This window comes from Uloborus diversus, chromosome 3 (assembly GCF_026930045.1).
Source record: "Uloborus diversus isolate 005 chromosome 3, Udiv.v.3.1, whole genome shotgun sequence".
In the NCBI taxonomy this organism is placed as follows: Eukaryota; Metazoa; Arthropoda; class Arachnida; order Araneae; family Uloboridae; genus Uloborus; species Uloborus diversus.
In genome coordinates this window covers 63,677,441-63,781,836 of record NC_072733.1, presented here as the reverse complement: position 1 = coordinate 63,781,836, position 104,396 = coordinate 63,677,441, and the positions used below count along the sequence as shown (strand labels likewise).

At 34.2% G+C, this 104,396-nt stretch overlaps 1 protein-coding gene across 2 annotated transcripts; it reads right to left on the bottom strand.

The window, feature by feature from the left end:
- Positions 1–11,395: 11,395 nt before the first annotated feature.
- On the bottom strand, positions 11,396–75,941 carry LOC129218555 (E3 ubiquitin-protein ligase MARCHF7-like). 2 transcript variants are annotated; one of them, XM_054852858.1, is made up of 4 exons: positions 75,855–75,941; positions 33,798–35,000; positions 26,654–26,743; positions 11,396–13,787 (listed from the first exon to the last, which is right to left on the bottom strand). In XM_054852858.1, exons 2-4 carry the CDS (start codon positions 34,914–34,916, stop codon positions 13,440–13,442), a joined length of 1,557 nt encoding a protein of 518 aa, XP_054708833.1. In that variant the 5' UTR covers positions 34,917–35,000; positions 75,855–75,941; the 3' UTR covers positions 11,396–13,439. The 2 variants fall into 2 exon arrangements, with proteins under 2 accessions (XP_054708833.1, XP_054708834.1); XM_054852859.1 differs by having other exon boundaries at positions 75,478–75,885.
- Between the last annotated feature and the right edge of the window lie 28,455 nt (positions 75,942–104,396).

Below are 104,396 nucleotides of genomic sequence, written 5' to 3'. Positions count from 1 at the left end.
AATTTTGATGGCACAACTTGCGCCATATTCCCCCCCCCCCCTGTTAGACCCCTAATAAAGGAACAGTAAGACACAGTTTGAATGTATGGTATGATTATCGAAGAACTATATTTTTTGGTGTAATGAAGTAAAAACAAATAACTTCTTTAATCTAGCATTTCTATGGTAATGGTAAGTCCGTCAGTTTGGGGGGGATTCGAAATCATGACCTGCAGAGATAAGGCAGAAAAGTATCGAAAAGAAGTTTGCTAATTTCGCAGGGATTTTATTAACATCACTCTAGGATTTGTAAAAACACTGTATGCTTTTAGTGAGGTACATGCTGGTCAAATGATAACGACACTGCAGAAGACTTTTTCTAGAATTAACATTGAAGAAATTTAACAAGATTGCTGATGACTCTCCTCTAAGAGGACATTTGTTTCTCTTTTGCAACTGGAATTTTGGGACATTAAAATGAATGTTAAACAGATATGACATGACAGATTATTACCATGTGAAATCCACTTTCTTATAAGAGAAATTATGAAAGTACACCAAAATTCACTGTCAAATCTGCTGAAAACAATGAAATCGGTAACTGCTAAAACAGGTGCCTTTCATTTTTAAAGAGGACTTATCTCCCTAATTGAGATTTTGGAAAAATATTCTACTGGATGACAAATGTTTTCAATTCTCAACATTCATGATGTTTAAATTTTCAATAGAACACCAAAGGAACAATTTCAGACTAGCTATTTTATTAACGGTTTTCAAAAGCACACTGTAAAGTAACGCTTGTTGGCTGAACTACCTTTGCCAATATTGAGTACTAAAGAAAATTTTTCATAATGTAGGAAGAAATAAGATATCAAGATGATTATTCAATGCAATTTTGAACATAGTCATATTAACATGCACATCGAACTTGGTACACAAAACTAGACAAGAGAAGGATAGAAGAAAATTTCTATGGACGATGTATTCGATGAATATGAATAGTTTTATGTACATGTGAAACTTTAGCTTTTTTCTCAGTTTGTTAATTTATTTATTATAAATATTTATTTTTTATTTTTTTTACAACAAACTTTATTAAGTTACAAAAATAAGATGAGAGAAAGGGAAAAATACAACATGTATTTTCTTAAGATAATGAATTTATGCATACAGACATCCCTAATTATTTTTGTCACTTTGTTATACTATTTTTTAATATCATACATCAGTTTGAAACTAATCTGTTTCACTTGATTTATATTTTCATCACTCTTAACTAGCCTTTCAGGGTATTAGTTGCAGAAAGAGCATAAGTCCAAAATTAAAAATAAATTGAAATTAATTTCAGTGACTAAATGAAACTTAGTTTTTGATGAAGTAATGATCTTACTTGTGGCTAGATTAGTCACAAAAATTCTTGTAGAATTTAGTGCTTTTATGGATGAAATAAACAATTTTATTGAATCCTGAAGTTTCATTCGATGGACTTATGCTCTTTTTGAAGGTAATCGATTCAAATATGTTTTCACGAGTAAAAAACAGTGATATAATACATACCAACACCTGCTCAAACAAAGAAAAGTTTCTACCAGAGAATCATAAGTCTCATTGAGCAGTTTCAACTTTTAAATAATGCAGGTTTCCAAAGATTTCTTTGATTCAAATCAAGTCTATCATTTTTAAAGGGTAATTTGCATTGCTTAGTTGAGCCTTAAAATGACTTTTTATTAAAAAAATTAACTTTATAATTACTATTATTTTTCTATTTTTGGCAACAATTAAAATGCGGATTTCAAGTATTGTTTAGTTTTCTTGTTTATAATTTATTATTTTCTTTAGTATGAGATAAAACTTTCACTTCTATCGGGGGTCTTTGTACAGGCCCAACGAGAAGCCATGTCAGCCTAGTCGGAAACTAGGGGCCTAGGCCTTCGAGAGGGTTGGGCGGCGACACTGTCACAAAAAAAAAAAAAAAAAAAGAAAGAAAGAAAAGAAGGAAAGAAAAAAAAAAGGAAGGAGAAAAAAAGAAGGGAGGGGGAACTCTGAACAAGAGAAAATGTAAAGATTGAGTAAAATTTATTCTTTTGGTATTTACTGTTGTGGCACTTAAAATAGAGTTTATTGTTTTCTAGTAAGCAGGTTTGATTTTTTCTTTCCCACCCCTTTTTTTGCTTTTATTCCCCCTTTTTCTTTTCCCCATAACTTTTTTCCCTTTTTTTTTTTGGGGGGGGGGGCGGAAGGGCCTAGCCTTGGCTTTCTGCGGCCCTGTCATTGTAACACAATTTTTCTTTATTTTGAATGTCGTTTATGGAACTATTTTCCAAAAACAAAATTTTGGCAGTAGAACAGACAATAAAATATGACATTGTTTTTGAACAACAAACTTCTTGTTACAGTATACAATACATATAAAATTGAGATACTTCAGGAAAAAAGAAGTGAAATTCTTTTCTCTTATTATTCTAGTCATTGCTAGCCCAAATGAGTTTAAAACAATTATTTGTACCAGAAAAAATAAATTCATTTTAAACAAAGGGCTCACAGTTTATAAAAAAAATATTGAAGACATTTATTTCTATGACTTAATGATTGCTGGCTGCAGGGGCTCAGGGGGAAGCACTTCCTCCCAAGCACATCACAAAATTTATTAATCTGACGTTAATGTTCATGAGTGCCAGTAGGGCGTTCAAAGCAAAGGAAAGGCATATTCAATAGTAATTAAGAATGTTGCAGAGTTATGATACAAACTGACATAGTTCGTTGAAGTCTGCACAGGATGTTCATAACAGGTTAAATCTTAACCCTTCCCACCAAACTGAAAAGGGGGTAAAGAATCTTTGCTTTCATAGGTGAACAGTGAAATGTCAAAATAAAAAGGTTGAAAAGGGTTGGGGAGCTGACAAGTTCAAGTAAGAAATTCCTGGACATGTTGGATACTGCTTCTTCTAGTGGCTGATTAAACAGAAAAAGAGATAAGAAAGCTGAACACTTTTACCTGGTGTATCTCAGTGACTAATTTAGGTGCATTGGTAGCAGGTGTGGGTGACCTTTCATGAGTTTTTCCCTATGCCAACACCCCCAAAGCAGAATACTACTAAATTTGCGACGTACGTCGCAGAACAGAAGCCTGAGCTGCAGAACAATTCTGTTCAAATGTGAGAGGAAAACTCAGACAAATTTTCTGCAGAAATTCTACTGATTTCAGTGAAATTTCTGCAGATTTTCTGCAAATATCTTCCAACACAACATAAAATTCTGCAGAGCTCTTAAAATTAGAAGAAAATCAAAAATTCTCGAAAATACGATAATTCGGCGGAGAGCTCGCGAAAAGTGTTGAATTCAAAAAGTCATCTGCTGGAACTTTAGATTTACTTTGAACTCAAAGAAATCTGCAGAATTTCTGCAAAGTTCTATCTTGAGTTGGACGATATTTGTGGAAAATCGGCAGTTTCTGGAGATTTTCGGCAGAAATTTCACGTTCTAAATCTGAAATGATTCTGATTTTTCTAGCCTTTTTGTGTTTCTCCTTCTCCTTATTTTTCCCAATCGACCTTCATCCATTGCAATTTCCTCCATAAGCGTATGTTTTGGATACATGTCAACATTGAAACACGTCCATCGCCGAAAATTGCGTGTCTTATTTGAGATTTCAATCCTTTTGCATTCTGAAAATATTTGAATTGTTTAGAAAGTTTTGAAGCGTTTTATTATTTGCTACCTTAACTCGACTCATTTTATTTATTATTTTTGTAATTTACTTATTTATTAACATTATTTTAATTTCTCCTTCATGCCATGTAAAATTAACCAAAAAGAAACGTGATTTGACGCCTAGGTTCGGATTTTTATAAAATTTTGTATCTTTGCTCTTTCTATGCATTTAAAAAATAATATAAAATATTTTTGTAGACTCAATTGGTTTAGGTTCCACATAAATGTACACCACTACAGTAAAGTTTTAAAAACTGAAAAAAAAAAAAAAAAAAAAACCCTTCTGTATGAAACGATTTTGATTTAGGGCTCCCGATTTGTGGAAAAAGTCACCTTGGTTGCTTGTGTATACAATGCTTGAAGTACTTGCAGAACAATTTTGGTTAAATGATTTTACGTTGCAGAACATCGTCAAGTATTCTGCTTTAGGGGCCAACACATAGAATTCACTCTCCTAAATCCTGTTTGACATGATCTTTCAAGCTTGCAGTTTAAACAGTAATATGATTGTACCAAGCGTGCAGTTTACATTGAAAATCGTCGTCTGATGGCACTTTAAGGAGGGAAATTGATTGAAAATTGTCAGCTGATTCCACTTTAAGGAGGGAAATTGAATTGCATTCCTATACAGAACTTTTTTTTTTCAGTCTTTCTTGGCAAACTAAGAGGATGGTGGTTTGTCGGGGGTGGTATAACAAGTTTTGATTGTATATTCTCAATAAACTATTGTCTAAAACGTGTTTGTTTCAATTTATATTATTACAATGGCACTTCCTACAAAGGCGAATTTCATTTATCTCATACACAGGCAGTTTTGGAGCTATGTATGGGTGCTTTAGTTCTAGAGGAATTAGGTTCTAGAAGTATAAATGCAAGGACTTGGAATAGGGTGGAATTAGTTCTAGAAGAACGAGTAAAATGCAAAAATTTAGAGCACCCATAATTTTGAAGGGGATGGTATGAAATGTCAAAATAATAATAATAATAATAAAAAAATATATTTGTAAATGATATTTTTAATGAAGTTTACTTGATGCAAATTCACGTTTTACAGGAGGATCTATATGGGATCACAATATTTGTAGGCTTAATGTTGGGTTTTTTAATTTAAAAAGTTTGAATGAAAAAAAAAAAAAAATATCAAGACATGAAAATTGCGCCAATATCTTTCAAACATAAAAGCAATTTGATTCAAATACAGGGCGGCCACTCTCCAGACAAATTCCCTGAGATTTCCAGAGTAAAATTTTAGAAATTCCAGACATCACGAAAGGTATTTTTGATTTTGAAACAAATCAAAACAAATATACAGTAAAACCTCGTTAAGTCGTCACTCAAGGGACCAACAAATTATTCATAAATAGCAGTAGAATTCTGTGAGAAAAACAATAGCTTATGTAATCAATTTCTATAAATTAGTGCAAATATTAAAAAGGGGGAAAAATACTAATGATAGTTACTTTGTTTTTATTTTCTCTTACTTATACATTACTAAATAACAACTTATTTTAATGTAGTTATGGTACATTAATACAATCTTTCAATGTTGACTCATGAAGTTGTTGCTTACGGAAAAAAATGATCTCTTTTAACATACACCAAGCTTTAAATTCTGTGTTTGTAGTTCCTTGAACGGATGTTAAATGGACTAACTTTCTCCAGGTATTAGATTTTGTATGTTTTGCTGAAAGGAGTTTGATTCATACTCTTGGCAGTCAGCAGAGTCACAGCAAGAAGTATGCTTTGAATGACCAGAACCGAGGATCGAGATTTCAAGGAAAAATGACTATCAAACAGCCTTTTAACTAAGTCCGACACTATTTTCTAAGACCCGATAAGGAAAGGAATTCTAGAAAACAATTTTTGAGTGACTCGTTAACCGGGTAAAATTAAATTTGGTGACCAGTAAAAGAGGATCATTTTACATTACTGTGAATGAGACCTTTTCGGGACCAAAGAAAAATGACCACTTAAACGGAGTGACCACTTAACCGGTCGACTACTTATTGAGGTTTCACTGTATTATATAACGCATCTGTATGTATACGTATACAACTATGTGTAACACCCCTACAAGCATTTTTCACGCTTTGTATTCAAAACAAAAATTGCTTACAAATGTATCTTTCCCTGTATACTATTGAGGAAAAATTTAAAATATCATGAAAGATGTCATTTAGAATTCGTTCTTCAGATTTATTTAAGTAGCATTACAGCCATTTTGCCAAATTAATATATTTCCTCACATTCTATTTTACTTGATTCATGAAGTCATAATTGCTAACCTCAAGATTTGAACCCATCATATTATTTATAAGTGTTGATTTTCCAGAATGAGTAATATGGGGCATATTCATTAAAAAGAAATGGTGATTAGACCTTGGCCCCATGGGACTGTTGTGCCACCAGGTTTTTTATTTTGGGCATTCAAGACTGACCGTAATGCTGATAGTGGGAAATGCTGAACTTGCTAATGTTTCACATAACTAACCGTTCAGGAATTTGAGCTTGTTGGAAAAATAATGACCGCAAAGGGGCACAAAATATTAAAAAGCAAAATTCTATTGATAAAAACTTAAGAGTAAAACTTGCAAACAAAAGTCATGACAGAAATTCTTTAGAAAAATGAAATATACAATAAGATAGGAGGAAATGTGCATTTTCTATCTTTAATGTTCATTACATTTCCCTTTCGTTTTTTAGCATTTATTTTCAAGAAAAATGCAACAAAACATTTAAGATTTATTTATTTATATTTTTTTTTGTATGGTGTGGACTTCCACAAATAGCTATTTTTTTCTCTGAAAGTAAAGGGATAAAACTTTTAAGGAAGTAAAACAATATTAGTGTATAAAACAAACTTTTCCAGTGCAGGGCAATTCCAGGAAAAGTGGTCCTGACACACCAAAATTTTTTTTCACATGATATACAAACATTTTTTGACAAAAAAAAAGTCTACACTTGTCAATTCCTGCATCAATTTTGAGTTTGAAATATTTTTATATCAGATTTTGGCCTTATTTGATAACATGTATAGACGAAGTAAAAAAAAAAATAATAAAGCTCTTACATTTATTTCATTAACAATGTATTTTTTTCTGGGAAAATTGATCAAATATCATGAACACAGATGCTTTATTATAATTATGTCATTTTTTTAAATAAAGACTTTTGATATGTTTTTAACCCCTCAAAATATGCAGGTCCCTTTTTATTGGTCACACACGCAAAGCAAAAAGAACAAAAGTTTTCTTCCAAGGTCAAATTGGGGAACTAGAAGAAAAATATCTCATTTCATAAACCTGTAACTTGACTTTTATCTTCAAACATTTGGCAGAAAATTTTTAACAAGGCTTTTTGAAAGATGCCACACACGTTACGCTCCTGAATTGTTTTCATTATAAAACCATTTTTACATACTTTTTTTATGGAAAAAAGTACTTTATATAATTCAACCAAAAATATTGTGTGCTGGCACTGAAACCAAGACTCAATGAGTGTTAAAAAATGAATAATAATATAAATAAATAATTGTTTATTTCATACCCAAAGAGCAACTTAAACTAAGTATTCGCAATCAGCATACTTTAAGATCAAAAGAACAATGTTCTACTTACCTAAAATTGCATTAATATTTTTTGATAATTTCTGGTTTTTGTGAAGAGAAGTGAATAAATCCTACAGATGATTTAAAACATTCCAAATAGTTTTAAACCCCATAAATATTAGAAGTTCGTGATTGTTTATAAACTTGTTATTTGTATACAAATAAAAATTTCATCTTCATTCTTTATTTTGTATATCCTTTCAGTTTAAGTATTTACTGGCTGCGTTCCCAGGCGTTGCACAGTCCACTTCAAAAATAGAAGTTGTGTCAAGTGATGCATTTTCAACAATCAGGCTCAAATAAAAGAAAAAAATAGTGTAAAACTTCCTGTCCATGTGTAGAAAAGAGCAATTTTATGCCTCAAAATTTTAATTCAGATGTCTTAGGCTTTTGTTTGTAATTCAAAAAATGTTATCATTGTTAATAATAGGCCTAACTATCCTGCTTCTTGGATTTTTTCAAAAAACCTTAACAGGATCCACCCCCATGGGGGAGGGTGAAAATACCCCCTATGTGAGTTCCTGAGCACCAAAGAACCTCTGTGCGCAATGTGGCAAAGATCCGACATAAATTATGGATTTTTATTGGGAAATCTTTAACTGCTGCACGGGGTCAAACACATAATGCTAATAAAATATTTTTTATTGCTATTGTACGAGCTTTAGAAAAAAAATATTTATGGAATACTTACTTGGTATACTTAGACACATGCACCAAAAATACTGTTCATTTACCTTTTAAAACTTCGCAGGAAATAACAAAACAATATGAGGTACAGCTTATTTTCAGATTTTCTGAGTCACAGACGTAACACTGCGTTAAAATTTTATGGAAATGTTTAGAATCATCTTATGAAAACAAAAATGATACCTGAACACTCTTACATCTGTTCTGCTTCTCAAATAGAAATCATTAAGACATATTTTTAAAACATCATATTAGTTTTAATTATTTTTTGCAAAGAAAGGGTGTCAAAAAGTCACACACATAACGTGGAATGGCCCTGCAGCTCTCAAAAAGCCAATTAGTGGAAAATCACATGAGCAGGTTTGTGGTAAAATCCGATACATTGCCTGTCGTAATTTCAAGAGTCATTCACTAATTTCCCCGTTTTCCAATGGCATTTTGAAATTCTCTGTTTTCTAGTTTTCCAGAGTGAGTAGCCACCTTGAAATAGGACTTTTTCCTCCAAAGTTATGAGGCATATATGAAGGGGTAACTTTACCTTAAAATTTTCCATGTATTTGAAAAAAATTTGAAGCAAATATTAAATTATATTAAATGTTCTTTCATGCTTTGAAAAATAGTTTATACAAAAGTTATCTAAAAATATTCTTGCTTTTCTCTTTTTAACTACTCCCGTAAAACCACCACTGATCCTACTCAGGCTTATATAATCATATAGTAAGTATATCAGAAGGTAACAATGAAACCTACATCTTTGCTTGATTCTTCAATCAGAAAACACATGTAAAAGTAGAAGGGTATTTAATTACCATAAGACGGAGTAACTTTGGGACTTGGTGGCCCATTTTGGGACAGTGGGGAATTTTTAGTTTATGGGGTTCACTGTTCGACACACTGCTTGGGTTCAGTTTGCAATCACTTCTGTTGATTGACTGAGTAGACTTGTATTGTGCAGCTACCTGATGGCAGTTGTCAGAACCCTAGTTCACTGTACTTGTTGTGACAGCAGTTATTCTCACCATTTGTTTTACAAAATTTCTTCTGTTGGTGAAACTTTTGCTTGTGCCTCACGAACTGTGCACACCAAATTACATTCAGGTCTGTATACATTGATAAACACCACCTCAAGTGATTAATGTAGAATTAACCTTGTTATTATAAGTTTTATAGCACTTGCATTGTAAATTTTCATCTTTTCACAGGGTAACTTTGGGACTGAGAAATTTTCAATATTTTTCTTTTTTATTATTAGTTGATAACATGTAAGTTTAAAAACATCTTCATAATTTTTCGAAGTAGATAAGTTAGGAAACAGCATTGACATTTTTCTATGAAATGTAAATAAAAAACTCATTCAATTTAAATTGATTTTTTTTCGTTGTTGATCATTAATTTGTGCACTTACTTAAATATCTTTTCTATAAAAAATTAAAAAATGTCAACTAATAATAAGATGAATTTTTTATATTTTTTATTGGAAAAAGTTAACGTGTTGAGAAACTCACACGTAACCCTGCTCTCTACAAAGTTAAGTTGTGTAGTGTGCTTTAAATACAGGATATATAAGAAAAAACTTTATTATGTAAAGATTATTATTATTTATTGCTTTTAAGTTTCATAAAGACTAATATAATGAACAAAAAATATTTTAAACTTTTTTTAAATAAAAATAAAATATTTTGTGTCTTTTTAGTTCCTGTAACTGTTCTATAGCACTAAACTGTCGACTGACTATTTTGTAACAGAAAAAAAGGCAATAATAAAAAATAATAATAATAATAAAACTTTTTAAAAAAAAAGCAATTTACAAAAAATTTATAAATTGATTACAGAAAAATAATAGTGTTTAGAACTAACTTTAAAAAATAAATGATTTTTTTGTCAATAAAAAAAATCAAACATTGCCCTAAATTTACCTTGATGTCCGTACATGGGTTTGTAATAGTTAAGTCGAGCTTTTTGGTTAGTTTGAAACGTGTTTTCACGTGAAGTAGACTTATGAAATTATTTCCAATAGCTGCTACAACAAAGAAATAATCACCACAGAAACACAAAACGGCTCAGCATTGATTAAAAAAAAAAAATCGACAAAGAGGCAGGATTGGTACTGGCATTATTTGCTAATTTTTCAAGATATTTTCTTTTATGTTATCGCAGTAAAACATACGTGGATCACATATGCCCCCTCTTTTCCCCCGCTGTAAATTTTAAAATAAATTTTAACTAGCTTCTAGAGCGCTAAATTCACATTCTTCTTCCAGAAATCTTTTTCCTTATTTGAACTAAAATTTCTGAAATTCATAAAGTTCAGAATGCAAAAATCTGGCGCCGAAATGGCCGGCGCCGAATCGGCCAGCGCCGAAACAGTCGCGCCGAATCGTAACAAACTGTTCAATCATGTTTCCTACCTTTTTAATGGGTATAAAGCACCCACCAATCAATGGGGTAAGATTAGGACATACTAAATTTTTTTTACGAAGTACCATAGCAACTAGAGCTATTCTTTTGCCATATCTTGTAAGAGAATACTCAACTGACATATTAATGATTTTTTAAGCTTTTTTACTTTGTAAATAAAGATAGGAACAGAGAAAAACCTTGAAAAGTGTTCCAAAGTTACCTTGTTTTACGGTATACAAAACTTTTAAATTCATAAAAGATTTATCATGTTTTCTGTTTTAAATATATCAGAAACATCCTCTGATAAACAATCTTATTTTTTCTTTGACACAACATAAAAATCAGCTTTTTTTCCTGCTTGAAGAATTAACCATTTTGATTAATGAATATTTAAGGAATTTTCTCGGTGCACTTCATCAATTTATTGAGTTATAATCACTTTTGAAATTGCTTTTTGTAACTAAAGAGTTACTCTGCTGACTTACTGCTGAACAGGTTCTACTTTTCATGGGTGACCCATCATCAGTTGGCACCACATATTAAATCCTATTGGCATCTTGTTTATCAGGTATAGGTGGAACTTAGGATTCAGAAGACATTTCAATTATATGAAGAACTTGTATGATCCAATGCACATAATTATTAAACAATATATTGATTTTTGAATTTTTTTTAGTCCTTAGTAAATTTGATTGTCAACAGTATCCTTGTATATGATGCAAAAAGTTTTTTTTTCCTCTTTATGATTCTTTCATGATGGAATTTTTACAGTATTATGCATTCTTACAGATGGTTTCAGGTATTAAATATAATTTCCACCGACTATATCAGATTAGTGGAAACCTTAATTGAAATCTGAAATATTGCTACACATGCTTGTTGAAACAAAGGTTATTATGAACTTAAAAAAAAAAAAAAAAAAAAAAAAAAAACACACACACACACATAAGGAAGGTTATGCATACAACACAAGGCACATTTGGTTTAAACTTATTTAATATAGGCTTTCAGTTTGCTTATGATGATTTGAATGGAAAAAAATAAATGGATGAATGAAAAAAAAAAAAAAAAAAATCTTACAACAGAGATGTCTTAAACTTACTCAATAACTACACATTAATCAGTATATCACTATGTATATATTATATTCTTTAATACTTTGATTATTTCTACAGTTGAGAGTAAAAATCTATAAAAGCTAAAATGCAATATACAAAGTGTATTATTAATCCTTCAGGTTTTAGTTTCATACATTTCAGTGCATTCATATATAAAAGATCAATAATCTGAATTAACAATTTAAACTTTGATATAAGAGGTTTTAATGGAAGTAAAGAATAAAATATAGATTTGAAAGAAACATATTTGATAATTAATTAAAATATCTCAGGCTAATACTTTTTTGTTGCAATTTAAGAAAATTTTCTGAATTATATTGTTATTGAAAATAAAAGGTATTAAACGTAACATAAAAGCAAAATTCATGCATGAATATGGAAAGTTGATTAGGAAAAAAAAAAGCTAACTTTTTTTTTTTTTTTTTTTTTTTTTTTGGGCCATTAGTTCACAATATGTGTATATGTAATAAAATTATTCTTTTCTTTCCTTTCATTTTCGTAGAATCTTGAAAGAAAATCTAATCACATTATTGCCTTTCATGTCTACCAATATACATTTTAAGAAAAACTTGGCAACATGATGAAAACATGCAATGCATATATAAATGTATCATGTATATAAAATTGGTGACAATAGTTTTAAATATTTGATGAATATTTTAGGTCTACAAAGTAACAACAATAAGGAATGAAAAAATGACATGCTAATAAATTTTTTTGCACATTGTGCAAAATTACAAGTATAAGGAAATTTTTTTAATGAACTAAAAAATTCATACAAATACAATATAACTTTGATTTAACGATACCAGATTTAAAAATTTTCAATTTAATGACACATTTTACTGCATTGAATGCCTATGCTCTAAGATTAAACAACATTATTGATTTACAAACAACTTTTTTTAGTCCCTAGACAAACATTAATTGGGATTAAACTGTATCCAATTTAATTGATCAACAAATATTTAGTAATGAGTCTGCTAAAGATTTTTACTAGAATATGAACAAAAGAGAACGGAAGTACAAACATTTGGCATATCTGTATGGCCACAGGTTTTTAATATTTATGTTCTGCATGAAAGCAAAATGGATATGCACACTAATTTCAGAGACATATACAAAATTTATAAATTAAGGTAGCAATGAAAAAAACCAAATATTTTTATAAATCTCATACAATTTTATTAACTATCAATGAATTTGAAAATGTTTTTCAAACGCACATTTAAGATTTTTTTTTTTTTTAACACTCAAAATTTGAGAATATTGAAGTTAATATTTTACATATTCAAAATTTAATGCTACAACTTTTTATTTAACAATATTGTACACTAAGTTTTCTGAATAAAAGGCATTGCATTAAAAATGTAACTAAAAACTATCATTAAAACTTTATTTGAAATATCTAAAGATGGCTGCATTGAAAAGGGTAATTTTCCCAAACATTTATATACAGAACAATTTTTAAAACCAACTTGGAGATATGAGCTACAATTTTTTTGTTATTTATTTTTGCATAATTTTTAGGTTAAATTTATCTGAATAGAATAATGAAGAAGATAAAAGTGTACAATTCAAAGCTATTGAAAATTAGTTTTGTATCATGCTAATAGCTTACTTATTAAAAAAGGAAGTAAAAAATGTTAGAAAACATATGTACAAATGTATAAAAATCTGGTATTCTGCTTAGAATTACATTTTAAAAAGAGAGAAAAAGAATTCATCTTTAGATGACATGGGTATTTTTAAACCCACATTACAAATTGCAATATAAAAAGCTAAATGCTCAATTCCTAAAAACTTTTATTACAGTGATAAAGTAAATCCTTTGTACATTGCAGTTTAAAAAATAAGCTGTACTTTTATTTAACAACAGTTCAAGAAATGGCAAAAAGGCTTTCCTATAGCAGTATTACATTTTTCAGCAAATGGTTTCATACATCTATTGCAGCATTTTCTTTTTTCTTATCATATTCATCAATGTACCATTGTTGATTCAGATATATAAATTTGAGCATGAGCTTATAGATTGTATTTCTAGCTTTAATTTCTACATACATAGCTAAGAAAAACGCTAGAAAAAATAATGCACCACAGATAAGAGTAATAATTTCAGATTGAGTCAATTCTAAATGCGTAATTTCTGCTTTAGTTCCTCTGTGTTGTTTAAAGCACATCACTGTGACGACTGCACATCCAATCATGATTAAAACGGATATAAGAAAAACAGTATGCAATATTTTATCTTGCCAAGAGCAATGAGGAAACTGCCACTGCCCAACCTGTAAGCAACCAAAAAAAAAAAAAAAAAAAAGACATCAAACACATTTTTAAATGCTCATAAAATGATCACAGATGTGTTTCAGAATGACATTTTGTACATTAACATATAGATGAAATCTTAGTGCAAAAGGAGCTCATAACTTTATTAGGACTTGACCGATGCATCAGCGCTGATGGTTCAAAATTTTAGCCAACAGCATTGGCGGGCGATGCTAACTTGGAGAAAAACTCGGCCCATCGGCCTTGCAAAACATCTAAATGCTGATTTTTTCGAAAAACAAAGGGAAAAATCTAGCTTTTATTTATCTATTTTTTTACGACATAATTAAAAGTAAGTGCAGCATAGGGCCTCAAATAGGGCAGGAACAAGGCTAACACCAGTTGAGGCCTAAAAAAGAAGAATAGTTTTTTCACTGAAATCCTTATTTATACTTTTATAGCTCTTCCCCTTAAAAAATGGTTGCATGCTGCAATTTAACTTTCACGGTAGCTTTTTAAAATTTTTTTAGGAATGAAAAACTACATTTCCTTAAATATTATGTTCAACTCTCCCCACACTATATATTAGAATGAACTAATCAAGAAAATCATTTCACCACAGCTGTTAAGGTGAGCGACTAAGAAAGAAATTTAGTTCAATGAATTTTAATATTATTGAATGCTGAAAAAATGTTCAAAAATTTACATAAATGCTTTTATTCTTTCAAGCCAATTATATCTTTCAAATAACTCCAATTTTCCAAAAAATTATCGACTAATAATGATGTTGAACAATATGTATCATACTCAGTAGGAATATTCACGTTCAGTTTACTGCTAAAAAAGCTCTGCACTTGACGCAACCGCTGTTGCGTTATAGTGTGTATATGGAACTGGTTTTAGTGCTGTAATGAATATCAGTTATAGACATATTAATAACTGAAAGTTTTCTTTAATACTTAGATATATTACTACTACTAGTATTTAATATCCAGTTTGTCTTTAAAACACAATTGCAAACTATCTTTGAAAGTGTTAAGGGAAGGGATAGGAGTTAGGCACGCTTCTGTGGTGATTTTCTAATAATAAAATTCCAAAGACAGGTGGGGGGTAAGGGACTCTTCGACAGAAATAAAAAAAACAAAAAAAAAAACTGAGGCCATGCAAAGAAGTTTAAGAAAACCTTCAGTGCTGTTGGGAGCGGGAAAGGTTCAGGAGTTCCCTCCTCTGAAATAAAAGCCTTTAAAATACGATTATAGGCCCCCCAGCTTTGATAGCTAAAGCAGATGGGGTGGGATTCAGGTAATCGTATGAAGCAATTTTCGGAAATTGAAGTTCTAAAACGCAGTTTTAGAGAATGTTTGAGGATATTAGTACTGTTCGCCCCCCACAGGAACTTTTCCAAATAAAAGTTTTAAAAATGCGATAGTAAACTGTTTTGGCAACATTAAAGAAAGAGATTGAGTTCAATAACCCTCCCCCCCGTAGCAATATTTCAAAATGGAATACTCAAATGGAGTATATAAAGATGTGTGTGTGGTGGGGGCTCTAGGTTAGTATTGTTTTTAAAACAACTCTTAAAATAATTAATAATATATTTGATATAGAATTGTGTCAATCTTTAAAAAGGTGCATCGGCCATCAGCAATTTGAAACGAAAAACAATCGGCCGTTGGCCAAAAGTTGCCATCAGTCGAGCCTTATACTTTATACAGATGTGATGTTATGCGCAAGAAGCTCAGTGGCTAAGTGTGGGGGTTCTCAAACTGGGTGCCATAGGAGGAGGTGAGGGATGTAAATAAGTGTTCATGCTATCAATATATCTTACATGGGTTTGCCAAATAAGGTTATACAGACGAATAAGGCCATCGCCTCATTTTTTGATGCAGCATTGTAAAAAATCTCTAGATCGTGAATTCATCGTTATCAAAAAGTCTAACTGATGATAAAGCATTATCATTAATAACCAGGCAAGAAAATAGTGATGTAAAAACTACTTGATCTTATTTTGCTTTAAGTTTTGCTTTTACATGGTTCACTGTAGGTTACTTGTATAAAAAAAGTTCTTTATTGTTCTTGTAGCCTAATTTATGTAGTTTAGGAATTCACAAAGATAAATGTCGCTGTGTGAAGTCATTTTTTCCTGCGATTTGATAACCTAGAAAAGTAGATTGTCGGCCGTTAAGGTGGTGCTTAGCTTTCTTAGCACTCCAGTGTCCTTATAATATGACACCAGAGTATCGGCTGGAGGATATGATCATGTGCATATACAGTAAAACCTGTAAAGTTGAACACCCTTGTAAGTTGACTGCTTTTTTCAGGCACGGAATTAGCCCTTATCATATAAATAAACCTCTGTAAGTTGACCACCTGTTTAAGTTGACAACTAAAGTACTGCACCGCAGGTGGTTAACTTATACAGGTTTCATTGTAACACCTAATGCACATATATGCACAAATTGTTCGCAATAAAAAAAAAGCAGAAAATAAAGAATTATCAGTTGCCCTGAATATGATGAACGATCTTTTTCCTTTCCATGGAAGTAAACATGGAATATTGGGGAATATTTTTGAGATTATCAAATGTGGTTGATGATATTTTGAGACTCTTTCAATTCCTTTTAGTTTGATAGTACTTTTTGTTGTTTTTATCTTCAATTCTGAGTGAAGCAATCACTCAGAGTTTTATTAGGGCCCATGCTCCTAATAAGGCCAAATCGCTTTTCTTAGCTAAAACTGCTGAAAAACATAATTGTAACTTAAATTTTCACTCAGTTTTATTTTTTTTCTTAGTTTTTATGAATCATCTGATGAATACACAAAAGCTGGAGCAATTCAATTATAAAGGAGCGATATATTTGGTTTTGATCCTTAGGTTAGCCTTATTTGGCACATTTAGGCACTTATCTCAAAAATTAAAGAGAGATAGGGTGCTGTGAGCAAATTCTGATTCTTCAAAGGGTGCCACAAGTCGGAAAAGTTTGAGCAACCCCTGGCTTAGTGGCAGCTCTTTGCGTTTCCATTTCATTCTTTCAGTGGATTGATAAAATGAATACCAAGTGTGCTTGGGAACTAGGGTTCAGTGTTAGGCTTATCGTCTAGTTTGCACCCCAGAGTCCTCGGTCACGAAAACTGAAATGGGCACAGTAGGCCTTGGCCCCCATTGGCTGTTGTGCCACCAAGTTCAGTTAAGACGTTATTTACAGGTAGCATTCTCTTAAGAACAGCCTTACCTCTAAGGCAGGGCGCACACCTAGAGGATATTTGTCTGAAACATGCCTGCGACGTTTGTCTTACCTGCTTCACGTCGGCGACAAAACAGTTTTCAGCGCACATTTGACAGACAACCAGCGGGGAACACGGTATCGAGCGCGCATGCGCAGTGCTACATTTGATAGACATCGGTAAACGATATTTATCCGCGTTCTCATTCCTAATGTAATGTAATATAAAATTTACTTTATTCAAATTAGATTAACTTCTCAACTCTTTCGGCACGTGTAAAGTTTCAGTTTTAGGTTGGCATCCTTTGATGCCCAATCATATGCAAATGAGGCAAGTATAAATAGTGAACGATTCCAATCGTTCTCTCTCTCTCTTTTTTTGTGTTCGTCAGCCTCTTGTGAGTTAGGTCCGATAGGTGTTGGGGAGTTGCGAACTCCACCTCCTCTTATGGCCAGGGTTTATTCTTATGAATTTATTTTTGTTAGTTTATTTATTTTAATTACTATGGACCAATAAATTTTCGGTAAGATTTTAACAAGTTTCCAATGTTCATTTCTTCACATTAACATTTGATTCTGCACCTTCCACTGTGTGGTATTATCTCTGCTTGTATAAGCATGTAACATTGTTGACTGACTTACGAAATTTAGCCCTTCGGCTGTTCGTTTAAACATCGTAAGTTATCATAAGGGTTATGGGCCCAGCCCTACCCAATTGTATCATAATAATTACGTGTTCAGTATCATGAGTAATATAAATGTATTAAGATGTTTTCGAATTGTCAGCAGAGTAGAGTATTAGACTTCGTGTTTTTGTGATGAAATGGAATGTTGTAACTGACTTGTCTTTTTGCTGAATCGGTAGATGACAAGTGTTTGGAAATCTTTTCAATTTGTTTTCCCCGCATCGGCGTTGAATGAAAACTGTGAAAATAGAAGCTTTTCTTTTACTTTTTGGAAATTTGTATCGAATCTTTAAGCCATGTGTAGTGTAAACTTTTCTCAGACGTTTCGTTTGCATTTTATGGGGGGATATAGTTGGTTTGGTGTTAGGCAGAATAGTGGCTGCTAAATTCAGCGGAAGACATGGACTTGTTCCAGGGGGGAAGCTGTAACAGTTGCACTATTTAGGTTTTTTTTTCGGGGATATTTTGAGATTTTGTTGGTTGTTTTTTTTTGAAATTAGGTTTTTTTTATTTTTGGCGTTTTTCGTGTTCTTATCAATCATGGCATCCCAGAGTGTTCCTATCGAAAAATTAAGGTCTGACAACTATGTGAGTTGGTTATCGGATATCAAATTTGTCCTAATGGAACGAGGTCTGTGGAAGATTGTAAATGGCATTGAAAAAGAACCTTTTTCTAATGATGAAAAAAAGGCTACTGAGCAAGAGATTCGTAATTTTCAAAATCGACAAGATGTGGCCCTATCAATAATTTATTTAAATTTGGAGAAAAATTTCAAAAAGATAATCGAAAATCAGGTCAACGCGGCTGATGCCTGGAAGGCTTTGAAAGATCACTTCTTTCCTGACAATCGTTGTCAGCATATGACATTGTTTTCAGAGTTATCCCAATGTCGTATAAAAGAGGAAGAGTCGATAAATCTTTTCGCTGCCCGTACTCGGCAAATTTTCGAAAGAATTAAGGCTATAGACGCGAATTACTCTGAAAATTATTTGATTTTTCAAATTTTGCGCCATTTGCCCTGAGAATTTGACAATATTTGTCAAGTTATTCTTAGAACTACTGCACAGGAATTCACATTTAATAAAGTAGTCAGCGAACTTATTGCCGAGGAATCGCGAATTCGACTAAAAGATGAGGATGATAAAATTATCGGCAGGGCTAACTTTGTAAAGAAACCGGGTAATTTTGACAAGAAAGGAGTAAAAGGGAAACTAATTTGTTTTAACTGTAATAAACCCGGTCATAAAAGGAATGTGTGTCAAAATAAGAGGGTTGACAAGGACCTCGAACAACGAAACAGAAAGTCAAGATTACCAATCTGGAATAAGAGGAAGGCGAACAAGAAAACTGCAAGGTGCAGTTCCCCATCAGTGGAAAAGGAAGCATGTAAGTACCAGAACTTTTTCATTTCCGAAGTACATCTAAATGAAGTATCAGAAGACCCTGATGAATTTATTTTCGACACTGGTTCCACCCATCATTTCGTCAACATTCGTAGTGCGTTTGAGGACTTTAAACCATTGCAAAACAAAGAAATGGCTGTAGCCGTTAGAAATGAAACTTTCCCCATTTTGGGGATGGGAACTGTGAAATTAAAGTTTGATGATACTATCATTGTTTTAAAAGATGTAATGTACTCTCCTAATCTACATCAAAATTTGTTATCGGGTACTAAATTCGACAAGGGGGGTGCTAAGTTTGAAGTAGGAAACGGCTCCGTGGCGATATCTGGTCGAAATGGATTTATATTTAGAGCAATTTTAAGAAATGGCATTTATTTTGTAAAACCTCAAATTTTGTATAATAAATCGTATTAAGAAAGTATAAAACCAAATAAAAGTAATGATCATTTCGAAAATGAGAAAATTGAATGCTCTAATGTAGAAAAATTAGAATTGTGGCATAGAAGGCTGGCACATATTAACACCGACAGTATCAGAAAGAGCGGTGAATTTGAGTGTGTCCATGGCCTGCCTAAATTCAAAAATGTAAAAATAGATTGTGAAAATTGTAAAATTGGTAAATTTAAACGTGTTTCCTTTAAACCAATAGGTAAAATACGGTCCAAGTGTCCCCTTGAATTACTTCATGCTGATGTGTGGGGTCCATGTAATATTAAGGGAAATAAGGGGGAACGTTTTTATTTATCAATTATTGATGATTTTTCACGTAAATCTGCTTTGTATCCAATTAGTGAAAAGAGCAAAGTACCAGAAATTTTCATAAGGCACATAAAGCGTGCTGAAAGATTTTTAAATCTTAAAGTAAAAGCTGTTAGAACTGACAACGGGGGAGAATTCGTAAATAAAGTTTTTGACAATTATTGTTTGGATAACGGTATAAAACATGAGTTAACCAATATTTTCAGTCCAGAGATGAACGGTTTGGCCGAAGTGTACAATCGCTCAGCCGCTAATGCTGCAACAGTATTATTGGAAGAAAGCGGGCTAAGTAAAAGATTTTGGCCGGATGCTATGCTTTATTTCAATTATACTTGGAATAGGATTTGTCACTCAGGACAAACTAAAACACCTTTTGAGTTATATGGTGGACGTAAGCCAAGTGCTAGGCACGTCAAACCTTTCGGTGTTTTGTGTTATCTTGGAACACCCCGTCAGCAAAGACATAAACTTGATGTTAAAGCCAAAAAAGGTATATTTTTGGGCTATGCATTTAACACTAAGGGTTTTCGTATCTGGATTCCCGAAAGCAGAAAAATTTTTGAAAGTATAAATGTAAATTTTAATGAAAATGTTTATTACAAAGAAGCTTTTAAAAATATATCAGAGAGTGACTCTAGTGGAGCTGTGCTGGGTCCCTGTATCAAATGGTCAAATATTCAATCAGATTCTGAAAATTCAGAAAATGAATCGAATTCCGAATCGGATAACGGAAGTGAAAGCCCGAGTACGCCGTCTAAATTCTTATCTTCTGATGAGAGTGAAAGCGAGACGAGCGGGGATGAATCAGATTCGAATTCTGACTTGAGTGAAAATGGGGAAAACCCACCATGCGCACAGCTGCGTGAAACAGAATGGGTGAGGAAAGCAATCCCAAGGTCAAATAAATCTCGTACTGATATTTATTTTTATGAGAAACATTCTTCTAAACGATTACGTTCTTTAAATGATGTTGAAAAATATTGTTCTAAAAATGCTATTTTGTTTAAGCCACATTTATTTGATTTTAATGGTAAAAATTTATATCAAGGTGAAATTTCTGATCAAACTGTTCATTTAAATATATGTAACTTATGACTAGATGATGAAATTGTAATTCCTAAGAATTACAAACAGGTTCTTAAATCTAAGCAAAAGGACCAGTGGTTAGATTCAATGAGGGATGAATTAGAGGTTATGCATTCTAGAAAAGTGTGGGATTTAACACCTTTGCCTGCAAATGAAAAACCAATCGGATCAAGATGGGTTTTCAATGTTAAAAGAGATGAATCAGGAAAAATTGTTAGGTATCGTGGGAGACTTGTTGCTCAGGGATATGCACAATCCCCTGAATCGTACGATCAGACTTTTAGTCCGACGATTCATTTTTCATTGGTTCGATTTTTCTTTTCCTTGAAAATATCAGAAGGTTGGTTCGATTTGCAGTGCGATGTAAAAAATGCTTATTTATATGCACCTCTAAAAGAATGCATCTTTATGAGACAACCACCGGGTTTTGTAATAGAAGGGAAAGAAAATCTAGTTTGTAAGCTTAATAAAGCAATTTACGGTTTGCACCAGAGTGGCCGTATGTGGTTTTTTGAGATAAACATTTTATTGAAAATTGGTTTTCAGAAATTTGAAGAATGTAATTGTGTTTATATTTATAATTCATGTGTCATTTTATTGTTATATGTTGACGATATTGTTTTGCTCGCACGGAAAGAAAAGAATTTAAATCATGTTTTAAATTTACTTAGGAAAAATTTTGACTTAAAAGTTCTCGGAAAAACGAAAAAACTGTTAGGTGTTGAATTTGAAAGAACTGAAAATGGTTTGAATTTGTTTCAAACGAAATATATCATTGAAGTTTTTGAAAAGTTCAAACATTTTAATTTTCCGGTTTCATCATTGCCGATTTGTAAAGGTACTGTTTTTTCGAAATCGAATTATCCTAATACAGAAAATGAAAAATTTGAAATGTCAAAGATTCCTTATCGTAATTTGTTGGGTTGTCTTTCTTTCATTGCGAGCAGAACGAGACCGGACATTTGTTATGCGGTCAATATCTTCAGTCAATTTCAAAGCAATCCTGGTGTCATTCATTGGAACGGTCTTTTAAAACTTCTGGGTTATGTTTTTCAAACAAAAGATTTAAAACTTAAATTAAATTGTAATAGAACCCAATTAATAGCTTTTTCTGACGCCGATTATGCAGCTAATCGAGATGATTGAACTTCACTCGGGGGGCAGTTAATTTTGTTGGATAATGCGCCGATTGAATGGCGAACCTTCAAGGAATGTTGTATTAGCCTTTCCACTATGGAAAGTGAGTTTGTGGCCCTTTGTGAAGTGTCTAAAGAGCTTATGTGGTTTGACCGTGTATTAAACGAATGTTTACGCTGGGGAATTGTTAGAAAAAGTAAAATTAAATCTGTAATGTACGTTGATAATCAATCAGCCATTGACTTTGTTAAATCTCCGATTGAAAATCACCGTACAAAACATATTGATGTAAAATTATTTTTTGTTCGTGATTTGATTCAATGGGACATTTTTACCGTAAAACATGTAGGTAGTAAATCCAATAGGGCCGATATTTTTACGAAGCCGCAGACCCGTTTTGAACTGAATCGTTTTTGTGAACAAATATTTTGTCAATTTTTAATGGTATTAAATTGTTTAGTATAATAAATATAATGGGATATTAAAGTATAAATATTTTTGTAACAACTGAAATTCTTTTTCAAATTTCTCATTGGTTTAATCTTTGAGATGGAGGAATTTGATTCAATGATAAGAGTTTATCTTTAGAAACTAAGCGTTTTAAACAATTTTGTCATTGTGAAAAAAAAAAAAATTTTTTTTTCAAATCATTGTGCCCATCTTTTTCAAAGATACTGTTTCGAGTATTTTTGTCAATTACAGTTTGACAAGATAGTTTGCAGTGGAAATGTTAATCTTGGACTTACTACGAGTTCCTTGGACTGTGGATCATCTATAGGCAAGAAGGACTTTTTTGAGAAAGGACTTCAATCAAATAAGCGGTGATGCATTGAGCTGCATCTGCTGATGGATGATGTATTATGATGGATATATATCCATATTTGTTTATTGTTGAATTGTTAAATTTTTGTAAAAGATTAAGCCTGGCCCTTTGTGGATTTTTTTTGGGTTATTTTTGAATCTATTAAAATTGTATAAAAATTTAAAGTTTAATAACATTACTGAATGAGAAGGGGGGATATGATAGACATCAGTAAACGATATTTATCCGCGTTCTCATTCCTAATGTAATGTAATATAAAATGTACTTTATTCAAATTAGATTAACTTCTCAACTCTTTCGGCACGTGTAAAGTTTCAGTTTTAGGTTGGCATCCTTTGATGCCCAATCATATGCAAATGAGGCAAGTATAAATAGTGAACGATTCCAATCGTTCTCTCTCTCTCTTTTTTTGTGTTCGTCAGCCTCTTGTGAGTTAGGTCCGATAGGTGTTGGGGAGTTGCGAACTCCACCTCCTCTTATGGCCAGGGTTTATTCTTATGAATTTATTTTTGTTAGTTTATTTATTTTAGTTACTATGGACCAATAAATTTTTGGTAAGATTTTAACAAGTTTCCAATGTTCATTTCTTCACATTAACATTTGATTCTGCACCTTCCACTGTGTGGTATTATCTCTGCTGGTATAAGCATGTAACATTGTTGACTGACTTACGAAATTTAGCCCTTCGGCTGTTCGTTTAAACATTGTAAGTTATCAACATTAACCCGATGTCAACAAACATGGCGACGTTTCGCGGGTTGAGATAACGATTCATCTGATGATTAAGCTTTGTTTTTATTGTTACTTGCAGCCGAAGAAGAAATTAATATAAATTTCAGACTGAGTTTTTGTTTATTGATGTTTTCATTTTAAGTTTTTTAGTGTTAAGTACCTAAATTAAACTTAATCAAAACCGCTTGTAATATCCTATGAATTTTCAAGAACTAATCAATTGTGTGTGGAATGTGGGTCAAAGTGAAATAGTTGAGAAAACTTTCAAGATGAACAAATTGGAAATTTGTCCTGAAAATGGCGATACATAAAGAACGAACAATAAATTTTACAATAAAACTTGCACGGAAACATATTTTTTTATTATTTTTGGCAGTAAATTTGTACCTCCAAAAAAAAAAGGTGGAAAATGTAATTTTTTTTCTGATGGACAAAGCGAAAAATTTAATATTTTTCTCAGGAAACGTTTTTTTTTATTTGATTATTAAAGATATCTTTTATTAAACAAATATGGACATAAAAGAATGCATCAATAAATGAAAAGAAAATGAAACAGATGAATAAATAAATGAGTGAATAAAATAGTGAATGAATGAATAAATAAGGGAATTATTAAATAAAGGAATGTAAATGAAATAATAAATACGCAAGTCGCATGCACTTGACCAACTGTACGACGTATTTAAAGTACAAATTAACTTAATATTAAACAAATAAATTCGGCACCGAATATTAAATATTTGAAATGTATTTGATAACAAGAACTTTATCATTTGATAATAATAATAAAAATGTTTGACTTACAAACAGTATACATTACAACAATACATTACAATTTGGGTATCAAATTTCGAAAATTGCTTTTACTTTAATGAATTTTCAACACTATCAAGCAACTCATTAAAAGATATGGAGGTGCTAAAACGTTTAATGTTAAAAACATTTAGGACAGTGTTTTTAAGTGACATTAACATTTAATAGTTATCCATGTAAAACCATATCAGTTATCTATTTAAAAAATATTATTATTCAATAATACAAGGATTTTAGTGGAAAAAAATTACACAACACTTCTATCATATCATCACAATTTTTTTTTCTAAAAAATTGAACTCGGTGCATTCTCATTTAGCACGTTTTGACCAATTTCTTCCAGCGCCTCAGACTTTTTTCAACAACTGAACTAAGTTTCAACTTTGAATGTTCATAGTTTAGTAGTTAAATTGAATACCTCTTAAAATAATTCATTTCATTACAGAAATCATTGAACTTACTCATTTTTAAGTGAACTACAACGTGCAAAATGGTTCCAAAAGGCGTCAAATGCATACATTTCTGTATAAATTTTACATTATCACATACCTCATGTAAAGCTTAGAATAAATATATCATAAATCCAAAAGTAATGCAAAAACATTAACAATATTATCATAGTTCTTAGTTTTTGAAATGTAATTTTCCAGTAGAATTAGCTTTCTTCCGACATTATTCCACGCTATCTCCATTTATATTTTGTTCGAACAATCCAACGATAGGTAATCAAATAATTTTTCTTTTTGTTTTCAACATTTTTGATAAAAGAGATACTAAATTAAGTGCTTTCTAGCAACACAACACTCATCTTGCTGTTTTGTCGTTTACAACGCGGAAGCGACCCCCCAGAAACAAATATCCCTCCTGCTACACTTCGAGGGAAGAGGGTAAGACGGAGACAAATGTCGTACCACCGCCCTGTCGCTTAGGTGTGCGCGCTCACTGCAGAATGAACTGGTTTTTCGGACCGATTGTCTGAAACCTGTCTGCGAGATGTTCGTGTCTGTTAGATGTGCGCCGCGCCTAAGGGAGAGACTTACAAGGTAGTTACACATTAAGAGTTTTTAAAATCCACGACTTCTCGACATTCTCTATTACTTCCCCTACTTGTAACTCTCCAGAACTTCCAGGATGCAATGCTTTCAGAAAAAACATTTTTCTCAAGAAATGTCAAAATTAGTGAAACTAAAATTACAACCAACTTTGCGATGATTCATAAACTTTCAATTACAGCAAAATTTAACAAGGGGAGCTGTTATTTAAAAAAGTTAATGCAGCATGATTTGATTTTTATATTCTATTGTCATCCTAAACATCTTTAACTAACTGTTTAGAATTTTATTTTCAAAACTCTTCATAAATATAAGATAAACACTGGTAAAAAATTACTGATAATTTTTACAAGTGGTATTACAGTGCAGCGGAAAAGTTTAAGCACAATGCAAATTTTCAAAAACTATTCAAAGGAATGCTTTGAAATTTCCACTGTAGGTGGCTAGTATGATCCTAAATATGTGTCTAAAATTTTGAAAAATATAACCGTAACAAATATCAGAAAGTAAAAATGATTTTTTGACTGTCACAAAAGTTTATGCAAATTAGATTTTATTAGGGATGCACCGGATATATGTAGAAAACCGGATCTTTTGCATAACATAAAAAAAAGTAAATTTTGTAACTTTTACGGCTGCATAATTTGATAATCATGTATATTCTAGAATTTAAAATCCATGACTAATTGTTTATTTTCAAGATTTTTGAGCATTTTTGGCAGAAAATTTTAGTTTCCCACCATTAATTTCAACCATAGTTAAAATCCATGACTTTCCTGCCCTAAAATAATGGCGTTAGCAAAATTATGGCATTTTTATTTATAAATGAGATCCTATTAAAAAGAGGGGATACAAGGAATTTTTCTTAAAAACTTGGATTTACTTGGGAGAAATTTGGATTTTCGAAACAAGGGTAAAATATATCACAGGGACAAGTGTGGAAAAATCTGAACTGGCTGATCTGAATCAAGGTACATTCAAGATCAAGATTATTATATAGTCACCTCAGAGCAACAGTAAGATATCTAATTCCAGGAATAACATTGAAGAAGTCCAGGAATAACAGTAAGATATCCTACTGTTGCTTTGAGGTGATGATATTAAAGATTAGAATCACTGCATATGATAGTAAAATGTTGAAAGAGAACAAATACGGAAAAGTTTGCTCACCTTAAATTTCTTGTGCCAATGAAACTGATATTTACAAAGTTCACAAGTAGGAGGCTTTCGAGATCTCTTGTTACATATTTCAAGCCATTTCTACAATAAATAAGTAAATTACATAAATACATATTTTGAAAATTTATCACAATTAATATTTTACGATAAATATTTTTAAATCCGTAACAACTAAAATATTTTGCACTAAAATTGCAGCAACAGAAACTGACATATTAACTCTGTTTCCTAAGCGACTTGAACTTGACCAGAAAATTTGAATTTTTTAAACATTAAGCTTTGGTTTCAAATATAAGTTTCTTTTCAACCCAAAGAGCCCCCTTCAACTTAATAACAGTCAATTTGCTTTAAAAGTTTCAGTAAGCAGTGAATAGTCAATTACACAATACTATTGAGATACAAAGAGTGACACTGATAACCATTGGAAGCACTGTGGCTTAGTTTGAAGTCACCTTTTTAAAATTAATTATTTCCGTCAACTGACACAGTCGTTTCCACAATTAGTTGAAAAAAAAAAAGAAAAAATTGGTGGCCTTAACTGAAGCCGCAGTGCCTCAGAAGGAAAATCTATGCTTTCAACAAAAAATACACAGCATAGTAAACTCCCGATTATCCGCAGAATTGGGTTGCACAAGAGCCGCCCGCAGATAGTAAAAATTGTGGTTAAACTGCAAAAAGACTAAAATGAGGGACAAATAAAGGTAAAAATTGTCCTTCCTCTTGGCTGTATTGATGCATAATACTTTCTACAAGCAATGAAAATATATACAGTAGACTGAAAATGATTCGTACAGAACTTAACATCAATATAGAACAAGTGTATTGTGAGGCTCTGAGAAGTTGAGCTCCCACTCTGACAATGTTTACCTCTGTTTCGGAAAATAGGAAAGGGTAATTGGCGCTAAATTGAGCTGAGAAACTTTCTTAGCAGTTCTTCAAAAAATATTCCAACTAAAATCCGAGCCAATAACACGTCTAATTTTCACTTAACTCCCCTAAAACAGGTAAACATTGTCAAAGTACACTAGGCTCTACTAACCAGAGCTGCACTATATGTACGATGAAGAAATCACAATAAATAAACAAATAAAACAAAAACAACTGAGCTTAAACTTGCAATTTTACCAAAAAAAAAAAATAGTTATTGATATTTGTTTTTGTTGCAAAAATACATGTTCCTGATTGTTAGTTGACTAGCGGATAATCGGGAGATTACTGTAGCTTGAAAAATTTCTTGGAGTTTTAAGAAGCAGTGAAATATTTAAAAAACCATTCACCAATTCCTCGGCACTTTCAACTGAAGTTTTTGGATACATATTATCAGGTGCCAGCGCATTAGTTGCTTGAATTTTTTCAAATTAAATAAAACCTCCTCCCTGGAAAATACAAACTCCTGAAGCTATATTATAACTTGCATCTTGCTAGTGTCAACTGTTGCCGATAGTTAGCATTAAAAGAAGTGGAATAAAAAATTAGAACATTTGCAATATCCCTAACGTTTTAAATTAAATATCCATGCTCATGACTTTTAAACTTCCTCAGAATTGGAGAAAGTAAAAAACCTCTTAGGATTCCTGTCAATGCTATGCGCTAGCTATGCTTCAGTTCACTTTTCTGAATCCCTACCAAATACTTAGAATTATTCCTTGTCTGACAATAATGGAGCACATCTGCATACTGACCAGTGTCCATAATTCAATGAAAAGTGTTTCTTATAATTTCGAGCTTCTTTCATCTCCCTGAAGAATCAAAGCAATCGTGTACAAGGGTTGACCTTTTAATATAACAGTATTGTGTATAACTTGATCTCATCCATGCAGAAGTCATAGAATACCTGTGGCAGCATCAGTTCTGGTGATAGTTTGAATGTAGCGGTCTACTGCTACCAGAATCTCAAAGAATTCTGAAGCGAGTGCCAGGAGGTGGTTTCATCATCTCAGGAATTAAGTCGAAGTACTTATGTTTAGGGAATAAGGCGAATGGTCCCTTCGTGACCAAAATCAGCGATCTTGTCAAAGCACTTCTCGCTACACTTTGGTGGCGGATAGATGTTTTTATTTTGGAGGGGGCCCAAAATATAACCAAGATTAGCTAACTTTTTTTGACGTGGGGCAAGGACTTGATACTGTTACCCAGTGGCGCAACCAAAAAGTAGTTTTAGGGTGGCACTCTGAAAAAAATATCACTTCTGATGGGGGGAGGAGGGCAAGGGTTCTCCTCCCAGAAATTTTTTGAAATTTTAGTCCTGAGAATGCAGTTTTCAAGTCCCCAAGTATTTATAACTGCAAGTGGATGAATTATTTCAACAACTTCAGTTATGTTGTAGAATACTTAATCATCTCTCGCATAAGCCATTTAAAAAAAATTCTTACCTTTCTTTAGCAGAAACCTCTATTGTAACCCAAAACTTGCGTAATTTCTACAGCATACAAACCCTTTTGATACTTCACCACTCCCCAATTTTTTCAGCAACATTTAGTTTTCAAGTCAATATTTTTATTAACTGGTGCGACAGAAATGAAAAAAAAAAATTTTAAATCATTAATTTGTTATTTTTTCTAAAGCTTCGCTTGTTACTTTGCATAAATTGGATTTCACATTTTTAAATGATGTGCAAAATTCTTGAAAACATTTGGCACAAATAAAAAAAAAACGAGCTGATGTGTGCCTCACATGACTTCCATTTACTCCATTTTAATGTCATTTTCCCATTATTGGCAATTTTAATGTGATTCAATAGTTTAATCTCTAAATATTAAAAACGATGGCCAAATTAAAACCAGATAAAAAAAATCGCCAAATTTTCCGCCAAGTCGGCGACAAAACTTGGCGACCAAAAGACTGGCGATATATCGCCAAGTGTCCGCCAAATTGTAACACCACTTAAGTTTGCATTGATATTAACAATGATTTCCCCCCAAAAAGGTGCAAAAGACCCCCTTAGGAACATCCGAAAGCAACCAAAAGGGGAGGTGCACAACTAGACCCCACTACGAGTCTATGTACCAAATTTCAACTTTCTAGGACATACCATTTTTGAGTTATGCGAGATACATACGCACATACGCACATACACACATACATACAGACGTCACGAGAAAAGTCGTTGTAATTACCTCGGTGATGGTCAAAATGGATATTTCGCGTGTCTATACATTCTTAGGCACTTTTCCTCATGTGGTCGAATCGAAAAAAAAACTCAACATTCATTTGGGGGTGAGCAAAATGGAAATTAAGGGCGATTTTTGAGTGAAAATTTTTTCGCGAATACAATACTTCCTTTTTTGTAAAAGGAAGTAAAAAACAGCATGTTTTTATTAAAATTCTGCATATTTTTTTTCCCATAGTTTAAATTCATATTTCTCAACAGATGAGATATGTTTCCTTACTTTGCAATCTTAATTTCCCCAACCTACAACTTGTTTTGTCATTGCTATATGATTAGAGCAAAAATATTAATTCATGTAGCAAGTTACAAGAGGTTGACTTGGGATGTCCCGCACATGACGCATGCAAGTAAATTAATTAAAAAAATGTATTTAATAAAAATATAACTGTCTCAGGAGTATCTTTGTATCAAATGTAAGGATTTAAAACTGTGATTACTTTTGTGCAATTAAAATATTGAGATTTATACCAAAATGTTGGCGAAAGTATTGTAAGTCATAATTCCCCTCGTAATTGTTACTGTCTTTCACTTTGGTTTCCGCTATCAATATTCTAAATCATTTTAAGACCAAACTCGAAATTTTTTTATGTTAACAGAATTGTTATCTAAAAAAAGCACATTTATTGTTAAAAAAGAATTGATATTTAAATCAAGTATTTTGTGAGCCCTTTGTTTTTTTCCCCCGAGTAAATATTTTGGGTCAATAAAATTAAATTTTTTTAAAAAAGGTTCACCCAATATTATGTTACTGAGAAACACCAAAATTGAAGAATGTCAACTCTCACTGGTGATTCTTCAGAATACAAACTAATAAAAACCCACAAATTTGTTCGTATTAGCGGTTATTCGTAACAATCATGAACGAGAGATACTGTGAAAAAACGAAGGAATGCTTACTTATATTTAAAATGTATTACTACTAATATGCACGTTGTAATCTATTAGTACATTCAAAAAAAAAAAAAAACTTATTTCTTATAAATGAATGTTTTTGGAAAATATTGAAAAAGGAAGGTGATAATTGACAATCGTAGAGTAGACTATGTAATCCACAATCGAAGACAAACTGTTTTATCTCCGAGAAAATTGAAATGTCCACATGTAAACAAATGTATGCTTTATTTTCTGTGCAAACATTTAATATTTTCTTCTCCATATACATTGGAACTTCTACTACCTAACAAAATTATAAATAATTTAAAAAAAAAAGAAAATTACGGTACTCAATCGCATATATTTTAAGTAAAGAGGTCAGAAATTTTTGTTCATCTTAGCCCATACTTTCAATTCAGTGTAAGTATTATACGTGAAATTTTTAATGATAGCAAACCAAACTTAACGAACAAAATGTTTGTTTTAGCAGTGATTTCGTATTAAACGTGATAGTATTAAGAGAATTCTACTGTACTTGATTTTCTACCAATGTCTTCGGTCAATATATAATTAAAATAAAATATTAATAAAGTAGGTATTGTGTAGCTTAAAATATCTGCAAACAATCAAAATAATTGAAATATTTTCAAGATGCAAAAGGATTGAAATCTGCTGCAATTTTCAGCAAAGCATGTGCTTCGTTGAACATGCAATGAGGAAAGCTTCCAAAACATTAATTTTTAGTGTTCACTCTAGAAAAAAAAAAGGGCAGGGTGCTGGCCTTTGAAAGGGGCAACTTTTTTAAAAAGGGCACTATTTCAACGCGGTGTCCCCCCCACCCAAGACCAATGATGCACCACTCTAAAAGTACTGAGTGCCCCCCCTACAAAAAAAAAAAAAAAGAGAAATAACACTTAAAACACCTTGCAAAAATTCAAACAGTCTAGTCTGCACCATGACCCCCCCCCCCCCTTGATTGCCGTCACCACTTACTTTATTATTAAATATGATTTCATCCAGAAAACGCATTTGTCTTCAAAATAGGGTTAGCTCCCCCCCCCCCCCACACACAAATGCCAACTAAGCTAAGCATATTTTCCACACTCCATAGGAACATTTAGCTAATGCTGAAACTTGGCTTTGGGTGTTTTTCAACACTTTTCAGGCCATAATTTTAACTACCTATAAGAGTAAAAAAAAATTCTAGGCATTTCAAAAGCCTTTGAATTTCAATTTAAGAAAAACAGTATTTAATTACTGATCTCCCCTTCCTAACAAAGAAACTGCCTAGTAATGTGCATTGTGCCATTAAGTATTTTAGTAGACATCAAAATTTTGATGAGTGTAAATTCTCTCCATTTTTAAATACATTACACTTCAAATAGAATAATTAACTTAAAATACTGTGTGCCAGTGCTTCAAAAATGCAGTGATAGCAAGTTGCAAAACTAAAAAGACTTTATTTTAGCTTTATTTCCTAGTCTTGGAGTTCAAATTCATAACACAAATGTGTTGGCAGATGTATGTGCTCCTAAATTCAATGCATAAGCAGCTTGGGCCAAGCTAAGATTTTTTATCTCAGACAATTTTTGTGAAAATTTAATATTTCAGCATTTTAATTGTGTGATTTTTTTAAAAATCAATTGTATAATATTTATAAAAGAAAAAGAAACAGTGCAAGATTATTTTTGTTAGAAAAAAGTACAAGTATGTCAAAAGTATGCTTTTTATTATGTCAATAAGTGTTTTAAATAATCTGTTATATGAATCACACACACATACAAAGATAATAAAAATACTTAGCAAAAAGGAAAGAATTGAATGAACTTTCAAACGGCTTTTTAGGGGGGCTGGGGGTTAAAAATCCAAGATATTTAAAAAATACCCTTGCATTTTAGCCCAGTAAGCTTTGTACTATGTTCTTCTTAGGAAACAATCAGAAAGTTAACTTTCCAGAAACAGATGTGAAAAGATTGCTACAGAATCACTAGCAATGCGCTAAAATTAGCTAAGCCTAATTTCCACGTGCAGACGAAGAACGGACACAAAGGGCTGAAATGTTAGGAAAATGTCCTATTCCCTCTCTCATTGTTGATTCTCAGAAGATCAAGGATGGGGAGGAATGAAACAAAGCTCTCTCCCTTCCCAGAAGACCCTACTCCTTCCCACAACCTTTCAAAAAACCACCCTTAGTAGAAGGGAAGAACATGCCTTTGTTTCCTATTGATAAGCCTGTTTGAATTCTGATAATCTCATCCCTTCTTTGCCTAGGTGTTTGCTTCCCCTTTTGTTTATGGGGCCGTTTTCAGGGTGAAATTCTGGGAACAAGGATAAGACATGGGCGTTTTTACAAATGATCGCTGGACAAATAAAACTGCCCCTATATCACGGCAGGTCGAAACGATGGTTGAGGCATCTTTTTAAAAACACAAGGTGCAATTTCTTATTTTTGGGAAGGGCGGTGCGCATTTCGCGATCTAAAAGAAGGGCAGGGCGCATTCTGCTGATATGGAAAAGGGCAGGGCGCTGCGCCCTTCAAAAACGGCCTAGCGGGAACACTATTAATTTTTACTAAATGAGTTTTAAATTGAAAAAATTTTATTCCCTGACATTGGTGGACTAGAAAAGGGTGCCATCTATTGAGAAGAAAGTGAAATTTTTTGATGCTTGACTGAAAAAAACCCCAAAAACAGGAGAAAACAGTAAAAAAAGAGAAATCAGGAGATAAAAGCAAAAAACAGGAGTCTCCCATTAAAAACAGTAGAGTTGGCAAGTATGCCCCAGAGTTTCCAGGTTAATGTCAATATTGCTAAAGTTATTCATCACTATGTTCTTATTTCAGAACAATGTCAGTGTTTCAATTATATGAGTTACTATAATGCTTGCACATAAATTTTTTAGCGAAATTTAAGTGCAGTCTAAACTCTAATATGGCATATTTGATGAAATCCCCCCCCACTGAATTGGGGGGGAAGACATATATGCAGGTGTAGCTTAAGTCCCAGAAAATATGATAAAGTTTTATAAACAAAAATTTACATATTTTACAATATTTTGTAAAAAGAACATAAATTTATTTATAACGAGCCTTACCATTAAACATCCACAGTGAATGTAGCGGAGAGTCCCAGTACAACGACATGGAGAAATTAATGGATCATCTGGTTTAGCTGCAGTGTGACATATTTTACACGTCGGTAAACTATTATCACCAAAGCTGCTAGCAATACTAAGCTGAGCCGCTGAAGCAGAGCCAGATATATCAGCTCCACTAAATGTATGACGAGCACTGGGAATAAACCAAGCATCATCTAAACCAAAATGAGCATTATTTTCTACAGAACCATTGTCACAAGGTTCTCCAGATTCACTTAGTGATTCAATATCAAAAACTTTAAAATTAACATTAGGATTTAAATTATAATTTTTGAGAGGCAAATTCTCATCAGATGTTCCACTATAAATATTTCTGTCTTCATTACATTCCTTGAAAGTTCCAGATGCACATGGCTCATTGTCTAAAGAATTAAGCACATCTTGTTGCATTTGCAAAGAATAACTACTTTTATTAGAAGGTAAAGGCATATCATTTGCAACTGAATGTGATATAGTTACATCTTGCTCAGAATCTTGCCTAGGGGAGATGTTTATTGTATCACAATTATTATGATCATCAATTGGATGAGGTAACAGCACTTGAGGTTTAAATAATGTTCGTTGCCAAGATTTGAGCAAACTATCTGTATGCCTGTCATCATGCATTTCTTTTTCAACTCCATTCTTGCTTAAAAAATATTCTGAAATTGATCTTTTCGACAAGAAGTTTTTGCCTTTTGATGCACTTCCATCATTTTCTGGAGGTTTCTGACAAATTTTTATACTCAAAAGTTTCTGGCCTTCTGGGGATGTATAATCAGAAGCAATGAATGAATATTTACATGCTTTGGACATATACAAAGATTTTTTATCATTTACAACCAAAGATTTCTCGACCAAATGTTGAGATTCTAGAGATGTATTGGCACAGTTTAAAGATGCTGCAGCAGCTTCATTATACGGCTTAGCTGCCTTCAAATTTGTGGCAGCAGAATCACAAGACAAGTGATCAGATGCACAATTTAATGACTGAACTAGAGCCATATTCTTTATAGCATTGTCAGTCAATCGATTTTGACTGGAAGGAATGCAGTTGAATTCATATAAAGCACACATAGTTGTAAAAATTGATTCACCTTAACTGTTGCATATTGCAATGTAAATTAACTTCAAAGTACCAAACTATAACTGCAGAACATCCTGTAAGCAAAAGAAAATGGGAAAATTATAAATGCATATTTGAACATAAAATTGATGCATATAATTAGAAAGAAAACAGTAAAATCATATCATAGCTGCTAACATCAAGATATTTCAAAAGGTTCAATTTTTGCTATTTTGAAATACTATCAAAAAAATTTACGCTGTAGCCATACTACATTTTAAAAAAAAAATGAACATCGATTCGTGAATACGGCAATGCTCGCACTTTTTGCATATTCTGTCATTTACTGCAATTATTTTGTCTTCATTTCACAATCAGACCATGTAAAATTATAGCAGAATGTGCAAGTATTTACTTTTTTAGCATCTGTTTAAGAGTTGGACAAAAATAGGGAAAATGTTGACGTTTTCAAGTGTTTTTTTTTCCCCCAAGAATTGTTTAAAGAAAATTTTGGCAAATTCATAAAGCTTCAGACTACGAATTCTGAATAGAATGGCTACAAAAGTCACAAAAAAAAAGGTAGCCGCTTTTAAAAAAATATATACACACAGCAGAAAAAAGTGAATAACCTATTTGCTATAAGTAATATTAAGAACAAATTACAAGATTATGATGAAGAACTTTACAAAAACTACAAACAAAACTTCACGGGATGAATTTTTTATATAAAGATAAGCATACAACAAAAGGAAGTATTTTACAAATTTTTAACTGTAGGACAAATGCAGGCTCCTATAAATTAAAGAAAATGTGGGAATTCATTAATAGGCTTTGATTCATTTACGAGTCCGAAAAATTTCTGTTGCCTGACATGATTATTTTTCAGAGAATTTGGAATTGTAAATGGTTGTAACACAAAAACAAACTTTTTAGTAAAAAAAAAAAACATTAGTTAAAACAAACCATTTTTAAATACAAGGAGTTATACAACCATCAGGAGTCTTTGATTATGTTACTTTAATTGAAAATATTCGGTCTGAAATGAACGACAAAAAAAGTATTGTACTTACTAGAGATTCAAGGGAAGGGCTCAAATAGAATTAGAAGCATGTTGTTATAGCGTGAAATTATTTAAAAAAAAAAGGGATGATTGCCACTTTTGGTAATTGGAACTTGATTCTTTGTTAGCGGGTAAAATCAAGTAACAGACGTACCAATTGCACGAAAAAATACAATAATTCATGATGTTTTATAGTTCATTTATTGATTTGCTGGCTAAAGCTTTGCCGTGTTTAGATTAAGTCTAACACTTCCTTTCATGCAGTACGAGTTTTTGTTCTCTTCAGTGGTTGGAAGTAGTGACGCTACTGTAGTAGCTACATTTTTTTAGTAGTTTGTAGTGTAGTGCACTACTTTCGAAAAAAAGTAGAGTAGCTAGTAGTTCAATAAAGAAAAAAGCAGTTTGTAGTGATTTCAAAAAACTATTTTTAAATAAATTAAAAAAAAAAAAGAAACGAGGTTTCAAATGAATCTGACTGGTACAAGTCTTAAACGAGTAAAAGTTATACCAATCTGATTCGTATGATCCTGAAAAATACTAGCTAACCTCAGGCATATTAATTTGACGCCATACGTTATTCCTGTTTGACACCATTAGTTTGTTTGGCAGCAAAATGTTCACATTTCTCCAATATTTGCCTTGAAGGAAAGAATAAGAGATAACTGGCAATTTTTAGAACCGCATTTGTATTTTCTGGCGGCAGAGAATGTACCGTGGATGAGCATTTAAAATTGTTTTAGGCCCTGACCAGTTAACAATAAATATTACAGTGTTCTAGAAATGTATGATAACGGAAATTTTTCTGTTTCTTGGAAACTTTGCACGTCAAGCAAAAAGCTTTCGGCATCAATGTCCTTTGCATATACAGTCGAATATCAACTTACGCGAGGGATTCGTTCTTGGCATCGGTTGAAAAAGCTGCGTTATTAAATAAAAATACTGCTAGGATACATGTAATCAATGGGAGAGAATGGCATGAAATGAAACAGTACGGTATGTATAGTATGTAGCAATAATAAAATACAGCACAACAATAGTACTGTACAATAGATGCAGTAATTATATTCGACGAATTTTTAGTTGTTCAAGCATTTAAAAAATCTTTAAATTTCTATAGTTGTCAGAAATTTTATATTTTTCCTTTCATTTTCAAACTTTAGATAAACATCCCACTTATGTGAAATTATGTTTCATCAACGTCATATTTAGAATAAAAAAGATACAGAGTGGCGATTTGCACGGTAAACAAAGCAATTTTTCAATAGTACGGCGTGAGAAGCTTCCGCATTTCAGTGATGTTAAAGAATAAGTCCATACACGATACTAATATTTAGTACCCAATAAAGAAGGCAATATTTAAGCCCCCCGATTCAGTTCCGAAAATTTTCATGTTGTGGGTGAGGAACTTCAGTTTAAAATTGTACATAGAAGTAAAGTAAACATTCTCAGTTATATTTCATATATTGGACATTTATTAATGTTTGGTTTTTAATACCAGTACCATTTTGGATATTTTTCCTATTACTTTATTTTTGTTCTTTTAACTGATTGTTTTTTAACATATTAACATAATAAAAGTTGATTATCAAAAATTGTAAGTTTTTGAGGTTATTCGTTAAAATTGAATAATTGTTTTTATTCATTTTATCTGTGGCGTAAGAACCGAGATGGTATCCATTTCCAGAGCAGTAACTTGAAGCTAAAAATCAATTAATTAGCCCTTATAAAATATAAGTTCCTACAAAATCAACTCCTATAATAGAAATTAAAGTTTTTCTCTTTTGCTTAAAATACGTTTTTCATCATCTAAATCAATTTTATTTATATGTATGCCTAAGTAAAATTTAAATCAAATTACGCCTGCATCTATTTACATTTTCAAGTAGCCCGAGCTATATTTCTTGAATGAAATATTCACTGTCGGGAAAGAATTAAAAACTTGAAGGTTGAAGTCTTAACTTTTAAATCCAACTTTCAATTTTTAATTTCTTGCAGGAAATATTCGTAAATATCATAAAAAAAAGGTTTGGAATGACAAAGTGATTCAGTAAAATTAAGGAAAAATATATACTTAGTAATATTCCATGTTCAAATGAGCTAATTTATTAATCTAAACCACTTTTTAAATTTTTTGGTTCAATCCTCAAATGGGTGTATGTGTATGCTTTTCAATTATTTATTTTTTAAAAAGTAGCGACTACTTTTCAAAAATAGTTTGTAGTTGCTACATCTTGAAAAAAGTAGTTTTAGTTAACTACATTTGTAATATAGTAATAGTTTGCTACAAAAAAAACATAGTTTTTCCAATCACTCGTTCTCTTATATAAAATTAATTTAAGAACTAAACATGTTTGTGAATAGTAACGGATGTATAATTTTTGGACAGGACCTTCAATAGAAGGCTAGTATTGATCAAAATTCTCCAATTTATTATATCTCACAAGTGAAAAAATATTTTTTTTTGCTGATTCAAATGTACTATGATCCAAAAAAAATCAAAATGTTAAAAAAATATTTTTTTCTAATAATGACAATAAATGCTTTGTGTTGGTAATGGACATACCTTTCCCAAAAGGTTATTAATAAGAATGAAAATAATTGACAAAAAGGTGTGCATGATAAAATCAAATTTTTAGTGCAGGATTTTTAAAATGATGTCGAACATGGTTGTCAATATTGAAAGATAAGAAAAGGTCAGACTGGACCGTTAAAACGGCCCATGCAATTACACAAAATCAGCCCTTAGCTTAGGGATAAATCTACCCTTCCCCTCCCTCCTTGTACATAATCTTGCAAGTTTAAAGGAATTTTACAAAATAGGAGAAAAGAGCAATAAAATGAATGCAGGGCCGTCGCAAGTTCAAAAGCTTGTGGAGCGTATTAGTTTGGCGGTCCCTCAATTTTTAACCAATTTTAACAGAGACAGAGAAGAAATATCAGCTTCTGGTTTAGGAGAGTGTAATTACAAGATTGAAGTATTAGCAATATAAACCTAATTGTAAGTGTAATATTCTCTCAGACATAGGGAGTTTGAGGATTTCTCCCCCCCCCCAACGTTTTCGAAATTGTAGTTTTATACACGCCGTTTTGGACAATCTTTAGTAGCATTGGGGGAAGGGGTGGGGGAGAGACGTTTGAGGGCCCTCACTCAGTAAGTTTTGAATACAAACCTGCTTAAACTGTCTTATGTATTTATTTGGTGTAGAGTTGATTATATTTAAAGCTTCCACAATTCAATTTCGCAACCGGGAGGGGGGGGGGGGCACCCCAGAAGGCTGATTAGAATGTTTTTTTTTAAAAAGATTTCTTATAATTAAAGATATAAGAACTGAACGTGCCTTAGGAAAACGAAGTTATTTTAGAAAGGCAGGGGGAATAATGTTGCAAAAAAAAGCTAAATTCTGTTGAAAAGAACCTTGAAGTGAAAATTTTCAATAGTGGCATATTTTTACACCCCACACTTCTTATTTCTTTCATTACCTCTACCTTTTTTTTCTTTTTCCTATTCTGTCCAAAAATAAGACAGTCTTAATGCTATGCTATGGAAGCCCCTTTCCCCCGTCAAAAACTTTTCTAGAGCCTCCACATCTTGTTTTCAGGGTTTCAATTTCAAAAACTTTTCAGGAGAGATCTACCCAACACCTCGCATTCTAAAAGGATCGAAAATCATTTAATATTGCTTTTTTGGAGCTTCAAATTTGAAAAATTGCTGGACCCCGTAACGTTACCAAATATAGTCGACAGTCACGTTTTTAAGACGTCAATTACGAAAATTTTTCGAACAAGGGACCGAATGCTTTTGTAGGAAATCTATGAATGAAAAAATTACAATTTCGAAAAATTTAAGGGGGAGAGTGTTTAAATCCTTTGTCACTAAATATTGCTTAAAATATTTTTGATTAAAATATTTAATTTCAAAATACTTTTGGAAAGTGCCGCAGAACCCTATTGATCTGAATAAAATCATCAAAGTTGGTCTGTAACTACATTTTTTGAGCAGCAAATTCGAAACATTGGGCGGAGGGAGAATCAATTTAGATCTATTCTACAAAAATGTCTGCGAATATTATTTTCTTTAAGCACAAAAAAATACAACAATGACCAAAACGGTTTTTTAAATTATTTTCTGAGAATTGTACTTGCAGAATTTGTAATGCATTTTTTTTTAATAAGAAGCATTAAGACGCAGAGTATAAGTTGTTGAAAATCTCACATTTTTTATGGTCAATTTTTTAATGACTAATGTCACTACAGTGGCGGATTTACTAGGGGAGCCGGTGGGGGCGACCGCTCCCTCCATTACCTTCCTTTTCTGAAACCAATAATATGGAATTGAAAAAATGACTAGCAGTTGCTTCCATTTTAATCTAGTAAATTCCATAAATTAGGGGAGAGTGGTAATGAATGGGCCACTAACAAAATATGAAAAAGTATTCGCATTAAATTATTTTAGATGCCACTAATCGATAGAGTTATTTGTTCTACTAAATTCATGCTATTTTCTCAATTGCTTGAGAAAAGCCATTTTTCCCCAACAGAGTACGATAGTCAAGAATCTGATTGAAAATGATTTTTTTCCCTTTTCAGTAAAATATATACTACCTAAAAAATATCTATCATTTCACTGCAGGTATATGCATTAGCAGGTCTTTCCATATCTGTAAACTAATTTTAAGATGTATTTTGATGATTTTTGAATTTCATGCATTAACCCATTAATGCCTAGCGTCCCTTTTTAGGGACGGTCCAAAAATTGTGTCTCAATTTCCCAAAAGTAAACATTTCAACTCAATAATTGTGCTCATTTATTACTTTAGTATTGTTTCAATTCGTTACTAGCAGACGGCAGCACATAATCGTTATAAAGTGTGTTCTGTAACCATTTTGTTATGATCTTCGTGAAGAATTTCATTGTTCACAATGTCAAGAACAAAAAAGTAAGTTTTCAAAATTTTTAACAAGTAAATCAATTTGTATTTGATACATATGTTACTTTGATCAATATTTCAGTTTACCTTTTCTTGCATTTTTGTAGATTTTAAAAATTTTATGGATTTTATAGCAATTTAAGAGCGTCCCTAAAAAGGGACGCTAGGCAGTAAAGGCTGCATTGTTGAATCATTGCTAGTTTCTTGCTTAGAATTCATAATTGGCCTCAGAAGAAGTTATTAAATGTTTTTAGACTAAAAAATAGGCAATATGTTTTATTTTTAAAAATTAAAAAGACTAATTAATAATAAAACTACCTTTTTTAAAGATATTTCAGTAACAACTTTTTCTGCAATTTCGAAAAATACTTAGGTAAATTTGAAAAGCTAACTGTTTCAAAAATTAACTTCTTTGAAACCCGAGTTATTTTTTGACATTAATAATCTCACTAACTTATTGAGATTTTCTCATTGTTTTGTCCGACTTTGAAGAAGCCTTAGCACTTCTGGAACAGCTCTCTGATGATAAAGAATTCAAGGAGGCTGATATATGCATTTGTCCACCTTCACAAGTTAGTGAAATTACTGACGAATACAGTGAGCCGGATGACTCAGTTGATGTTAATCAATTTTCAGGTCAACAGTTGAAATCTTCTGCTACAATGACCATTAGAAAAGTTAATCAGGGTAAGGTAGTATGTGTTGGAGATAGTCAGTCAAGTGACAGTGATGATGTTGAGCAGCATCTTCCAAGCAAACGCAGAAAAATAAAGAAAAAAAATACAGAAAGAAATTGGGTTAAGAAAGATATATCCATCAGTAAAAAAAAAAAAAAATAATAAAGTATGGAATGTGGAAACACCAAGCTTTTTGAATGTTGAATGGACACCAGTGTCAATATTTGAAGAGTTTTTTACAGATGAAATACTGGATGAATTTGTTTTTCAGAGCACCCTCTATGCTCGACAAAAAAACAATACATACTCTTCTATAACGCGAGAGGAGTTGCGTTTATTCTTGGCTATCCTATTAACAAGTGGATATGCATGCTTGCCCCAGCGGAGACTCTACTGAAGTCCATCAACTGATGTCAACGACATAGCAATTAGTTCTGCAATGAGTAGAAATCGGTTTGAGCAAATTATGCAGTATTTACATTTTGCTGACACCAAACTCAACAAAAATGACAAAGTCGGAAAGTTTTTTTTTTTTTTCAAGTATTAAATCGTCGGCAAAAAAATATTTGTCGTTGAAAAAGCATGTACCCTCTGATACCTAGCGTCCCTTTTTAGGGACAATTTTTCTGTTATTAATAAAACATTTATTTTTTGCATTAGATTTTTTTAATTATTTTTCCTGTCTATTAAACACTATTTGCAACCCGTAAACAAAAAATCTTTGAAAAAAAAAAATGTCAGGCATTAATGGGTTAAAAATACCTGAATATAACTTCAGAAGTATAGGTGGGGCTGAATGGGCCACTATATCATGGTTATGGCTGGGCCACCAAAAAAAAGGGTTTTTCTTTCTTTTTTTCTGATTTTCTTTAATATGAAATATAACTGGCTGTCATAGATTTAGATTACTGTCTTGTTAGAATAGGTTTATAGTAATTTCCAAAATTTGCACATTTTAACCCTAAGTAAGATTATCTATTAAAAATTCTATAAATGATTAAGATGAACTGTCCAATTATTGACCCCACCTGCCAGTATATCACCATTTTAGTTTGATATGAGTGATTTCATCCAGTATTTAATAAATAGGTTAGAGTAGAATAGTGTGCTTTTGCTTTGTTGATTTTATAGTTTTTTTTTTTTTTTTAATGTCCTATTGTTTGCTTTTGTAGACTGGTGTATATTTAAATCAAACATTCAAAAACAATTCTCTATTTGAAAATCTAGGCAATAATTCTTATTTATTATTAACAGATTGTCGATGATAATATTGAATTTTAGAAGCGATTAAAATTTATTATTAAAAAAAATAATAATAATTAAAAGTAAGTGTAGTGAAATTGATAAACATTTTTTGCTTGTGTTTTTATTTATTCATGAGAATTTTTGAAAAGATTAAAAAATTCCGCATGTTTTTATTGAATTCATTTAGTAGCCCATTCTTTAACCATGGGCAGGGATGAATGGGACAAATTTCTATGTTTTTATTTTCTATTATTATACATTATAGACATATTCTAATCCAAGTTTTATGCCTTTTTTATGTAACCAAATAAGTAAAGTAACTATGGAGCAATTTTGAGCTAAAAAAATATTAGAAAAAATTACAAAAATTAAAAACCAAAAATTGGCCCATTCATTACCACTCTCTCCCAGCTTTAAATTGGTTTAAGACAGAAATGTAGTCGAGGATGAATGGCGTTACTAGCTTTTTAATTTTAACCCAAGCTCGCCCCTCCCCATTTTTTTAAACTTTAACAACACTGCATGTCAAAAAATGCCTTCAAAAAGCTTCTGACAATTCTTGCTGATTCTTATGTAAAGTGTTCCACTTTTTGGAAATGGGGACCCCCATTTCTTTCTTAAATTTTTTTCTCCAGTTTTCGACAGTTTCATAGCCATTATTTTTATTTGGAGAAAAAGGGAGCGGTATATTAGCCATTAAGACTCTTCTGAGGGGCTTGAGAGGTACAAAGTTCAAAAGTATAAATATTTGGAGCAAGTTACAAATACAAATACAAAAGTGACGACCCGCAACAGGCTCTGGGCCCAGCTAGACTGGTCCTAGTCAATTTACAATCCCCAGTGAAGATCAATGGCCCTCTTAAAACTGTCTTGTTAACTTGTCTTAAAGTTGTGAGACTCATGGAGGTATTACCCCCTCCTACAAATATTTAAAAAAAAAAAAAAACGTCAAAACCGATCTATTTTTCTTAGGGGCTTGTTTTACAATGTTTTCACTTATTTTCGGCATTAAATCAGAGTGTAGGACTTACTCCTAGGAGCCCATGTTCGAAAAAAAGTTCATGTTGTATAAAAAGAATATTAAAAAATATATATTGAAACATTGTATTTTGCATAACAAAAACCATGCCAGTAGCACAACCAGAGGGAGCAGAGTAGAAGGCTGAGAAGAATATCCTCACTATCAAAAAGAAAAGTACTCAACTTGGGAAAACGAAGCAAATTTAAGTAACGAAAAAAGAATGTTGGGGAAAAAACCCTAATGTCTGAAAACAAAACCTTAAAATAAAAACTTTCAATAGCTGTACATAATTGATAAACTTTCAGACTAGGGCCTAGCATCTAAATCGTCAAAAGTCGTGTTTTTAAAACGAAAACATGTGTGAGACACTTACGCAACCCTCTTTAAGTAGAGTAAGCGGATGCTCCTGCATGAAATCTGAAAAAGAAAAAACTACGATTTCGAAAAATGTAAGTTGGTGAGCGGTTGAATCCCTCCCCCTAGTATCACTGAATATCGCTTAAAAATTTCGTTTCTTAGGACTGCAATTTCCAAAAATTGGGAGTAGGGGTGATCAATTTCGCTCTATTTATCAAAAAAAAAAAAAAAAAATCTATCGAGGCCAGTGCTTGATTTTTAAAAATTACCGCTGAAGTCCACTCAAACCTTTCCTACCCGTAACGTCACCAGAGACCGTCTAAAACTGCAATCTAGGACTAAAATTTCAAAATTTGTCGGGAGGAAGACCACCAGATTCTCAATCAAATGGGGAAAACTTGATGGGTGCCCCCCCCCCCCAAAAAAACTATTTTTTGGTTGCACCACTGACATGCGCTCACTTACATGTCAAAGGTATAATTTTTCAAAGACCGAGGGGTGGGGGGATTAACTCCCTACCCCCTCTACATTATGGGTCTTGGGGGTGACTTTCAGGGTTTTAAACCGCCACCCCCTTGAATAGACTATAAATCTGCCCCTGCGCCACTGTATCGAGCCATGTCAAATTTTTATCAGTCTGGAATTGCAACATATTCAAGTTTGGAATTGTCCTCCATTGCAAGTGAAACAAATTCTGATGCAGTATTAACTATGCCTTGAGGGCTCTGCCAATGCCATCAAACATTCTTTCGCAAGAAAAGTTACAAAATAGTTTCAAGTGATCTTGAGAATGTTTAATTTTTCAAAGAATTTTAATTTCAAAACTTTCTTTTTTGTTTAAACTAAGAAGAAACTCCATCTGAAAAGATATTACTTTTCAATATACTATGTATTCATATTCAATATCACGGGACGTGGGAGCGTCCCGGCCGCCAAGGAAACCAAACGTCAGCAGCCAACAAAAGGAAATCCACTGCCAGAGACGAAAGAAAATAAAAGCGACCAAGAACAAGTTTACACGACAGAACAAGTTGGGGTTTTCTGGGTTTTTCACCCCTCTGTATCTCAGCCCCATGAAGACCTCCTGGAGTTGATTTTTGGTATACTCAATCTCTAGTGGCCCCTGACGACAAATACAAATACAAATGTGACGACCAGCAACAGGCTCTGGGCCCAGCTAGGCTGGTCCTAGTCAACTAATTAGTCCTCAATGAAGATCAATGGCCCTCTTAAAGCTATCCAATCCCTCGCTCATTACCGCCTCTTCCAATAAGCTATTCCAAGTGCCCACGACCCTGCTAAAGTAGTAGTTTTTCCTGATTTCCAAGTTAGCCTGAGATTTAAATAGCTTAAAACAATGACCCCTTGTCCTGCTTTCCCCGCAAAAATTTAATCCATTTACATCTTTCATTTTGATAAATTTAAATAACTGAATCATGTCCCCTCTGACTCTCCTTTGCTCCAGCTCCAGGCTATACATGTTAAGCCTATTAAGTCTGGTATCATAATCTAAATCTGAGAGTCCCCTTACTAATTTAGTTACTCTTCTTTGAACCCTTTCCAATACAAAAATATCTTTCTTCAGATAAGGCGACTAAAACTGAACAGCATACTCCAAATGAGGTCTAACTAAACTTCTATATAAAGGCAGAAGAACTTTCTTAGATTTGTTTGAAATAGATCTATTGATAAACCCAAGCATTTTGTTGGCTTTGTTACTAGCAATACTGCACTGTTGACTAAACTTGAAGTCCTGATTTATAAAGACACCCAGATCCATAACATTTTCTGCCTGATTTATGACTGAACCCTGTAAACGATATCTCATACGCTTATTTCCATGACCTAAGTGTAGCACTTGACATTTCCCTACATTAACTGCCATACCCCATTTATCTGCCCACTTAGTAATATGATCTAAATCCTCTTGCAGCTGTTTTACTTGTTCTTCATTTTCGACAATCCCCATAACTTTTACATCATCAGCAAAACAATTCATGCTTCCAGAAATATTTTCATTGATGTCATTCATAAATATAATAAACAAAAGAGGCCCTAAAACAGATCCCTGAGGAACCTTATCACTCCAATTAGAATGATTTCCTCTCACAACTACTCTTTGCTTCCTATCAGTGAGCCAATTTCTAACCCAAAGCAAGGCCGTACCCAGAGGGGGGGGGGGGCCTAACGGGCCCGCCCCCCCCCCCCGAAATCCGAAATGTTTTGTACCCTGAAACAGAAGAAGGTTTTTTTTTTTTTCTTTTTTTAAAATTCCTAATGTCAGAAAAGGAAAATAACAAATTTTTTTTAATTCTTAATTCTGCTAATGCTACTATTCAAAATTTATAATATTTTGAAGAAATACAGAAAAAGCAGTTCTAGTTCTCATTAGCTGCAAGGCACACTTGAAATTTAGACCTTTAATTAGGACTTCCTGCTCTCTTTCCCTATTCAATTCAGGGCAGTCCAGGGTCAAGGCAAGCCCTTTGTCAGTTCGGTAAACTTTTCAAGTCTACCAAACTGACTTCTGTGCACTTCCTCCTCCAGAGGCGTGCGCAGAAATTTCGGGACTTTCACAAATACTTTTTTTTGGGCCCCCTCCATATTGTTTACCCATATTTTCAACCCTAGGTTTAAAAATATTGGGCCCCACTTAAGCTCGGGCCGGGCCAACAGGTGTCCCTTCTCCCCTCTGTGCACAACCCTGCCCTCCTCCCCCTAAAACTCTTATAAAACTTACACTGTACTGATTTCGAGCCGGGGACTCCTCAAAGGCTGGGCCCCTAGTATCCGATTAAGCGAGTATCTTGTTACCAAGATGTGCCAAATTCAGCTCCTTGATACATCCTGAGTAAAAAATGCAAAAATCACGATTCTCGTGTTTTTGTAGCATAATTTTCAAGATCATTTTTGTGACTGATATGTTTCTTGTCTTGCATTTATTTAATGCCGAATTCTGCCGAATTCAGTATCATGGAAGTTCTTTTGTTATTGCTTGTTTTTTTTTCTTACTTCTACTGCATACTGTTAATACCTTAAGTATGAGGAAAAAAAGTAACACTTACTCTACTCTCTTTCATTTTCTGCACTACTTGTGATTGAAAAAAAAAGTTTGTTTCGAGAAATTTTTCGTTGCATTTATTTTTAACTTAAAACGGGTGTGTCTTACAAAAATCTAATTATCTTGTAAGACTGTGCAATCAACTTCTGAAAAGTGTAAATAATAAGCTTCAAATAATTTCAACTGTTCGAGAGTCTGAAAATTATTTAAGTTTAGGAAATTCCTTGAAAAGTTCTTCAATTTTGTATCTTATCAAGAAAATAAAGTATGAATTGTACAAATGGCAAGAATATTACTCTACCGTTCTTATTTTCTGAATGTCTACATTATTTCTTTCAAACTGTTTTGTTTAATTTTCATACCGTAGGGCATTTAATGAAAAAGAAAATGGGGCTAGGGGGAGTGATCAAAAACAACAAACTTCACTAAAAGCCGATATAAGCAGATGGCGGGGTGCTTCTCTTTTCTCCTCCCTCGTTTTTCCTCTCTGTCCATCAAGTTCCATGATTTGTCGAGCAAGAAATTTTTATTTTGTTTGATCTTGATTTGCAAAAGAATGTATAACTTTTAAAAGACTTTGTTTGCCTAATTTTTTTTTCATATTTTTGTAGTCTCAACTACCTATAATATAAGGCCTCAAAATACAAATTTTTTTTTCAAAAATTTCTCGGGGGAAAAACCCCCGAACCCCCTGAAATTATGGGTGTTCTACATCCGACTTAAAGGGACACTCTCCTGTTATCTTTACCACTACAAGGTGCATAAGACAAATAATAAGAAATTAAAATAACAACAGTCCAAACAGTGGAATCATTAAAAATCGAGACAAAAAGTCTTCTATGTTAATATTTTTATGCGTTTGGTGTGTCTATATATACTATGTGTGTGTGTGTGTGTGTTAGGGCAATGTGCTAATCCGGGCCCCTCCCGAAAAATATTTCTGGATACGGCCTTGACCCAAAGTAAAGTTTTCCCTCCTATTCCTATGTCAGCTAACTTGCTGAGAAGAGCAACATGCGGTACCTTGTCAAAAGCTTTTTGAAAATCAATATAAACATCCACACATTTTTTGTTATCTAAAGCTGAAGTAACCTTGTCGTAGAAATGCAATAAATTAGTAGTACAGGATTTACCTTTCCTGAAACCATACTGCAAACTAGTCAACAGACTATTAGTCTCTAAGAACTTCATGATCTTAATTTTGATCAAAGTTTCGAAAATCTTACAAATCACCGAAGTCAAACTTACAGGTCTATAATTCCCAGCAACACCTTTAGACTCCTTCTTGAAGAGTGGCGTTATGTTAGCGAGCTTCCAGTCCTCTGGCACCGTCCCCGAGTTATAAGAAGCATTGAAAATATTCAAAATAACATCCACTAATTCCTCTGCACATTCAACTAAAATTTTTGGATAAATATTATCTGGTCCCGGAGCTTTAGTTGCTTTAATCTTTTTCAAATGAAATAAAACCTCCTCCCTGGAAAATACAAAATCCTCAAGCTGTATAATAGCTTGTGTCTTGTTAGTGTCAACTGTTGAGATACAGTTATCGTTAAACACATTGGAAAAAAAGTTATTTAGAACATTTGCAATATCCCTATCGTTTTGGATTAAATTTCCATACTCATCAACCAAAGGCCCAATTTGATTGTTTCGAGCTTTCCCAGAATTAGCGTAAGCAAAAAACCTCTTAGGGTTCCTATCAATGTCATCTGCCAGCCTTTGCTCCAATTCCCTTTTCTGAATCCGTACCAAATACTTAAAATTTCGCCTTGCCTTACCATACGAAAGTCAAAGTTTTTTTTAAGTATAAGTTGTAATTCCCTTTAAAGGGCTACTTTTATTCTTTTTTTTTCTGTGAGGCTGTAAAAGCATTTTGGCAAAGAAAGAGCCGTGTTAAACAGTTGCCAAATGTAGAGTCCATAACCAAATTTAGAAACTTAATAAAAAATAGCAAATTTAAATTTCCATGAAACTTATTTTAGAATATTGTAACACCATAGGTGAAATCAGAAAATATTCAATTTAGTGATATAAAATGCATAAATAAAAATTTTAACAAAGCTTTTCTTCTAATTATTGTTACGGACTTTACAACCACCATTTTCACAACTTATAATTTTTTAACGAATGCACTTTTTGATTAAAATTATTATATGTATTAGAGATAATCCTTTACTTTATTTGTCCCAAGCACCAGTTTTGGCTTGAAATTCAGTTCAAGTCACTATTGAAGAAAAATTCAATGTCGAGTCCGTAACGATAAAAGTTATATTTTTTTGATGCTTTGATTGCGATTACATGGATAAAATATGAAGTAAATAAAGAAAAAAACATGACATGCATGTCCTTTGGAATATGCTTTTTCAATCTATATAAAAATTTTAAACCTTTTAACAAGTTTTGTTACGGACACCCCTATGTCACAAATCCCGTGAAATGCCCCAGAAGCTTTAAATTATAAGCTAGCCGCTTTTCAATGGTTTAAAGAAACTGTTCAGCGTGCAGATACACTCCAGTATTGTAAGGCAAGGCGTCATTTTAAGTATTTGGTACAGATTCAGAAAAGGGAATGGGAGCAAAGGTTAGCAGATAACATTGACAGTGATCTTAAAAGGTTTTTAGCTTATGCTAATTCTAGGACAGTTTGAAATAGTCAAATTGGGAAACTGGTTAACGAGCATGGAAATTTAATTCAAAATGATAGGGATATTGCAAATGCTTCTAACTTTTTTCCAGTGTGTTTAATGATAACTGTATCTCAATAGCTGACACTAGCAAGACACAAGCTAACAGCTTGAGGATTTTGTGTTGTCCAGGGAGGTTCTTCTCCATTAAAAAAATAATAATAATAAAGCAATGAAAGCTGGTGGGGGATCAGATAATACTTTTCCAAAAATTTTAGTAAAATCTGCAGAGGAATTAACAGATGTTTTTTTTTAATGCTTCTTATAACTCAGGGACAGTGCCAGAGGACTGGAAGCTTGCTAACATAACGGTGCTCTTCAAGAAAGGGTCTAAAGTTAATGCAGAGAAGTATAGACCTTTAAATCCGACTTCAGTGGTTGGTAAGATTTTTGAAAAACTTTGATCAAAATCAAGATTACAAATTTCTTGGAGACTATTGGTCTGACTTAATACGAAAAACATTTTTAAAATATCGAAAGAGAAAGATGTTTTTAAAACTTCAACAAGAGATGTAAGAGGTTTGCAATGATCAAAGCTATCATTTTAAATCCAATTACTTTTGACTAAATGCTTGATTTTGGTATATTTTAATAAATTAATGCATAAAGGATTTATTCGGTAGGTGCCGCTTAATGTGATCACTTTGGGACAAATACAATTTGATAACAATAACCAACTGATAACAATAGCCGAAAGAAATCAAGGAAGCACAAAATGAAGATTGTTTCAATTAAGAAGCATACCACTACAAATTAAAATTATAGTTACTCAACTCAACGCAGTTTAAAATAATAAATTAGCAGAATGACATAGTTCATTTTTTCCGCATTTAAAATGGGCAAACAATACTATAGCCATCCATCTAATGCTAAAGTATTTTTTGCCCATTTTAAAAGTCAGAAAAAAGTTTTTAAAGTTAAGCTTTTTCTGCATTGACGGACCATTTACTCGCGTGACATTTTCTCTGACATTCGTTAACCACAGTTTCAAAGCAGATTCAATTACACCATCATTGACAGCACGGTTCCGCTTGTTGTTTGAATTTTCAATTTGTTTTCAATCACATCACATTTTTTTTTTTTTGTAACTTACAAAGTAATGGCTGAGAAATATTTAGATGTACTGCCTTGACTATCATGGTTGAATTGTCAAAGTTTTAAAGAGAAAAATTCTTCTGCTTTACTGATGAGAGGGAACTTATTTTCTGGGAAGCTACTTGTCAGTGTTTGTCTTTGTATTTCTGTTGGAAGGATAAAAAAAAAGAGCAAAAATTCAAAATCTATGAAAAAGGGATGACAATAAATGAATATACACTTTTTACAATATCTGATTTTCTTAATGCATGTTAATATACAAGTGTTCCAGGTCTTTGCGATTCTGATATAACATAAGGCGAATGATAACATGAACCATAATCACATTAAGCGGCTCCTACTGTATATTGGGTTGTTCGGAAAGTAATTTAATTTTTTCCGACAGGATTTCATTGCATTTTGTGACACCAAATTTCACACTTAAGGCTCTTCTATACCGTCCATCTTGGTTTTCGACGCTAATGCTTTCTCTACGGGAAAATCTGCTACCTAGTCAAAGCATAACACGAGAAATTACTGGAATATTTTCATGTGGTTTGTTTTAAACGATGGCTATGACACAGAACTAGAGATGTGCTTCTTTATTTTTTCTGCAGTTATTTTGAAATTTTTTTAATAACATTTTAAATTTTTAAACGAGTATTTTCACACGTTTGAAAAATGATATGAAAAAATGGAAAAAGGAGCGCATGAGATTGAACATTTCTCTTTAAAAACATATTTTAAGTTTATTTCTGAGACAATTTGTTTTATTGATATTCTCCACGTAGTAAAGAGTTGTTTTCGAAAAATTGTGAAAAACTGCGAGAAACACGCCTTTCACCAGACCACGCCCATTTCCTCCCACTTTGAGGGACCACTTTCTCTTCTCCCCCAGGGTCTTTAGGGTCTTGTCTGCTGCTTCTCCGCTCCTCCGCTTTGCCTCAATAGAAGGCAATAAAATTACTGAATCCCTACTAATGACCATTCATTCTTTGTCGTTTTGTGTGTTGGTCTTGTATTTCTGTGACATTGACGAAACTCGTTCTAAAAAGAACAGTTTTTTTTCTTTTTTCGAGTTCTATTCGATAAGTTTTTGAAATTATTTAGGTGATATATTTTTCAAATGCTGTTTTAATATAAGTACCCCCCGTTTAAATGAAGAAGTTATTTTCTTTGAAAAATCAGTGAAAATTACCGTATTTTAAATTGGAAAAAAATTCGAAATGCCATTTTTATTTATGTATTTCTTTATTAAATTATTAATTTAAAAAATATATAGCCAAGTACAGTGATTGTGATTTATATCTCGATGTGAAATTTGCAAAAATATAAACCAATTCACTTAAAATACACTAGCCACATTAGGGGAAGTGGCAAGTAAATCATGAAATTTCCCGCTCCTAAGTGTATGTGCAGCAGAATGAGATTAATCTGGAGATTATACATACAGAGTCCGACTAACTAAAAGTGAGGCCCAAGGCCCACAATAATTTTGAGGCCCCCTGAAGGCTATTATTTTAAAAATGTGATTTTTTTTTGTTTAGTTTTAATGTTATGCAAAATTCTTTAAGTAATTCGGGGCCCCTTAGGAAGAGAGGGCCCCAGGCCCAGGCCTAGTAGGCCTGTGCGGTAATCAGGCCCTGTATACATATTCCGCAGAGATTATTCAAAATGGGGTTGTTTCCTTCAGTCAAAAGTACTATTTTTAGTCATTGAAATTGATAGAATAAGCAAAAAATAAAAATAACATGAAGCGAGAAAAAACTTTCATTTTCCAGACGCTTATTTTTTAACAAATTTTTTAACGTGTCCGATTTTGAAAATAAGACGTGGTCTTTATGACGTCACAAATGATGCACTTAGGCTCATCTGTGTACTGCGTTTTCACGTTATTGTAATCAAGAAGCGAATTAAATATCACGCTCTACGAATGGCAACAGTGAATGGCATTTCATCATTTGTGATGTCATCAGCAGAAGCGTACATAATAGAAGCCCACCGATTAAAATAAATTTTTAAAATTATTAAACTTAGTCAAATTATTTAAAGAACGGTCAGATCCTATTCGCATCTCCAGAACTCGAATACGCTACCTTGCGGTGATTAACAATACTAAAGAAAGATGTAAAACATTCCATTCCACGTGTTTTCTTTGGGGTAAATTACAGGATTTAGCCAGTTTGTTGTGTAATGTAATTTCAGAAGAATAGAAAAGAAAGCTTTCCACAAACACGATCAAAAATTACTGTCATTCACTAAGCGTCAAAGCTGGTTATAAGTTACGGCATCTGTTTGTTTTACCTTTTTCTTCCGCCATTAGACAGTGATTGCAGCGTCGCCTATAGTTTATTGGAGTTGCGAATGTTTTTAAGCATGCTCTTTCAGAAAAAAAAATAAAATACTTTTAATTTTGGAAACAACCCCATTGCCACTAAAGTTGGGAAATAGTATTTACTAATAATAAAGCTGAAAGTCTCTCTGTCTGGATGATGTCTGGTTGTCTGGATCTCTGACGCGCAGAGGGCCTAGACCGTTCGGCCAATTTTCAGGAAATTTGGCACAAAGTTAGTTTGTAAGCGTGGGGTGTGCACCTCGAAGCAATTTTTCAAAAATTCGATTTTGTTCTTTTTCTACTCCAATTTTAAGAACATTTTCCCGAGCAAAATTATCATACGATGGACGAGTAAATTACCAAGTTATCATAACGTGGAACCGTAACATGGTGTAAGCCAATTGACGAAAAATTCACCATACATTTTTTGTAATTATACAGGCGAACCATAAGACTTTTTAATTTTCTACTACAGGCAAAGCCGTGTGGGTACCACTAGTATTTAATATTTATCAAATATATTCCTTGACTCGTAGTGGTGAATATAATAAAAGTCCATAGCTTTATTAAAATCCGGTCAATTTGTATAGAAAAAATATTTTACTTGACAATGTTCCAGAACTAGCAATATTAATTAAAAATAATCGTCTCTTTCTGGAAGGATCAGATATATCACACACAAGGATGCCTTTGAAAATGAAGTTTAGTAAAAAAGTTGGTAATAATTCTGAAAGTCACAGCAGAATGAGTCTGAATAGGTTATCTTACAAGAAAATGTTTTTCTTTAGAATATTGGCTTAGTTTGCTTTTTGATATGGAGGCTTTGTGTGTTGTGCATTTACTTTCAGATTTTTAATTTTCAAGACTTTGACATTATCTAGAATTCTAAATATGTAATTAAAGTTGAAGTTCCGTTTTGTTCAGGTAAAAATTAAATAGTTAATAATATAAACTTTTTTTTATAGAATTAATACTATTTATTTGCAACCGAGCCATTTTTCTTTTTTTAGACGATTGAGTTTTCTTGTGTTGCTTGAAAATGTTCAATTTTTGCAATTAAGATCTCATTACTCCACAAATAATCCTAATTTATTGCACTATCCACAAAGAATAGGAAATTATGTGAATAATCTAGTAAATTTGATAAACATTACATAATGTATCATATTTACCAAGTCTATTGAAAATTATGAATAATCGTCGCTAGTTATATATAATCAACAGTTTGTTTTCGTTACACACACACACATAAATAAATATAATATATATACATACACACACAAATGTGAGTTCGATCGAATCTGCCATACGAAAGGGGGTGATAGATGAGCCCAAGTGGAGCATAGAACCACCCATTATCGTGTCCAATCCTTAACCGTAACCGAGTTTTGGTAAATTTAAGGAAAATGAGTAAAAAAACAAAATTCTGAGAAAACGGCCGATTTTTGAAATTCTTGTCGGACATACAAGGAAAATAAGTACATATTTGGAAAGAGCAGACTAAATCCTACAAAATGATACCTTTCGCATTAAGATAGTCGCATTTTACCGAGAGCTACAAGCTTTGAAATATTGGACACACTCAGAATTAAAATGGTGCCAACATTTTTAATCGACATTTTCAAAAACAACCGTAAGAGCTACAATCGGGCAAATCTACCAAAAACTGGCCCATTCCATTAGCTTTCAGATGATACAACAACAAATCATATTGGGCTTCATGTTCAGCTGAAATTCACGCTTTTGTTTGAAACAGTGTAAAAATCTGCATTCGTTAAAAAAAGGAAAACCAGCGAAGAGTCGCACTTTTCTGTTTTGAATTTTCTGTTTCACGATAGCATGTTGCTTTCTTTGTTTAAGAAAATGATATTTTTATATAAAAATAATAGTTTTAACAGTTTAATAAAAAGAAAAAACACACGAGATAACACAATAACACGAGATAAAAAATGTTACACCAACTTCAATTCGTACATTTAATAAACCTTCAAAATTTGCAATAGCTGCAAAAATTGGTCACCGCCACACCTGATACACGCTCTTGCCCTTCTGCGAAAGGAAACAACCGTTGCTCTTAAAGAAATTTCATTCCTTAGTTTCCCTACTGCTTCAGCAAGCCGGTTGCTCAATCCTTGCAAACTTGCTACTTCCGTTTTGTAAACTTCTTGTTTTAAGAATCCCCAAACAAAGAAGTCCACTGGCGTCAGGTCTGGGGATCTAGGAGGGCAAGGGATGGGGCCCATACAACCAATTCATTGGGGATACTGTTCAGTTAGAAATTCCCGAACGGCATTTGAAGAATGTGCAAGGGCTCCATCGTGTTGGAAAATGATTTCCGCTCTCTCCTGAACAGGAATAGTATCAAGAAGGTCAGGCAAATGATGTTCAATAAACTCTAAATATGAGCTTCCTGCATTATAAGACCTTAAAACGTATACAGACCCATCAAAAGACTTCCGATTACGATTTATGATTGTGAAAAATATCGTTTGAAAATAAAAAGCATTTGTTTAACAAAACAATTAATGATAAAAACTAAACAGAATTATTCATTTGCCATAATATTTTATGTATCGTTTGCTTCTTTCTGATATTTTGTAAATGTGTTTCGAAAATTGCGAGAATTATGATTCTTTTTACAGTAAGTCAGTAGAGAGTGTGTTTTTAGTTTCTGAAAGTTTTCGTTAAAGTTTCAAAAGATAAGTTGCTGTATTCTTTTCTCGATTTTTGGGTATGTCTCGATTTTTTAACGAAGAGTATGCTGATATGCATTTCGTGTACGGATTTTGTGATGGTAATGCTCGCAGAGCCGAGAAAGAATACCGGCTCCGTTACCCAAATCGTTCTGCATCTAATAGATGTGTTTGCCTCTATACATCGAAAGCTCAGAGAGACAGGTTCATTTGGTACGTTGTTCGAGAGGGGCCAGGATCACCGTTCTGCCAATGTTGAGGAGTATGTGCTGGACCGAGTAGTGGAAAACCAAAGTGTGAGTTCACGCTCGATTGCTATAGAAGGTGGACTATCACAATGTAAAGTGATGAACACATTGCACCAAAACAAGTATCACCCGTATCATTTTACTCTAGTACAAGAACTGCGCAATTCAGATTTAGAAAAGCGGGTAACATTTTGCAGATGGCTACTAGCCCAAGACACTGAAGATCACCATTTTCTAAGAAAATATTGTGGACAGATGAGTCGTTGTTCACTAGAGGGGGCATCATATATTTGCATAACTGGCATCATTATACTGAACATAATCCTTTCTTAACCCAAAACTCATCATTCCAAACTCGATTCAGCATAAATGTTTGGATTGGCGTAATAGGAGATCATTTAATTGGTCCGTATGTGTTTCGAGGTAACCTAAAAGGAAACATATTTAGAGTTCATTGAACATCATTTGCCTGACCTTCTTGATGCTATCCCTGGAGAGGGAAGAAATCATTTTCCAACACGATGGAACCCTTGCATTCTTCAAATGCCGTTCGGGAATTTCTAACTGAACAGTATCCCCAATGGATTGGTCGTATGGGCCCATCCCTTGGCCCCCTAGATCCCCAGACCTGACGCCAGTGGACTTCTTTGTTTAGGGATTCTTAAAACAAGAAGTTTACAAAACAGAAGTAGCAAGTTTGAAAGAATTGAGCGACCGGCTTGTTGAAGCAGTAGGGAAACAAAGGAATGAAATTTCTTTAAGAGCAACGGTTGTTTTCGTTCGCAAAAGGGCAAGAGCGTGTATCACATGTGGCGGCGACCAATTTCAGCAGCTATTGTAAATTTTGCATGTTTATTAAATGTACTAATCGATATGGTGTAACATTTTTTTGTTATTGATTTTTCTTTTGTGAAAAGCACGGGAAAGTAATGCTTCTTTTATTTCTACGAATCGTTATCTCATGTGTTTTTTCTCTAAATTAAATGTTAAAACTTATTTTTATATAAAAATATCATTTTCTTAAACAAAGAAAGCAACATGCTATCGTGAAACAGAAAATTCAAAACAGAAAAGTGCGACTCTTTGCTGGTTTTCCTTTTTTAACGAATGCAGATTTTTACACTGTTTCAAACAAAAGCCTGACTTTCAGCTGAACTTGAAGCCCAATATGATTTGTTGTTGTATCATCTGAAAGCCAATAAAATGGGCCAGTTTTTGGTAGATTTGCCCGATTGTAGCTCTTACGGTTGTTTTTGAAAATGTCGATTAAAAACGTTGGCACCATTTTAATTCTGAGTGTGTCCAATGTTTCAAAGCTTTTAGCTCTCAGTAAAATGCGACTATCTTAATGCGAAAGGTATAATTTTGTAGGATTTAGTCTGCTCTTTCCAAATATGTACTTATTTTCTTTGTAGGTCCTACAGGAATTTCAGAAATCGGTCGTTTTCTGAGAATTTTGTTTTTTTACTCATTTTCCTTAAATTTACCAAAACTCGGTTACGGTTAAGGATTGGACACGATAATGGGTGGTTCTATGCTCCCCTTGGGCTCTTCTGTCACCCCCTTTCGTATGGCAGATTCGATCGAACTCACCCTGTATATATATATATATATATACACACATATTCTTTATATATATATATATATATTGTAACGGATTCGGTGCGACTTCCACTTTCTTGAAATGAAGACACAGTTCTTGATAAAAGAACAGGAAATTTATTTACACTATGTACAGGAAAAATCGTCAACAACTGCTAAATTATTCATCAGCAATTAAGCAATTATCACACAACACCGTAAACTCAACGTTTACACACGTATTTACTTCCAAATACGAAAACAACACAGCGAAATGCCTTGCTATAAACAGAGCAAATATGCTCTCCTTTCGAAATCTCAATTGATACGAACTGCTTTATCCAGCGTAACCGCTTATATACACACCGAAAAGAGAGCTCTCAAAGATTCCAGAAAATGCTACAACGTTCTACAACTACACTTTCATTGATAAAATCAGTGAATGAAATAAGAAAAAAAGAATAGGGGATTGTATACTTTAACCGAATGAAAAGGGGTTGTATATTAATTACGGGAAACTATTTACAGGTTACATTACTACAATAATTACTATTTACAGGATTTGTAACATTGCCCCCTTCCTAAGGACTGCACGTCCCGGGCAGTACAATCCTCAGAAAGGGTGCCAAACTTCTATCACAAGTTTACAAATATACACATTAATTAATAACTAACAGATACAGAAAACACAATAATAACAAGAAATATTACTAAACATTAAAAGCAAAAATTATCTACAACTTTTATGTTATCAACCATGGTTGTTTACGTAATACTCATGAACTATGGCCATAGTATGGGGCTAACCAATGATAATGTACAACCCTAGGTTTTGCATTAGGCGATTTTTGGATCCTCACTACGACGTCATTCAGTCGGTTAAGGACTTTGTAGGGTCCATCCCAATGCGACTGCAATTTGGGTGAAAGACCTTTCCGTCGGATGGGATTCCATAACCAAACTTTGTCGCCTTCGTTGAATTCGTGTCCAGTAGACCTTGTGTCGTATCGGGTCTTCATCTTCTCCGCCGCGATGTTGATTCGCTCTCGTGCGAAGTTATGAACGTTTTCCAACCGGGCCTGGAGATCCTGGATGTACTCCTCAGGCGATGCAGGCGCATCCGGAGGACGACCGAAGACGAGATCACAAGGTAGCCGAAGCTCTCGTCCGAAGAGCATCTGAGATGGGGCATATCCGGTAGTCTCGTGGACAGCACTGCGGTAGGCCAGCAGGAACAAAGGTACCTTCTTGTCCCAATCCTGTTGATTTCTGGATACCATAAGCGAGAGATTGTTCAGGGTTGTGCGGTTAAATCTCTCCACCATGCCGTCCGATTGTGGGTGTAGTGGTGTTGTCCTAGTTTTCTCAATTCCGAAAATTTGACATAGGCCCTTAAACACAGCAGAGATGAAATTCCTCCCTTGATCGGAATGAATCTGCAAAAGTGTTCCATATCTCGAGATCCAATGTTGGACTAGAGTCTCTGCTACGGTGGTAGCCTCTTGATCTGGAATGGGATATGCTTCCGGTCATTTGGTGAAGTAGTCGATGGAAACAAGAATGTATTTGTTCCCATCAGCAGTTCTTGGTAGAGGACCCAGGATGTCGATCCCAATTCGTTCGAAAGGAGCTCCAACGTTGTACAGATGTAGCTTCCCTCTGCTTCTTTTCTTCGGTCCTTTACGAGCAGAACAGGCGTCACAAGAATGGCACCACTTCTCCACGTCATCCTTCGCCTTGCTCCAGAAGAAGCGCTCCCGAACTTTATGGAGGGTTTTCAACACACCAAAATGTCCTCCAGTCGCACTACTATGTATTTCTTTCAGAACATCTGAAATCCTTGATCGGGGAAGTAGTAACTGCCACCTAGATGTTTTGCCGTCATCAGATTCCCATTTTCGGTACAGTACGCGGTTCCGTAAATGGAGTGAGTTCCATAAAGCCCAGTATCTTTTTGTTGCAGGGCTGAAGATGGAAACGTCCTGCCAGCTAGGGCGCCGACTGTCACTTTCCATGAACTCCAAAATTGGTTTTATGTCGGGGTCTTCAAGTTGATCTTTTCAAACTTGGTCGTCCCTCCATGGATCGGGTTCTGATGATATTGGAGTCACTGTCACCTGATAGGCGGTAGGGCTAGTCGTTCCATACTGTTTCTCGATTCGGGAAGAATAATTGCAGTTCTCAGGAGAGGGTCTCCTTGATAAAGCATCTGCATTACCGTGAGACAACCCTTTCCGGTGCTTGATCTCCATGTCATATTCCTGGAGCCGCTGTATCCACCTGGCTATCTGGCCTTCTGGATTCTTGAAGTTCAAAAGCCAAGTTAACGATGCATGATCTGTCCGAAGCAGAAACTTTCGGCCGTAGAGGTAATGATGGAAGTGTTCTACAGCTTTCACTATGGCCAGTAACTCCTTTCTGGTGACGCAGTAATTTCGCTCCGACTTTGATAAGCATTTGCTCCAGTAAGCGATGACATGTTCATTACCGTCAATTTCTTGGGATAAAACAGCTCCGATGCCCTCGTGGCTCGCATCAGTGTCCAGGATGAAGGATTTTTCAGGCTGAGGATAGGCGAGGATAGGCGTTGATGTTAAAGCCTCCTTCAGTCGTAGAAATGCATATTCGCATTCTTTGGACCATTCAAACTTTTGCTTGCTCTCCGTCAGCTTATGCAAAGGTCGTGCAATGTTGGAAAAACCCTTCACAAACTTCCTGTAGTACGTGCAGAGCCCCAGGAAACTTCGCAGCTGATGGATGTTTTCGAGACGACTCCAACTCTTGACCGCAGATACCTTCTCTGGATCGGTTTGTACACCCTCAGAAGAGATGATGTGACCAAGGTAGTTCACTTCCCGGCGGAACAAATTACATTTGGACGCGCTAAACTTCAGATTGGCTTCCTTAAGCTTTTGCAGCACCTTCCTAAGATTTGCCAGATGTTCTTCGAAGCTGTGTCCCACGATGATGATATTGTCTAAGTAGACCAGACAGGATTCGTAAGAAAGTCCTCTTAACACTGTCTCCATAAGACGCTCGAACGTAGCTGGTGCATTGCAGAGGCCGAATGGCATCACTTTAAACTGCCATAAGCCTAGTCCAGTTGTAAACGCTGTCTTTTCTCGGTCCTCAGGGTGTATCTCAACCTGCCAGTAGCCGCTCTTCAAGTCGAAAGTCGAAAACCACTTGTGTCCGGAAAGAGTGTCCAAGGTGTCGTCTATGCGTGGAAGAGGGTAACTGTCTTTCTTGGTGATTTCATTCAGCCGTCGGTAATCGACACAAACTCTGGTGGAGCCATCTTTCTTTCGGACTAAGACGATGGGAGAAGCCCAAGGACTGGATGACGGTTCGATTACATCATTCTCCTTCATCTTTTTCAGGAGGGTTTCAACCTCTTCCTTCTTAGCGAACGGTAGTCGTCTTGGATACTGTTTAATAGGGGGGTGTTCTCCAGTGTAAATCCTATGCTGCGTTAAATTCGTACGGCCAACATCCTCCGATGTAGAGGAAAACAGATGCTTGAAGTCGTCCACCAATTGTTCCGCAGCAGTTCTTTGATCTTTCGATAATGACGCACTCCCAATTAACTTCGATGTCAAGGACTCGGAAGACACAGTCTCGGGGGAATTGATTCTTCTAATGATGCAGTTTACTGGAGTACAAGTTGCCAACACTTCACCTTTTCGGATATTCCTTGGCCTTTCACTCACGTTGGCGACTCTCACAGGAATTACATCCTTGGAAAGGTCCACAAGCGTAGATGCCACTAGCACTCCCTTTAGGCTATTGCTTAGGTTAGGGTATTCAATGAGTCCAAATCGAAAACTATTGCTTTCTTCAATGGAGCCAGGTATTAATGATTCTGACCTTGAGGGAATCCATAAATTTGTTTGGGCTATTATTTGATGAGCGGATTTTACATCATTTTCAACGTTGAAGATGGCTATGTCTTCTCTGCTGAACATCTCGATCTGCACTCGATGAGTGCTCGATCTGAACTGCACTCGATGAGTGCAGTTCATTAGTCTTGAAGTCAAGGGTGAAGTCGTATTTCTTTAAAAAGTCCAATCCGAGAATGAAGGGGTCCGTGATATCCGCAACGAATGCCGTATGATGGTAGGTGGCATTCCCAAACACTATTTCCAAGTCCACTTTACCCTCAATCTCAATTTTGTCGCCTGTCACAGTCTGGAGACTTACGCGTGGCGATGTCCACAACAGTTTCAATCCAAATTCACGAGCCACGTCTGTCCTAACGATTGTCACATTGGCTCCAGTGTCGACAATCGGTTTGCAAGGGTTCCCATTTACATGGGTGTAAATGAAAAGTCCATCACTGCCACTACTAGAAGAGGAAATCTGCAGAGCTCTGGTGGTGATGATTTCCTTCCCTCGCGTAGCTTGGCGAGCCGGACAACTCCTTCGCAGGTGTCCTTCACTACCGCATTTCCAGCACTTCTGCTCGTTTCTTTTGGGCTGTTATGCTGCTCAGATGTCTTGCCAAGTCACCGAGTTGTCTCTCGAGTTCAGCGAGGTGGGACGACCTGGAATCAGACTCATCAGCTTCCAGAGTTCGGATGGGATGGCGATCCACACGGGTTGCTTGCTGGGCGGCCTCCAACTTCATCGCATACACAACAGCAGAATTCAGGTCTTTGACATCCGCCATCCGTAGAGCTTTCTGGATTTCCGGATCTCGAACCCCGTCGATTCAATAGTCGAGTGCCAGGTTGTCTCGAACATCCGCAGGACATTCGCAAAAAGCAAGATGAGACAGTCTCTCGATGTCCGCCGCTAGCTCTTGCAGGGTTTCCCCGGTTTTCTGGAAACGGGACTTCAACTGGAGTCGGCTGAAATCTTTCTGGCACTTCTCACCGAAGCGAAGCTCCAACGCAGATGTGAGGGCGGCGAAATCCAGGCGCTGGCTGTCCGGAAGGGTCTGGAGAATGTCCGCTGCGTCACCTCTCAGGGATGCTGCAAGATGGCAGGCCTTGGTAGCAGAGTCCCATCCGTTCGCTTCCGCCACTATCATGAATTGGGTCTTGTACACCTGCCACGAACTTTTCCCATCAAATGTGGCCAGTTTAATGGACGGTCGAGCAACAGATGTGGGAGCGCAAAACTGTACAGAGCTGCTTTCCGCGGTCGCCAATCTCCTTTCCATGTCTTTAATTATTTGTTCCTTAAATGAAGTAAATTTCTTGTCATCTTCTTCCAACTTATTTTCCACATTGGCGATATGCTCTTCCACAGTATCAAATTTTTCTTCCAGAGCATCAACTTTATCTCCCATGGCGGTTAGTTGATTCTCCATCATGGTTTTCATCGACGTTAGGTCACTTTTTATTTCATCTTGACTTGTAGTAATTTTAGCAGTTAAATCACTATTTGACTGTTCTTGGTTAGTCGCCAATTCATTTTTCAATTGTTCTTGGTTAGTCGCCAATTCATTTTTTAATTGTTCTTGGTTAGTCGCTAATTCATTTTTCAATTGTTCTTGATTAGTCGCTAATTCATTTTTCAATTGTTCTTGATTAGCCGCCAATTCGTTTTTCAATTGTACTTGATTTGCAGTCAATTCATTTTTTAATTGGTCTTGATTAGCCACCATATCATTTTTTATTTGTTCTTGATTAGCCGCCATATCACCCTTCACAGAGTTGATTGCGTCAAGAAGTTGTTTTAATTGTTCATCCATTGCGCGAGTAATCACCATAAAAATAAAGTCCAAATTCAAAAAGTCTTTATGAAAAAAATGTCCAAAGTCACACTTACTCCAAGAAAGTCCAGAAGAAGCCCCACGTTGGGCGCCAAATTGTAACGGATTCGGGGCGACTTCCACTTTCTTGAAATGAAGACACAGTTCTTGATAAAAGCACAGGAAATTTATTTACACTATGTACAGGAAAGATCGTCAACAACTGCTAAATTATTTATCAGCAATTAAGCAATTATCACACAACACCGTAAACTCAATGTTTACACACGTATTTACTTCCAAATACGAAAACAACACAGCGAAATGCCTCGCTATAAACAGAGCAAATATGCTCTCCGTTCGAAATCTAAATCGAAACTAACTGCTTTATCCAGCGTAACCGCTTATATACACACCGAAAAGAGAGCTCTCAAAGATTCCAGAAAATGCTACAACGTTCTACAACTACACTTTCAATGATAAAATCAGTGAATGAAATAAGAAAAAAAGAACAGGGGGTTGTATACTTCAGCCGAATGAAAAGGGGTTGTATATTCATTACGGGAAACTATTTACAGGTTACGTTACTACAATAATTACTATTTACAGGATTTGTAACAATATATATATATGTTTTAATGTTTTGTTGACGAATGGATAGGCTTTTTTATCAGGCTGAACAACGGACAGGATATGTTTACTTGGATTTCAAGGTAAGACAATTTTGTTATTGGCAGGTACTGTCCCGTGGAAGGCTAATTATCGGAACTTGTTTTCCTAATTAGTCGAGGCGAAACCCCCTGCTTTTAGTTTTAGGTTTGAGCTCTAGTTTATTGTTTTTAGCTTAGCAAGTGGTGCGTTTGCCCATTGTTACTCTATATTACATGTACTGGAGCTTAAGCATTCTCTTCTAGTTTATAGTTAAAATTTTGGTCTTTTGACCATAATTAATGAATCCTCCACGGCTGATGAGCTCTGGATTCACTCTTTTTCTATTCCTACTTAATAGCTGTTTGCATTTTTCCTTTTTATCATCATTTGTTATTTATAATTTGTTTAATATTTGTAATTCTGTTTGCTTAATTTTATATATATATATATTTATAAAGAATATGTGTGTATAGGTATGTTCCCTATACAAATCCACACTTTTCGTCGGATTTGGACCAAATTTGGCAGGGAGGTACTTGGGCACCCGAGTAGGAACGTAGGGAGTTTTTCCAACGCCAAAAAAAGAACCGAACCGTTCGAATTTTAATTTTATGACCTGAAAATGGCATTAAATGTGGCTCTTTTTACCTGAAATAATTAACCGATTTCTTTAATTCAAGTCCCATTCGAAAGTCCGGGAAAAACACCCAAAGAGTTCCTTCATTTCCTTCGAATTTCGAAAAAAAAAGGCTTTAAAATCACCGGGAAAACATTAAAAATCACTGCTAAGCTATATGGTACAGAAATTTTAAATCGGAAAATTATCGTTTGCGCGATCTCATTTTAAATTAGCGTTCAGAAGGTTACCCCTTTTGTTTCTCGGTTGTGACTAAATAAAATTTTGTTTTCTGTTTCTGTTTTGAGGTAAAAATTTCCCCTTTTGATTATTATTAGGCAATTAGTCTTCTTTCTTTCTTTTTTTTTAGGATTTTAGTTGTATTTCTGGAGGGTTGCGTTTAATTTTTTCGGGAACTGTTGATTTCCCGTTTTCTTTTTTCTATCTTTGAGAATGATTGTTTTGATGGGAAATTTTGTAGTATTTTTTTTTTCTCTAATTGAAGCCTGATTGTTGAAAATGCGTCATTTGACTAAACTTTTATTTTCGAGGTAGACCGTGCAAAGCCTGGCAATGCAGCTAGTCTATATAAATAAAATAGAGAATATATTTATATGTGTGTGTGTGTGTATGTTACCTATACAAATTCACAGTTTATGTCAGATCTCGACCAAATTTGGCAGGGAGGTACTTGGGCACCCGAGAAGGAACGTAGGAGGGTTTTCGAATGCAAAAAGTAACGAACCTTTCGAATTTTAATTTTAAAGTCTGAAAATGGCATTAAATGGTTCTCTCTAACCGAAACAATTAGTTGATCAGTTCGATTTTGGCGCCATTCAAAAGCCCGTGAAAAAGGTAGAGCTCATTCATTTCCTTCGAGTTTAAAAAAGAAACAAGCTGATGTGTGCATCACATGACTTCCTTTTACACCAATTAAAAGTTATTTCCCCATTATTGCCAATTTTAATTTGATTCAATAGTTAACTCTCTAAATATCACCAACAATGGCCAAATTGAAACCAGATTTAAAAAAACAAAATAAAAAAATTTTTTTTTTCAAAATTAATTTGAATTTTGAATTTAAATTATGTTTTATTCAATCACGAGTTGCGACAGGACGCTACCCATTGGTTACTAACCCACTCATTTGTTTCTAGAAACTGTCCCTCCAAGCCTGCCCCTTCTCTTGGGTGGTTACGTGTATGTGTAGGCTTGTATATGTGTGAAGACCTGTGTGTATGCACGTTGGTGTGTGTGTATGTGTGTAAAGGAGCGTGTGTGTCTAGGACATGGACACCACTGACCACGAGCATCGGCTACTTGGGGCCAGTGCTCAGGACCAGAGGAGTCGTGCCGGAGCCGCGCCTGCAGAGGGCGATGGGGTTGAAAATGGAACCAGACATCAAAGACGGTCAAATGAAAATAATTAACAATCGTGATTGCTCAAAAAAACGCCAAATTTGTCGCAAAGTTGGCGACAAAACTTGGTGACCAAAAGCTTGGCCAAAAATTGCCAAGTGTTTGCATAAATTATAACACTACTTGAGTTTGCATTGAATTAACATTGATTACCCCCCTCCCCCCCCCCCCAAAAAAAGGTGTAAAAGACCCCCTTTGGAACATCCGAATGAAACCAAAATAGGTTTGTAATTAACTCAGGGAATGTCAAAATGGATATTTCGGGTGTTTATACGTTCTTAGGCACTTATCCGAGTGTGGTCGGGTTGGAAAAAAAACTCAATATTCATTCGGGGGTGAGCAAAATGGAAATTAAGTCCGAATTTTGAGATAATTTTTTTCGTGAATACAATACTTCCTTTTTTTGTAAGTAAAAAAGCTTTAAAACCACCAGGAAAAAAAAATTAAAAATTACTACTAAGCCTAATGGAACATAAATTTTATATCGGAAAATTATCGTTTGTGCGATCTCATTTTAAAATAGCATTTAGAAGGTTGCCAGTTTTTTTTTCTTGGTTGTGACTAAATAAAATTTCATTTTCATTTTGAGGTAAAAATTTCCCCTTTTGATTATTATTTGGCGATTTAACTTTCTTTTTTCTTCAGGATTTTAGTTGTATTTATGGAGGGTTGCGTTTAATTTTTTTGGGAACTTTTGATTTGCCGTTTTCTTTCTTTGAGAATGATTATTTTGACGGGAAATTTTGTCGTATTTTTTTTCTGTAATTGAAGCCTGATTGTTGAGCATGCTTCACTTGACCTAACTTTTATTTTCGAGGTAGACCGTGCTAAGTAGGGCAACGCAGCTCGTATATAAATAAAACAAATATATGTGTGTATATGTTCCCAATACCAATCCACAGTTTTCGTCGTATCTGGACCAAATTTAGCAGGGAGGTACTTGCGCACCCGAGAAGGAACGTGGGGGGGGGGGGGGGGGTCAGACGCCAAAAAAGAACCGAACCATCCGAATTTTAATTTTAGGGCCCGAAAATGACATTAAATGACTCTTTCTACCTGAAATAACTATCCGATCAGTTTGATTTTGGCGCCATTCGAAAACACGCGTAAAACTCCCATACAGTTCATTCATTCATTTCTTTCGAATTAAAAAAAAAAAAAAAAAAACGCCATTAAATCACCGGGGAAAAACTAAAAAGCACTGCTAAGCCTAATGGAACTCTAATTTTACATCGGACACGACTCATTTTAAATTAGCGTTCAGAAGGTTGCCAGGTTTTTTTTTTCTCGGTTGTGACTAAATAAAATTTTATTTTTGTTTTGAGGTAAAGAATTCCCTTTTTGGTTTATTATTTGGCGATTTATCTTCTTTCTTTTTTTTGGGGGGGGGGGGAGGGGGTGGATTTTAGTTGTATTTATGGAAGGTTGCGTTTAATTTTTTCGGGACTTTTGACTTGCCGTTTTCTTTCTTTGAGAATGATTATTTTTCAACCCAGCTGCCTATTTTTTAAAAGGTGCCTATTTTTCACCCTAGATAGAGGTACCATTTCGGCTCCGTATAGGGTGCCACTGGTGGTCAAGCGTTCAACGCCTGAAAGGTGCCGAATGCAACCTGTATTTTTAACAGTGTACTCGAGCATCGCAGAAAGATTTGGCACTGGCACCCCTGATTGAAGATGTTTTAAACTTTAAAAAATATGTCTTTATAGCTTTCTCCTTCTTCTTCTCCCTCATTTTAAAATAAATTTTTAATCAAATGATAGGTGCTCATATTTTACATCTTCAAGAAAACTTGAAAAAACACCAAGCATTCATACGTTAATTACAAATTTTAATCGTAACGGAAAAGAGCCTCATTCCTATTCCACGTGAACGAAAATAAAGCAGAAATATCAAAAGAAACCTTTTTAAAAAAGCTTTGCAGGATTGTAGCATAATTATATTTTGATCACGGAATTACAGCTATGGAAAGTTTAATTACTAGCACAACACAATAGATTATTGCAAGGTAGAGTTTTGCAAGAGTGTGAAGTAGATATTTTTCAGACATTGTCATTAACTTTAAAAACAATTTTGTCACTTTCCCTGTTGCAGCATGCATGCAAGAGACGCACCGAGTACTCGGTACTCGTCCATATTTTACAAATACAAAAGGGACGACCAGCAACAGGCTCTGGGCCCAGCTAGACTGGTTCCTAGTCAATTTACAATCCCCAGTGAAGATCAATGGCCCTCTTAAAACTATCTACTCCCTTGCTCATTACCACCTCTTCCGGTAAACTGTTCCAAGGTTCCACTACCCTGCTATAATAATAATTTTTCCTAATATCCATGTTAGCCTGAGATTTAAATAGCTTAAAACAATGACCCCTTGTCCTGTTTTCAGTGCTAAACTTCAGCCCCGTAACATCTTTCATTTTAATAAATTTAAACAACTGAATCGTCCCCTCGGTCTCTTCTTTGCTCAAGACTGTACATTTTTAACCTTCTAAGCCAGGAATCATAGTCTAAGTGAGAAAGTCCATTTATTAGCCTTGTAGCTCACCTTTGAACCCTTTCCAATACATTAATGTCTTTCTTAATCTTAATGTCTTTTGATCAAGAACTCGGCCAATACCGCGTAGTTGTAAAAAATTGAATATTGTTCAAAGCAGAATTTACAATTAATAAAAAAGTGCAAGCATATAATATACTGCGATCATTTACAATAAAAATTTAAAAGTCAAATTCAAATTTTGAGAATAAGGAATTTTTTTTATGCTTCAATGGAGTAAATCTTATATTTTAATGCCCCAAAGTTAATGAAACTTATTTATTAAAAATTTAACTAAAAAGGTAAGTACAGAAAATATGAAATTTCTATGTTATTAAATGGATTTTTGAAGCATAAAAATACCTTTTCTTGAAAAATAAAACAACGTTAAAAGCACAAATGTGCATGAACATTGCAGACACGTGTTCTGGCATTACAAGAAATGCTTTTTTCAATGCACAAAACGTGAGCTTTTGGATTTGAAGACATCCGACAAAAGTCGTATTTTTTAAACCTTCATTAGCTCACACTTTATGCACTGAAAAAGATGTTCCTTGTGATGCAGAAACACGTGTCTGCAGTGTTCCTGCACATTTGTGCTTTTAACGTTGTTCCATTTGCTTTTAAAAATTATTTACGTTTGGCGGACTAGAAGTATGGATTGATATAATTTGTTTTAACTCCAACTTGATTAACCCTACCTTTTATGTATTGGTTTATTTTTAATTTAAAAAATAACTTATTTGTCAAATTATTGACAGAAACAAATCTTTTCAATAATGCGCAATGAAATTTCGGCTGGAATTTTGTTTTTAAAACTATTTTTTGTGTGTGTGGACATGGAGGTATATACTACTCTTCCACTGACCACAAAATTCGTCACGTGTGTGTCGGTGGTTCTTCTTAAAACATGATTGGAACATGGAACTCTATACTCGACTAAAGTGCTACTCGGCACGTCTCTAATGCATGAATTACTGAAAGGTTTTTTTGTTCAATGAAATGATAAAAAACCTAACATGTTTCCCTTCGACATACTGGGTTGATAAAATTAGAATTTTTATTATATCTTCCTTGAATGTACGCGAACCTTTTGAACCTTTTTTTTTTTTTTTAATGCCTGGTCTGTGCTCGGCAGTTATATAAAATGGCTTTTAACAATTTTCCAGTGCATAGTTCAGCGGTTTTGGGTAATGTTAATTTTTGTTCTCAAGGTGTCATTATTGTACTTAATGATATTGATCTCAATTATTTTCATTACTGCATTAAAAAATTCAAACCCCGAGCAATTTTAAATCAAATGAAAGAAGTAGAAATACCTTTTCCGTCGGACTGCGATCTATTGTTTCCACTTTATGTCATGTAACTTGATTTTATGTTATGTTATTAGGTAGTTTTCATTACTTACTCCTTTCTTCGGATTGAAATGTTGCGTTGAAAACCCGAGTACAGTCAAATACATCAGTTGATATGAAAAAATAAATTCAAGGAACGGGAATTTATTTCTAACTTGTAGCATTGTGGATTTGATAAAATTTTATTCAAGACGAATGACTAATGTCTGAGAATAACATCCATATTTATAGTGGAATAATAATGTTTTTGTTTTTGTTAGTGATAGTTCTTGAAATTGCGTCTTTTATCTCAATGACTATTATACATCCCCGCTCCCCCCTCGTAACATTAATTTCTGTTCCCGCCCTCCGCCCCTGTTTGTAACTGAAAAGGAAAAAAAAAATCTCGGAATGTTCCTATTTATTCTCAAGTATCACTTATTGTGATATGTGCAGTAGTTTCGAAAATTGGATTTTTAAAAATTTTGTTCATCATTTATGTGCACCATGTTCAATATTGAAATTTAGATGATTAATAAAGCACTTGAATTTATTTTATAACTTTTCTTTTCTCTCTTTTTTCTCTGCCTTCATTTCTCAATTCTATTTTCTACGCATTCTGCAAATTTTCTAGTTTGCAGAATAAGTTAATTTCCTGACACATGGTCTTCTTTCTTCTTTTCTTCTGTCACCCTTTGGCGGGAGAACTTGAGTGGACAACTCAGACAGCTTTCCCTGCTATTCCTTTCGCTGAATACCGATTTCTCGGAAATCGTAAGCAGTCAGCTCTAGAAACACTTTGAAACGAAAACACATGTTTACTAACTTACGGAGGGGAAACAAGCCGGGTGGGAAACATGTTTTGGAACAGGATCCTTCGAAGCTCTCTCTGCCCTCGTCCCATCGCAAAGACAGTACCGACGGGCACAGCTTAGATTTATGGCTGTCCATTCACGTACTCAGTGATTGACGCTGTCCATCATGAAATCTGACCAATTAGCAGTGCAAAAAAAATTGAGTTAGACCCTCCCAGATACACCCTCTGTGTTGCCACAGATTCCGTGTTTTCGCCGTGTCAGATTTTATGGAGAGCTTTAGAAGAGCCTTAAGCAATATAACCATTATATATTTTGAAAGCTAATGTAGTAAAGCTTACTTGTGAAAAAATCTATTTAAATTTACACAGTATTTTTTATTTGGCGACTTTTCAAATACGAAGAATAAAAGCAGAATTTTCAGCATATTTTACTTTTTGCTATTGAAAAGATAAAACTTATGTTAGAGCAGTGGCGGATCCACAGGGGGGGGGGGCGATTGGGGCGATCGCCCCCCCCCAACAGACTTCGTGGTTTTTTTTTTTTTTTACTATTAGGTTGCATACCAAAATAAATCGTTTTTGTTTGAACACTTTCTGAAGAATAATCTAATTTTTTTCAAATTCAAAATTTATACATTAAATTTTTTTCATTTATGCTCAAAATTTAAATGATAAATGTTAAAAATTGAAAGCGTATTTCCTTCTCAGCGTTTGTTTTATATCGTTCGAAGGTGTAATCATTCCTGCATATTTATAACTGGTGCCATACATACATTTTATTTTTGCTCCAGGGGGGGGGGGGGGGTATTACATATTCCCTTAATTTGCGGTTTTTTAGTTGATTGATATGAAAATACGGGTTTTTTTTCTCCTTTATCTATTTGATAAATTTAATTATTTTATATATAAATGTGAGTTGATGAAGTCAGTAGCATTGCTACGGTGGCGCGGATGGGTTTGCCCCAGGTGGCACCCGAAATTGATCTTTAACTTTTTTTGAAAAATTTAAATGCTTCAATTCTAAAAAAAAAATTCCCCAACATTTCAATTTATATGAAAAATTATTTTGCAGGGCGGGGCTAAGCCGGGTGACACCCCCTAGAGTGTGACACTAAAATGAATATGAGAAATTTCGATGTTTCAATTCTGAATTTTATTTCCAACATGAAAAAAAATATTTTTTTTTCTATCAAACATATTGGTCTCACTAGAAGGGCATTTGAGGCGGCTGGTACTCATATGGAGTGGGGCGGGGGGGGGGGGGGGCGGAGACACCCAAAACGCATGTAAGAGTTCCGGAAAAATGTAAATACCAACAGAAATTCGCATATGTTTTATAATCTCCCAAATGCATTGGTATCAATACGAGGGAAACGTTTATTTCGGATGATATCCCTCTCGGGGGGGGGGGGGGGGGGGGGGACACAATTTCGTTTTGTTTATGAATATTGTATGAACTTCGTTTCTTTCATCGAACATTGAATAAGGTTTTTTTTCGCCTTCGGTTGATGGGGAGGGGTGAGGGGTGATAACCCAGATTACCACCCCGGTTGACATCCAAGTTTGCTACGCCACTGATTAAGTGTAATTTAACAATGCTGTAACAGAATATGGTTTTTTAACAGATCAATTTTTTTTTTAATTGTTAAAAGATCTTTTCTGTCTCTTGTATTTCGCATTTCCTAGTAAAATCTTATTCAAACAAAAGTAAACTACACTTAAAACGTTTTATTTTGATCCTAAATTTATTTTAATACTGGTTAAATAGTGGAAAATTATGTTTTGTATAACGAAAATTAACCGCTTTAATTGCTTCTGGTTCTATCATAAAAGCAATTTTTGTTACAAGATTTATTTTGATATATCTTTATTTAAACTTTTGTTTCGCGTTTTTTACTGCCGCTATTTGTAGTTATAGTGAACTTTGGTAGTTGCTTGTTTTCATTTTTTCTGCAATCATTAGACATTATTTTTATTCAAAAATGTACTACCGAGGAGATTCATAGAAATGCTTCATAAATCCATGTCATATCGATCTCTGAAAATCCCACGTTACATTAGAATGGTATTTTTTTTCATTCCATAATAGGATGAGAGAAAATATATAAAAAATGGCGATATAAGGGAATGTATTTCCTTTATTTGTAAGACTCAATTTAAAAGCTCATGAATGATCTTCGCAACGAAATAGCTTTTGTGCGTCCAATACTTTTGAGCGCATGTGAGAACGGATGGGATGGAATCATAGGCGGCTCGTGGGGGCAACTGCCCCTCCTTTTCAAAAACAAAGGGGCACTGCCCCTCCGTTTTTCTAACTTCAAAGTTATAGATCGACTGGAAAATGCTGGTGCTGATCGATTCACGTGTTTAAAGAAAGAAGAATTGACTTAATAAGGGTACTTTAAATGTTTGTCACGTTTTTTGATGAAGATTAAATTGGAGCTTTGAATCGAAAGAAGGAAGTCTACTGTTGATATTTGTCTCGAGATTTCAGGTCGTGTCCCTAGGTTTTTTTTTTTTTTTTTTTGAGACGATCATTTAACCAACAACAAAAATACCATAGCCCAATTTTATAAAATTTAAAATAAAATAATAAATAAATAAATAAGGGTGCTGCCCACATCCCCCCTCCCGTGACTTCTCTGCCCCTCCCCCCCAAAAAAATTTTTTATGGACCAATCGCCCATGGATAAAATCGCCCCCCCCCCCCCCCAAAACAGGCCTCTGGATCCGCCACTGTGTTAGAGAAATAAAAAATAGCTGATGTACATGGAGAAGATATATTGCGCACATGGCAGACCAAAGCTGGTTTTCAAAATTTTAATTTGGCAATTTTGATGTTAAAAACGGGCTTCATTCTGGAAGGCCAGTTGAAGCTACTAAAGACACGATAAAGATAATTATTGTGGCAAAACGGTGAATAAAAACACCAGTGATCATTAAAAGATTACATTTTTTTAAATTGAACTGTTTATGACCACTTGAAAGGTCTAAGTTTAAAGCACCGTCTGGATAAAGCAAAATTACTTTCTGAACAATCCAATATTTTAGTACAAAAAATTTTACCAACTAGTTAATGCATTTGTAGCCTTGAAGAATATTAATTTATTTTTTGAGGTGCTGCTAATACTTTTTATTGTGACCCTTTTCATTTACCCGAAAGTTATTCTAAAAGCCCCAGTCGCATGCATTTGTAACTGTAAATATGTAATCAACACTGCATGATTAATTTTTGACTGTATAAGTGTATGCAGTCTTCTTACTTTATTGAGTTGGATAGTCATCAGATAGTGCTAGTGTGATGATATAGATCTTACCTAAAATATCATTTCTCCCTGCTGAACAATTCTGGTGTAATATAAATTAATTATCACATTTTAATTTAATTATTAGACACTAATTTAGGATTATGAGAAATGTTTTGTGAAACATGGAATCAAATCAAATATGTTCATTTAATTTTATAATGAGATGAAAAAAAAAATCGAAAGAAGAAAGGCGAACCAATGTACACCTAATATTTTCTGGGAAAACAATTCAATTAAATGCAAGAACGAAAAATCTTTTCTGAAAAGAATAAAAAATCAATTAACCAATTTTTTGCCTAGGATTAAATGGGATGAACATTTTAAAAATAAAATGAATGATTCATAAAATACACTGCCAGCTCAGTTATTCCATCCGAGGACTGCAGTTTCGTGCTTTTTAGCACTCATCAGCCCGGAATATGAGTCAACTGAGCTGGAGGCGGAAAACCTCTTAAAGGAGCCAAGAGGGCCAACTAACTGGTAGCTAATGTAGAATCAGCACATCAGACAAGTGACTGCAGCAATGGTGCGGTTCAACTCATTAGTTACCAGTTTGTTTGGCTCTCTTGGCCCCTTTGAGAGGTTTTCCGCCTCCAGCTCAGTTGATTCCCATTCCGGGCTGATAAGTGCTAAAAAGCATGCAGCTGCAGTCCTCGGATGGAATAACTGAGCTGGCGTTGTGTTTTATGTGTTTCTGCCTTAGCCCTGGCTTAGGACAGTAACTTACTACAAAATAAATGAATGATTGTTATTTGTTACAAGAGTATAAAATTTTTCAGATTAAATCTCAAAAAATATTTAGAACAAAATAAGTAAATTAGATATGTTTTCAGTGATTGTCGTTCAAATGCAATTTTTGAAAAGTTACTTCACATTCATTACTCTGAATTGATCTTGATTAGAATTTGGGTTGCTTCTAGTTTGACAGATTTATAGGTCAAAATTAAACAATAAGTTGAAGCTTATATGTATTCAAATAGTATTACTGTTGAGGTATTTCATACAAGATACCATATCTACTCACAATCAGAATCTATTTTGAATAACAAATCAAAAATAAAAAGTTCAAATCATTTTTTAAACAATATCATATAGAAATGCATGAAATTTATTAGTTCAATGTATTAGTTGAGAAGAGAAAGGTAATATTTACATGATGTACAATATGCACACTACAAGCCAAACTTGAGTAAAAGATTGAAGTTAGAAGAAATGATATGAATACCAACCTAGAATTTTGGAATCGTTCGGAATTACCGAAGCAATCAATGATTTATGAAACTTCATTTTACCATGAGGTCTGGTTTTCGTTCTTACAGATTAAGCAGTAGTTTCTCCAGACAAGGTCTCTTTTGTCAAGGTTACTTTAAATGCACGTTTCACTCAGCTTTGCTTTATAACACACATAATGATAATCTATAAGGCGTTGAACAAAGAAAGAACGTAATTGGAAATGTCATTCATTCAGTAAAAACGATTGAAACAAAAAATGGACGCTTATCAAGAACGACTTTCGCTGCTATAAATAAATTTTAGTTTTAATCGATTGAATGCTTACAGAAACGGAAACAGTAAACTCTATAGGAAATACAAAAATTATACTAACATGCTTCAAACGTGAGTGACTAACTTCTCTCACTGTCAAACTCTCTCAGCTGTCTCAACACAATACCAACACAGAACACACATGCCCTATTTTCTCCGCATAACCAAAACACTTTCTATACGACTTTCCGAAACACGATGCTTACATTCGTAATACATTCCGATAAAAATACATCGTTATTTGACATGCGAAGTTTTTTTTATTGGGTGTTGGGTGAATTTTTTATCCTTTTTATTTAAAAAAAACAAGCAAAATAATAGGATTCGACTCAGCAGTTTTTCTGCCAGTAATTTTTTTAAGTAAAAATGTTCTACTTTATTTCAATGATAGAATAAGGGGCGACTTTTAATTGATATTTATGTAAGAAGAAAAAAGGAAATTCTTTGAGTTTGGTTGTTATTTGCAATGGGTTTAATTTTTATTGCCAAAAATTTAGCTATTAAATTACCTCCCACCCCCTAAAAAGAAATACACATTGTTTATCTTTAGTACATCACATCAATGTCCAATACTTTCCCTTAAACATGAAATTCTTGGTCAAATTCTGTAAAAAAAAAAGCAAAATTTATCAAAAACTGGTGCAATTTTCAAAGAGATTTATAGAAGATACATTTTCATTTCTTACTATAAAAATATCATGCCAAGAAAGCAACTGTTTTACAAAAAATAGTCTCATGTTATTCTTTTATCCAATAAGAGAAGAGGATTTTTCTGCATACTTTTATAAGAAACAATGAAAAACCAGCACCCGACTTAAAAACATTATCAACTCATTTCGGTGAAGCATTCTATTTTCAAAAAAAGGAAAAAAAAAATCTGCATGATAATATGTTTAGAAATTATGTTTAAAGAAAAATAAAATCTATACATTATGCTTTGGACGTTTAGGGTTGCTGCAATTAGCAAGCCAGATGCATGTGAGATTTCTACTTCACATACCGTCACTCACTGGTCACTTATCCAATCCTGGAGCTTGAATGAAAATGTTGTTAAAACAGCAGCACATTTTTCACGTTGTTTAGATGCCGAGGTTTTCGAGAGATAAAAAGGAAGATAGTGTTAATTTAATGGGCTTTATTGAAAAGTGTAACCTTATACTTTTTCTGTTTTCTGCTTTACTTTTCTATTAGGGATTTTATGGAACTAGTTTGTATTGTTTTTATTTTTAAATTATAGTTTCTTATTATAACACCAGAATGATAGAGAATATATTTTTCTTTATGTCTATTTGAAACGGGTCTGCAGCTCATGTGGAAAAGTGAAATAAATACCTAATTAATTATTTTCAAAAAAGGTAAGGAAATTTGGTATAATTTCTGTACAAAGCTTTTAAAAGTGCAAATTCTTGTGTTGTGTACTCGTGTTTACAGAAGTGAAATCAAATTGTTTCTCTCAAAATAGGTGATTTTTTTTTGGTACGATTTTTATGCCGAAAAATGCTTGATTTATTTTTCGTGCGTGCCTTCTTATTGCTTATAAAAGATATTACAGTGAAGGATTGAAATGGGGAAATTTAGACTTCCTTTGTATATATAAAGCGGGCGAATGTTTGAATTTTATGTAATTCTTTAGTCTTCAGCTGACTATTTCCATGTTTCTCTATTTCAAACCTGAATAAAAATTGACGTTATTTTCTTTGACGTTTTACTTACATAAATAGTTTTAAGTACATTCTTGTTTTTAGTAACTTTTTTTTTCTACACAATGGTATTGTTTTATTTCTTCAACTTCAGATTTGGAGTTGAAAAGTGTAGTGTATGTGCTTTTGGTTGTGGGTTCATGTTAGGGAGCTCAACAAATAATATCATTATGGATACATCACTATTTATTCTTACTATGTACACTAGGCAAAAACACACATTCTATTTACAAATCCATCCACGCTCTGCCGCACTCCTCTAGTCTCGTTCACCCCGAGTCCCCGTTCTAGTCTCGAACGCAGTTCTATCAGAGATCGGGAAACTCCGATATCCTCGAAAGCAGACACCACATCCCTCCCCACTTATTTAGAGATCTAATCTCTGGGGAGTCTTGCGGATTCGTGTAGATCTCCTCAGTTCAGGTTGGTGTGAGTCCAAGTCCTGATTCACCGGTGGTGTTGGGATTGTTTCTGGACACCACCAACGGTTCCAGGTCTAGCAGGTGTAGTCGGCGAAACTTCAGTTTCTTTACTAAAGTCATTGACCACAGACCGCGGTTCTGGATTCACATCCTTCGAAGTAGCTGCTACATACGGTTCATAAATCACTGGAGAAGACTGTACCTCACTCCCTACTGCTCTCATTTGGTCAATATGGCGGCGTATCAATGTTCCTTGCACATCGATAGTGTAATGCAGCACACCGTCCTTGTTTATCACTGTGCCAATTTTCCATCGGCGATTTGCCGATCGGTAATCACGAATAGCGACTCTGTCCCCTATCTCAAAACTTCTGTCCTTGAAATGGTATGAATCCTTTCGGATACGATCTTCAACTCTTTGCTTTAGATTGGGACGAACTAGATCAATCCTAGTTCTAATTTCTCTCTTTAGGAAAAGCATGGCTGGACTTTGCAAGGTTGTCAAATTAGGTGCTTTCCTATAATTCATTAGGAATGTGCTAAGTTTTTGATTCATGTTTCCAGGATGACTCTGCATGGCTTTTAGAGCTTGTTTAACAGTATAAACGTACCACTCAGCTTGCCCGTTACTTGAAGGCTTAAATGGCGCGCACGTCCTGTGCTTAATTCCATTGCTCCTCGCAAATATTTCAAATTCGCTAGATGTGAATTGAGGACCATTGTCACTCACCATAGCGACAGGCAGGCCGTATCTGGAAAAAGTCTCTAAGGCATTCAATTGTTTTGAAAGAGTTTGCTGACTTCAAGGGAAAGACCTCTAGCCATTTCGAATGTGCGTCTACTATTATAAAGAACATTCGTTCAAAAATAGGGCCAGCAAAATCAACATGAATGTGCTCCCATGGAGCACTCGGATATTCCCAATGATGAACCTTTGCCTTTACTGGGTCTGATTTAAATTTAATACAATCGGGACAGTTTTTTGTGACGTTTTCAATATCGTCATCTATTCCCTTCCAAAAGACATAGGATCTAGCGATGGCCTTCATTTTAACGATTCCTAAATGGCCTTGATGTAACTCATCGAGAATCTTGGATCTGAACTTCTTTGGAATAACTACCCTCTGTCCATTCAAAATACAGTCATCTTGTAAGGTATATTCGGCTTCCTACCTTTTAGACTTTCACCCAATTTTAATTTCGAAAGAAGAGTACTTAATTCTTCATCCGCACGCGTTTCTTTAGCTATCTCTTTTGCGGTGATTGGTAACATTTCTATTTGAGTGAGTTGGAAGATGTCTACATCATCCTTAATTTTCAAATCTTCGGACTTAAGAGGTAGACGCGAAAGACAGTCGGCATTACCGTGCTGTTTCGTGTTTCTATTCTTTATATCGAACTGATATGCCTGTAATATCAGCGCATAATGCAACAGTCGAGTAGCTGTGAGGATAGGAAGTCCACTTTTTGAATTGAATATTGCCACCAAGGGCTTATGGTCTGTCACCAAGGTGAACCGTCTTCCTTTTAGATAAAGATAAAACTTTTTGACTGCCCAAACTATTGAGAGAGCTTCCTTGTCAATCTGGGCATATTTCTGCTCCGTGGCAGTAAGTGTCCTCGATGCGAACGCTATTGGCCTTTCAGTTCCATCGGACAAAACATGGGAGAGCACCGCTCCAAGACCCACAGGAGAAGCATCCGTAGCCAGAGTTAACGGTAAGGTGGGATCATAATGCATTAATATTCTATTTGAACATATTACCTGTTTAATTTTTTCAAAAGCATTTTGGCAATTTTTCGACCAATTCTATTTGACCTCCTTTTTTGTCAAGTTGTTTAAGGGATAAGCCAATGTTGCCAAATTTGGACAAAATTTACCATAAAAATTAACCAAGCCCAAAAAACTCTTAACGTCTTGGACGTTTTTTGGAGTTGGGGCGTTCGTAATTGCCAATATTTTTTCATCGGTTTTATGCAGTCCTTGGGCATCAATTTTGTGGCCAAGGAATTTAATTTCATCTTGAAAAAACTTGCTTTTAGCTAAGTTCAATTTTAAGCCGTGTTGTTTGCATTTCTTAAAGAATGTTTCCAATGCTTTTAAATGTGACTGGTCATCCGAACCAGTTACTCTAGCATCGTCCATGAATATTTTTATCCCCTCAATACCAAGAAATAATCCCTCAACATAACGTTGCCAAATGGCAGGGGCAGAATTTAGTCCATACATCAACCGTTTGCAAACGTATAACCCCTTATGGGTATTTAGGGTCAATAAATGTTGGCTCTCCGGATGCACCCTCATCTGCAAATATGCATGGCTAAAATCCAGTTTCGAGAAATGTTTACCCCCATTAAGACATGTAAATATTTCTTCCAGTTTTGGCAACGGGTGTTGTGGTACTTCCAAATTAGGGTTAAGTGTTACAGAGTAGTCGGCACAAAGCCTAATGGAACCATCTGTTTTAACAATGGGTACAACTGGTGTTGCCCATTCTGAAGTATCAACCTTTTCAATGATACCCTCCTTCTCAAGCCGATCGATTTCCGATTCAACTCTATTTTTTAACGCGAAAGGTACGGGTCTTGACCTACAAAATACAGGTTGAGTATTAGGTTTTAAATTCAGCTTTACCTCATGATTATTTATTTCACCTAATTTGCCGTCAAAAATTTCCTTATACTCTTCCAGCAATTTTTTTAAACTCAATTCGTTAGAAGTTTTTAACGTTTTAATGGCACTCCAATCAAGATTGATTTTATACAGCCATTCCCGGCCGAAAATTGTAATTGCTTTGGTATTCCACTTTGACTGTGACGTAACCTAAAGGTACTAGTTTATCACCTCTATATGTTTTAAACACTAAATTTGTGGGCTGAATCTCTTTATTAGAAATTTTTCTAAATTCCTTAATGCACATTACAGAAACTGTTCCTCCCGTGTCAAGTTCCATGTTAACAGTTTTGTTCTCAATTTTAACTTGAACCATTATTGGCGGTCGTTTCGGTTCTACCTCACTTAACACATTATTTTTAGAACTAAATCCATAAATAGGAACTACATTTTGTAACTCAGGATCAACATTTGCATCTACTTTTTTCTGCTGAACCTGCCGATTTTTCTTTGCCGCGAAACACGCCTTTGCAATGTGTCCGATTTTTCTGCAAAAAAGGCATTCACTAGACGAAAAACTACAATTATTTTTATTGTGATCCGTCCCCAGGCAACGCGAGCAAGTTTCTTTTTTGTTTTTATTATTTTTAGCTACAAAGTTTTGTTTCTGCGTTTTAAACCCTTTTTTCCTAGTTTTAAGTACTTTCATTTCTGCGGATGTCCCAATAATCTCATTTGCACCCTTAACAGCTTTTTCCATTGACAAGGCTATTTTTTAATGTTTTCTCTAAATCTATATCATCTTCCTGAAATAATCGATCTAAGATGTTACGATCTCGTAGACCGCTAACGAAAACATCTCTTAACATCGTGTTTAACATATTTTCCTTATAATCACACGGAATTGCTAACGAGCGTAATTGAGCAATGTAATTACTTACTGATTCCCCTTCCTGTTGTTTTCTATTAATAAACATCTGCCGACTAGGTATTATTAAAGCTTTTGGATTCAAATGATCCTTAAGAACCTGTTTAAGTTCAGCAAAATTTTTATCCGAAGGATTATCCGGAGAGAGCAAATTGTTTAACAAATTATACAATCTCGCATTCAAGGTAGAAATCAGAACTTTCCCACGTTTTGCCTCTGGAACATTTTGAATGTCCAAAAAAGCTTCAAACCGTTCTATGAACGAATCAAAATTTTCAGTGTTTTCATCGAATTTCTCAAATGACACTGATATTCTATCTTGTTTGTGGTTTGATTTCTCTTGCAATGCAGCCATCAAAGCTTCATTTTGCTTGATGAGTTGTTCTACAAGCTTCTCCATCCTTTAAGAATAAAAATTAAATAAGCTTTACCTTGAGCCGACTTCGGGAAATCCCCTAATCCACACTTTCGGTTTTGCTTTACCGTTACGCACTTGCACTAAAAGCTGTGAAAAAACTGCTTACACATCCTCGTCGCCAGCTGTAGTGTATATGCTTTTGGTTGTGGGTTCATGTTAGGGAGCTCAACAAACAATATCATTATGGATACATCACTATTTATTCTTACTATGTACACTAGGCAAAAACACACATTCTATTTACAAATCCATCCACGCTCTGCCGCACTCCTCTAGTCTCGTTCACCCCGAGTCCCCGTTCTAGTCTCGAACGCAGTTCTATCAGAGATCGGGAAACTCCGATATCCTCGAAAGCAGACACCACAAAAAGCATTCAAGCCAAGTCAGTCCTCTACCTATTTTTGGATGTTCTTTTCCTTGTGACTAACGGAGCAGGGTTGGCAAGGTTTTCCTAACCCCCCCCCCCAGTAAATACCTTTAGACCATTGAGAGATAGACGAGCCCTCCCTTTCATTCGCTCTTATATGCGCTGAAGCAGGAGTAAGGCCGACAGGTGTTATCTCTGGGGGAAAACATCAAATAATTTTGCCGCCGTGGTTAAGTCCTTTGATTTCAGCATTTTCTTCCTTTTTGTCTCTATTCTACAGGAGATTTCTACTCTTCAACATGCCCACGTTTGATAAAGTAATTATTTTTTGATAAAATAAAAACCATTATACTATCAAAACCTTTTTTTTTCTATCCTATAAAACAATATTAACCTTTTTTTCATTTAACCAACCACTTTTACATGCAATAAAATCATATGTGCTATGAATGCACTTCTCTAAAATCAGCCAATCTCTAACTTGTGAAGCCTATGAGAAATTGCATTTCGGATTTCACAAAAAACTTTTTTGGAATTCCGAACACAAGGTATTAAAAATATGTTTAGAATTTCTAAAATTATCTCTATTATTCAGCGATTGAATAAAAAAAAAAAAAAAAAAAAAAAAAATGCTGAAAAGTAAAACTAGAAACAAGGTTCAAACACCCAAATTGGTGTTGGGGGGGGGGGGGGAGGATTGCACTTTGTCTTTTGAAAGTTTTTTTTTTTTTTTTTTGCATCATTTAATTTATTTATTTTTGAAAATTTTCTTTGCGTTTTTTTGGCATTGTTTTTGCAACAGATAAAATCTTTATTCATTTCATTAATTTCTTTAAACAAAAAAATGAAAAAAAAAAAATTATGTGGAAAATAGGCAAAAAAATAGTTTGAAATACATTATTACCATTTAAAACTCTTAACATCGTTTTCACAAATTTAATATTTTATTCATTTCCAGTAGGCATGAAGTAATAAATGAATTAGTAAAAAAACTAGGCATGAAGTAATAAATGAATTAGTAAAAAAACTATCTTGCACTGGAAAAGTAAAGATAAAAAGAATAAGGAAATTTCCATTCCTTGTAAAGAACTGTACTTTGCTGTTATTTACTTTGTTTCCGAAACATATGTGAAATACCATCTCTATTTCTCAATGAGCGTAACTTTTAGAGCCATTTTTAAATCGGCATAATTTAACAATTTATGGTAAAAATTGAAAAAAAAAAAAAAAAACTTATTCATGAATCAGTAAACTATGCGCTTGCGGGTGACAGAAAAAAAATGTGCCAAAACATTTCAGGCAGAAGGTAAAAAATTAAAATTGAAGACTCTTCAAATCCCTACGAGAATTAGTGTAGCTCTGGCGAAACATCTTCCGTGGAAGGTTGCAGTCACATGGTTGCCCCTCTCTTTCCCCCGCGAAGATTCCTGTGTCAACAACCACTCTCACTTGCCGCATCTATGTCTCAATGATCTAAGTAAATACCATGGTAAAACTAGTATTTATCGTCCTGGGAACCCTCCCCCCACTCATCAGTTTTCCCTCTTGGGGAAAAACTGATCACTAAAAACATAAACATAAATTAAAAACAATCTTTAAAAATATCAAAATTGAGTTCTAAGTAAATAATATCTTGAATGATTATAAAAAAGGAGAATTTACAAAAAAACGGAAAATGAAGTGGATTTATCTATAAATATTCGCACAATACACAGATTACAAATCTTAATCGTATTTTATAAAATTAATTGCAGCTGTAAACTTGCCTATATTGAATAGACTCGCCATGCTTTCAAATTTCGCTTGAAAGAGCATCAAAATTATGTGAAAAAACATCTATTAAATAAGTCTAGTATTGCTCAACGTTGTTGGGATTCGAATCACTCTTTTGAGTTTAACTCTTATCAGATTATCCAAAAATTCCCCTCATTCATCAGATCTTGACTTTTGGGAAATTTTATATATTTTTAGGAACAGTTCTAACTTAGTTAATGATCTTAAAGCAGTTCCGTATTTTTCCAATGTCTGACTCCCATATCCTTAATACTGTCCTTTTTTCCATCCATTTTTTTTCTATTTTGCATAATTTTTTATAAATTTTCCATTAATTTCTATCTATCTTGCTTTGTTTATTTTTAACTTTTTTTCTTGGGTTTTGCGTTTCCCCTTTTTCTTCTATTTATTTTTATTTTTTCCTTTTCCGAAAATTTTTTTGTTTTTGTTTATTTCATTTCCTGATGTTTTTTTTTCCTTTCAGCTTTTCCTTTCTTGCGGTGCACGGTTATTGACATTTTCTTTTGCTTTAGCTTTGGCTTAATCTTTTTCCAATTGAATTCTTTCTTTCGGCTTTACTGTGCCTGTGAGAGAGCTCATTTTGTTTGCATTCCTATTGATTATTTATTGGTTTATAATTTTCTCCTTGGTGTTTGGTTAATTCGCTATTTTTATCTTTTAAGCTGTTTGCTTATGTAGCTCTTGACTTTTGTTGGATGTCTTTTTATCCATAAGCTCATTACTTTTTGCATTGAAAAAGGCGTTCCTTGTAGTGCCAAAACACGTGTCTGCAGTAATCTACAATTTGTGCTTTTTGACATTGTTATTTCTTATTTTAGAAAAAAATATGTTCAGGAGAAGCTGATGATGCAGGATATCCCAAAGATGTTCCATTAATTGCAGAAATTCTGCATCAATTCCAATTTTACGAAAGTTCTTCCTCCATAGTGCTGGTGAAATAGTGTTCGTAATGTCTTCAGAGAAAAATGTCTTCGGAAAAGGTGCACTTCGGACTTGAACTGCATTGTGTATTTAAAGAATAATTTTAAACCCAAGGGAAATTTGTAATAACTATTTTATTTCTTACTTTCATTTTTAGGACTCGACCGATGCATCGGCGCCGATGGTTCAACAATTTAGCCATCGGCCTCGGCATCGGCTGCCGATGCTAACTTGCAGGAAACATCGGCCCATCGGCCTTAAAATCATCGAAAAGCCGATGGAATTGGCCGATGTTTTTGAAAAAAAAAAAGGGACCTTTGTTGTTTTACTTTTTAATACAAAGTAGAGGGAGTTATTGTTTTCAAACAAAATTGCAGAGGCGTAGCTAGACCCGACTTTCGGGGGGGGGGGGTCTTCTTTTCTCTCTATATATATATATACAGTGAAACCTGTGTAAGTTGACCACTCGCGGTGCAGCACTTTGGCGGTCAACTTAGACAGGTGGTCAACTTATAAAGGGCGGTAATTTTTTTTTTGTCATTTCTTGCACCATGTATTCATTTTTTGAGGAATTCACCCTTATTCTTTCTGTTCAACTGACTTTCAGTGTTTAACATTATTGAAAGTGAAACAATAATTAAAAATACTATTCAAATAATTTTGTTATTTTTTCCTTGTTTTTAACTATATTAGACACTGTAGGTTTAGAAATTCCATATATGCCAGCTAATTTTCTCTGGATTTCTCCATTTTCAATTAATTTTAATGTTTCATACTTTTTATTAATCTCAAGTTCAACTAATTTTCTTTTTGAAGCCTTTTTATGTATAGCACAAAGAGTAACAAGCTCGACTCTGCCAGTTCACAAAGGCAAAATTAAAATGTCCTATCTCTTAATCCCTTGCACCAGAAACAAGTAACTTTACTCATTAGCAGGCCCAGATCTGTGTACCCGCAGTGCGAGGGGCCCGCGTCCTTAAAGGGGCTAACGGCCTTAGAAATTGAAGAAAAAATAGGAAAAAACTAGCACTAAGACTTGTGCGCTTTACAAATAGACACTGCTGGCCACTAGGGAGGGGCCCTACATATTTTGTTGCAGGGGGGGAGGGCAAAATATATAGATCCGGGTCAGCTCTTTTTGCACAATTCCTGTGTTGCCACAACGTATTGCAACTGAAAGAAAAGATTTTGAACTTTTCTACTGACAACTATTTTCATTGAACAGAATACAAAAAGCTATCTCAAATAGAACAACAAATGAAAAACAAGTTTGGAGAATAAAGAGCAGCATAAGCTTTATGCTGCTGTTTAGTTAGTAAAATGCTAGTCTGTCATCAAAACATTAAAAACATTCTTAGGAAGCTATCAAATAATAATAATAAATAAATAAATAAATAAATAATAAAATAAAGTAATTTTCTGAAGAAAGTTTTAAAAAATAAACCAAGTGGTCAACTTACAAAGGGTTTTTTACAATACTCCAAACCAAATTTGCGTTACATTAGTGGTCAACATAGACAGGTGGTCAACTTACAAGGGTGGTCAACTTTACAGGTTTTACTGTATATATATATATGAGTGTGTGTGTGTATATATATATATATATATATATATATATATGTAAATATATATGTATATATACATATGTATGTATATATATATGTAAATTTTTTTAGTATTAAAAAAAGAGGGAGGTGAATCTTACATACTTTGGAATGGGGTGCCCCAATTCCGATACTTGTGTCAAACAAAACAAAAGCAAAGAATGTATTTTTTTAATGTTGGGGAAAATTTAACTTTTCTTTCTTTTCCCTCCATTTAATTTAAAGTGAAATTTTCTAGCAACGTCTTGTCAAAACCAGTCTATCTAAATCAGGGGGAAATCAAATATCTGATGAGCATGTTCCGTTCATTTCAGTGTGACTGTTTGATTTAGAGGCTAACACACATCTACAAAAGCTGGCATCCCTTGAAAGCTAATAGATACTTCCATTTCCGCCTGTAAACTGGATGTTTGACTTTCAATCTCATCGATGGTCAGACTATAAAGACTATTTTTATTAACTTGGTTTGCACTAGAAGTATGAAGCAAAATAAAAAAAGACTTCTTGAATTATAACCCGCAAATAATGAAATTGCTTTTCATGTCGTTATATTTATATGTTGCTTTTTATGTATTTACATTTATGTTAATTCTTAAGCATTTAATAAAATTTGAATAAAAAAGTTAGGGAAGAAATGTTGGCGGTAGAAAGTTATTCGCTCAACATCATACCATCAGTTCTCCTTTCAAGTCTTTATTTTTAATTTTATTAGCTGTTTCAGAATTTACATAAATATCTTTTTGAGAGAGCAACAGCAATTTCGGGTATTATAAACAGAAGTCTTTTTTCTTTTCTACTTTTTTAATCTGAACCAAGCTAATAGAAATAATCTATATTCATATCGTTTTTAAACATTTTATTCATGTAATGCTATGCAGTTTTTCTTTTGAACTAAAATAAAATTACCTTCAGAAGGGTCCGATGGGACTAATGCTGCTTTGCAGACTGTACTTCGTTTTCTTCACACGACGTTAACTTTCTCTTTTTAGAGCAATCCTTTTCGTCATTTTAATTTTTTTCTTTGGATTGCAAAAAGCTTGTTATCGGTTTTTCTCCTTCATTATGCAACAGCTTTCACTTTGTACTATTTTAAACAGACTGTACGTTTCCAAAGGGAAACGCAGTAAATACTGGCTGAAAAATCAATGTGATTGCAATGGATACTCTGGTTAGCAAAGGTCGTTTTGACTATGACCTATGACACACACGAGACCAGACCAACAAAAACCTCTATTGTCTCGAATTCCGGTTATGCTATCATTTTTGGATTCGAAGCCCAATAATCTTTAAAGCAGCAAACAAAAACATTTTCTTCAACTCAGAAACAGAGGAATTGTCTTCAAGAGCTGAGGAGGTAGTGGAAAAAAGGAGAAATGTGTTCCATGAATAGGCTTTCCAGGAAGATTAACCAAAGGACAGTCGTTTTGCGCACTTTCTTGGAAGAAGAGTAAAGGGGTGAAATTCACAGGTTTGACATGTAAAATGAACATTTCAAGATCATGGTTAAAGGTCATTCTAGTTAAAAGCCATTTTGCTCTGTTATCTGGATTAGTACTGTTCTTTGGTTGCTCTCTTTCTTAAAATTGTGATTCCTTAGGAAACCGAAATGATTGGAGTGAAAAGAAAGTATAAGTTTTTTTCAAGTGATGAAAAAAGGAAAATCGTAGAATACTGGCCAAGTTAGATTTGCAGCAATTGCTAACCTCAAGATCCTTCAATCCTTCAAGATAATGAATCAAAAAAAAAAAAAAAAAATCAGGGACCAAAAAGCAATAAAAGACTTTTTCTTGAAAAAGATATGCTTAAAGTTTCTTTTACTGTCAAAATGATTCCTGAAACTCGCCATAAAGCACTTAATAATGTAATAATAGAATAAATACCAAACAAAACTAATAAAGAGGAATTTTAATCAAGAGCCCATATTGTCTTTAGTATCGATTTCAAGTTTTCACCATCATATTTCAAATTTCTATAAAAGGTTTCTTAAAGCCCCAGTATCTCAAAACCTCTTTATCTCGATTTTTTTCTTTCATGTGAAATTCGAAATATACAGATTCGACTGTGTGCAATATTCCCACTGCGCGGCTCATAAACATATTTAACAATTTGCAGAATCTATGACAAAGAAAGGCTGCATATACGTTGATTTAACAAATCAATCACATTTCTAAAGCAAAGTGTCAAATTTTACTCAATTATCAAAAAATTGTCGCAGCAGAGGGAGGCGTCTTTATGCTTGAGGATTACACATGGAGCAGATTTTCAATGGCATTGGAGGGTGGGGGGGAGCAAAGTGAATTTTTGACTTTTGTTACTCAGAAAAAAGTCGTTTTGATTATTTTTCTTTTTCTTCTTTTTTTCTTTTCTCTTCTTTTTCTTTTTTTTTGAGACTAACGTTTCAGGGGGGGGGGAGGGTTTGTCCCCCAACGTTGTGAGTTACTCCAAAATCAGAGAGTGACCCCTCTAACCCACTCTCGTCGTTTCAAGCATTTCTTAAATATTTAGCGATTATTTATTTTGGTCAAGAAAAGTCATTTTGTTTATTTCTTATACTTGTTTCACCTATATTTTGTAATGCGCCATCTTTTTTGCATCATTAGTAGCGATCGATCTTTTTTTCTGTTGTAAGTAACTATTTTTATGTATTTTTATAAAATCAATGAATAAGTTATTTTCGTTTTCATCATATGTTTAATAATATGTTATAGAAAAGTTTCAAGGATTTTCTATTATGCAATTTTTTAAATTTCAGAAAATTATTGTTAAATTGAAGACTTTAATTTGAACTTGTTTGTAGTGCTTCATAAAAGATTAAACAATCAAATTGTTCAATATTACGTGTACAAACATCAGATCAAGTATAGTATATGTATTCAGTTATTAACTTGGTGTAAATATTGAGTTTGTTTATTGTAGCTACGTTTAAAGAACCTCGCTTTTTTCATGGCTATTTCTTTTTTCCGCAAAATTTATGTCAGTTATACATTTTATGAAAAATGCAATCTTTTCTCTTCATAAGTATAAAAATATTCCTATTATGATTTAATATTGTAATTTATCTGTTACCTTTTTTGTTTAATTTGATGACTAAAAAATGTCTACGTGCAATCTTTCCACTTTCATTGCGTAATTTGTTAACGGTTTCATAGTGTGAGTCTTATTTTTTTTGAATGATTAAACAACATAATTTGATGTTTTTTAACTATGTTTAGTTTACCTAAATCAATACATTATTACAATGTTACTGAAATCTTAGTTATTTGTTCAATTTAAAAAAAAATCAATTGGTTATTAAACAGTCTCTTTGTTTTTCTTACTTTTTTTTTTTGGCTGTTGTTCTTTGTCTTCCATCATACAGCAGTCAAAAAAGGTGAAGCATAACTACACCCTATACAGATTGTACGTAGTACGATCCAAAAGTTTGGGGAACCAGCTGTATAAAACCTTACCCTGAATAGTTCACATAACCGAAGCACATCCACCTTCAAAAGGTCATCTTGAGGGACTGTGTACTTCTGCCAGTGTTCATATAACTTTTGGAAACACTCCTGGAAGCCATTTTTCGCTACCTTCTGTGATGCAGCTTTATCTTCTCCTGACGGAAGAAAGCAGCATCTATGCAAATGTTTTTTTGCTGGGAACAGGTAAAAGTCACACGGAGCTGAGTCCGACGAAACATTATGTTATTTGTTTGTCATATGAGAGTATTGACCAATCGAACCGTGCATCCTCAACATGAAAGTCGCCTTTTTCCAAACGATGAAGTTAAAGCAGCAGCGCAAGAGGCCTTACAGGAGGTTGCGATAAATGTCTTCCAGGAATCCTTCTAAAAGCTATACGAACGTTGGCAGAAGTGCATAGTTGTTCAAGGTGACTATTTTGTAGATAGATGTACTTTGGCAATGTGAACTATTCACGGTAAATTTTTATGCAACTTGTCCTCGAACTTTTAGATCATACTACTACGTATGTATGAGTTTTCAACTTACTATTTCTTAACTTTTTGAGTGACGTAAGTTTACGCCCATCACAAGAGAATTTGCGATAATTAATTAAGGAGGTGTTCAAAATGGATATTTCGGTCATCTATATGTTCTTAGGTACATATGCATGTACACATGCGCCGAAAAAACTTGTGAAGTTTAAATTGGATGATCGTAAAATAAAAATTTAGATCGAAATCTGATTTTTTTTTTTGGGGGGGGGAGGGATTTTAATTCCTTATTCGTAGAAAGGAAGTAAAGTGAAATGAATCAATGATCCTTTAAATCCCTGACAATCTTATCAATTTATTTCTGTTAGATTCTTTTTTTTTTGCCATCGGCAATCGGCCATTTGGAGGAAAACAATCGGCCATCGGCCGTCTTTGAACAATCGGCATCGGCCCATCGGCCAAAAAATGCCATCGGTCGAGCCCTATTCATTTTACACATCAGATTCAGAAATCCAAAATATTTCTTATGTATTGTTATTTAGAAGTTTTTCCCGGTATTTACCACTCTTTTCCGGCTTGAAGGGAAAAACAAGTTTTGGATGGAAAAAAAGCCAATCCTGTAACAGAGGCTGCAATTTTTCCCTATCCATGAGATTCCAATTGATGCCGTCTTAGTTTATACGGTTGGGAGCCAAAAAACCAGTTTTGCAGTGGAATTTACATCAAATCAAAAAATCATGACTTAAGGAAGCAGAGAAGAAACTCAGATTACTGCTCAGTATTTTGCTGTGAGCTAATATCCATTAATGAAGCTCTCGGGTCTCTTCCACATGGAAATGAGATATTGATTCTGTCTGATAACAGAAGTGCAATGCAGCACTTAGTCGAACTGTCTAAATGTGAGAGATAATGTAGGAGTGTAAATACTCAACAAGTTAGAATGGCTTTCCATATTGCATCAGATTAGTCTGCAGTAGGTCCTCTCCCATGTTGATCTTGAGGGAAATGAGGTTACAGACACTTTGGCCAAAGCTTTTGCTTGTAAGATGGTCTCTGTGGCGTCAGCTCCCACACAGTTTTGGAGAATAAAATACAAGAATAAGAGCACTTGGATTGTTTCCCCACAGCACCATTGGTATCAGTGTTCTTATCCTGGAGGATCCCTGGCTCTCAGTTGTAATAGATGAGAACCAACTATTCTTGCCCACTTGCTAAGTGATGATTTCAATCAATGAAAATTCTTAAATCAATGAAAATTTCTGAGAGATCCAAGAGCTTTGAAATTTGTACCAAAGGTTCTTCTGAGCATACTTCACCTAAACACATTCTCACATGCCTGGGGGCTCTCCAAACAGGATTTAGCTGATATTTAACAGCGTTAGATTTTTTGAGGGTATATAATGTCATGGACTGACCTGGGGGTCTAGCACTGCAGGCCAACGGAAGCATGAAACAACATAATATTTCATTATTTTATAATGAAAGAGTTTCACAATTAATTTTTTTTTTTAAAGATTATGTCATATTTTGTTCTTAATGCTGAACCAACTCATTTTGCCTTTTCAACTTATTTAAAAATCATTTGTTTTCTGAAACTTTTACTACTAATTCTACTTACAGGTTTGTGTTGGAGAAGTGGAGAACTCAAAATGAAGATAACTACTCTGTACTTGACATTTTTTTCTGCTGTTGTTGGCAATCTGCTTTTAAAAAAGAATGATATAAAAGTACCCATAGGAAGAGAAGTATATTTGACTCGGGATGATTTAGTGTTTCAAAATGTTTCTGGATATATTTGCAAAGTAGAAGTAGTTAGCAATGAGCCTATGACACAGCGTGTTGGACTTTTAGAACCACAGGTGCATTTTAGTTTAATTCTTATTATCAAATCTTTTATAATATATTGTCCAGTTTTTTAAGTAGTTTACTTGCTTAAATATAAAGTAATGATACAAAGAAATACAAGTGTGATGACCAGTAATAGGCTCTGGGCCCAGTTAGGCTGGTCCTAGTCAGTTTATTAGTCCCCAATGAAGATCAATGGCCCTCTTAAACATAATGACCCCCTTACTCATTACTGCCTCTTTCGTTAAGCTGTTCCAAGTTCCTACAACCTTACTGAACAGTGCTCGAAATTAGCGGTCGTTAGTCGTATTTTGCAACTGTAAATTTCATTTTGACGACTGCGATTTGAAACGTAGTCGTCACTGTGACGCCTAGCTTTCCCCCCTACTAAGCTTTCACTTTCGGAAGATTTGTCTCCAAAAACATCTGCGTGCGTTGCGATCGCGGAAAATTTCCTGGAAGTATCGCTTTCAGTCGGAAAAGCTTGAACAATTCCCCCCCCCCCCCCCCCCCCCCACCTTCGCCCGCGAACTGTAGCAGCCAGTGTCATTGCAAGCACACCCCTCCATTCCTCCTCTTTCTGGAGTAATCTTTTCTCCCCTTTGTTCGCTTTAGTGTTGTTTACCCCCGATCGCCCCACCCCCCAAGTTCGACCCCCCATCGTAACACGAACGCACGGCGAGCACGAGGATTACTTTTTTTCGCACAGGATTTCGCTCATCTTTTTTTCTTTCTTTTTTTTTTTAATCATCGCTACCATCATTTTTTATTTGTTAAAAATATGAGTAAACGTAACTTAAAGTCATATTTTACGCCACTAAATACTAGCGGACCCCAAAGCAGAATACTGCTAAATTTGCGACGTACGTCGCAGAACAGATGACTGAGCTGCAGAACAATTCTGTTCAAATGTGAGACGAAAACGCAGACAAATTTTCTGCCAAAATTCTAGAGATTTCTGTGAAATTTCTGCAGAAACTGCTGATTTCCTACAAATATCTTCTAACTCAAGATAAAATTTTGCACAAATTCTGCAAATTTCTTTAATTTAGAAAAAACCTAAATTTCTCGAAAATTATGATAATTCGGCGGAAAGCTCGCGAAAAATGTTGTATATCGATAAATCTTCTGCAGGAACTTAAAATTTACTTTGAACTTAATAGAAATCTGCAGAATTTGTGCAAAATTCTATCTGGAGTTGAAAGATACTTGTATCTGCAGAAATTTCGTGTTTTAAATCTGAAATGATTCTGATTCTTCAGCATTTTAGAAAGCATATAAAATATTCTTGGAGAATTTCAATCGGTTTAGGTTCCACAGAAATGCATACCAACAAGTAAAGTAAAAAAAAAAATCTTCTGTATGAAACGATTTTGACTACGGGCTCTCGATTTTTGGAAAAGGTAACGTTTGTTGTTTGTGTATCAATGCTTGAAGTACTTGCAGAACCATTTTTTTTCAAATGATTTTACGTTGCAGAACATTGTCAAGTATTCTGCTTGGGGGCTAGCGGAAATAAACGGCCAAGAATTGCCGATGAAGTCGAAATAGAAAAAAATAATGACGAAGTAGATGCTACTTCTAAATGTACATGGAAAAGTGTCAACGCTGCAACTTTCATCAAGTGGCAAAAGCATTTTCCGTGGTTGGAAAGAAAGGGTGCAGACCTGATGGTATGTAAAGTCTGTAAAGATTTTGGAAAAAAAGAAGATACTGGATTCATCGATGGTTGTCCTACTGCAAGATTCGAAACAATAAGTAGTTTTCTTGTTGATTAGTGCAGGCGGTTCATTCGCTTTTTTTATTTTTATTATTATTTTTAAAGATATTTATTAAATTGCGCTCAATTGTTTTTCAAAACACATCATAAATGCAATTTTCAATACTGAACACGTTCTTCTCGGAATAATAGTTCTGGTGTTTGATATTGCAATCCTTTTGCATCTTGCCGATATTATAATACTTTTAAAATATAGAAGTTTTTTTTACATATGCTACGATTAGGTTAGCTTTTTTTTCTTTTTTATTTTAATTTATAACATATTATTTTTTCAATACATGCGGACAATGAACATGTGCTTTGCGGGAAGTTTATTTTCGCTTTTGACCTTTCAATTCTTTTGAATCTTGTAAATATATTAATATTATTTGGCAATTGGACACATGCCACTTCAAATTAACCTGTTTTCTGCATTTGTTTTTCTTTTTGATGAATAAATGTATTTTCGAAATCATTCCAACACTAAACTTGTACTTTGTGGAAAATTGCATATCGTGTTCGAGATTGCAATCCTTTTGCATCTTGTCAATATTTTTAATACTTTTAAAATCTAGAATTTGTTTTTTTTTTTTTAAATTTTTTATGTCACTAAATTAAGTTAATAGTAATTATGGTACTTGTATAAACTTAGCAGGTGATTTCAAAATGCATTATTTTAATGCATTGTACATATATATCAGCTTGTTTGCATGCATATTATAGTTTAGTATAAATTTCAGCATGTTATTGAACGCATTTGCAACTTGCAACCAAGTAAAGCATAACGGCACCTAAGAAAAAAAAATATTGGTTGCCAATGGCACCTAAGTAGCCGATGCTAATTTCGACCTCTGTTACTGAAGTAATAATTTTTCCTAGTTTCCAGACTGACCTGAGACTTGAATAGCTTAAAACATTGACCCCTTGTCCTGCTTTCCGCACAAAAATCCAACCCATCAACATCTTTTATTTTGATAAACTTAACAACTGAATCATGTCCCATGTGATAGTAAGATCTTGAGATAAGGGCTCTTGACTCTCCTTTGTTCCGGGCTATACATATTAAGACTTTTAAGTCTGGTATCTTAATCTAAATCTGAAAGTCCCCCTTCTGGCATTTCTTTGAGCCCTTTCCAATAAAGACATATCTCTCCTGAGATAAGGAGACCAAAACTGAATAGCATACTCCAAATGATATTTTCTTAGATTTGTTTGAAATATATCTATCAACCCAATCATTCTGTTGACTTTGTTACTTCTGTACTGTTGTCTAAACTTGAAATCCTGATTTATTAAAACATCCAGATCAAGACCATTTTCTACTTGAGTAATGACCAAATCCTGTAAATCCCGTCTCCACTTTTTAAAGTTCAAAATCATCGAATGTTCGAAAAGTGATGATTGAAACTCGTGTTTTAGGAGAGAAAAAGTGACATGATAAGTGTGTGTTTGAAATTTTTCCTATGTTATTATTTCAGAAAAATATTAACAGAGCTTTGAGTTGGAAGCAAGGGATCTTACTGTAGCCACATGTAAAATTTTTGAGGTCATGTTCCGAATGTTTCTGAAAATATTATTCAATCAATAATGTTATTAAAACTCAATTGCTCAATTTTTTCAAGTCGGCTTTGGGAAAGTCGCCACCCATCACATACACCTCCGTTGACCCCCTGCTTTTTTTGTGCACCAGCCGCCTATGGTTGGTGGTACCACAAAAGACCGAACAAGCTGTGGCCCAACCCTAGTAGCACAATCGGTTGTGGGAGATGGTTTGCTAACAGAGCCGGCCTTAAGCCAATTAGAGCAAAAGAGCCCAATGTGGCCCCGTGCCAGCACAGGCCCCCGCTCTAAAAAATATTTTTTTTCCCTCACAAAAATAAATAAGGAAATAAAAAGTTCAAATGAACTTAACTGATATTAATTATAAAATGCTTAACTGATATTTTCTCTTTGTAGAGCTACTTTCCAGGAGTAGGGGGAGTTTCCTGAGGCTTTTAGCATCCCTATTAAAGTTAGCAAATAAATGTTCAAAACTACTAGTCTGAAATAAATTTCCAGAAGAAAAAATTAAAACATATAGCCAGTTGACATTTTTAAATTCATATCTAAGGCCGTACACTCTGCACCGTAAACTTCCGGTCAAGAGAAAGGAACTAGGTAGTGGGGAACCAAAGTACAAATTTTTAATAATTATCAGCAATTAATACAGTCCACAATAACGGAAGGGTCAAGAGCCCTTATCTCAAGATCTTACTATCACATGGGCAATGCGGAAATTTACCCAAGACTCTGTAATTTCAGGAGTTTCCAAAGCTATATTTTTAATTTATTTCATTTTTACATTTACTTTTATTACTTTTTTCTTTTTTTAATTATGTACATAGAAAATCTTAAAACTCTACAGCAATGACAATTTCTTTAATACACAATTGCCACTAACGTAGGTACAAGTCTGAAAAATAAATAAATGATAAACTTCAAATACTGTGTGCTTAATATGCGTAAAACATCTCCATAACAATACCAAAGAAAGCAAATTGCCATTCATCTTCTAACGTTTATACACCAGGGGTGCCCACAAGGGGGATATTATGGCGCAAGTTGCGCCATCAAAATTTTTGGGGGGTGATTTTTTTTTTCCAGAACTTTTTTTTTTCCCTTTAGAACATGAAATTTTTGAATTTTGGAAACAAAAAATATTAAAACTTATTCAACAAGAAATAAATGCAATTAATAACACTTTTTTCACGTACTCTTCAGGGCCGTCGCCAAGAGGGGGGTGCTACACCCCCCAGTTTTTCAGACACCAATTTCATTTAAGCAATGTAAACGAACGAAGAGAAAGGGAAACTCTTCATTGTTTAAAAAAAATAAAATAGTAATTATAAATGAACAATTGAAAACAATAGTGACAAAAAGTATTTTTTTAGTAAAATTTGAATAGAAAATGTAATCTTAAAATACAATTGATCCATGATTCTCTTTTATTAAGAGTCGCCAAAATGTACGCTTCAAACATTTCTATTAACCAAAAAAAATATTCAGTATAGTACACTCTTCACTAGGCCGCAGAAATGGGTATGTCTGCCTAGTCGGAAACTATGGGCTCGGCTCAAATTAAATCATTGTGCATAGAGTAAAGTTTAGCATAATGGGAGGGAGGAAAGGTGAACAAAACTAACATGATGCACGCCTTGTCTCTCGGCGGTCCTGGTTATACAAAACTGTGCTTCATGACTCTTCAGTTAAAAAAAATAAAAAAACATAAATAAATAGGACAGCTTCATTAGAACAGCCCATAGGATAGGGTTCGCCAAAACATTCCTATGCGTTTTTTTTTTTTTTTTTTTTTGATGAAAAATATTGTACTGTAGATCATTGCTAAGTGGAGAAAAATGTATGGGTCGCCGAAATAAATTTGAAATAAAGAGAAAAAAAAAAAAAAGTAACAGTTTAAATGCAAAGAAAGATTCAATGTAATGAAATGAATACTCACACCACCAAAAGTTCTAAATTTTTTGAATGTAAAAAATCGTAAGTAAATCATAGCTTAATCAAGAGATGCAGGTGGCATATTTAAAATAAAATGAAGTGCAATAGAGACTTAAGGTATCGCAGAAAATTTACCACATCTTTTCAAAACGTTACAAGTCCTTTTTCCAAGGCCGCAAACGCTTTTATTGCAAGAAAGCAAAAATATTAGGGGGGGAAATTGAAAGTTTTATTATGGAAAATCCAAGCAAATAATCGTGTTTGGCAAAGGAAAAATTGGAAGAAAATATTACCACAATATGTTAATCAGTAACTAAAATTGACAATGAAGATAGGAGGGACGTTGCCAAACTGTAAGGAAGAATGGGGGAACTCCAAACCCTTCTTTTTACATCTCCAAAGCTGGCCTGGAACTGAGTTTTTAAAACTTAGGTTTTGAAAAAATCCCAGAAAAATGTTCTCAAACCCCATCCTTTACCCGAACGTTATTAAAGATGGACTACACCTGAGAATTTAGAACTGCAATTTCAAAAAACCAAGAGGAGTGCTCCCAACGTAACCTCCAAGAAACGCCCTCCTCAATTAATCATTCATCCTCATTAAAGGTCGAATAAATTTCGTCTTTTGAACTTTAATTTTAAAAAAAAACTGCCTGAGTTGTACCAAAACTGTCGTCCTCCAAATATTACGGAAGATCCTCAAAAATTTCATTGTTAAGGATTCAATTTAGAAAATCTTTCGGGGGAGAGATCTCCAAAACCTTCTACCCCTCTAACAGTATTAATAAATCGTCTACGATTGTTTTAATTGATTTTCAAATTTGAAAATTTGTCAGGGGAGGACTCCGAATCTCTCCACCCATTAACATTAACAAAAATCTTCAACTGCAGTTTCTACGGATCGAAATTTTTTTCGAGAGAATGCCTCTCTTTCTCTCTCTCTCCAACATCATCAAAAAATGTCTTAAATCTCGCTTTTAGTGCTTCAATTACGAAACAATTCTGGCCGTGAACCCCTTCAAAACTCTCCCCCCCCCCCCTTCATCGAAGGTTGGCTTAAATTACGTTTTCGGAGTTTTTATTTCAAGAAGCTGGCGGTGCACTAAATTTTAACAAAAAAATCTACAATCGCGTTTTTAAGTCTTCAAAATTTCAAAAAGTTTCGATGGGGTGGGAAGCCGCATCTCTCATCCCCCTCAATATCACCATAGATCGTCTAAAATTGCATTTTTCGATCTATAATTTTCAAATTTTTCCCGGGGGAGAACCCCAGACCCCCCTTTACATGTCAAAATCAGAAATAATTCACAATTCGGAATGCGTGCTGTTGAAGTTTGCATTTTGAAATATTATATAACGATGACCCTGAGTTTCTTCCTCCCTCAACATTCAATTTCAAATTCCCGAGAGAGAGCCCCTAGAGCCCCTCTTCTAAACATAATTAAATGTAACGTACGATTGTGTTGGGAACTTAAATTTGGAACAGTTATCGGGAGAGGCTATAATGGAACTCCTCTCCCCTTCCTCCCAAATTTAAAATATAGTTTAAAACTCCGTTTTTATATCTTCAAATTGCGATAGGAATATCGCATTTCTATTGATAATTGTTTCAAATTGCAAATATCAATAGGATTTATATTGCTAGTACTAAGGTCTAGTAATATGACTATCTCCCTGCTAAACCAGAAGTCAAATCTTTTCTCTCTCTCTCTGCACATTCGAACTTGCGTTTGAAAAAATTAAGGGACCCCCCAAAAGCGTACCCCCCCCCCCCCCCCCCCCAAGTTTTTTGAAATAGCAACGGCCCTGGTACGCTTTCCAAAATTTCATGACCGTGTCTCTTTTTCAATGAAAGAAGCATCACAGACGGCATGGAGTTGGTGTCCATTTCAAAGCTGGATCAGAAGATTTGATTTCTTTTTAATATCTTATAAATTTTCTGGAAGTAGCACAATTCTGCATGATGAATACGTGTGGCAGTGATGAGAGGGAGAGAGGTAAAAAATGTTTTATTGTTTGTAATAATTCTGACCATTATGCTCCAGTCTTTCATTGATTCATTTGCACCTTGACAATCGCTGAGAACTAGTTTTGAAGTCCCTCTAATAACATATTATTTATCCCTCCAATCGACAGTTAATATATGTTCTCCATTAACTAGCTTAAGCTTTTGAAGAATTTTTCATTTTACTTTACTCCCATCTTCTCTACCATTTTTAAACTGATTGTTTCAATTTATCATTAGATGATTTTTATTAAAACTTTCACTGATGTTGGTTTTTGCTGATGGAAGTAGAACAGTCTGTTCTTTAGGTGTTTAAATTATTTTTCGTAAATCTTATTTACTTTCTTCCAGATCTGATATGTATAGAAGGATATTTGATTCGTTAAAATTCTCGAGTTCTGATTTTCGATGTGTGCAGAATAGCTGAATCCCTTTTTGAGAATTTCCGAAAAATATCTGTTATGGTGTGTGTGATTCATCTTTTTTTGGCTATGCGACTTCGATTTTGGAAAACTTCCAGGAGAGCGCCCCCACTGTAACGCCAGAATGACACCCTCTTTATCGTCAAGAGTCATCTAAAACTGTGTTTTAGTAATGCAGTTTTGAAACATTTATAGAAGAAAGACCGGGTTCTCCCATTTTCCTTAACACAATCAAAGACAAGCCTAGAATTACGTTTTTGGAGTATCAATTTTGAAAAATTGCCAGGGGAATGGCATCGAAATTCACTTCCCACTAACATTATCAAGATATATCAAAACTGCGTTTCTAAAGCTACCTGTTCGAAACTTTAAGTTGGGCACCCCTCTTCCTCTTCCTCACTCTCGTCAACGTTATTAAAAAGTCGTCTTAAATTTGGTTTTTAGGGCTTCAATATCTAGAAAATTCCGGGAGAGCTTCTGAAAATTCTTTTTCTTAACGTCACAAAGGTCGGCTACAATTGCGATTTTAGAACTTCAATTTCAGAAAACTGCTTGTCCCCCAACCATATGTAGCATTTTTAAGACTTTAATTTTGAAATTTTTCCAGGGGCGAGCCCTAGGATCTCTTCTTTCCTTAACATTACCACAGATAATCTAAAACTGCGCTTTTAGAACTACAATTTTGAAAACAAAGGAAAGCCCTCCTTAACACAACGGTAGACAATTTACAATTGCGCTTTTAACGTTTCAATATTGAATAATTTCCGGGAAGGGGCCCAGGGCCGATCCTAGCAGGTGTGCAGAGTGTGCGCCGCAAAAGGGCGGCCAAAGCAAGGGGCGGCCGCAGGCCGCATCATATAGTTCTTATAATCAAGCAAAATTCCTCCAGAATTTCTCACAAGATAACTTATAATAAGTAGAATAAATATCCTGATTTTTAAATGTTCAATTGTCAAAGTATGTGTCGATTTCCTGACAGCATAGCATAATTTAAGAAAAATGGAATGTTAGGGAACATTGTGTTGATTCATTGTCCATTAATATCTACTCTTAACACACATGCTTCATTTGGTTGCAAAGTTTGTGACAGAACCGGTAATCAGGCATGGATACAGGGGAGGGGAAAGGCCCCCTTCTGAAGTATGAAATGGTGCCGTCTAAAAGGAGCACCGAGGGCGGCCACTAATTTATACCCCCCAAGCTTTTATAGACCTAAACAATGAAGACATATTTTATTTATTAAAAAAAAGCTATACTGATTAGGTACTCTCGCAAGCATTTCAAACAGCAAACTATGCAACAAACTCGGTGTTTAACAATCGTGGATGCGTGGAGAGAAAGTGGAAAATTGCGACTCCCTTGAGAGTAACATATATGAATGACGAACTAAAATGTTTGACTTTTCCCTCTTTACGACATTTTTTTTAAACTAAAATCTTGAATGAACTGCCCGGTTTCAGATCAGGTAAAAAGACAGGGCCCTTGCACCGGGAAGTGAATTTAAATGTAGCTCCAAAACCAAGATGGTGCCATGACCTCCTTGACGAAACTAAAGAAGGTTTAAAATTGCGTTTCTAGGACTTTACTTTCGGAAAATTTCGTTGGTTGAACTATCGATCTTAAGGACCCAATTAAGTCTCTGATTCACCTCTTCCACCTTAACTTAATCAAACATAGCCAAAAAATGTTGACTCCAAAATCTAAAACATGTTTTCAGACGACAGCCTTTCCTATCATCAAACGTCATATAAAATTGCTTTGGCATTTTTCAAAATTTTTGTAGTGGAGGACCCCGAAATCCATTCTCAAACATTACTACCTAGGACAGTCGCAATTAGTGTCTTTAGAGGAGCCTATAATTCCACCCCTCTCACTTAATGTATTGAAAAACAAACTAAAATTGCGTTTTTCAAACATCAGTTTCAAGAACTTTTGGGGAAAGACCCCGGATCCCCCTTTTCTCCAACACAATCACTATAACTGAAAATTTCGTTTTTAAACGGTTTCGTAGAGTCACAGCTTCCTGCCTAAACTAGCCTGAAATTGACTTCAGTTTAAAAAACACAGTTCGTGAGGGCACACTGAACCCCCGCCCGCTCTTAGTCCCATCGTTATTGCTTAAAATACGATTTTGGGACCTATATTTCTAAAGAAATACGGAAGAGATCTGCCAGGCTTATGTAACTTTTCACGGCACTTCATCAATCGTCGAAGTGGGGTGGACAAAAGTCTATAGTTATATTTTTCAGATATTAATGTTGAAAAATATCCGACAGATCCGTAGAAGCTTCCCAGTTTTGTTAATGTCACCAAAGATAATATAAAATTGCGATTTTATAAATACAGTTGGGTGTTATGTGATTATTTGACACATTAAGGACACATTAATGTGATCACGCTTAATGTTATCAGAATCACGAAGTCCCGGAACACCTGTATGTTAACACATGTTAAAAAAGTCGGGTATTGTAATCAGCGTCTTCGTTTATTGTTATCACTTTTTTATTAACTTTCAATTTTTTCCCCGTTTTTGTTCCTCGATTAACAGAAATAAATAGGCAAACCCTGACGAGACTAACTTTCTTTGTAGCATTTAATGGTTTTCAATAGCAGTTCAAATTTTTTCTAGGAATGAAGCTACAGAAAGTTCGTCCCCAGTGACCACAGACTCCTACTAAGAAAACTTTCTTTTGCACCTGAAAAAAATTCAGTCGCTGGACATGCTGCAGGCATTGGTGTAGGACCTCTATTGTTGTCATTACTTTGTAAACTATTAAAGAATTATGTAGAGATTGAAAACAAAGTCAAATTAAATTAAAATTTAAAGAATAAATATAATTCTAATTATAGAAAAGCTGAATGTGCTTTGAAACTGGTTTACGAATGTCAGGGAAAACGGTCGTATTTTATTTCACCTATTACTATGTGATTAAAAATTGCATAATTTAGCTTTAACTTTTTATAATTCAGATTTTTTTCCATTCTGTTAATTTAATAATTTAAAACTACTTTCAGTTGAGTCATTGTGATTTTAATTTGAGGTTGCCAAAATAAATGCACCTTAATTGGGAACAAAAATCATTATTTTGTGTCTCCTGGATTCTTATCGGTTATTGTTATCAAATTATATTTGTCTCAAAGCGATCACATTTAAGCGGCGCCTGCTGTATCCGCTTAAGAGCCCCAAAATCCTTCCTTCCCAAAAATAGCCTATAATGGATTTCAGTTCCCAAAAATATTTTGGTTCGGAATATTTTCACGTTTCCCCTATTGTTTTCAAATCTAGCCAAAAACGGGTTTTTGAAAAAATAGTGCCGAGAAATTACCGGAGGGTAGACGCCAAGATTCCCTACCGTCTACTGTCACCAAAGACGGCCTGAATTTTGCGTTTTAAACTTATATTTTGAAATCTTTCGATGGGAGACGATTGTTGAATCTCCCTCCCTCTTGCAACGTCAACAAAGGTAACCCAAAATTGCGGTTTTAAAATTTCAGTTTCGGAGATTTTTTGGGAAGAACGCCGATCCTTCCTAAGCTACAGTCTTAAAAAATAGCTTCAAATTGATTTCAATTTTGAAAGAATTTTAGGAAAGAACTGCAACATTACTTTCACCTAAAGTCTCGAAAAAAGTTCCTAAAATTGCGATATTTGACGTCATGCACCTTGAATATACTTGACTCTTTTGTCCTTACAACCAAACACAACTAAAGATTAAGTAAAAATATTTTTCATACGCCAATTTCGATAATTTTCTTGGAGCAATCATCCTCCCTTGAACCTCTGACACCTCCACCCACGCTTCCCCTTCCTCCGTCCCTTCTCTGATGTCACCGAAGAAAGACTATAAAATGCAGAAACTTTGACAATGTATAAAAAGCACAAATTCGCAGATGGTGATCTGCGAATTTGTGCTTTTTATACGTTGTTACTTTTCGTTTCTTTACAAAAGCACAAAGGTATTTATTTATCTTACTATAAAATGCGTTTCTACGACTAGTAAATTTTGGTATCTATTACTTTTTTCAAAGATATAAATTGTACCTAAGGAGTTTCTTACTATAAAAAACTTCTTCCTTTTTATAAGATCATTCTTCTGTCCTCCCCCCCCCTTTTTAAATTCGAACTTGACATAGAAATTTAAAGAAAGATTTATATCGACGTTAAAAATTAGTCAAAATATGCAAATAACTCTTTAAGGGCGGCACATTAGGTCTTTGCACACGGGTGGCCGACACCCTAGGATCGGCCCTGAAGGGGCCACCAAACCTTTCATTCTCCTAACATCACTAGAGATCGTGTAAAACTGTGGTTTTAAAATTACAATTTAAAAAATTTTCCGGGGGAGAAACTCCCCGGACCCCCTGTAATTATTCATACG

What these genes read in the sequence shown, in the direction of transcription:
- LOC129218555 (XM_054852858.1), bottom strand. Translation starts at nt 34,916, where the DNA reads ATGTGTGCTTTATATGAATTCAACTGCATTCCTTCCAGTCAAAATCGA. An exon ending in TTCACTGTGGATGTTTAATG is followed by an intron (nt 26,744 to 33,797) that starts GTAAGGCTCGTT and finishes TATTTATTGTAG; the next exon opens with AAATGGCTTGAAATATGTAA. An exon ending in ATTGGCACAAGAAATTTAAG is followed by an intron (nt 13,788 to 26,653) that starts GTGAGCAAACTT and finishes GGTTGCTTACAG; the next exon opens with GTTGGGCAGTGGCAGTTTCC.